At 38.7% G+C, this 144179-nt stretch overlaps 2 protein-coding genes and 2 long non-coding RNA genes across 4 annotated transcripts; 3 read left to right on the top strand and 1 right to left on the bottom strand.

The window, feature by feature from the left end:
* Positions 1 to 47454: 47454 nt before the first annotated feature.
* LOC141767657 (uncharacterized) lies at positions 47455 to 138565 on the bottom strand. The gene is made up of 4 exons (XR_012593908.1): positions 138380 to 138565; positions 122521 to 122710; positions 55504 to 55566; positions 47455 to 47798 (listed from the first exon to the last, which is right to left on the bottom strand). It is a non-coding gene; the product is annotated as an uncharacterized LOC141767657 (long non-coding RNA).
* On the top strand, positions 62060 to 80186 carry adgrl4 (adhesion G protein-coupled receptor L4). The gene is made up of 16 exons (XM_074635154.1): positions 62060 to 62215; positions 62606 to 62755; positions 65943 to 66092; positions 67568 to 67717; positions 68064 to 68134; positions 69870 to 70049; positions 70541 to 70724; positions 70886 to 70999; positions 72485 to 72684; positions 74448 to 74627; positions 76015 to 76218; positions 77445 to 77665; positions 78227 to 78293; positions 78417 to 78508; positions 78704 to 78872; positions 79714 to 80186. Exons 1-16 carry the CDS (start codon positions 62170 to 62172, stop codon positions 79774 to 79776), a joined length of 2241 nt encoding a protein of 746 aa, XP_074491255.1. The 5' UTR covers positions 62060 to 62169; the 3' UTR covers positions 79777 to 80186.
* On the top strand, positions 86027 to 101084 carry vtg3 (vitellogenin 3, phosvitinless). Its single transcript, XM_074635153.1, has 27 exons — positions 86027 to 86046; positions 86152 to 86303; positions 87684 to 87935; positions 88017 to 88178; positions 88278 to 88426; positions 88529 to 88679; positions 89707 to 89864; positions 90933 to 91098; positions 91191 to 91316; positions 91808 to 92026; positions 92486 to 92703; positions 92801 to 92898; positions 92973 to 93097; positions 93179 to 93280; positions 94215 to 94334; positions 94435 to 94624; positions 94745 to 94832; positions 94959 to 95144; positions 96107 to 96245; positions 96353 to 96521; positions 97630 to 97739; positions 97831 to 97917; positions 98244 to 98450; positions 99918 to 100063; positions 100260 to 100398; positions 100494 to 100609; positions 100809 to 101084. Exons 2-26 carry the CDS (start codon positions 86172 to 86174, stop codon positions 100599 to 100601), a joined length of 3747 nt encoding a protein of 1248 aa, XP_074491254.1. The 5' UTR covers positions 86027 to 86046; positions 86152 to 86171; the 3' UTR covers positions 100602 to 100609; positions 100809 to 101084.
* LOC141767656 (uncharacterized) lies at positions 105083 to 124319 on the top strand. Its single transcript, XR_012593907.1, has 3 exons — positions 105083 to 105539; positions 122543 to 122730; positions 123000 to 124319. It is a non-coding gene; the product is annotated as an uncharacterized LOC141767656 (long non-coding RNA).
* Positions 138566 to 144179: the final 5614 nt, after the last annotated feature.

Below are 144179 nucleotides of genomic sequence, written 5' to 3'. Positions count from 1 at the left end.
GGAGCAAAACAAAATGTTAAGGTTAGGTGTCAGGTGAGACTTCCTTCCTGTTCAACATGTTGACTTGCTTTCATTGTAATGTGGTTAAGAACTAGGGCGGGGGCATGTTTCAAATTAACTTTCTTAACAATGAAATTAAAACATCTATTGATATTAAATCTTTTTGAGAACACCATTGAAAAACCAGTCTAAATTAACAACAGATGAGAAAAACTTTACAAAAAAGGGCTGTTTTTGTTTTGTTTTTTTTGCCCTCATTCAATGTTGCAAAAATTAATAGTAAAAAAGAACACAAAACCATAGCTACTTAAAATATCTGATAAATATATTAGCACCTACCTTAATTAAATAGCTATGCTGCAATTCCTTAGGTTTATGTATAGGGATAAAGCTCCTTCCACTAATTCAGACTAAAGAGTTTTTAGCCAGAGAAAGGTGAACGAAGGGAAAAAGGGTGAAGTGGCCCAGAGGTGAGGGAGAGAGAGAGAGAGAGTGAGAGAGAGACTGACTGAGAGAGAGAGGGGGAAATGGGACAAAGGAGAAAGAGTGGTCTTTATAGCAATGTCCGCTTGATGAATCAGACATGTCTTATTTGTTGGCTGCACTGCCAGGGAATTTGCATTGATTATTTTCCCCTCAACAGATACATTTAAATCAATGTGGCACAGCGCAGCCAGAAAAGTGTGAGAAAATGTGTGAGGCGCACACTGAACCCCAGAGCTGTAACCTTGGTCAGACAGGAGGAGCCACAGCTCCCCCTTCATGCCAAACAGATGAGATCAGGACTAAAAGCAACTCCGAGGACAGCACCATCTCTGATCTCCCTATGAAAAAGCGATCCCCTCCCTACACCCGTAATAACATTTCTATGGGCTAATATGTCTTCATTACACTGCAATTTTTCATATGCAGATGTGCCAAGTGGTGTTTTTCCCCCTGGTTTTTATAAAAGGCAGCATATTGCTTTGTGTTTCACGGTGTTGGTTTTGTTCTTTTTTTTCCTCCACTGTTCTTAGAGGTTTCTTTTTGAAAATAGTTTTTCTATTGTTTCAGATATGGATATATAGTTTTATGAGATTCATGGGGACTTTCTTTAAGAGTCATAAGTAGGTCGATCAAAATCCATTTGAAGTCTTTCCTACTATTGCAGGAGACACTGCTTCAACCTGGCTTGATATATTCATTTGAATGTAAATTTAAGGCATGCATACTTTTTAGTTCAAGCTATTACTAGCAGTGCATGTTGATGTATATAAATATACTTTGACAAAATTATCCTTACTCAAAAGTTCACTTACCAGCTTTTTCTGGAGCCTACATGTTTTACTATTTCCAAGGTCGACAATAAACCTTCATGCTCAACTATATAAATATATTTTTTGCATGTTAAATTTACATTCTCTTCCACTTGATACAGTCCTAACAAGCAGTATGTGCATATCTCATTCATAAGCAGTATGTCAACACTGCTTGAAATACATTGTCAAAAATACACTTTAATTTGTAGAAATGGGCTACTCGGCGACACAAAACAACTGGTCTGTTTTTACCAATATGAATAAATAAACGAGCATCGCATCATCATTTCACGAGTCTGTGGTGACAGTACATTGTTGCTCAGTAGAAATACGTTTGATCATCTGATATTTGCCAGTGAAAAGTAGGTTAGGTTATTATTTATACTATGACAGGATCCACTGGCTTTTATGCAGAGCCAGTGTGGAGCTGGATCACTGCTAATGCTTCATCACAGGGTTTAGCTGTAAATGAAGCTTGCATGGCAGTTGAGCAGTTTTTTTTGTTGTTGTCTCATCTAATGAAGTCCTGTACTGCCCCCTTTCATACACTGAGCTGGATGTTTGCACGGTGTAGGGAAAAAGATATTTTGGAAAGAAGTTGCCAGAAAAGCAACTTCAATTGTATGTTTATAATTTAAGAGCACTGAATAGCAAATAACTTTATAAATGTTGTGACACTTTTTTAATTTTTAATTTTTTCTCATAAGCCGCGGGCACTAAATAATAAATATCACTTTCTAATTGGATGGGCCATTTTTCACACCCCCAACACACTCAACACACCACTATGCACCTCTCCCACCGCCTCTCTATCCTCTCTCTCTCTCTCTCTCTCTCTCTCTCTCTCTCTCTCTCTCTCTCTCTCTCTCTCTCTCTCTCTCTCTCTCCCCCCATCTCATTGATAATTTCTCCTGGAGCTTCAGCCTCTCACATTGAGATCAAAGTGGCTGTCACACACACTGCCAGTGGAAGACGGTTCAGGAGCATCTCCCTACAATATATTATTCCTCTATGGATGATGAAAGCGTGTATACTGGGGGTGGAGATGACGCTGTTACGAGGCAAATCCAGTAGGGGCCGTTACATTAGGCCGCCCCTCACAGGGGATTGGTTTGCAGGACGGCAGGAGTAGCAAACGGTTTAGATGAGGGCTGTCCTGCAAACCAGGGATGGGCGATATGGAGAAAATAAAATATCCCAATATATTTGATAAGGCTGTGTATTGTCAAGAATTTGGCAATACGATACATATCATGATACAGGGCTTACGATTCAATATATTGTGATATATTGTGATACTGTACGTAAGGCGATATATTAAAAAAAAATTTTAATCTAATTTTAGGAAAACTGTCATAGTAAAACAGAACACACCATCATATGCATAAAATCTGAGTAAAAAAACTTTTTTATGCAATCAGAACAGTGGGATCTGTTTTTGCATTTATCACAGTTCCTGTAACATCCAACATTATAGCACTACTTTGAGAGGGCACATACACTGAGAGGACGCATCTCTTTGCAAAAGAAATAAAGTATTGACTGACTTAATCTTTGCATGTTAATTATTAATTAAAAATCAATACAGTGTTTTGGAGAATCAATACAGTATCACAAAATATAATATCCCGATATTTTATTTTTCTTTTCGATCTTTTCTTACACCCCTAATATTTGACCAAATACCTCTATATTTGATATAATAATAATAATATAATACTATCGTAATATATTGTAGGGTTGACTATTGGTGCTTTTACAAAGTATTTACACGATGAGATTTTTGATAAATAATCATCAGTAATGTTGAATGACTAAGTGGGTAAAGACAAATAATAGAACAGCTAGAACAGTCTGATAAGTTCAGATAAATTGCATCACTTTACTGTAATTCAGCCTTTAAAACTAGGAAAACACAACACGTATGCCATATTATGATATTATAATATCCAAAATCTAAGACGATATCTCGTCTTATATCACAATATGGATATAATATTGATGTATTGCCCAGCCCTACTGCAACCCAGTCCACTCCAGGGCTGACCATAACATTAGGACTCTTAAGTCAAATAAACCTCTTGCTATGGGTGTGTTAGCAAGTAAGCTGACAGGACATAGAAATGTATTGTTTCACCAGACACACTCTTATGAAAAGAAGCTTAATCTTTGGAAATAAAACAAGTGCGATGAGTCCCATTTTGAACTCATTTTGACAACAAATAGCCCCGCTGTTGTAAATAGCATAAGAAGCAGCAAAGAATTATGCAAAGTTTGCCTACTACGTTCCTTTGTATGCAGTTGTCTTTTTCTCCGCAGAGAAAAAAAAAATAAAAAATCTCCTGACTGTCTCTATTCTCTGAAAGGCACATCTTACGTCTGACTAAAGCGTACACTCGTCTCTCCCCTAGGGTGCAGTGGCAGTGGTGCAGAAAAAGTGAACTGCAGAGGACCCCACTGTTTAGCAAACACTCCTACTGAGGGGAGGAATTAATTATTCAGAGCCAAGGACCAAGGCAGCCCCATTTGATTGCACCACAAAAGAAAGGTCAGAGCTTTTCATATGAGGAACCTCCTGGTTGTGCACCCTGTCAGCTGAGGGGACGTGTACAGTATATAAGGCTGAATGGTAGCCTGGCTAACAGCTCAATTAAAAAGGACAGGGATATCTAGGTGAGGATGTGTTCTCAAGACATGTGACAAACAGCAGCTCCAACATGGGCGCACCGAAAGAGGTGTGGAAGGTCTGCGGGGTACGATTAGCAGCTGGGGAGAAATTTGTGGGTTGTGGAAATGATTTTGCCAACTCTACAGGAAGCTGAAGATATTTTTTTTATCATGTGAAATTCTGAACCAACGAAAAAATCCTCAAGATACTGCTGGTGAAAAAGATTAAGAGCAGTTTTTTTTTAGTTCAAATCGGACCAAACCGTTTCATTTTTTTCTCCTCGCAAGTTAGCAAATCATTTATTACAGTGTTTAAATAGTTAATAGGCAATAATGGAATTTATCAAATTAATAAGGTATTATTCAATCTTGGACAAAATGGCCTTCTAAGGGCTAAATTGTGAGGTTTCAAATTCTGCAAATACAGAATGGACTCTTGTGGCAATTATTGGAGTTGGACAAAGTTTGGTGTCAGGCTCCATTCCCATACAGTAGTGTGATCATCTGCATAATCCTATCAAATTTCACTGTGAAAGGCCAAAGCTTTTTTTTTTTCCAGCTATGGTGCAAAATGCCTGATTTTCATCAGGTCCTTTCTCCAGACTCTGAGCTCTGAATGCCTACGTCACAGAGCAGATCATGGAGTAGCAGGGCAACAAAATCCAGCTACAGGATCCTCTGGGTTTATGGAGCAAATCTGCCGTTAAAGTAGAATACTGCTGAGGCCTCGTGGCATTGTGCTGTGTTACTATAGGTTATAATCTCTAAAAACTGTGGACTAGCGAGCCCCAGTCAGGCTGAAGACGGAGCCAGGAGGGTAAATCCTACAACTGTGCAACAGGGGGTGCTTCTTCACTCACTATTGGTGTGTGTGCGCTCCACACATAAAGCACAGCAGTCCTATTGGCTCTTTCCAATGCCCTGTCAGCCAATCACCAATGGCCCAGCTCTACCATTCCATAGAAACCAGGCCTGCACCAGTAATTACATCAACTACAACTACATAGAGCTCCAGTCTTCTCCCAGTAACACACATACTACAGTATACTGCAGATTTTTTACGGCAAATATTGGGAAAAATACAAACAAAATCAACAAAACATCCATATATCTTTGGAACATTTCTAATTTCAGTCAGTAATCACATTTATAAATTACAAGGAGCAAACGTCAACCGCCTCAAAACAAATCTCCAAACTTAACCTACTTAATTGCAGGTAATCAATCATAAGGTTGTGTTTGCTAACTGTGGTGTCTTCACCTTAACAGTATGAATTATCCCACTGATTTATGCTCCTGCGCAGCATTATGGCTGAATAGACAGATACAGATAGGAAAGTGGATAGAAAGTGGATCCTCTCTAGGATGATTTCTTGCAGATGGTTCAGCCATTACATCTTAGTCTCTCAGATCATTAATTTCCCAGGTAATAAAGCCCTGTGTTGTTAGCAGGCCCCCCCCCTTCCTCCTTGTACCCCGTGCCGTAGGATGCAGCTGGGTGTAGCTTGTGAGTAGCCAAATCGAGATGACAGTTTGCTCCACTGTTCATCAGTGAAACTACGGAGCCATGCTGTGTCTATCGCACATGGATGAAAAATTAAACTCAACACCAAAAAATTAATGTGTTGTAATACAGTTTGTTATTTGTCCCCACAGAGATTTCTATCACTGCTTCAGCTCTGCTTCAAATACATCCATTACGATTTGACAGATATGAGTTTTTGCACACATATTTAAATTGAAGTTACACGTAGACAACATGTTGTGTTAATATTCAATATGTGGCAGGGTGGAATCGCACCAGAAAAAGCAATTAGGCCATAGACAACAAAATTCTCAGTGAAACCCCTGTACTAACATTAAAATAAAAGTTTTATACTGAGCTAACTCCATCTGCCGATTAATACCGTGAGATGCCATTAAAAGCTCCAGAGGAAGCTAGTAAGTGCCGTGGAGGGTTTATTTTACCTTGGAGAAAGTCAAAGTATTGTTTCTAAAATCAAAAATTAATGTTCATGCTCAACAAACAGGAAATCATGTCAATTGTAGGCAGAGTGGGAAACAACAGGCCTTTTAAATAAAACAATATTTTAATAGTGCACAAAATGTGCAAAAGAAAAAAATCGTCATTCTAGGTTTTTTAAATGTTTTTATGTGGCTAAGGTCTGAGAGGGAGGTCCATTTAATTTGGCAAACTGAAATATCAGTTTTACCACTGAGTACTTCATAGTCTACACATTTCAGCACCTTGCAATAGTCAAGTTTCCAACCAAATGTAGTGCAAATTTTAACAGAATTTCCAGAAAATGTGCTATCCACTACTGTTTGGTGAATATTAGGAGTTGGACGCAACAAGATAAACAGTTGGTACCACAAATTCTCTTGTTGGGTGTCATTAAAATATTGCAGATAAAGAAGGCGCAAAACGATTAGGAATGCACTGATACTGATATTGGATATCGGGCTGACACTGACTCAAATAGCTGGATCGGATATTGGTGACAATGTGGCCGATCAATTCAATCATATGTTTATATACTTCTTTATATTATATACTGGGATTTTAATTACTATAATTGATTTGTTGCTGCATTAAAAAGGTTTACACTTGAATTGTATTTCCTGTTCATTTTAAAGATTTTTTACCAAGTTACTGGTGTACTATGTACTACTTTAATAATAATGATTAACAATTCAGTACATTTATATTTATATATTTATTTATTACATTTTGTTTTACAAAGTTAAAAAAGCAATGTTTAAGTTAAGCCTGATGTTTCTTTAAACATAAAAGTATGTCACTTCCACACAGTGAGGCATACAGCGTATTAATTAAACACCGGTATCAGATCGGTACTCAGTATCGGCCGATACCCAGGTACCCAAGTCCAGGTATCGGTATCTGTACTGAAAAAGTTGGATCAATGCATCCCTATTTGTAGGCAAAGTGGGAAACAACAGCTGGTGGTACTAATCCTCCAGTCGGGCGCCATTAAACTATTGCAGAAAAAGAAGGCGCAACGAGATGACGTAATTAAAAGAGCTCCAGTCAAACCTCAAACAAACAAAACCAAAGTGGAAAATGTGATGGAAATATGGCATTTATGTCTGTTCAATGTATTAACTTGAGGAACATTACAGTCTCCTCATTGCTCCACACGGATCTGATTTTTCGTCTCTTCTGTGGAGGTGAAGCCTCATAGGACATTTGCATTTTGCTTTTATTAATACACCAACTTTTTCCATCTTAGCCAAGTGTTTTAACAACTGACCAGGGCTGCCCCCTCTTAGACGTTTAGTCAACTAATGGGTCGTTTTGGTCTTCGTCGATTTAGTCGATTTCTTTAGTTGATTAGTAATTTTGTATGCTTTTTTCATGCTGAATGTCTAATTTCCAAGAAACTTGAGCACATCTCTAGCAAGCACAAGATTTAAAGTGGTGCTTTTGTGTAATTCTTTGTGGAGAGATTCAGTTTCACAGATCTGTTGATTAAATCAACTAATCAATTAGTCGTCAAAATTGTACGAACGTTAGTCGAATAAGAATTTATTAGGTCGAGGACAGCCCTAATTCTGACTTTATATTTAATTGACTGTGTTTCCACGGAGGTTTTTTCATGCAAAAAACTGAAATGTGCATAAAACATTTAGATGGAAACTAAACTGAATTAAACTAGCTTTTCCACCGTTATGGGCTCACTAACTTCTCTGTGAACTGCATGTTCTCATAAGACTTCATGAACATCACTGAGTCTCAACACAAGTAGCTCAGAATCCAGCCGTATTGAAATGCATTATATTCCTCACTGAAGCTGAACTGATACAGCTCATGTTCTTTTCTGACAGATGTATTGCAGCAAAGTGGCAAAAGTGAGAATTCATTCAAGATGGTCCAGGTATTATCTGCAATGGTGAGTGAGTGTAGCCCTTATCAACTTTGAAGTCAGGCAAAATGCATGGGTCTGTGGAAATATGAACGCTTCTCTTCCTGATAGCAGAAGCATTTCATCACATTTCACATCAGAATATACTGTACTGTTGCCTACTCACAGCTCTCTGGCAATCCAAAGGCTATCTGCTGTGCAAAAAATGAAAGAAAGAAAGAAAAAACAACCTAACCTTGATTGTCAACCACTTCAGTGCTGTGCCAGCCTCATGAACTTCTAGGAGGCAAAACAGCAACACAATCTTCCCACTCATAACACATGCGAGGATCTCTGGAGCAATAAACTGATTCTGAGAGCTCTCATCAATCTTTAATCCTTCCTCAGGCTCAGTGGGGCCGCAGTGAGTAAAAACCTCCCTGCAAAACCAGAAGGAGGCCGGAATCCAGCACATTCAAGGTTCAAGCAAAGGCCTAGAAGACTTGTTGACAATTGATAGGGCCAAATCAACTGAGGAGACCGTTAACTCTTTCTCGCCAATGGCTGAGATGTGCCAAAACCCATATTCTGTCTGGACTAAAGGTTTTTGGCGGGCCTCTTTAGAGCTTTGTGGCAGATAATAGAAATAATACATTACACAGTTTTCACAAGACACAACTGTGCACTGTATTTAGCCTTGGTTATGTTCTGCAATGCAAAGGAGATAAAGAATCTGAAAGATGATGTATGTTCAGGCATTCACCACATCTCAAATTGGGTAGATTCATAGACTGTATATAAGAAGTGGACGTAGTCACTGTGACGTCACCAATTGGTTTGTGAACTAACGTTTTGAAGCCTCAAGTTTGGCATTTTGGCCGTCGCCTTCTAGGTTTTTGGCTGTCGCCATGTTGTTTTTTTGCAACTAGAAGTGACACAAGAGGGTGGAGTGAAGTACAAACGAACGCCGAATAAGACATTTTTAGACGACCAAAAAAGGTTTTAATTAACTTTCATGAACTGAAAACACGCTATGAAGGGGTTAAAGTTGTATACAAAAACGCGGACAACTCCCAGACCAAACAACGCCGTGGTAGCAACCTGTTAATCACAAGGTAGCCACGCCCTAAAGCATACCCTGATTTATGGTTTATTTGACTCTAAATGGGACCATAATTTACTAAATGAACATCATGCTGTATTGAAGAAGAATTGAAACTAGCGATTGAGACTATAAACTCATGTTGACAATGTTTACTGAGGTAATAAATCCAGTGAGAAGTAGGGTCATTTTCTCATAGACTTTATACAATCTGACTTGTTTTTGCAACCAGAGGAGTCGCCCCCTGCTGGCTATTAGAAAGAATGCAGGTTTAAGGCACTTCAGCATTGGCTTCACTTTTCAGACCCGGATGTTGCCCACTGGGTAGATTAAATTAATATCAGTAAATTCAATCGTAAACAGTATCGATAATTTGCTGAAATTGGTAAATGATTTCATTTTTTTTTTTTTGGTAAACATTTAAAGCAAAACTCATTACCAATCAAATGTAATGGGATTCAGTATTGGCAGCAAAGAGTTAAGAATTAGTTGGAAGGAGTATAGTAAAACTAAAGCTGCCTGGTGTTGTGTGGTCTTTGGCACTTTCTCCCAGCATCAAGAAGTCAAGGACACGGATTAAGCTGATACGACAGAGGACAATCTAAATAACTATCTGTATCACCGTACCAAAGCCGCAAACATAGCAGCTGGGTGTAGCCTGTGAGTTGTTGCCAAATGGATATGACAGTTCGCTCCACTGTAGATCAGTGAAACCATTGAGCCTCGCTGAGTCTGGAGCACGACGATGAAAAATTAATTCAGACACCAAAAAAAATTAAGTGCCTCCGGAAGAGTGTGTAGTCTGTCCCCAGAGGTTGTTCTCTCGGCATTGAGGTCTGCTTTAAATGTGTCTGCTCTGAGTGGAACCCAGCAGCTTGTAATGCGACCTAAGTAACTGTCTGCTGACTGGTAGTCTGAGCTTTAGTCCCACCATATGTTTTCTCACCGGCATATATCACAACCCAGTAAATTTAAGTAAATGATTACACTGCAAACAAAACGAGCACCAAGGTGACCCAAGAGTGGGAAATGTCTCGAAGGGTCTGGTAAAAATAAGATGTGTGCATGTAAATCTGTCTCAGACGAAAGCACAAAGAAAAAAAAATGTCCTGTTTACTATGGTGAAAAAAAAAAGAAGCTTGTTGGACGACGTTTTAAAAGTAAGGCTACTCAGTGTGTGGGCTTTGGCACTACCACCCAGAATCCCTACGTCAAGGACACAACCTAAGAAGATATGGCAGGGGCCAATCTAACCATCTGTATCATCACGCTCAAGCCACAAATAAACATATCTGTTTACTTTAATATTAGACGGAACCACTGAACCCACTGGAGTAAAGCCAGACAACCTCCGCTGGCCTCTCTAGCTAATTTGTATCAAATTTTGACTTGCCCCTGAATAGTTTGGTTCTCTGTTAAGGCTTGTTTTTATAAAGATATAACAAGTTGGACTGCAGAGGCGGCAGTGGGAGGGGGTCTACACTAGTTTACCCGCTGCACAAGCAAAGCAGGTGGCCAGGTTGATGACAATGAACAGACAGCATTGGTGGCCTAATTTCTTCATGTCAGACAACACCATATGGCTCCTCTGCTCCCCTCTACCTATTTAGAAACGGCGTCCACATAAATATGCAGGTATCATAGTCTTCACAATTAATTAAAAAGGGGAAGAAACAGGATGCACTTCATTCTATATACTGTAAAAAGATGTACTATTAAGGGAAAAAACATATCCCCCCAGGTATTTATGTGTTATGTATGGCATGTCCTTGAAAGCAGCAAGGTTTCAACAGACAGCGTACTTTTTTTTTTTCCCTCGACACATCCTCAACTTTTGCATAAAATGGAGACAAGGCCTCTCACTGTAGTGGAGCACTCGTATGGAAAAGTGGAATACATTCAATTAATCTTTCTGACCTTTAGTGAACGTTTCACAAGATGACAAGAAAACCTTGCTTACCCTGTTTCGCACACCCAACTTGATATCAGCGCACAAATAAAGGTGTGCTAAACAACTTCAAATCCCTACATTGTGAAAATACATAGTTTTATCCATCGTAATAACAGTTATTAACTTTCAAGGACAAGCCAACCCTCTCAAACTTGGAGTGTTTTTATTGATAACACTACACAATACCATGATATCTTTGCTGAGGCTGTCAACGGTCAGAAAGCTAAGTTACAATAATGATGTAAAAAATGTTACAAGGAAAGCCTTAAAAATCTCAGCCAATGATTGTTTTCCAAAAATGAAACTCGAAAGGGCTTTGTGGCAGCTTTGCCTGCACACCACCAAGAGAGGGAAAGGCTCAAAGTGTTACCACTGGAATTTATTCATAACCATGTGACTCGTGACAGTGATTGCTGACACGCAGTCTCTCAAAGCTGAGGTGGTGACAGGTAACAGGGTAAACTATGTGCGCCATGGAGACAGGCCAATCCCAGATGTGGCAGCAAAAGAATATGGCACCATATGGCTCGTATGTTGCACACAGCATTGGAAAGTAGAACACATGATTTATTACTGTTCACATTCAACTGAAATTGTTTCAAATGCAATATGAGTTTTTGCTGATGTCTTTTTTTGGGTCACATCAATTACGTTAGGTCTGAAAATTCTGAATAATTGGGCTTATAAACAAGTAGTTCAACTTCCATTTAAAGTGTTTTTTTAAATTAGAAGATTTTTTTCCCCTTTGTAGGGCATTTTGCTAATATCCAAGTTCTGATTCCATTTACAGCTTTAGTCCCAAATATGTGCCTTTATTTCCAGAGCTGAGTGCAAAAAAAAAGTGCAAAAGAAATGAAGGACATGATCAAAACATATCCAAAGTTGTAACAGTTATTATGCCTGTTATGATTATAGCATTTAATCCAGTTAATTTGAATTCCATTTATGTCAAAACCCCCGGGATTATTCCCAGGTGTCATCTTAACACAGAAATAAGACGGTAGACAAAAGCAGAAAGTTTTCAGTGGGAAAGTGGTGAAGGGCTCTTGTCACCCCCCCCATTGGTTCCCAGCAACATCATGCAGCGGGGGACGAATAAAGCAGAAAATGGGTTTGTGCAGCATACAATAGCACATAGATAACAAGAAGGACAAGTATTGAAAATGTCCTATGGGGACAAGTTTACAGAAATGCCTTGTTTCTGTGCGACTGTGGAATGCCTAGCTCTTAATGGCGCACTAGTGGGGGTCACCATTAAGTGACAAAACAATATCAGTGGGGAAACATTTGCATCGCGGTGTACAAATACGCAAGTTGTCAGGCATAGCAAGCCTGGCCTTTTCAACGTGACAGCAATCCCTTTAGGTGTGAGGCGAGTGCAGCTCAGTGGCGCAGGGGACGGATAGAGATTTGGTGGTGGGGGGACCGGTGGGACTGCGGAAGTTGCATGCAGTGAGGTGTGTGTCAGGGCACCAGAGACAAAGCAATGATTACACACAATGAGGAGAGCAGAGCGCACGCTGACACTAATGCAGTCCGAGGGGAGACACGAGACAGAGCACTTGTGACAACTGTAAGAGGGCGTCACTCCTCTGACAGACGGCATTATGGGTACCAAATAGAGCAAATGTTGTGTTTTTTCAGCACTGGTGATATTTCAAGTTAACAACAAATAGCCCTGAAAGAATGAAAATAGTTCAAATATAAGAATCTGTCTTATAAATAAATGACTGTTTCTGCTTGACAGTCATTCAAACTATGAAAGCTTAAATATTTCAATTCTAAATCTAGTGTTAAACTGTTTCTGCATATCCATTGGTGAAGCAGAACCAATGCATTTTAGCTTCCACATTAGCAATGACACAAATCTGTTTGCAATAAACATAAAAAGAACTGGGTAGACCGTAGCTGAGCTCTCGATCAAAACAGAGCAGTATGAACAAAAACTACTGAAAAAAAACTCAAAAATTGTTAAGGGAAAAAAAGTTCAACTTATCCATTCCTAAAAAAATAATTGTTTTTTTGATAAATTCTCTTTTTTATGGTGCTAGTAACTTATAGTAACACAAAAAATATTGAAAATGATCTTCGGGACAAAACTCCAAGTTGCCATTGGTGAGAAATGAATCCAGTCTATCTATTGCAACACAGCTATTTCTATATTGAACTGTTGTCCTCATAATCCCACAACTGGTGCTGTATTTCCTACTCGTCAAGATAAGTTTCTAGTATACGTATATGTTTCTAAAAATATAAATATGGTTCTTGTTTCATCAAACAGCTCTTGTAGCTAGGGATGCACCGATACCGGATCGGATATCGGGCCGATATTGACTCAAATAGCTGGATCGGATATCAGTGACAATGGGGCCGATTTATTAAATTAAATTCTGAGTTTATATACTACATACATTATATACAGAATTTTAATTCCTGTTTAAATTTTGACCAATTTGTTGCAGCATTAAAAAGGTTTATACCTGAATTATAATTCAAGTTAATTTTGAAGATATTTTTGCCAAGTTGTTGGTTTGCACGGCTTTAATAATAAATAACAATTCACTAAATTTGTATCTATATATTTATTTGTTACGTTTTGTTTTACAAAGTTAGGAAAGCAATGTTTAAGTCAAGCCTGATGTTGCCTTACACATAAAAGAATGAACCCATTCACTTCCACACAGTGAGGCATACAGCTTATTAATTAAACACTGGTACTAGATCGGTATCGGCCGATACCCAAAGCCCAGGTATCGCTATTGATATTGTGACTAAAAAATTTGGATCAGTGCATCCCTACTTGTAGTTCAATGGGAAACTATATCAAGGAGTGAAATTCCTGACCGTCACTCCATTCACAGCAAGATGCAAATTTAATCCGTGAGAAACTTGGCTTATATTTGGATATAGAGAAGAGAACGCTGTAGTTCTATTCGCAACATTAAGCAGATTGTTTTACCAGAAAATTATGATCTGCTGGCAGCTTTTCAATTTGTTAATTTCATCGTTGAACAGAATGAGGAGCCCCTCATTGGCTCTTTAAGAAATACAGTATAAGACATGATTGCAATAAAAAACATACACCATAGCCATAAAGTGTCGTTTAAGCTTTGTAAAAGGCAGTTCCAACTTGGCTACAGCTCTGATCAGTTTGCTCAACGGAGGTGTGTCATGAAGCCTTTACAACTTCTAATTAAATTTGATTGGGCACAAATGAGGATGTCGCACCATCATGAAGTTTGACAGCGCATTACACATGCATAGAGAACGCTATTATTGATTTTACTGAGTCTACCTGTGCGAATTCCTCTGGGCCAGCCTCCATCTCTCTATGACAGACGGAGATCCTGATGTGTTCCTGACTGCATCTCACTTAAGGGATGTGCTTAGGCGCATGCTGTTTGTTAAAACAATACCTGTCTGCATCTCTCTAATGTGTGAAATATTTAAGTACGTCTGCATAAACACCTCTCACCATATGCAACGCTGATGCCACTGACATTTTTTTCTTTTTAGTTCCAAGTAGTCACCTCATTTAGTGTGAGCGTGATTCAATTCTGAATCAGACAGCAAATAGCTCAGCTTTCAATATAACATATGCAACATACAGCAGCTTGGATAGATTATAAACTCATCAAAAAAAGGTTGAATTTAAGCAAGAGTGTCTGAATATTCAGATTACAGATATCTTGCAGAGACCTGAATAATAAGCTCACACCTACTTCATCACACTTCATTCACATTAAACCTGCTGCCAACACACATATTTCTATCATGTATGTATTTGTATCATGTAATATGAGAGATTATATCAGATTTATAGACTGCAGTATCATTGAGAAGGGCTCTGCAGTGAGCTGCTACTGAAACTGAAAAGAATGGCTGTTGATATCTATAGATAAGATAAGGTCTTTTTACTGTTTTTCTGTGTGGAACACTTAAACAAATGCCACGGGCAATCGCAATGATGCCTCAGCTCAATAAACACCTTATGAAATTCAATAAAACAAACATGCATGGCGGCCAAACACATTTGGATTTTAGACAAAGCCCCAAAACACCAACGATTTACCAAAAAACGAACAAGTTCGAATGGTAAAAATTGAGTTTTAAAATGTATAGCTGAAATAATTCCTGTGATTCTATAAAAGCATGTTTGTCTGTGAAATCTGAACTTTCAAAAACACAACTTTATTCTCCAGAGGTTATTATAATGCCTGTTTAGATAATGATCACAAAATTCTAAAAGTTCCAGACATCAATAATGTTCAAGTTTCAAACAACAAGCAGCACGAACACCTCGGATCTTTGTTTCCAAATAAGGAGCTATTGTCTAGGTTACTGCATGCCTATCGCATTCCTTAAGGAATGTTTAATCTATTTACAAATACTGTCATACGGTAAGCCCGAAGGCAACACTGTCACACAGAGAAGAGGAATTACCTCTGCAAATGACAGAGAATTCCTATCAAAACATAATGATATTCTTTATTTTAAAACGCACACAAAGCTCTAAGAATGGACTTCCTGTCCCTGATTGCCAGTCAAGGTGTCACTGTAAGCTCTGCTCTCTTATGACTCCTGACTGGGAGACACTTTTGGGAAAATCAACAAAGGAGAACTCTTCATCATCTTGGCAGGTAGGTCTCTTCACAAATTACCTTTTCCCCTCCATCCGTCACACAAGGGAGTTCACCTGCATCTGTAGCACAATGCTCTGCTGCTCGCTTCTTTCACATCCCACTTCTCTACAGCTCATCTCATAAAATATTGCTTCATTATGTCTTGAAAGAATGTCACAAATGCTGCGAATTTTAAATGTGCAAAAGTGTTAGCTGACATGCACTTAAAGCTGTCACTGGGGAGAAAATTAAATTGGCTTGCTTTCTTGCTTGGGAATTAATATAATGAACATCAGTACGCCCTACAGTTCTTCATAAATATTTCTTCTAACTAGGGCTGGATGATTTTGAAAAAAATATCTAACTGTGACTAACTTTTAAAAGTGGTTGCCAGGCTGGCAACCAGGCATCTGTATGTTGAACATGCTTGCAGTATAATTTTCTGTCCAACTAAAAAATGACGGAGTACTTCACAAATTTTCTTTTTTTTTTCCCCATTCAGGTTCATCTGATGCTTTGTCAGTTGAATCAATTTTCACATTCATTTGTGATGTTGATGGCTTAGTCGACCTTTTCACCCCATAGTCAAACACCTCAGTTTGCTTCGCCATTGTCAAAACAGATGCCTCTGCACACGCGAACCTCCCACGTTCCATTGCATTCACTTCACAACAAGTGGTTGCCGGCTCGTTGTACAACCTGCATATTTCATGGTCGAGTGGAGTGAGACTGAGACAGACAGTCATGTCAAGTGATGAATCTGTTGTGGTAGTAATGAAATCATTTCGCAACATGTAGCTATAGGCCTACATTAGCTCTAGATTTAGGTTACTTTGTGTGATGGTACTCTATGGTAATCTCTGAATATGGCTAGCTTGTCTTTATCTAATCAGAGGTGTAGTGCAGGGTATACTGTATACGGTGTACACCTACTTACTTTTTCAGTTGGCCACCCACTTCTAAATCCCCTCTGATGTGCATCTTTGTTATACATTGTTTGAGGGAACTATAGCATGAGGTAACTGGACACTACCGTTACTAATGCTAAGATGCTAACATAGCTCCTTAATGATCGAAGCTGCTATTTTTCTCCTTTTGATAAATATGCCGAATTATAATTTTAGGGGTTACTGTTGTTCGGACGATTGAGCTGAGACAGCTAATATGTGCTATGTTGCCACGGTAAATATTCACGTATTCTGCAGCCTGACGGAGACGCCAGTGTCAGTGCAGCCAGGCATGGCAGAGGCAGCCTCCTTTTATCGCTGAGCACTTGCGATTGGTACCACGTCCTTATACTATTGGCTCACAAGCCTTGTTAGAATATGCAACCAAATGTCAGATATCTTACACAGAGATAAACAAATCATTCCTTTTGAATCCATCGAAATGTTTTAAATGATTAATTCACAGTCGTGATAAAAGCTCTGTGTATGGAAATTTCTTTCAAATTATTCATCTACATAAAAATGTTATCAATAAGACCTTTAAGTCTGTAGAACATGATGATGTATAGGCCAGGACATCTATGCAGCATGACAATATTTAATGTAAAATGGTATGTTGACACTCATTTTGCCTTTGACAAATATTACGCCTCCTACGGTTTGAAAATTGCTGAAGGTCATATTGCGATTTCGATAAAATTTTGATTAATTGTGCAGCCAAACTCCTAACCAGTGACCTACTAAATTGTGTTAAGACTGGTGTTGATAAGCACTCAAAGCAGCTGTTGGAGTTACCACAGGTTACCATCATTTGGTTTCATTTGCACTTGAAAGGAGGCCTGTGTCAGCCCTCTGCCAGGTTGCTCTGCACCTCATTCACGTACTGCATCCAATGATTAAGCCAATGTGAAACACTAATAAGCAGCAAGCATCACCCGGTGGACTCGCCTAATTGGGTCAATCAAAGATGATCTACAGAGAATCGCAGCAGGGCGAGAGCGAGAGCTTTCAGTATGCCAGCAGTTTTGCAACTTTCTGCACAGACCACTGCAAATGAACAGGCTTGTGGACATTAAGATGGGGGCCTTTGATTAAAACGAAAGAGTCTCCTGATAGCCTGGCGGTGACATTGCATATCTCGTTGCCTTTCTTTGGATCTGACATCTCTTTACGCAATTCCCCTTTTCTCCGTGCTCGGAGAAAAGGAATGGTTTAGTTAAATGTGAGAAAGGTACTTGCATGTCCTCAACCCTTCTGTGGTGGAGTCCCATAAGACTTGTGATTCTAGAGCCTCTTGTCCAATGCTTTGCATACTGATGGACTAAGTGTGGAGGCGTGCAGCTGCCATTCGAGCAGCACAGTGTACAGTGATGCATTCGCTTTTCATTAGGCTTTATCTGGCCTCTGCAAGACGAAATATTGCATCAGGATTTCACTCGTACTTTTATTTTTAAAACCCCTGCAGCCATTAACAATTGACCTCCATAAAATTCAATCAAAGCACCCGAGGCAGGGGCCTGGTGTCAGTGCACGATGAATATAAGATGACAGAAATCCCTGTTTGGTGATTTAAATATCTGAGCCTTATCTATACTAAGTCTAATTGGCAAGGGTTAATTTGTCCCAACTGCAGCAAGCCAGCAGCATTATAGATTAAAACTCAATTATGTTATATGAAGGGCACATGTACACATGACCACATACAAGTTCCAATGAAAGCGTTCACCCAATTTAACATTTTTCATCTCGGATTGTTTATGTAGTTTTGTATCACAGAGGATATAAAGGGGCTTTTCTGAGTCCCGCCTCAAATTTGTGATAGGAAAAAGGTCTTAACTCCGACTTGACCACCGTAAGACATTAACACTAGCGATTTTAAGATATTCCTTAGGTTTGTCATATTGTCAGCTAATAAATTATCTCTCAATTTACACTATTCCTGCAGACTGCAACCAGTTTTCCTCCAGGATCATTCTGTATTTTGTTGAATTCATGTTACCCTTTACCTTCACAACCCCTTTCAGGGCATGCTGCAGAGAAGCATCCATCAGCAGCATCCATCACAGCATGATGCTCCCACCACTATGCCTCTATGCAAAATGCTGCCACGCAGCGACACATATTTTACAAACCTGAACACGATGGACACAAATTAATTTGGCTACTAGGCCTCACAATCTGGAATATAGACAGGAAACCATCTGACCTAAAGTGAAGTACCGTGTGCTCACCTCTGAGAACATGAAGATCTTGTGGCAAGGAAACAGACAATAGAAAAGCTAGGCAATTGCATCCATCTTGGGCCAAGTTTAGAAATATTGTGCAACTGAAGCACTGGTGTCATCAGTAAAAAGAAGAAAAAAGACAACACAGATGGTCCTGCTGTCCACAGGGGAAACATTATACAGACTGTACTTGGTTTAAATATAGCTTAAGTGATTATATTGGAAAAGTAGGAAGCGATTAATTACTCCAGCACTGTATGAGGGAAATACTTTTCACTTCATACAATGCAGTATATTAAACAGCGTTTATGGAACATTTTAAGAAAGGTGAACCCCATAATGACTCAATTCCCTACCGCCCAAAGAAAACTATTTGATGATAAGCAAAGACAAGACAACTTGAATCCTCATTTTAGTTTAAAAATTAAAAAGGTTAACTTTAAAAATAATAGCTTTCAAGTATGATACAGATTTTACTGGTTACAAAAATTGAAATTGCCAATAACATTGACTAATGAAAAAAACTAAGCAAGGCCAATCAAATTCTAATAAAATTAGTGAATGTTTTCAATGCGCTTTGAATGTGAACTCTCCTCTCTTACCTTCTTGCCACAATGATAATATATTTATATACCTCATTACATCTCACTTGTAAGCTCTGTGAATGTTTAATGGATGATCATTCACAAAGCACAAGGAGGGTGCCAGTAATTCCATTACATTGATTAAGTTTAATAGATGGACTGTGGATTTGGTGTTTGTTAATGTATAACTCATGAATCTAAGAGATGTGACTTTGCAACTCTCATCTCTCTAAGGCTTCCCCACTCTTAGTCCATTAGTTAACTAATCAGCTGTTTTGGTGTTAGTCGAGTAGGATTCTTTAGTCTCTTAGTCATTTTTTAAACCTTTTTTCATTCTGAACTTATGAGCACATCTCTGGAAAACACAAGATTTAAAATGGTGCTTTGTGTGATTCTTTGTGGAGAAAGTTTCACATGTCTGTCTATTAAATCAACTAATCGATTAGTCGACAAAATTGTATGAGTGTTAGTCGACTAAGAATTCCTTTGGTCAAGGACAGCGTGTACACATGTGTACACACCGACAAGGACCTTTTTCACAATAACTTAACTTAGACATTAAGGTAAGAAGTCTATAACCTTACAGTATGATATCGGAAATGATAACAAAATGTAAAATATATGCAATTTGCTACTATGATTGATGACAATGGTTGGGAAACAGCTCACACTGAAATATACACAAAGCAAAAAGACAAACATGTGTGCACAGACAAACGCGTGCTGCAACAAAGAGGTACATTTTTAAAGTCAATAGTTGTACTGGGCTAGGTCAACTTTAAAACCACAGAAAAATAAAAACAGACGATCACAGACAACAATTTTTACCACGTACAATACACAGTGATAAAAGAAGATCAAAGAAGCGCAGCCATGTCATTTCGAGCATTAAACATCATCGGTTGCTGTTGGCTAGAATAAGAGTGGATTTATAGGTCTAGGAAAAGACAACATTGATATGGTGCATAAAACAAAGTACATTATTTGCAGAACTTGCAATGAAATGTAGATTGCTGTGTATTTATCATCATGCTAAAGAAGACCTGTGCTTAAGAAGCATGACGATACTGGACATTCAAATCTATATTTTGTAAATTAGATCAGTAAATCATTCAAATCATTCAATCACTATAGAAGAGCAGGCAAGCAAGGAGGTCTCCCATGGGCCAAAGGATTCAGAGTGAGTATCTCTCCTCATAACGGACTCATATCACAGCTTGATTTCCTGGTCAGCTTAAAGTGTCCCTTAGGTGATTCCTCTACTCAAAAAGGCAGTGCTTCTGCACAGAGTAATGAAATGCAGTGAACTCCATGACCCAATGTTCTACCATAAAAGGGGATAAAATGAATAAAATCTAAAGCCATAATTGTGGTAAAAAAGAATGCATCCGTGCTTAAAATCCTTAGAGGGAATGCTAAAAAAGTGCAAGTGTGATTGGGAATAGTTCAAACATCAAAATCTTAATCTGTGCAAAAGTCGCATATTATATCATATGCTGTCTGACTGAAAGGCACACTGTTGTTTTGGTAGCTTATGTTTCAGTCATGACATGAGAGTTGACAGCTGATGGTGATGCTGTAACTTCACAAATGGAAACCTGTTTGTTTTTGAAATCTCAATAGCTATTTGTTATTGTATTGTATTACACTGCACTGTAGATGTAAATGATAAACACTATTTGTGAACCCCATGCAGAGCTTCAGCACACAAACAGCCTGCGTAGTAGTGATTGAACTGTCTCGACATCCGACTGCCACTGTCAGCCACAAGGCTTTTAAATTTTTAACCAAACCTTTTGTACTCCAAACCAGTTAAAAATTAATCACTACTCGACATGAGAAAGTTACTCTGTCCTTTTTTCTTTTTTTCACTGCGTGGCTGTGGCCATTAATAGCTGTTGCTCGGACAGCGTGTAATTCTTTTTGACTTTCCTTTCCATTTGCCTGGAGGATAGAGCAGTTTAAAAACATTTCTGCACACGGGAGCATGGCTAACAGGTAATCTGTCTAATTATGGCAAGGGAGGGGTTCCCCTGTAAAATATTGACGAGCTTCCATAACCTTTGTTTCACCCTCCCTGTATACAAGCGTCTGAAACAGACACACTCTGTGCCTGGTAGCTCTACTGTATGTCCTAAAGCTTGGGAGGTGCAGACAATTCAAACCAGCATACTAGAAAAATGGATGCACCAGTTTCTTTTCACTACTGTCATTTCAAATAAGAAGACAATACAATAACTTTTAATATCACATTAATCACATAAGACAATGGAATTACAGGGGTGAGAAACAGGAACACCTTTTGAAATAATGCAATCAAGTGAAATAGCCCTGCAGTAAATAGTACAGTTTGTTGTGTCAGAGAGCCGACGATTTATATCTAGCAGTTCTTAAGGACTCACGTTCTGGGGTTATTAGATTAAATTACATTGTGATGAGTTTCTATCCACCTTCAATAGGTACAAGGGCTGGAAAAACTAGTTTAATATCTAGTTTGTAATTCTAAGAAGACATTTTGTTGTAAAGGGATAGTTTTGCTTTAGGGAATTTCTCTATTTTTCCTGCTTACCCAGAATAAAACAAATTGACGGATCCATTTTTTGTTATGTCTCTGCATGCAGTTCTGAAATGGTTAAATGAAAAGCGTGGCTCAAATTCTGGATGTTCTGGATGGATAAAACTGGATGTCTGTACATGATGTACTTTATTGAAAACGTATTAGTTAAAGTACAAATGATAGATGTTGGAAATTTGAATGCTAAGCTAAAAAGTACAACCTTTTTTAAATTACGGAAGGCGATTTTCTTACTTTCGAAAGGAGCTGCGAATTGGAGGATTGGGATGGGAAGGGGGGTGTTGTTGGGGTTTAGAGGGATCAGGTGTAAGTATTTGACCGCGCACAAGGGGAGTCTTCCTTCCTGAGATAAATGGAGAAACCTAGTATCAGCAGGTCATGTGTAATAAGCATCTATGATTAATGTCTTTAAAGAAGAATCACCTAAGGGACACTTTAAGCTGATCAGGAAACCAAGCTGTGATATGATGAATGCTCGCTTTTGAGTAAAAATACACACTCCTTTGGCACATGGGATATCTCCTTGCTTGCCTAATTGCCTTGACATAGAAAGATGATTCATTTGTTCTTCCTGATTAATGTTCCTATCTGGAACACATGTGAAACTCCACGTATCAAATAAACTTTGAGCTTTATTTTAAATGAAGTTTGACCAATGTTGATATCTTACGCTGATGAAAAAAGAAAATATATGCGTATTGCTTTATGCCATTTGCAACATGTCAATTTTATGTGCTTGGAGATTACGAAGCAGTCAAAAAGCTGCAATTACCTCCGGCAATCTGGTGGTTGTTTTTTTTTGTCTTCTTATAAACCACAACAGCTCATTCATTCTGGTTCCAAGTCATTCCTCAGGCTCAGTGTGGCATGACATAAACACATACATCATCCGCAGAGCTAAGCCACTCTAAATGCCTCTTTGGTGGGGCATCTCTGATAATGAGTAAAACTCAAGTTTCCAACAGCTCAGTGAGATGAGATAGAGAGATCATCTCAGAAAACCAACATCCACTCTTTTGAAGAGTGATCAGCTATCTAGCATGCAACAAGACACAGGGAAATGACAGTGAGGTCGTCCTGTTGGGAATGGATAGTTGACTGATATAATGAACCAAACCCTTCTCCTAAAAATTATGTTTATATTAGGGCTGTCAAAGTTAACGTGATAATATAGCGTTAACGCAAATTCATTTTAACGGCACTAATTTCTTTAATGCAACTTGCAATTTTTAGGTTGTAGCGGGCGCAGTTGTAATCATGTCATACTAGCGTGTCCCGAAAGACGCTAAATAACGCTCAAAACGTAAGCTAAATTTGGTTAGGTAAAACGGTCATGACCATTTTCGAAGTGTTTAACCATTAAATCTCCCTTTAATGTACATTTTGAACATATAAAATATGTTAAATTAACTATGGACAATCATGCGATTTATCGCAATTAAATATTTTAATCGATTGACAGCCCTGGTTTATATACTACGTATTTGCAACAGCAAATACCATTATGGCCTGAACATAAGACAAGAAAAATCTGGAAATTATATTTGAAAAAGTGGGGGTTATATAATATTATTATATTATTGATATATGTTTTCAATGGCGAGAATACCAGTTCATTCTGGGTTGTTTGTACCCCTACCATTGCTAAACTAGTGAGTTTTTTAAAGTCAGTACATAATGTGTCAGTTAGAGTTAGTCAGTCCTGAGTCCTGAGAGTGTTTAGTTAGCCAAGTGTAACCTACAGGAGTTTCTGACCACTCGTGCAACGTATTTTGGAGGAAATAAATTCCTGTGGAAAGTGGAAATCGTCTTCTAACGTATTTACTGCAGACACAGACAAGGGACCAAATCATCCGTCAAACTGCAAAGAATTGCCATAGATGATGAGGAGCTCAAAAACGGAAAAAATTTAAAATGCTTACTGACAGAGAAAAATATTCTGACGGTAGACAGGAGAGTGTGAGTATGTCTGACTGACCACACAAACAAATGTGGGTTTTATGTTCTGGCAAAGTATTTCATTTTCCCTTTTTAAGAAAGTAAAGGGTCCAAGGATGGGGATTATCTGATCCTTGGATTAATAGTATATCAGGGAATCTTTCTTAACAACACTAATCTGAAACGGTTTTGTATCTTCAAAAAGTATTTTTTCCAAAAACAGGTATGGCAAAAGAGGCATAATCTCATAATCAGGATCATCTTATATTCCAGCCAATACATTGTGCTTTGAGAGAAATGTAATGCGTTGTAATATAATTAAGTTTTATATCTGCATCATTGGAAAACATTTTTAATGAAAATATTGTGTTCATACTAAAGAAATTCGCAAAACCTTTCATGACAACGTATTTCATTTGCTGTCGCTTGGTATTCAAGCATAACAATCGGATATCCGTTTGTAGCAAATAAAAAATGACAACCTTTTTACAGTTAAGCACCTGGTTATAGTTAAGTAAAGATGCACAAGACAGGACAATTTTAACCAAAACCACAATCTGTCCCTCGCCTTAACCTAAGTGTTACTAGCCTAAACTAAACCCCAACTATCTCCATAGACCTTGATTGCGGTACAATATTGTAGCACTTGCAAACAATGTTGCTAGTGAACATAATCCAGGCAGCAAATAGGTTTGCTCCAAATTTTGTTGGCAAAACAAATGAGAGTAGTACATAAATGTAATTTCTAGGAGACAAGGTGGATGTACAGTACTAAAAAAAATTGGCACAGAGTTGATACGTCATAAAAAAGGACCACATGCAAATTTAACATTCTATGGCAATGTAGAGCTATTATTACTTCTAGTCATATTGCATCAATTGAGCAAAGTCTGTTACATCTATACCATTTCTCTCTATCTCTCTCAAAAGTAGGAAAGAGAAAAAAGAAAAAAGAACAAGATTTATTGTTTGTTCATCTATTCCCATTTCTCAAAATGCCCGGCCTCCTGTTGGTTTCAGAGCTGGGGTTCTTTGACCACCGCCATGGCTGCAATTCCTCCCACACAGGAGAGAATGGCATGACATTTACCAGAGCTGCAAGGCGGTAATACATTTTTTTGAAATGGCACGGCTGGAATATACAAAGCTGAAAGGACCCACGCTGGGCCCCACTGGGACTCCTTCACACTAGCCTGCTAAGCCCATTCAGATGGGGGCAGTAATTACAGGCATGGAGGCAAAGCTGAACTAATTCATACAAGGTGTAAAGCATTCGCAGACCAAATGTCGGTCAGTTTACTGTTGGAGCGCCCGTTGTATTTAACCATAACCATTATGACTGAGATATTTGTGACAGCTCCACTGATTTACAGTGACCACAGTGACCTCACTTTTTAAAATGATCAATCTCATAATGACTTCATCACCGTGAATTTAATTTGAGGTGATTAATTATACACACATACTCACAACTAGAGCCATGAATCTTGAGAAGGAAGTTAATCATAGACCGCACTGGAACACACTCTGATGTAGTTGTGGATTTTTACATTTATCCTCACTGGCCACAGTTTTACCATTCTACAGTAGCGGTGGGGGAAAAAATTGGTACAGCATAGTATCACGATATTTTGTGTGGCAATACTGTATCGATACACAAACGCCAAGTATCGATCTTTCATTTTATAAACTATTAACCTCTTAACAATCTGTCGCTTTTCTGTCTTTCAGAGGTTGTAGTTGGCTCAGTTTTAAGGCTAGAATGAAAATACTGGCATCATATGAAACTAGAAAACCTGAGGAATCGGTACCAACCATGTCATGTTAGCTTGTCGGGAAAAACACTAATTTTGGTGAGGTAAAACTGGAAAGGCCATTTTCAAAGGGGCCCCTTGACCTCTCTACTTAAGATCTGTATCTTAACCCTAACCCTTACCCTAACCCTGTATCTTATTAGGTAAAACAGATGTTGACACACTGCATAATTTGCAGTTGAAAAAAGGTTATAAAAGGAAATAAATCACAATATATTGCAATATATCTTATGGCAATACTCAGTATTTCGCAGAATGTTTAAAATCGCAGTAACATCATATCGTGACAATATCGTGTCAAACAGCTTTATCAACTCATCTCGTTGGAACACAAAACTGACAGATTCCCATCTGCAATTAGGAGCAGGCTCTTCATCAAAGTATTATGTTGCTACCGTATCAAACTGTACAACCATATCCACACTACAGAAGTTGCAATCAGGCCTGCCATTATTTAGAGTCACACACACAAAGCCATTCAATTTGCCTAACACTGTGAAGGATATTTATTTCCATCGACAGACATTTGTCCATTAATATATTGTTTGTAGAACACCATTGGGAGCAGTAACCTCCAGCTCAAAGGCCATATTTTCTGATTTTAATTGGATGTCTTCACAGTAGCATTGAGAGGTCTCTGTAGCAATACAAAAGAGGAAACTAAGAATACCACTGCCCTTTCATTATTCCCATAAACACTACAATTGCTCTGCAGTGACATTAGAACTTTTGTAAACTCTGAATACCATCCAAGCACTTATTAACTGAAGTTACAATTGAAAGGTAGCTATTTAAGAAATTGGTTTTACTCCTTTATCTGCGCTCTTGAATGTCTGCATGTCTGTCTGTTTGTCAGTTCATTTTGTTGTTTAAGCAATTTCAAATGTCTGAGACAGCAACCAAAAACATTATCTCAGTAGGGTGGCACTGAAGCAGTCATAATCAAAATCACATCTCAGCGTCTTTGATATGAAAGCTGACCCCCCTGTGAACATGGAAATCAATCTCTTTGACTGGCACTAAGCAGTTTTGTTTTTTTTCGTTACATAAGTAAAAGTACAGTGCATTATTTTCCCAAGGACCTTCTTTCATTCTCACTCATTTTTTATTTTAACTTACTTTCAAAACTGTTCTTGTCACCATGAAAAGCTACAGTTTGTAATATGTTTCTTTTCAGCCTCTGTGGCCTCTCTTTGATACGCTATGTTAGTTGCAGAAGCAAGTGAGACAGAGAGCAGGTATGTGTGTAAAAATATGTATGGGAGAAAATGAAAGGTGGCAAGTGATCAAATGAAAGACTAATAACAAGACTGAGCAAGAAAGAAAAAAGAGAGAGACTTTCAGACTTACATCTGCAAGTATTTTCAAGAAAAATAAAATCTTTTCATAGCATGTGGGTGTATTATCTCCTCTAACCTAAGAGAACCTAATTTTTCACTTAAAAGAAACTGTGGTATCATACAGTAGTAGAATAAGTATTATAATATGTTCCTTAAGTAAAAGTAGCAATCCCACAATGTACATAAAACTACTCTGTTGCGAAAAATCAAGCATTGTAAATATTACTTAAATAAAAGTGTCATCAGAAAATGTACTTCAAGTATCAAAATTAAAAGTACTCATGAAGAAGAATGGCCCCTGCCAGCATTAGGGATGTCACAGAACTAATACGTCGATACAAAGTCAATGCCAAAATTCTGAAAACGTGACGGTACTCGTTTTTCTAAAATCCAAAAGGACGCAGTAAACTCACTATCGACGCATCTAGGGGACGGACCTTATTTTTTTCCCTTATAATGCTTCTTTGTGAATAACAAACCCATGTGGAAATCGGCAGGATGAGAGCTAGTTATTGTTAGCTGTTAGCCACTGGTGGGCAACACGTTAACGGAGGTTTCATGATGATGCGCTCAGGCTATGTTCAGTAAAAATGAGTATTAGGCGAAGTTAAATTATAACGTTATCAGGATGTGCTCGTATGTAAGCTTGTAAAAAAAATGTTTGGCGGGAAACCTGAATAAATACAGTTGTTTGAAGGAGATGTTTTCACAGCAATATAAAATAGATATTGAGAGAAAGAAGTATGACCTGTTTAACTTCCTAACACTAGCTCAAAGTGTTTTGTTTTTATTTTTTACTATGGTATCGAGTTGGGTATTAAGAATCGCGGAATTTCATTAGTATTGCTATCGACTACTAAATTCTGGTATTGTGACATTCCTTGCCACCGTTCCAAGTATTGTATATTATTGATTTGTTATAAGCAGCATTTTAAATGTGGCTGCTCAGGGTTAGCTAACTTTGACTACTTATCATAGTGTCTGATATTGTAATCAATAATAATGTATAATATTTTAGAAAGAGATCAAGATTATCTTAATTTGCTTATTAACTAGTCACTATAGTCCTCAAATAAATCTAATGCACAAAGTACAAAATTTCACTCAGAATTATGAAAGTATATGAGTGGAAGTACAAAATGGAAATACTAAACTACCCCTCAGAATTGAACATAGGTAGTGTACCTGAGTAAATATATTTAGTTACAGTGGTATCATGTTGAAAACGTGAACTCCAACTTCCACTTTCACTATTTGAATATTTTGTAGTATATAACGTTACAAGATAAAGTTGTCAAATTGTGACCTCTCCTTTATGGGTTGGAGCCACAACGACACACAGTTATTTACCTCTAACCTCTGACTTTGTGAGTTTTTCAAGAAAAATCTCAAACTCCAAAATCTACACAATACTGGAAATTAGACCCCCGTCTAACCCGGACACTGATCCTCTGCTGACAAATATAATCCTATCAAGTTCATTCTGTTGAGGTGTTGTCCACCCTAAGTTATGCACTTAATGGATATGGTATAGAGTTTCAGGTTCCTGTTGTTGCGGAGGTTGGAGGCCTTTAAAAGCCACCATGAGCAAGTTATTCAGCACGGATCCCATTCCTGGCTGTAATGAATCTTACCATGGGGTTTTTCTGGAAAGTAACCCAAAGAGTGACAGCTTCAGAAGGAATAAGGACACACATTTCTTCGTCATACAATAGCATCAATGTGTCTGGTAAATCTTTGCGTGCATAGAAGTGAAATAAAACTAGTCAATCTGTAAGTATTAAATTATGAGATGGTGATAGATATTTGGCACATAGTATCACAAATGCATATTCCTATCAACAATGGGATTGCACTGGTAAAATACATTTATTCTAGAGCTGCAATGATTAGTTAATCCATTAGCCGACCAATAGAAAATAAATTGGGAAACGTCTTAATTCATTGATTAATTAATTAAGTAATTTTTCAAGCAAAAATGCCAAACGTTCTCTGGTTCCAGCTTCTCAAATGTGCGGATATTCTGCTTTTCCCTGTTTATCAATCATTGTGAATTTACTATCTATAATATATAATTAAAAGCTTCACCAATTCATAATTTTCTGACAATTAATCAAGAAAATAAACGGAAGATTGATAATTAAAATAATAAATATGTAATTATTTGCAATTAATTAAAGTTTTAACATGCCAACCAAGTGAATTCGTGATTGGGATTTTTTCAGTTAAGTAGCCACAGAAAAAGTGCAGAAATACAGATACTTGTCTGAAATGATCTAGACAATGTGGTAATCAGTGTATCATATAAGAGCCATACTGCATGTATCTTAAATCAGATCATAAAAAAGTACTGCATAGCTGACATTCAAACCCTACAAGCTTCAGAAATACTTTATATCGTCTAACTTGTATAAAAGTTAATTTAATTTTAATTAAAGCTGCTTATCATAAAACACAAGATACTGCTATCATCATCACGATTAAGAGGATGTGTATATGAGTCCATTTGGATGTTGCCTGATATAGTGACACACAGAATCAAACATAATGAGCAGTAAAGATTTTATTCAGTCAGAAAAAATCTTTTAAGACTAGAACTGCAGCATATATGATAATCCATAAAAAACACATGAAATGTTAATAGATTTTAATGATTGATGCAAAGATAATTGGAATGTCAGAAATGAATAAGTATAGAAGAACAGAGGTGTTTTGGAATATAATAGTTGAGCTGATGGCAGGGATTCAATCAAATTATAGCCATTGCAAACTTGATAAAAAACTCCTGGAGAACACAAAATGATGAAAACCTGAAAGATCAAACTGCAACTGAATTCTTTTCTTATTCATTCTTTACCCTGAAGCAATTACATAAAAAAAATGAAAGATGGATGGATGGATGGATAATATGAGATACTGTATCTCACTGTGTTGTAAATGCCATATTAAATTAATGTTAGCCACTTTCAGTCAGTTCAGACAAATTGAATTATTTTACTCTCAATAACAAAGTAATCTAAAAAAAACACAACTTTGAGTGTACTTAGAGTGCAGCTTCAAACTCTAAAAATACAAAAAGCATCCTGTTAATCACTGCACCTGCTTCTGAATGCCACACAAACAGGGTTATGACCGTGAATTCTGCAGCACATGTTTTTGCATAGAAATTATCATTATGGACAAACATGTGAAATAATGTATGAAAAAAGGTGTGAAAATGTAGAATACTTTTTAATTAGACTGGAGTGTATAGAGGGCCTTCTGACCCTACCATAACCACTGACGGTAGATATATTTCCTTGACAACAAACAGCCACTGCTATACCAGGGATGTATAATTTAAAGCCCACTCAATAGCCAAGGGTGAAACAAACATCAACTCTCCAGTATTTAAATTAGCTTTACTCCCTCGTCGTTTGAATGCAATAAATAGGTCAGGTGAAACTAAATTGATTGAGACACTCCCATGGGTTGTTGGAATTGCTTTACATGTATTGTAGCGTTGGTATCATCCAATGTTCTTCACAAAGGAACTCTGAAGAAATTCACTTTTTAATTGAATCTAGTCTCAATTTAATCTAAATCCAGACCTTAAAAACCTTATCATTTGATCCAGCTTTCAGCAGACTTAAATCAGGGCAGAAGTTTTAAAGCTACGAGACTGAACTGTGTGGAGAATTGAATGGGCAAACATGCACAGTCACCCCTATGCCCACTCATTCCAACCTTTAAACGCCCTGAAAACCTATTTTCTAATGTACAATAGCGCACTATTATCTGCCAAACTTTTGATTTATTCATATGAGAGATTTCAGAATTTCCTTTTTTATTTTCCTCTGAGCTTTTCCTACTGGTTTGAGGTGGGCGGGAATCAGTTGGAAACAAGTGATGTCATATACTTCCATGCACCAATCAGGATTTAGCAAAATATGAATGAGATTTTGCAGACAGTTATGGGGTTGTTTTGCTTATGCTACTGTCAATCAAATCTAATTCAGAGCACATTATCTAAATAATGATGATAAATAATCATTAAGGATGCTTTATTTCTGAACTTTAACATTGATTTATGCTCAGTTAGTCATGAAAATTGAATGCTACAGGGAAACGCTTAAGATTTAAATCCAAGTTTTGAGGGGGTGTCGATCAACGTCAATGGACATTATCTTGTACAGTGGTTGACAAGTTGGTGTGTTGTTCTTCACCGTGCCTGAGTTTATATTAGTGAGTGGCTCATCTATTAACACAAGAACAATGAAAAACAAAACCTGACCTGAAGGAGTTTCCCTTTGGTAGATGCCCTAAAAGCAGCATACACAAGCATGAGGCAATATACCTAATAAGAAGTTACTGTCAATCACAGAGCAAAAAATGCCTCCTTGAACAAATTGCTATTCTTGTCACGTCACGCTTCTTGTACTGTACAATAACACTGCAGAGCAGAGCGGCAGGCTGCGCAGGGGTGTCCTACTTTAATAAATGAGCTGAAGCTCATATGCTTGCAAAGAAATCACTTGCCCCAGAACATCAGAACTGCAAATGTCCTTATGTAACTACACAATGTAGTGACAAAGTCAATTTGAGACACATTAGCAGGTTCAAAGTAGCAGAATTATTGCCTTTATGAAGCATAATTTATGATAATTTCCATCATATTCACTGCGTATATACTCATGGGTACCTCAAGATTGTCTCTTTAGGTGTTTTAACAACATAATTTCCCACACAAATTATTTTTAACAAAAGTACAAATTCAGGCAGATCAATGCTGACTTCAAGAAGGGACTGAGCGAGCTGTAGCTCCCACCCATATTGATGTTATTGACTCATGCTTCTCTATATCTAAATAGAGTTAATGACTTTTACATAAACCTGTAATGTGTAACGGGCAGCAAGCAGATGGTGTGATGGAAATTGATGACAGGTTTAGGAGTCATTAGTAATGATACTGTCTGGCAGCAGGAGTGCTGAAGAGTGGCCCTGTGAGGGTGATCTACTGTATTGGCTGCCTCCGAGAAAAAAACAAAAAAAACATGTGGCAGGGACCTTACTGTGAAACTCTAGGTATTAGGGCATCGATATGCAGTAATTGCCTGCGCTGCATGTTCAAAAGCTCAGATAGTATGATCAGTGCTGGTTGCTGAGCAGTATTTTCACAACGCCAAAACTATTAGAGTCATTAGTGGCCCTGCTGCGGTGCAATCTTTAGTCTATCCGGAGGGGTGACCATTTGGGAATTGCAGGAACACGACTAAGCTGTAAAAATTCCATTCCATATATTTGCTTAAATCTCGTCTTCATTCAAAGCTGAATTGCTTTGTGGAAGAGTTTTCCACAAACAATAACAATTAGTTTTTACAGTTGAGCTGTTCGGAGATTTGTTGTTATGTTTCCTTGACTGTTTTAAAGACTTCATTTGATGTTATGGCTCCATTCTAGAGACATTTTGTTGAGGGACTTTATGGCCCTCTAAGCAAACAATCGTTTAAATTCAATTAAGACTATGAAATGGCGCAGTTGAAAACAGTAGTTTTAAAGCTTTGTTTTTGTGCAGTCTTGTCTTGACCTATGTACAATGACTATATCAGCACAGTTTATATACTGTATATATATATAAATATATATATTGTACGTGACAGAAGGTAAACTCTTCAGCGTATGTGCTGTGAATAAAATGGAATCATTAGCACAAAGCTCAACATAATGAGGAATAAACAATAATGGGATGAACCCACTGTGCTTCTGCCCATCAGAGAATTTCATAATTAGCAATTAGTGGTCATTGTATTATAGTCAGTGCAACTCAAATCTGGCTGAAGTGTCTACACTCACTTACCTATCCTGAGGCATTGCAAATAAAATATCCCACTGGATGCAGACGTGATTAATGTCTGTCGCAAGAAGGGCTGCAATGGCAGATTAGGCATGATTATGAGTGGGCTCATTTATTTTCAACATGTCATTATCTTTTACAACATCGACTAAGCAAATGGCCAGAGTGTGTTTATGAGTACGAGTGTAAGCTGTGTTTTCCTGATCATTAATAGTTTGTTAAAAAGAAAAGTTGATGAGGAGAAATGAAAGAAGAAAAATTGCATCACACACAGGTGCAATAAAGTGTATAAATACATAAAATAAAGTGAAATTTCCTTGTCATTTAACCATTTTGCAAAGAGCGTTTGTTCTCAAATTAAACCTCTGCATTGATTTGATATTAAACAATGATATTACAAAACTTATGAAGAAATATATGAGACCTGATAACCAACTGTACCATGTCATGTACAGTAATTATTTGCTTTTCCAAAAATGTAATAAAGAAAATAAGATTTAAATACAGGAGCTATTACTACAAGAAATTAAAAGAGTGATGCATGTCAGATGTAAAAAAAAAAAATTATAATAATTATGATTATATAATGTATTGTATATGCTAGAAACTTAACTAGACACAAGTCCAATCTTCTCCTTGAACATTTCACTCTCTCATATAATTTCTTCTTCGCTCAATGCGCCTCTGATCCAACAATATCATTATCAAACATCTTGTCCTCATTAATTATGTTTTCACATTGTCCTCAAAAACTTAATTATGAAAACAAAAAATGTTCAACAGCTTTTTTTTCCTGCATTAGTAGGTGTCTTGTCATTTGACCATCCTGATAAATTTTGATGAGCCTGTTGAGCAAATGTGAATAATTGATAACTGTTTTCCAATGGCTTGATTGTCACAAACCAAGACAAATAGAGTGGAATAGAATCATAAAATATTCACTCCAGTGTTGGCCTGAAAATTATTAATTTCAAAGTCATTTTTACATGGATGCAGGTGTCCTCATCGAGACAAGGTAACTTTGCGGTGAACTTTAAGGTAAAGGACAACACATATTAAGTGGATTGAAGAAATGTGTCTTGTTGTTAGGGCCGTTTTTTTCCCCCACTTACAACATGCATCACAGCGGAAGAATGTCGACCAGATACCATCAAGGCATTCAGGCCTCTTAAAGTACAGCAAGCAGCAGCAGCCAGGAAGCCTTCAGGTCAAGGTTCAAAGAGTGTTATCTCCAGAAAACACAGACCTTCACTCTGTCCCTGACATTTCTTCCAGGAACGTATTTTACACTGATTGTATTTTGGTGTAGTTGTAAACACCTCTGCAACCCCTTCGAGCTGAGCATCTCTCACTCAACAAATGTAGCCACACAAACAATGAGCGTTCAGCTCCAATGAACGTCACCTGCATAATAACAATATCAGCACGGTTGCTCCCAAACTGTATCAGACTGATCTCATTACAGAGAGTTTGTGGTATTTTATGTCCTCCATTTCTAAATGTGGAAGTTTAAAATACAAAAATACAGGGAAATGACTCCATTCCATGGATTAGGATGGCCAGATATGTTTTATTTCTATTTTCCTCCCCTTAACCCAATTATTCATGGTGGAGCTGGATTCAAAATAATAGCAGAGTTAAACCTTTGCATCACGATGACTTGGTGCCATCTACTGTTAATATAGAGATAATATTACTTGGGGATGTTAAGCATTCAAAAAAAAAAAAAAAAAAGAATAGGGCAGCTCAGATTTTAAATTACATATTTTAACTACTATTTAGCCTTTTTTTTTTTTATTAATGTGTATGTTTACAGTAGTCCAAAACAAATCTCCATTTCTTCAACATCAGCATACTATTAAAAAAAAAAGAATAAAAAATCTGAATTTTTTCTTCTGTATGACGAACTTTAACCAAACAAAGAAAAAAGACTACATGAATCTGACAACAACTTATTTCATATGATTATAATTTGTATTACCATAGGCTTGATGTGTTTCCATTTTTATAATGTTGTAGAAATGTTGGACAATATTCAAGGAAGAGCCTCCTGTTTGCCACAAACAACTCACAAAGCAGCACAGGCCTACAGTATAAATACAATTTGTACAAACGACCCTTTTCTCAGAATTTCAACATGGCACCTCCTTCAACGAGTGTGTGTTGCAACCGCGGACAAGTTGGATTGTGGGAGTTAGGTATTCATTAGCATATCAGTGACACAGATTAACATACATTAACATACATTATGGCTGAATTAATCATGTCATGTGGTAGAAGTTGGAGAGGCATCTGAAAACAGTGTGCTCTGAAGTCGATTCAAGGAAGAAAGCTCACTGTTCTTGCATAGTAATCTCATGCAGCTCAAATAAGCCCATACAGCATGTACAGTAGCAGCCTATGATATCTGGGCTCTTGAACACGGCTTATTCATTGATTCTTCATATTCAGCATCTTCTATTTCCTTGTTGCGGCTGCTAGTCTCATTAGTGAAGGATTTGACTGTAATGTAGTTGTACTATTATTTTCATGGAGTTATGTTATAATGATAAAGTGACGGTATGTTTGGTCTATGTCTGGCTTTTAGGACAAATGTAAAAAAATCCTTTTAAAGGAATAGTTTGAGTGTTGTGAAGTGGGGTTATATGAGGTACTTATCCAGAGTCAGTGTATTGTCTACAGTAGATGGCGGTCGGCATGCCCTAGATGGAGTTACCGCACAGAAGTGTGGACGGGGCCGGCAGCAAAACGTGTTTTAGACACCTAAAAGAAAGGTCCACCTAAAAAAATCAATATCAGTTTAAGTGCACACCATATTTAGAGTATTTATAGTATTATTTAGTATATATTTTCACCACTTAACCTTGCCGTCACTCAGCCCTGAAGCCATTGTATCCATCTATGCTCTCGCCACCAGACTCCATTGAATAAACCTGCAATTTTACCTTGCAGAACACGGGGGTTGCTGGTCTACCACTGCCTCGATCCATTAGTTAGTTTGTGTTATTGTGTGACTGTGGTGAATCCAAACTAACCCAAGTCACACAATAACACAATAACTGTTTTGTTTCTTTTTCCAATGGAGTCTGGTTGCTTTGGTAAGAGCATAGATAACGGCTTCAGTTCCCCGTCGGAAACATAGCTTTCTCACGGCAAGGTAAACCTGTGAAAATATTCTATATTTAACATACACTTAAACTGATATTGATATTTTTAGGTGGGTCTTTCTTTTAGGTGGCTAAAATACGTTTTGCTGCCGGCCCCGTCCACAGCAGCACATTTAGCTCCTGTTTGCTTCTCCAAACTGGGGGCGTGCCGACCGTCATCTACTGTAGGTAATACACAGACTATGGATAAGTACCTCATACAACCCCACTTCAAAACACCCGAAATATCCCATTAATTCTACCTGGTAAGCTGTGATCTCTGCTGCAAAATCACTAATATGATAATAATAAGACATTTAGATTTCCTTCTCTTGACCAAGTGATAGCAACTAGAAACCAGCTAACTAGTCACACCGTTGCTATTGGTAAGTCTCCATTAGCATTCCTTGGTTTAGTGCTGAGCTTCTCAACCTTGATTGGTTGTAAAACCACAAGGGGTCATTTGACTTGCATATGGAGAGCTTCCTAAGAACTATATTTTTGACAGTATAAATATTCTTTTATAGAAAGAAAATGAATAAAAAGCCATTAAATGTCTAATTATAGCCCCTCAGTGCTCTTGAAAATAGAACATGTGTCATACTAAATTAGTGTATGTTATGTACTCTTTTGTGCATATTTATCATGTTGTGTGTATGAATTTTATAAGATGTCATTTTATTCGCTTGTTAGGGTGCATCTTTAATAATATGAAAATGAGCCTTTTAGGCTAACTGGCTCATTTACAGTTTCCTTTTCCTTTTTATCAATGAGCATTATCTAGGGCTGCAACTAACCATTACTTTGATTGTTGATTAATCTGTTGATTATTTACTTGATTAATCAATTAGTTGTTTGGTCAATAAAATGTCAGAAAAGAGAAAACATTTTTCCCAAAGCCCAAGATGACATCTTCAAATGTCTTGTTTTGTCCACAGCTCAAAGATATTTAGTTTACGGTCATAGAGGAGTAAAGAAACCAGAAAATATTCACTTTTAAGAAGCTGAAATCAGAGAATTGTGATTTTTTTTTCTCTAAAAATGTCCTCAAACTGATTAATCAATTATCAAAATAGTTGGCAATTAATTTAATAGTTAATAGCACCTTATCGATTAATTGTTGCAGCTCTAGTAAAAAAAAAAAATCACATAGCAACCGCCCTGACGGAGAGTTTGCCATGAGAATTTTTGGAGCTGAAAATGAGGTAAATAGTTTCTTTATTGCGTGAAGTTTCTCACAAATGAAAAATAACAGGCTAAAATCTCAAACGTCCACCCTTTCCCTTAGGGCAGAATAGTTATAAACATTGAATCAGGACATGTTTTATATGAATAACATATCAATCAACTGAAAGTCCTCCTGCAGCCACAAATCCAAACCACTCTCAGCCATGGTGCAGCAAATCCACAAAATGAATTGATAAATAAAGTGAGGGAGTCTCAAAGTGGGGGGATTAAGCTAACACATCAAATGTCACTGATTCCATTATCAGCATTTTGGTCATGGCTACTTTTGTGGTTTGCTATCTTGGTGGAACACACAGCTGGGGTCCTATCTAGGTACGAACACTGATTCTGCCTTAGGCCCAGGTAGCACATTATGTGGCGGCGCTCATGGAGATGAACACTGAGCAGATAATGTCGTTCCTTCCAATACTCATCATTAACTCCTGACTGCCAGGCATATTGTCGCAGCCTATATTGAGGTAAGGCCATATCATTGGTAGTATGACTCAGGTCCTGACCGTCTGTTCCACTCAGTTAGGAGTAATATGAATAGTTTCCTTTTAAACACTACTTAAACAGCCCTCAAAGTGCTCTTAAAATTGTAATGTAATGAAAGTGCCATGCATGAAACTGGAACGCAAGTGCCCGAGCGGCTAGTATCACTTGAAAAGGGCCATTTAAAAAGGAAAGCTGCAGCACTTGATGGACAGCTCCTTCTCTATGTTGCAACGTGGAAAGGGGCTGACAACTCAAATTATATGGTTATTACACCAGTCCAGTCTGGCTCTATGGACCTGCTGACACTTCCACAATAAACATGACCCATCACACAGCAAGCTCTTTGCCAGTCAAGAGCATTGGCATAATGAAAAGTAACTCCTATTTTACTTTACCCTGAGTATCTTCTATAGGTGAAGCATGCTCTATAGCCTGTCCTTTCTTCCACATCCTCCAACAAAGATCCAGATAAACAAAGCGCAGCAGCACTGTTAGAGTGACATACTGTTTTAACTTAAATGTCAGGTTACAATATGTATGAATCACTCAGAAGAGATATGTTGGTTTCTTTTCCAACTATTGTTATCAATACAAAATAGCACAAATACTGCTCCATGCCAGTGAGATTTGCATCTCTTGCTGTAAATATGTACACTTCTGTCATATGCATTGAAATGAACTTGACAACCCAAGCACTGCTTGTGGTTAACACTTACAGAATTGCCCAAAATAATAAAACATCTGGAGAACATAAGCACATACAGTCTTAGTTTACATTTTCATAGCTTTCCATTAAACCATTTTAGCAATTGTTGGAATATCTATTGAACCCTGTGTGATAGATTTGTCAAATAAAAAACTCTTATTACATATTATCTCAGTGTGCTTGAATGCCAATGAAGGAGAGTGAAAAAAATAAAATAAAAAATGATTGTTGAAATTGAAAATATTGGCCGTAGAGTGGACAATGTCCCTCTAATCCGTCTCATGCTAACTAAATAATTCACTAACCTTGGTGTAATTGCAGTTTTTCCATCATCAATTTATAGTAATTGATGACCTGAAGGGCCATGAATTCAAACACCTTTGCTGCGTAGCATAGTGCAGCAGCATCATGGACCGCATTTAATTCGTCCTGCCAAATGATTATTTCTGCCCTCCGCACAGCAAGCAGTGAGGAACTGGGCATGCACTGTAGACATGTCTAAAACTCAACATCTTATCAACGAAAACCCCTTATAACCTCGAGTTCGCCTCTCAAACTGATTTGCCATCCAAAGTCATAGGTTGCCAATTCCTCTTTGAAACATATAATGCTGTGCAATCAATTCTACAAACAATTGTGGATCTCTCCTTAGGAAAGACACTGCTAAATACAGATACAGATAACTTACTGAAGGGAGTTGCAACTCATTGCAATGAGCTGACCGGAGGTTAAGATTTTTCTTTTCATTTTCTTATTTGCCAAAATAGATACAGACATTCTGGAGTCCTACATTTCATTATTCAGATGTAGATAAAGAGAAAGAACAGCTTATCAGATGCATACAGAGAATGAATCTGTACAAATGTGCACTGTTGTCTGAAATGTGGAAAAACCCCAAAAATGCTAGAGGATAGGGGATTTCCTGTTTTTCATTGGCGCACTTGTCCTTTCAGTAGGTTCTGCATGTCCCTACTGAGATGGGTTTATGAGTTTTACTTTGGGCCATATATGCACTGGCCAAAGCATTAATAATACAGAATACTATACACACTATTTATACTACTTTATACGACAGACAACAGTACAGTGGCAGACGATCTATCTGAATATGGCAACGGTGGACTTTTACAGTCATTCTCTCAAAATAATTTCACTGGAAGCATTTGGAGGGATGGTATTCAAAAAAATGGGTGATTTTCCGCTGCTCTACATTTTTCTGTTGCAGTGATTTTATATTTATCACTGAAAGTGTGTCACTTTCGGGGGTTTTACCCTCACTGTTGATATTCAGAATAAACAATTTGTTACTATAAGATAACGCTTTAACCATTCCAATACCCACCTCGATACATCTCAATAGATCTTTATATAAGATACAGTAAAACATGCCTCTCGGTATAGCCTGACGTGTTCTCGTCTAACATGGTGGATGGAATCTGTGGTGTTTTGAGCAACTCCACTTACTTAGGGGAACGATTTATACATCACACAGCGCCTGAACCAGGAGAAGGCCTGACAGCCTCAGAAATGGGAATGTCAGATATCTGACTGAGGTTTTTATGCCAGTTTTCTGGTTGTATTGAGTTCTGTGGTCTGGGTCAGGGAATACTGAGGCCTTAGAGAGATTCAATACAGTCATTTTGTTGATGTTCTCGGAGATGGTCCGCTTGACATTTTGACACTACTTCTATTAGTTTTGTCCATTTCCACCACTGGCTTGTCAGTCAAAGAGAGAGGGATGCTGGAATCTCAAGTGAGAATATCTATAAACGGTTGATTAATCATGCGCGAAGGTCCGTCAATTAATCATCAGACTATGGACCTTTGTCAAATAACTAATTATGCTAAAAAATGCAAGACCCAAATGACAGATTTTTCCACAATCGCCATGTTCTGTATGATTAGAACTGACATTTAGGTTTGAATGAATAGTTTCAGATATGTGAGTAATCATTAGTAAGGCAGTAAGAGGCTTTCTTTTGTACACTTTGATATTAGATGGGTTAAAATTACAACAAAGATATGAAGAGTAGGGATGCTAATTTTGAAAAAATGTCTTAACTGATAACCGATCCTCGTTAACCGATTATTAACCGTTAACCGACGAGATTTTTGCCTCGCATGCAGCGGTGTGCCAGCCTCAGTGTATGAGCACAACAGACAGTCCCCAGTTCAGCCGTCCGGGAGCGTTAACCTAGCAGCCACGGTCGATGTGTAGTGTCACAGACATGCAGCCACTTTTCCAATAAAAGTCTCCACCGCACATTTAGTTTAGTTTAGCAGGTTGTCCGCTGTGTGTCTGCCCGGCGTAACGACACTCTCTCTGCACGGATTAACGATAGCGATTGCCCTACAAACAGTGTGTGTGTTTGCGCTATGTTAGCATCTGTAGCTCTGCTAGTAGCTTCGTGCTTATCATTGTCACACACATATACGGTCTGTCAGCGTTGTGTAACTTCAGCGAGTTTCCGACAGACCATGTTTGTTGTCGGTGGTGTTATAGCTGTGAATGTAGGTGTAGCAGACAATGTGTGTACAGTTTATTTGTCGGTGAATAAATGCAACGAGGCTACAACTCCTCCGCTGAAGCGAGCTATAGACGGGAGCCAACTTCCTGTATCCGTAACGCCGGCTCAGACTCTCTTAAGGTGGGCTGTTACGGTGGAATAGCTTTTCTCCTTTAAGTGACAAGTTTTTCTCTGCTTTTTAATTAATAATTAACATTTCTTTTAATCGTTTAACCCGATAGTGTTAATCGGTTACAATGCTTAATGGCAGTTAACGGTTAAAAGGTTAATTATTAACATCCCTAGTTAGGAAAAATAAAAAAAATTTAGGGATTGCGACACAGAAAATGAAGTTGCAGAAACAAAGATAAAGACAAATTACCAAATTGGTAGATCATAACAAAATATTCCTCACTCAAGTGTCAGAAATAGTCTCCTAAGATTATCCTGTGTTCTCCCAAGAGGTGCAAATTCTTCTCAACCTTCCCATGTAACTGAAGTGCATTCCTACTGAGTGATACCACTACAGCATACGCCTCTGCAGAACAAAATTGTCTAAAAGCCAGTTCAGGGGATGAGGGGGAAGGTGCCCAACATAGTGCATACTGGCTGAAATTACATGCAAGGCCACCATTCTAAAGCATTTAACAAAAGGGCCATCCAGCGGCGTAGCATGGCATTGAAATGACAGTCTTGCCCTTGCATTGTTTGACACGTCACAAGATGGCAACGCAGTATCTCTTTAGCTCCTAGAGGTCACGGAGGATGGATGCACCACTAATCTCCGATACTCACTCTGGGATTGGGGGTGGGGGGGTCGACACAAACTAGGGCTTTAGATAACTTTGCTATCCACCAGTGACCTCAAATGTAGAGACATCTCTGGGCCCGCTGTGCTCTGTCAACCAAATCCTTCTTACTGCTTGGTGACTTCAGACAAGGATATGTTGCCCGCCCCACAAGGATAAATCCCAGCCAAGAAAAGACTGTTTATTAATCTGATATTGTCTTTTTATTGTTTGGGGAATAATGCAGTGGAAAGAAATGATTGATCGGAGGGCTTGAGAGACTTTTATATTGTCAAATCGGTCCATTTACAGATCTGCGGATGTTTCTCCAGGGGGCATGATCCCACAAATCCTAAGAACAAATGTGTCATCATGTACGAGTGTTCCTGAGTGTTTCCTCTCAACACTAAAGAACAAAAAGTAGAAACATCAAAACCTTCTAATTCACTGTTAATGGATATTGGATTGTCAATGATTCCATCAATAAAACATTGATTGATTGATTATTTCAATGTCATAAAATGCTTCTTTCTCAATAAAATGATGTTTGTCCCACTCATACGCTTTTTAGATACACATGCAGTCCCTCAATACCCTGAAGAAGACCGTCATGTCGAAACGTTGGTAAATTACTAAATCACTGTTTTTGCATCGTGGCTATGAGTGTGGGACTATTTTCCTTTACAAATATGCAGATTTAGGCGTGAAATCACTGAGTACAAATCACAAACTGAGCACACAAATGTCTCCAGTATAGACTCCGGTGGAAGGATAAATAGTGCCCCAACTGTAACTGCCACCGCACCCCGAGAGGGAATATTATCAGGAAGGTTTGTGGTTTCATTGATTTCAAGACTGCAATCATCCCCATCTGATGTAGTGGGCTGAGGGAGGATAAGTGAGGCTCCACAATCCGCGGACCGGCACTGTTTGACAGTGGGACAAGTTTGAGATAACTTCAGCAAAAACAATCTAATGTTAAGAGTTATTTCCTGCAACCACTGAATGCCAGATCATTGCAGTCCTGTTTCCTGTTAGTCCTGTTTCAAACGTCCTTGTTAGATTTGATCATATTTAGTCAACCTTATCCTGTTTCTTTTTAGTCAAGTTTTCGTTGATTAAAAGTCTGGGCATTTTAATCCTGTCTTTGTCAAAAAAAACTGTCACTATTTTAGTTTAGATTTGGTCAATGAAAACCATTGGCATTTTAGTCGTTTTTAGTCATCAGATTATATTGCATTTCAATCTTGTCTAGCCAAAATATCACATTGTGTCTTTTTCCCAAACCCTGTTTTTATCATTGTTAAGTTTGACTTAAGTAAGTTACTCCGATTCCTCCTGAATGTGCTCATTGTGTGATGGCGGTGTGACCTGATATGGCGCAGGAAACAGGAAACAGAGCTGGCACGCGCAGCACAGGAAACAAAAAAAACAGTCTAATATTTAATTTTTTGTCAATGAAAATAAAGAGAGAATTTTTTTTAACTTAATTTTAGTCTCATAATTTTTTGTAAACAATATTGTATGTTGATATAGTCACAGTTGGTGTTTAATGACGTCGGTGCCGTCTCGTCAACGCCTCGTCTCAGTCATGAAAAAAAAGGTTGTTGACGAACGTATTTAGTCATAGTTCTCATTAACGAAATGAACACTGCTCTAATTACACCATGTATGTAAGAAGTAAAAAAGTGCCCTCCAGATGCCCCTTTCTGGTCTATTTATTTGGCTTTTATCTTAAAATATTTTTTTTTCTTTGCATATCTAAAATCCGCAGATTTTGTAATTAGCGTTCTGTTTTAAAGTGGTTTATATTTTCATTTCCACTTTTGTCCAACAGAGCACATTCGTAGGATGACCCCATTTCAATACTCTTCAGCAAAAAAAATGGATAAAAAAACAAAACATCTCTAATGGCCCTCACTGGAAATTATCTCTGTACAAGTCTGTAATGGTGCTGTCAGGAGTGAGTTTCAAACCATTAAGCAATTTGAGGTGAATCAGGGCACACAGAAATAAATTGAATTCACACTTGCTGTGGTTGAAACTACTCAAGACAGATGGAGAAGAATATGCTCACAGTGTATTTCTGAAAGAATAGGCTCAGGGAAACCAAAGCACTACCATATTTGGTTTTATACAAAGCTTACTGAATGATGACGTTAACTTCAATGCCCTTTCCTCTTTTTAACCTGCCATGACAGCATAGGCATTTCAATCGACTATGCGAATACTAAAAGCATAAGAAGGAGAAAACAGTCCATTGTCTCTCTTCATACTTCATTCATCATGTGCGTATTTGGGTTTTAGGTCAAATTTAATACTGAAAATATGCCACAGAAGCCCTCAAAACTTTTGGCGCCTTGACAGATTTATGATTACACAGCGTTTATATATAGGCTACAGGACATCCACCATGAAAATAAACATGATGAATTAATCAGTTGAGCTTTAATGGGCAAGTATTTATGGAACTCGATCCCAAAGCTTACTACGCCTGTGTGTTGAGTCGTGCCAGACCTCAATCCACAAACCTCTGGGAGCAGCGACGAGGATCCTTATTTGTGTCCTCTTGCATTGTTCATCACTTATATTACCGTGTGTCAGTGGCACAAAGAGAGAACGTTTTTGACTTTTTCTGCATAGCAACCAACCTTCATCCAGGGAAATAACTATGTTAAATGTTACTACAAAAAGGTGACCACAAATAATACTTATTATATGCAATTATAGAGACGGCAAGTTTAATTTCCCGATGCAGGTTTTTCATAGATACATTTCCCCTTCAATTGAGGATTGCTATCAACTTCATTATTTTTTTACTATCAATAACAAACCCTATCCTCGGATACCACATTAAATCACCAGAATAAATACAAGTTTACTTTAAAAAATATATAGTGGCTGTTCATGCATTTCCTAATTTTATGTTTTTTTTAGGAGGTAATTATTTTTAAATTGAGCCAATATAATTACAACGTTAAAAACAATTACTTCTGGAAATAAAATAAAATAATATAATAAAATAAAAAATCCAAACACAAAAACAGGTTAAATTCTCAATCTTCTGTTTTTAAAATCCACAATTAAAATGCTCAAATTAGCCTTACTAGAAATACACCATAAAAAAAACAAAAAATACAAAAAAACACTATAGATAAATAAATGACAAACATGCTATTTTTTTGGCAAAAAATATTGTGATGTCAAGGTGCCCATCCCTCTACCAAAATATCATGCACACATGCGCACAAACACACACACAGCTACAGAGCGTACACAGTTCACTACGGTCAGGTTTAACTATACAGAACAGTAAGAGCAGTCCAACCATCCTGGCTGCATTTCATCTCCCTATGAAAGACTCTGCCAGCAGCTCTTCACTAGTAATGAACTCCCTAAACTAACGGCAGTCACCCAGCTTGGTGACAATATCACCAGTCAACACAAACAATCAATCGCGTCTGCTGCAATAACATTGAAAGGAAGTGCCTCCAATTTATCTTTATTAAATCAATAGGGATTTGATAGCCTTACCTGCAGTGGAGTGCTTTGCCCAGTGTTGGATCTGTAAGTGTCTAGTGCATTGGGACAAGGGGAGATCTCTGGTTCACTTGTTGTTTGTCGGGGATGGGGTAGTTTGCTGTGTGGCTGGAAGCGACACTCCTAAGGGCCCACTGTGAATAGAGGTCAGGATAATAGACACAGTCACACAACAAAGACTGATAATCCTGTCTCGCCCCACAGCTCCCGTGTTGCAATCAGACATTTTTAGGGCAGTTAAGCTGCAGCGAGGGGCGGCTGAATGAACCGCGGTTAGCAAAGACTCCCAAGCTCCCATTATGGACAGTAACCGGTGTCAATTCGCAGCAATTAGACCACTCAGATGTGTCAGTAGACAGGCCTCAAATTAATAAATAAATAACGTCGACCACAAGTGCTCGCTGATATAGCCTTTTGAGTCATTTGAGTCTCCCAATGGTCCATTTCAGTGCAGAACACTTAGTCCTTCAAAAAGTGACGAGGTGTACCTCCTCCTCCCCACTTATCCTGGATGACCTTTGAGTGAAAATAGTCCTTAGTGAGCAAGTTGCTTAAATCTGCTTCCACTGGTCGTCAGAAACATTTGTTTAAAGTGGTGCAGATCCTTTAATGCTGCTTCATTATCAGTTTGAACTGCTGAGATAAACAAAACAGTAAGCAAGACCACTTATACTCCTATTTCCTGCTGTACACGTTTCAAATCGGACATGAGCATTAGCCACAACTTGAAGAGCTTATAATGTAACATTGAAGATAATCAATAAATTAAGGCATGGGATATATATATAACTACCACCTGATATTGAAAGCTGTTGAAATGTGGAAACCAATGTTGTTGCCTTAGGCCTTAGAGTAAAGAGGAGCAAAAGAGTAGCCTCGGGCTCACCACTGTGTTGTCTCTATAACACAATATTTTTTGGAGAATCATCACACTCTGGAGGACGTAACCTCTATGTTAGGCCTGTGTATTTGTGCCCATGTCTGTGAAATCAACACAATACGGAAGAGTTATATCTGTAAGTGTGTTCTACTATTTGGCTATATATATATATATTCCCTCGTCCAAAACAATTTGAATATGGTGATAACTTTGATGATTGCTTCCTATGAGAGCAGTCACAGAATATTTTTTTGGACAACATGTTAGAATTTAATGATGCTTCACCGTGAAAATATTTAATTGGGGATTTTTTGGAAAAGAATACACAATTCTGTTTTATGGATGCTTTTTCTCAGGGTCTCATATTGTGGCCTTTTACACAGAACAAAGCAAAAAGGACACAAAGCAGCGCCTCTGAATTTGACTTGGAGTGCTCAATCAAGAGGAAGTCATTACTTCAGAATAAGGGGGTAGCTATGCTTTGCTGCCCGACTTCAACTGAATACCTCACCTTTCACCAACGCATAAATAATGTGCCAACTGTCTTTGATCTGTTGGAGGTGATAACTCCACAAGCATGTGGACACCTTCCGCTGATAGAAGAGGCTCTGCTCTGTCCAAATATGTGTCAACAAGCATCACGCTCACGGAAATGTACTGAGCAGGAAAAAAGTGAACAAAGAGAGAGCTAAAGATGGACAAAGGCTTTACAATGCCAGTGGCAACTAGGGCTGCAACTAATGATTCTTTTCATTATAATTTAATTCACATTTTCTAAATGTATTTAATTCTTGAAAATAGTATCAATGGGAGTCTAATCTTTGGAATGTAAGACACTTTTATAGTAAGACACTATTATATTTGAATGAAATCTGTGGTTACGGGTCATTTTTTCTCTCAGCAGAAAAGAAATCACATTAATGACAGCTGCCAGCGGCTTTTCAGTGGCCGTAGTGGACACTTAAGATTGTCATCCCCCCCCCAAGAAATCACAGAAGCCTGTAAAAGCCCTCTTCTGTGTCAGCGGGGCAGATTGAGTGACTGTTCCTGGACAGTCAGACACCGTGACACAGCTGAAAAAGGCCAAAAAAAAAGATAACATAGGAAAGTGAGCACACAAAGCACTCCTCAGAGAGGTCAAAGCGAAGACAAAGTCCCCCTTTCAGACAGAAAGAAAAACAAAAGTCTGTGTGACTTTCAACATGCCTGCTTAAACCAAAGTGCCCAAACAGTGTGAAATGAAGGGTCACCGGGTAATAATGGTGATATTAAAAATATTATAATTGCCTCTCATTTCCATTTCAGATTTAAGCTGTGAAAATATGACCAGCAATAGCCCAGCCCTCACTGAGGCAATTTATTTAATCCTTATTCACTGCTGTGAGGTGGTGAGGAAAGTGACTGCAAGAGGCAGTATTTAACTCGGTTTGTGTTCATACATTCCTTTTTATATTTCATGATCCAACTTTTTCATTTTTAAAGTCCAAAACTAAGCAGCGGAATATTTTGTACAACCGTAAGGACGTCTTGTGAAATGTCTACAGGAGCAAATGCATCTTTAGTTCTCTCTATACCGCAGCGAGTGAAGCAGAAAACAGGTTGAGTTTAGCCAAGGGAACTTATTAGCAGAGGGTCCCTGGTGGGGGAAATTCCAGGGAAACGGGAAGAGCGGCTCCTCTTCTTCAGAGTTGGCTGTAATGCCATGAGCATCCTCTGCTGGTATAGAAACACTTCAAACGCCCAGCCCCTAAAGAAACACACTAGAGAGGCAATATACTAATTAATACACAACCTGCATGAATAACCCATATGTGTATACTCAGTGTTCAATCTTACATTATAATCATATCTTACATTCCATAATACTCTAATGAACACATACGTTAACTCGGGGGAATAGTGGGTTCAACTATACTCAATATCATAATGTATGCAGACGACAGCGTGTAAAACATCTGTTTATTTTTATGCAGTTTTCTATTCTTTTTTTCCTGCCTCTACAGACTGCATGTGTAGAGGCAGGGGAAATAAAGCCAAGCATTATGTATGAGCCCTTCAGTTCAGATGGGCTAACAGAGTAAATAAAGTAAGAGGTGGAGAAAGCATGGCCATATCACCGCATTCAGGTAAAAACCTTGTAACTCCAATTAGGAGGTGCGCTCTAGGGCTGCAACTATTTTATTATTGATTAATCGGACTGATCTGAATTATATTTATTTGATTATTCACTTTAACAAATGCCTGTTTTATTTTATCATCACTCCAAAACCCAAAGACATTCAGTTTACGATCATATAGGACAAATAAAAGCATCAAATCCTTATAGTTGATAAGCATGAAACAGGAAATATCTGGCATTTTTGCTTCAAATATGACTAAAACAATTAAATCAATGAATCGACCCAAAAGAGGTGCCGAAGCTAATCAATTAATCAACTACTTGTTAAAGCTCTAGTTTTTTGTATTGAAATTTACATGGAACTTTATATTAATCATATAACCTGAAGTTCTGTGTTATTTTGCATCATTGCGCGATCAACAGACATGTTTGTCAATGCAACATGACAGCAGATCATCATTTGAAGTAGAGCTGCAACAATTAATCGATTAATTGTCAACTATTAAAATAATCGCCAACTATTTTGCTAATCGATTAATCGGTTGGAGAATTTTTTTTAAGAAGAAGTCAAAATTCTCTGATTCCAGCTCCTTAAATGTGAATATTTTCTGGTTTCTTTACTCCTCTATGACAGAAAACTGAATATCTTTGAGTTGTGGACAAAACAAGACATTTGAGGACGTCATCTTGGGTTTTGGGAAACACTGTTCGACATTTTTCATATTTTCTGACATTTTATAGACCAATCAAATAATCAATTAATCAAGAAAATAATCATAAGTTGTAGCCCTAAAGTAAAGCCCAACCAATAATTCAGCAACAATATTAGCTGATTGTTTATATATCCAGCAAATGAGTAACAAGAAATTTCAGAACAGAAATGTAATGTAAATATATTTGAGCTATTTTAAAAATTGTGTCTCCATTATGTAGTTTGTCCACCAGAGAGCACTGACAAGTTTAGTTTTCAAATGTAAAATGTCAAACAATGTTAGGGGATCCTTATCAAAAATGTTTCGTTCATAAATACCACATATCGTTATCAAATTTGTTCAACTCAAATATTGATATTATTATCGGCCGCAGAAAACCAGTATTTGTTGGGCCGTCATTTTAAGATTTCACCCAACACTGGCAGTATGGCCCTGTGATTTCAGCAATGTGAAGACATGGGATAAAATCGCTGAATTTCATACTAAAAATGGAATCAACTGGAAAACTTTTTTTTCACAGCGCCTAAGCCGAATGAATAGAAAAAAAAACTATGCTGCTGTTTTGGTGTCATTTATGGGCATGCTGCTTCAGTCCTCTGCTCACTGAAGCATCACAGTTTAGTTTAGTTCAGTTTATTATGGGATCCCCACTAGCTGTGCTCTAAAGCAGTCGGGGAGTCTGTCAAAGAGCTACAGCCTATGAAAGCGCACAACATGGGTTGAGAAGAAACCTTGAGGGGGTAACCTGTTAGTCAAATCCCAAAAAACTGAGGAATTCGACACTAACAGCTAAATTTAGAGCATTGTATTTCACAAAAGGATGGAATTTTTTGCTGTATTAAAGCATTTTTTTTTAATTGAAAAATAGTGCAATGTTGTGTTACATCATATTCACTGATATTCATTACATTTTTAATACTTTCTTATTGAATTGCTGAAATTGTATTCTTCCACCACATGACGAGACACTCTTTCTGATGGCAAAATGTGCTAAAATAAACAGGAATTTGGGGGGAAAAAAACAGCATCTGGAAAAAATGGAAACGGATTACATAGGGCCCTGAACTACCAATCTGTGGCATAAATAATGTAGCATTTCCGGGCAATAAGTGGCCTTTCCAAACAAACCATATCTTGCTTGAGGGTTGAAATTGTTTCTTTGCCAAAATACTATTCCCAAACCTGCTCTACAGACAAAGAATAGTTCCCAAACTTTCTTTTCCTTTAAAAAGTTTTGAAAAAAATATTCCAAAGTAAAAAGAAGAAAATATTGCTCATGGTGTTTGGGCAAACAATAGGTAATATTTACCTGTAAACCAAAAAACAAAAACCACTTCGAGACTTGCAGCTGCTGCAACTCGTACTGAAATGTATTCCCGAGATCCGTCTCAGAAAAGCAGCTTGAACCATAAAATAGATTGCTGGGCCTATGAAAAACCACCATGTGGGTACAATAATAACTCATTGTCCACAGATACACGGGCTGTAGCAGTAATCTTCAGATCTCCTCAGTGAGGAAATATAGATATTTGTAAAAGCACTGAGGGGATTAGGCAGGGTTTTCTACCTCCTGCGGTACATGGCCTGAGTCATGCTGGGAGCACCAGGAGCTCTGTGGAAGTCTGGTGAGGAAGGAGAGGATTTGACCTAGCTGCTGCATTATTCTGATATGACCCAAACAAAGCCATCAGCGTGGGACCAGCGTAGGGGGTGCAGTCTGTGTCTGTCTCTTATCCTCCCTCTATATAATGAAGATGAATATATGTAGACATCATTTACAAGGAAATCTCATGTTAAGAGGCAATACCTTCGGAATCAGAGTGAAATTATATTGCTATATGAACAATAAACACATTATAAATAAAATATTTTATAAGCTCTAACTAATACAGTATCATTAATAGGGATGTCACAATACCACAACTTTAGTAGTCGATACCAATGCCAATGAAATTCCACGATTCTCGATACCAATTTGATACCACGGTAAAAAACAAAAGTGAAACAATAAATCCCATGTACTTCAATATACACTCCTTTATTACCATTTGCATACTGGTTACTTGTTAGGAAGTTAAACAGGTCATAATTCCCTCTCTATTTTATATTGCTGTGAAAACATCTCCTTCAAACAACTGTCTTTATTCAAGTTTCTCGCCAAAAACTAAATTTTACAAGATTGCATTTGAACACATCATGATACCGTTAGAATTTACCTTCACCTAATATTCATTTTTACTGAATGGAGCCTCAACACATTATAATGTCAATCAAAGGCACCTCCCGTGTTGAAATCGGCATGACGAGAGCTAGTCCATGTTAGCTGTTAGCAGCCAGTAAGCAGCCAGTAAGCTCTCGTCCTGCCGATTTCAACACAGATTTGTTGTTCGTGATATAGCATTAACAGGGAAAAATTAGGGGTGCGTTTGGACGCGTCGATACTGCATCCCAAACACATTTTCTATCATCCTTGGGACGACGGGACGCCATTGGTCGCGAGCCCTTACGGTATTTACGGTATCTGCTGTTCTGTAGAAAAACAAATACCGTTTTTTCTGAATTTCGTTATCGACTTGGTACCGAAGTATCGGTTCTCGTGACTTGTGATTCGTAATCATTAATACTACACATGGTGACTGCACCTGACTTAAAAAAGGCACATTCAGTGAGAGCATTATTTAAAAAATGTACAGCAGTGTTCTGAACAGGCTTTTCCCCAACCTGTTAGTTCACACTGCTTATGTACACATACAGCTGTTAACCCTCTCAGTCATTCTCCTGAGTTAATTCCTAATGAAAAATAAATTGAGTTGCTCCGTACACTTTCATAACATTTCCTCCTCAAAATAAATGGGCTCCTTTATGAGAAAAGACACACTGTTGTTAATGATTTTATAAGCAGGGCGCCCACCTGACATCCTGTTTTCTATTACTGTTCTTTATTCAATTTGCAGGGCGCGCTGCAGGTGACCTAACCTATAAAAGGGCACTCCAAATTAAATTATCAGAGCTCCTTGAAATTTTATAAATTCAGAATCGGCCTCACAGAGGGATCTCATACCAGAAGCTAATGGCCTCACCTTTAGCTTTGCATAAATCAATCGCACCAAAGGTTAGAACACATCATGCCAGGATGTATCAATGCAGTTTTTAACATCATAACATGTAGTAATTTTGGAAGTGCGAATGGCAGGTGTGTGAGGTCATATGTGAGAAAGCTTGTGTGTCCTTGCATGTACGCACACACATATGATTACTGAATCTGCCTAGAAGACCAAGAAGTACAGTAAAATCCAAATACGTGCACAAGATTAAGTATATCATGGGAATGTAAACATAAAACTATAACATGTCCTTTCATTCACAGCTTTGTGTAACTGATCTGGGCTTTGAGGGTCAATACATTACACATCAAATGCTTAAAATTAAGAATTATAAACAATTTAAATAAAAAAAACCAATCTAAATCTACAGTAAAGCTGAAATGATTAACCAATTGGAAATTAATAGGCAAAAATTTGGATGATTGAATCATCGTTTAAGTCTTATATTACTTAAAATTACTACACATTCTCTGGTTCCAGCATCTCAAACGTGATGATTTACTGCTTTTTTACTGTTTTATACTATTGTAAACAGGGATATCTTTGGGTTTTGACTGTTAGTCAGACAAAAGAAGCCATTTGAAGGCAATATCAGAGGCTTTCTTGACTTTTAGTGGTCTTTTTTCAGTAGTATATTACATTTCTTAAATCATGATTAATCAATGAATCAAGAAAATAATCGACAGATTAATAGACGATAACATTATTATTAGTTGCAGCCATACTTATATAGATAAAAAGTGCAAAGAAAAGAGAATATAAAAGCAGAATCCTCATTATATTAGAAGTGAAAATGACATAATTGGTTTTGATATATGGATCAGTGTTCTTTCCATGACTATTCAGCAACTATTTTGATTTGAATACAGTTGAAAAGCTTTATATAAAAGCAATACCAATCATGTTATTTTGTGCAGTTGTGAAAAGTGGCAGTGCAAAGCTTTGTCACCTCAATAGGGTTCTCTTTATCCTTGAAAGAGCACGAGCTCTTTCCAGTGTCATTTTGTTCCAGTCGGTAACCTAACAAGAGGTTGGTGGCAGAAAAAAAAGGCCCAATCAGTAACACTTGTTGCACCTGAGAACATGGAAATTTTAGACTTCTGTGTTTGAGAAAATGGAAAACATCGTCTTGTAAAGAAGTCGGGAATATGGATAGGATCATTCAACTGTGTTCAATCTGAGTCAGGACAAATTCCTTTATGAAGCAGTCGAGCGTGAAGGAAATTCATTTGTAAATTGCTCCCGATCTTTGGAGAAATTGCTCCTTTTTCAAATTCAAGTCCAGATGCAGAAGTGACACAGAACAAAGTCTATTTCATATATCTGCACAGGGATTTCATCTGAGTTAAGTGTACTTCAGTATTTGCCAAAAGTCCAATGAGAACAAAACTAAATTGTTTCAACATTAAATGTTCACTTTAATATTATCCTTTGCCAGTTTTTTACAATCTGTCATATTAAATGTGATTGCCTTTAGGCATGTGCCATGAAAAATTAATTTTATTGTTTGGCTCTTTTAAAGGTGCTGAATACGGGATTGGGAGCATTTCTATTGCCTCTCCGAATGGCCAATTGTCATTCTATTATTTTAACTACTTGACTCCAAAAATAAATTTCTGCATTCACTTAGTGGTGAGGATGATTAGAAATCAAGTTACAGCACTTTAAAAAACCTATAAAAATAAATAAAATTCACACTTTTATTCTGAAGGCCAGCCACTGATATAAGAAGTCTTGTTGTTTCCACAAGAACACATGACTGCGAGTTCTTAACTTCCATATACATACTGTATTTTTCTCCCTACAGTTCAATTGTTGAGCATAAATTGCTAAACCCTGCGCTCGGTTTATCGCATCACAATTTTTTTCTGCCAAGTTACATCCAGGCGGCTCTGCAATATCTTCTTAATGTTATCTATGACGCTATGTCCAATTTCCTGATAGGGCTGTCAATGAATATTCTAAATTTGAATATATATTTGAATAGTAAAAAAAAGAAACACAGATTTGAATATGAAAATTACTATTTGATTGTCAAAAAAAATTAAAAAGCAGCACTACCCCGGCTGTCTGCCTCGTACGCACTAAATGCACCACATGACAGAGTCACACAACATCACTTTCATGAACTGAAAATGAAATGTTAGGTCAAGTTGAACAAGGAATATTTCAACAACATCCATAATGATGGCAGAGAACTGGGTTGCAGAGAGAGTGACACCGTGTCCGAACAGCAAACGCTGCATTACGTCATGTAGACAAACCATGTACCTATCAGCTGTGCACTCAAGATCAGACTGGAGACGTAACCACTTAAAAGATGGGTGAGTAGTACTTGCTATCTTCCGACGTTTGAACTTTTTAAACAGAAAACACATGTTTAATATTGTGATAATCACTGGAAATTAAATACAATATAGCCAACAGCAAGTAGGGAAACATTCAGACAACTCTCTCCAGCCAGCTGCCTCCTTATTTAGGTTTTTGTAGTGAAATGAGGAGGTATCGTTTAGATAACTCCTCATTTTAACCTCACGAATCAACTGTTCCTCGTCCATTGCGGGCTTTCAAAACGAGCGATAGTTAGAAACAGGGCGTCTGACAAAAGTTCCGCTCAAAACGGTACACAGACAGTTAGGACACGGTGTCATGGACATAACGCGCAAAAATAGATATTCGAATAGTTCAAACCTATATGTTTTTTTAGAACGAATATTTGAATATTATTTTTGGCCAATTTTGACATAATTTACAGCTTCACTGAAGTCCACTGACTCACGCTAAGTATGTGCAAGGCAACCAGATACGCTTCGTATTACTTTAGAATAATAACAACATGATTGATATGATATTTCATATATGAATCAATGGTAAAGTTATGATTCTGATCTTCTGATTCTATTGTCAGTATAGGAGAATAAAGACAGTGTTTTTAACAGAGCACTATTTGCACTTATCAGGACACGTACAAATGTATGTAGAATGACTCTTACTGATTAGCATTACATTTATTCCCTTCACTCATTAGAACTTCTCCTCCTCCCGCGAGAACGGGCCGAATGCTCGGTCTGTGGTGTTGCTGCTTGCAGCTTACTCGAGAACCACCCATACAAACAACTTTGCACTTGACAATGTGCTTTCTTGGGTCCTGAGCAAAACACTTGCCATGACATAGTTGCATCTCACACCCGAGTCACGGCTACTCATGGTCGGAAACACCGGTGAAATACACTCTGGTTCACGAGAAAAAACACCAGGGGCCGACTTTACCGTTAGGCAAGGTTGGCAACCTGGGACTGGGGGCCCAACTGAAAGGGCCCCCCCCCCCTCACAGCTATAGATTCATTATGATGTTTAGATAAGAAAAATATTAACTTGTGTTACTATTCTAACTTATTGTACCCCAAAATATCTTACAAAAATGTCCCCAAATCAATTAAAAAATATGCAACTCAATTGTATACTACTTACAGTGTACTTCTGCTTCAGAGGAAAACATTGTAGTACTACATTTACCTGACAGAGAAATGCTGCTGTCCAAATTCATCAAAGTACTCCACGGGGTCCCCAGCGATACACCTGCCAAGAGTGAAGTAGATCGGATGAGCGGTTCTCTAGATATGCGAACGACATACAGAAGTACAGACAGACATTCCTGACTTTATAGTTAGATAGAGGCTATTATTGGTGTTTTTTTTACCAGGAGATGAATATTCTGTGTGGATATGGTAGTTGTACAAACATGAGAGTGAAACAGAAGGCTAACAGAACAAATTCAGAACTTGGAGAAATGCTCTCTGTGTGACTTTATATTTGCAAAGCCAACCTGTGTTATTCACTCAATTAGACTTGAATCTGACCCTGTCAAACTAAAGTTAGGCTGCATCAAGGAAGGTAAGAAAAAATAATAAATAGAGCCACTTTCTTTTTTATGTTTTTTTTTTTATAAATGAACTGCAGTTCTCTCTACTAAATGAAATAAAGCACCTTTTCATTATGGACAGTTCCACTGTACACCACATGTCCAAACGGCAAACCAATTCGACTGACCCCATTCCGCCGCCTCATAGTCACACACAGGGATTTGATCTGGTGACCTATCCAATTACTTTTACAATTACACCAAGTGGTTTCAAATGTGTTATTCAAATCTGTCAGATATTTCCAGGGACATCCACTTTGACTCTAGAAACAATTTGGCAAATAGTAGCTTGACTGGCCTTGAACGCTCCAGTGTAACGAATGGACACGTGTGGCCTCGAAAACCTTGCATCTCTTCAGCTTAACTCGCTTGAGGAGTCACTGCTTGTATGCTTGCTGTTTGGCGGTCATATTAGTCTGTAAATAGCAAGCGGGCTTTTGGCCACTTGTGTACGAAAAGCTGTATGAAAAATCTGCGGATAAAAGTTGTGAGAGTCCAGTAATTGCTGTTCAGAATCATCCATAAACTACTGCCTTAAATTTCAGGGCTGTTGAATATTTGATTTATTATATTACTCTGTAAGTGCTGCACAGAACTAGCCCATCACGTCCTTGATGGCAATATATGGAAAAAAGGCAACACTTACAGACTTTTTACTTAATTTTAAAGTATAGCCAAAAGTATCTGAACTACCTTAACTGTGACATTTAAATCAAGCGTTCATCAAGGTCAAAAAATGGTAAAGCTGAGAGTCAAAAACCCTTTAGACTAAGTTACATAACATTCAGGGCCTTCACACTTCATATGACAGCTATGTGGCACAAGAGGAAGATCCTGTCACCTGCTCTGTTGCTATTGTCCGGATGTGAGAGGAAGCAGAACCTAACCTGACCGCTGACCACCAGGCAGCTGTTTGAACCGAGAGCCAAACCCCCCCTTTATCCACTTCATCTCTAAATCTACAGGAACAATACAGTGTGTGGGTGGTGAAGACACACTTATTGCAAACAACACTTTAACATCACGAGTTCCTGCCTGTGACAGTAAAGCGGCAAAACTAAGCTTAAGGTCAAACTAGAAGGTGTTGGTATGAGGTTTCATGTTGGCAGAAATATAATAGCTGCATCTGTTTTGATGAATTTTTGAAAGAAAATGGAAGGTTTCATCTATGGGAATTAATTTGCTGTAAAACAGACGGCAGTCAAATAGTCACACAACGCAAAGCCACTTGTAATAAAATGCCATATGAAATCAAATAAAACATATCAGTCATTCATTTACTTATATAACACATTTTGAACCTGCTTTTCGATTCTAAATTCCATGAAATATAAGCATTGTCTGAAATCATTCACTTCTCCCTATATAAAGTGACATTCACTGGTTAAAGTGAGCAGTAAATTACAATTTTAGACACTTCCACAAATTTATTTCATCGTGGACAGGTGTAATCTATAAATCTGTTAGACGTCTGTGCATTATTTAAAATGAGATGCATTACATTGTGGGACTACTGTATTAGCAGGAAGTCCATGCCATGGACAAAAAAACATCTGAGATTTACAGAATAAAGTCATAATATTATGAGAAAAAAAAAGTCGTAATATATCGAGAATAAATGATAACTTTCCGAGAAAAAAAAGTTGTAATATTACGAGAATAAAGTCATAACTTTGCCGAGCTAACAGCTAACACGCTAGCCAGCTGAGAACATGCTAACAGCACTAAACAGTCACAATAGCTCTCCGAGCTTCTAGTTTCACTGTACTGGGCCGTTGAGGTTACTCCTCCTGGCATTATGTTTTCAGGACTGAACATCATTTAATTCAATAAAGAGTTAACACTAATGTTATCTAATAACTACCTTAGGTGCTAACAATATATTCACAATGTGTTTTCAACATCTTAACGTGGACTCCTCTTATAACTGTCTGCAAACCATTTCTCTTTAGTGTAGCTGTGTTTACTTTAAAAAGGAGGGTTAAATAAAAATGCATGGTACACTAGAGATAGCTGATTATGCTCTGATAGCTTCCTCCGTCGTATATTTATCCCAAAGGTCATCACCACTGTCAAGTTTGGTGTGAAAGTTCACCAAAGTTGAACTTGACAGGAAAAAAACATTAAAATTAAAAAAATTAAAAACGCAATTTTGAATATCTAAATGTGTGTCCCAGTCCTTATATAATCTATTAATTAATAATCTATAATTTCAAGATAGAAAAAATTAAAAAATAATAAAAATAAAGTACACCATTTTCTATCCTGATTAGTAAAGTACATCTGTGGGTGTAATCTTTAATTGATCATAAGAAATATTAATATCATCAATCGTAAAAACGTTTTCATCTCACTTTCTTGTTAGTGTTTTATCAAGATATAGCCACGTTTGAAGCGAATTTATTAAACAACAGGTCATTTTATTCAGTCAAATTCTTTCTTTTGGAAGAATTACGTTTTATGACTAATATGTGAGACAAAATAAAGACATGGACATCCTTTTTTTTACATTGTTATTAGTTTATTTACAAATGTGTCTCTTATTCCCTAAATGTGAAACAGTGAGGATGTTCTTTCAATGTCAACAGTTATATGTTAGTTTTTGTAGGAAATAAGAGTGTAAAGCTTTGCTAAACACATCTAGTATTACTATTCACACATTTTGGTTAACTATATTGTTAGCTGTGTGTCACTTATTGTCCTGTTATACATAAAACCAGCATTTATATGTATAAGAGAGAGTTTTTGGTCTCCAAAAGTACAGCACAAAACACATAAGCTGACAAAAATCCCTCTAAGGTTTCTTTTTTACTGGTCAGCGTAATAGCTTGTAAAAGACTCCTGAAATTGAAGTGATTTGTTGACTTTATAAGAGGATAATATTCTTGATCCTCTTATCTTCCCCTGACCAAAATGCTGACAAACAAAAATGGACAAAATCTCATTTTCAACCAAAATTGAAGTTACTGCCTTTTTCCTCTTGTAATGCCTGTCAGGTGTTATTTCAGTTTTGTGGATGGATATATCCTCTGAATGAACTGCAGACTGTTTTGTCAAAGCAGCGCCATCTATACTTAAGTGTAATGTAAATGTTGTAGCGCAGCAGCTGGCATCTCTGAACCCCGAGCAGAGAGCGCACTTTGTCTCTTCAACCTTGTGCACTGAAATATTCAAGAGCTCCAAGTTTATGAGACAGTTGCTGCCATCTGTGCCCCAGCGTTCAGTCCTCCCATCATGGCTGAACATAAGGCCAACATCAGAACAGATATGTGTGAGAATACTCAATACTCCATATTGCAAATCTCAATATCGACTGAATGGCATAAACAACACTCTCCATTTGCTCAAAAACACACACAGAAAAACCCACGCAAAATTCTGCCACTGCAGAGTCAAAATTTCCATATCCATGAGAGAGGAAAGGAAACATTTACACAAGACTGCCTCCACACAGTTGAAGAGATCTTTTCTCTTAAGGTGTCTTTTTTTTTTTACAATATCATTGTGGAGTAAGCAAGCTCCTGTGAGCTTTACGAATTTCTCACTAAATGAGAGATTTCCTGAGACCAAAAAGCGGAGGAGGAAGGGTGCAATCAGTCCAGGTTTGTTCTAGACAACATCACTTCCTTCCTTAGCATTAAGAGAGTGTCAGAGCGAGAGACATTCAGATGTGGTTTTCACCGAGCACTTTCCCAGGACAGTAATGCTGCGCAATTCTAATGGTGTCATTCAAAGCAGCTGCCTTAAACTGAACGCCTTGCCTAAGCAATTCAAACCGCCTCCACAGATCGCAATACAGTCAACAAAGAACTTATCTTCCAAGTGAAACCATTCATCAATGAATGTGTCTGTGTGCCAAAAAAGTAGAAGGCGGTTTGAAAAGACCTCAGTTACACCTGAATGGCTACTTCTCTTTTTGGACCATTGTCACTGTTTCACATTTGAATTCACCTGTTTTCCTAAACCGCCACTGCCAGTTAAATTCCACCTTGAGAAATAAAACAATTCGGAGTATTGACATTCATGGGCGTGGTGGATTAGCAAAATTATAAATATATGCACTTGAGATGGATAGCTTTGAGGTTTTGAAGAAAGATAGAAATTTAAAACTGACATGTAGCCTCACACGACTTTGTCCTGTGTGGGTCAGTAACCCACCAGCAAAAACGGAATAACACCCAGCCCTGCTCGTTTCCCGCTCAGAGAATGGGGTCATTAGTCCATGACAGGTGTCATAGAAACAAAAGTAAAATATGTTGTTTTATCGCTTATCTTCAAAGGCACACGCAGTTTACGGCTGCAGCACAAAGGGCCTTAAAATGCTGTTTATATAGCCAGTTTTGTATGACACCACTGTTACTTCAGCCACGCTGATAGAAATACACTTGTCTTTTTAAGGCACTGTGCATAGTCTGCTATTGTTCACATGTTTCAACACCTTTAAATGGCACATGGTATCTTCAATAGATCAATGTGTTAGAGGAAATGTGTGTACGACCAGACACTTAAATCCAGAATCATTGCATCTAAATACAAATTTGCCATTGTTAAGACCAGACACACATCCATGAAACATTTTCTTTCACTTTCTTTTCATTTAAACAAAGTGTTACTCATAGATCCTGTATATGACACAATAAAGCAATAATTTAGTTGTTGATCATGTTTGAAAAAGTGGTGAGTAACCCTGTGAACATCAAACACCTCACTAAAGAATCTTGCATTACATTATTCAGTTTATTACTGCAGCACAAAGGGCCTTAAAATGCTGTTTATATAGCCAGTTTTGTACGACACCACTGTTATTTCAGCCACGCTGATAGAAATACACTTGTCTTTTTAAGGCACTGTGCATAGTTTGCTATTGTTCACATGTTTCAACACCTTTAAATGGCACATGGTATCTTCAATAGATCACTGTTTTAGAGGAAATGTGTGAACGACCAGACAGTTTAAAAGAAAAAAAAAAAGAAAAATCCAGAATCATTGAATCTAAATACAAATTTGGCCATTGTTAAGACCTGACATGCATCCATGAAACATTTTCTTTCACTTTCTTTTCATTTAAACAAAGAGTTACTCATAGATCCTGTATATGATACAATAAGGAAATAGTTTAGTTGTTGATAATATTTTTTAAAAAGTGGTGAGTAACCCTGTAAACATCAAACACCACACTAAAGAATCTGCATTACATTATTCAGTTTATAGCTGCAGCACAAAGGGCCTTAAAATGCTGTTTATATAACCATCTTTGTACAACACACCATTACTTAAGCCACGCTGACAGAAATACACTTGTCTTTTTAAGGCACTGTGCATAGTTTACATAGTCACATTTCTAATAGAAGTGTATACAATAGCAAACCGCCCAATGTTTCAACAACTTTAAATGGCACGTGGTATCTTCAATAGATCACTATTTTAGAGGAAATGTGTGTACGACCAGATGGTTTAAAAGAAAATTTTAAAAATAAGACAGAATCTTTGAATCTAAATAAGAATTTGGCCATTGTTAAGACCAGACATGCATCCATGAAATATGTTTCTTTCACTTTCTTTTCTTTTCATTTCAACAAAGTGTGACTCATAGATCCTGTATATGACCCAATAAGGCAATAATTTAGTTGCTAATACTATCTTACAAAGTGGTGAGTAACCCTATATACATCAAACACCACACTAAAGAATCTGCATTACGTGAATCACTGTATAAACTGGAATTTGAAGGCTTGTGTCAGCAGTGAAAGCCTGGAAGAATTGCAGATATTTCGGCCTCCGTCTGAAGAAGACTGAGATGGTCACTTGAAGACGCACAGCGCTGGAATGTGGGGATGAATTTGTGTATAGTCCTTTGCGGAAGGGAGGAGGGGGTCGTCTTCCCACGAAGTGAGTCGGTGTTGTGTTTGGCTTGTGTTTACACATCCTACTGTACGTGATCAAGTGAGAACAATGGCGAGGAGACTTCCAAAATGGCGACATAAGTCACAGTGTCAACAACGCAATAAAAAAGTGACTGAATGCTGCTAAAACCTTTTTTATATTAGTAGTACAGTATAGTGGAACCGAATGAGAAAGTGTGTTGTGTTGGAGTGGTTTGGTGAAAGGACCAGGCTGCGTGTTTTTGAAAGCAGATTAAAGATCAAGACAGGAAGGGCCAGGTTTAGGGAAACAGGAAAAGTGATGCAAGGAAGTGGACCACGTCACCAGCCAGCCCACCGCAGTCTGAGCTAAAAGTAGAACCGAGACCCAGCGCAAGTATGGAGTCTTTGCTCAAGTCACCAATGAAACTTGTATTTTTGACAGGTACGTGAGCTTATCGATCCTCTAACATGGTGTCAGGTGTCTGATAGGGAAGACAGTGGATGTATCTGTGTTTATGGGGTCTACATGTTTTCTATGATGGGTGATGATGGGGCAGCAGTTCAGCTTGATTTAAGATCTGTAAAATTTGTCATTCACAAAAAATTGTTTGTGTTTCTACATAAGATGTATTCTAAACTTGTATGTACTGTGGTTAAATGGATTATTTCAGTGGATCTCGTGTGGTTACATCAGGTTAACCAGAGAGCCAGAGATCAAAATGCAATTTGTACTGGAACCACACATGCTAAAAGAAGCAGCAGTGGCATCACAAAATGATTTGAACCCTTACTTTCATGGTAAACTTTCACACTCTTGTGTCTATATACGCAGCATGGCTCTCCAGTCTGATAGACCCATGCAGCCTCTCTGACATTTGTGATTCTTGTCACCAACTCGCAACATGCAAGGCCCTGAACGGATCAAACGACGCCTGCTTCTGCAACCACGGATATACTGGAGACGGGACGACGTTTTGCAATGGTGAATATACACATATAAAAGCCACCGGAGTGTTACGGAGTATTTACAATGATGCAAGAGTACAACCTTGTGTGGGGCTGCGATGGAAGCCTTGACTATTTTAGGAAGCCTTTGTTGTTTGTGGCTGCTCAACATATGCAGAAAGAAGCACGAGGCCAACATTTTCTACACATGTGGGTTAATTTAACATTTTTATAGTGTGGCGGTTGACTGGGCTGTGCAAAATAACCACGCAGTTAAAAATATATAAGGCACTGGATATGTTAACGCTTCTTAAGACGCCAAAAATCCATTCAATTTGTATCAAAATGTAAAAAGGGATACACTTAAACCCATATAAAGCTCTATCCTTGGTCATAAAATCAGCATGTTCTGTACAGTATTGCTCTTCTGCATCTGTTTGTCTCTAAGTATCTTAAACATGTGAGACGGTTAGCCCCAAAAATCACACATTCAGGTTCAACAATGGTAAAGCCAGCATGTTGCATATCTTAGTTCACAAACCTAGAAGGGAATTAAATATCTTAGTGATTTTTACATGCAAGGAAACTTCATTTTACCATCATATTTTGCTGTTAATTCTCGTGATTGAGCTGAATTGCCATTTCAAAACATGAAGACAACATTTGGGCGAGTTCAAGTAAGATCTGTGTTAAGTAATTTCAACAACTTTATATGTTCTTGTCCACCATAACCTTTTTGAGACTTGTTGACCTGCTGTGGTGGTTTGGAACTTGCACTTTTTCTATTCCCCACCAGCTAGTTGGCAGCTCACCACATTGATGGTTTTTACAGACAAAACACTGCAATGTGAAAAGAAAAATCTTCACGATACAGTTTCATGAGTAGCATTTGTAATGGCCGACGTTGCCTCTCAGTCAGCATTGTTACTCCTGTTATTTTTCTGGGCTGTTTTGAATTCCTGAAGCCCTCTTTGTTTCCTGACCGAACCTGATCACAATCACAGCACAGCTCACATGTTTCAAGGGCCAAACGTAAATTAAATTGTGAGTAGCACAAACACTGTGGCGATGATTTTAAAACAAAAAGGCACAATGAGGTTCAAGGTTAATGGAGTCCTTGTGTAGTAGCAGATTTAGAAATGATTCTGTTCATTTGGTGAGTGAGTTGATTTGATGAGAAAAGCAATGAAATAAAGTGATTATTAATAAATAAAAAAATTCACATAGTTCATGCTACATTACCTTTTTTGCTGAACTGCAATTAAAAGTAAAAAAAAAAAAAAGAAGTAAAATAAATAAATGTTGAGCCGATGCAGTAAGTGCTTTTAACATTTTGTGACAAAAACACTCTCTAGATAAAACAAAGGCATCAAAGTGAATCATAAAACATGTGGATGCAGTGTTTGTGCAACAGTGACGGCTCAAGGGTCCCGTGTGTTCTGGGGGTATTTCCCTTTTGAATATAGTCACCTCTCACTTCAGAGCAGAGGATTTCCCTTCCCGGACAGCTTTTGTGCAAAAGGTACAGAGGAGAGGAAGAACAGAGCGTCCATCATAGACACAAGTGAAAACAACAGCGGAAAGTCTTACCAGGTCATTTCCAATAAACTGAAAGAGCAGAGACGGAAGACGTTGGAACAGCACACTGCTTTGTTTCTGGTGCTTTCTAAACCTGGGCAACAGAGATAAAAAAATATTTGAAGTAATTTGAGTTTCTCAAAATCAATCAAAGGGAAAGAACTGCACAGCAATCACAAATGTGAACAATACAAATTGCATAGAAGTTAGAGGCAGCCAAGGCTTTAATCAAGACTAGAGAAAGAGAAAACCACAACTGAGCTTCATCAAGTTCAAATCAACACTAGGACCCAGGACCCAGGATCAGGATCAAATAGAAGTATTCTTAATAGTAATCTGATTGTGGAGGACAGATGAAGTGTGTGACAAAAACACATCTAAAAAATCTGCTGCTATGATGATTGTATGGGGTTATTAATGCATGGATTAATATACTGTAGGAATCGACATTGTTACTCTAGAAATAATCATCTCTCCTGAATTTGTGGATAAATGTTTCACAAGTTTTAGTACGAGCTCTGGTTTCTGTTTTTGGAAAACAGATGTTCATGTTAAAAAAAAAAAAACGTTGCCACCATGTCCAAGCATGTCATGCTAATTCTGGTGTTTTGTGGTGTTATCTTTTTTTTCCTCAAGCAGAGAAAACATACTGCACTATTTTAAATTAAACACAAAGGATTAACATCAGTTTTTTGTTGTAGAAGCAGAGCAGACATTTCTATTTCCTTCACCAACTGCAGACCAAAATTCATCCACAAAATTTGCAGCTTTTTGAGTAAGAAAAGACATAATACTAATAATATTAATAATAATAATAATAATAATAATAACAATAATAACAATAATAATAATAATGTACTTTATTTGTCCCTTATTTGTCCCCTTGGAGAAATATTTTTTTTCATTCTGTTGTTATTTTTTCTTGACTTTTCCACACGCACATGCATCAAATGTAGAAAGGTGTCAGAATGATGAGTTGCCGCAGCACCCCGAGCAGTTAGGAGTTCAGTGCCTTGCTCAAGGGCACCTCGGCGGTCACCTAGAGCTACCAGTCCACACTCCACACCTGCTCCTTTTGTTACTTGAACCGGCTACTCTCCAGTTTCCAAGCCAAGTCCCTACGGACTGAGCTACTGTACTGCTACTTTTGATAAACTTCCACTGATGCTTTGTTATCACTCAACTACAATTATCTCCAAATATCTCCAGCAGAAACTTACAGAATAGCCGACTGCAACACGTTCAAGCATTTTTCTAGAGAGTGTATTGAAAGGCCTCATGGGAAATGTAGCAGAAGGAGGACCGAGACATGGTAGACTGAACGAAATTAAAAAGGAAACTAGTACAGTACAATTCATCGAAAAAAGCAGCCTGTAAATAATGCATTAAACATCGCAAATCAATGATATAGTGTCCAAGGATAAAAAAAAAAAAATCGTCCAAATAAAGGGTTAGATAAACAAGAGTTTTAACTTCCTGAACTGTTGTTTGTGGTCATTAGCCTGCTGGTCAGTTACACAGCAACATGAAAGCAGCTAGTTAAATCGGCATAGATGTGTTTTATTTCCTTTGCTCATCCAATTTTTTTTTTTATTTTCTCTCGCAACTAACCCAGTTTACTTTGTATCCTGGTCTTTTCACCACAGACGACAACGAGTGCCAGAATGTGACTAATATCTGCGGGGACAGGGGGAGCTGCACCAACACAGCGGGCAGCTACTACTGTACATGTGTCTCTGGATACAATTCGACAGGACTGGATGAGTTCCAGCCCAACGATGGCACTGAATGCATCGGTAATGTCCCATTCACTCGCCCGGTAGCTACTGAAAATACACAGGAATTAGTTTTAGTCACGTACACACGTACTGACAGAGGACCTCACTTACAGTAGGCAAGATACCATGTATGTGTGTGAAAGCAGTTACCACACAGCTGTGTGTGTGTGAACTGTTTTCTCTTTCACTGTACTGAGGAGGATAAACGTGTTGGAGGTGATATTTTTCCCCTCTCGGCCTTTCACTTCCTTCCCATCTGCTATTCTGAGTAACCACCTCGGATTTTTTTTGCTCCATTTGCAAAGGAAGAACAACACCTTTATCCCACGTTGTAGCGTAAAGTATTCCTGCAGATATCCAACTGGGTGGCACACATCATTTAATGCAGTGCAGAAGCATGGAGCTGATTTATGAATATTCAGATGTGTAATATGCATGCAAGCATTGCAGTTTCTCCTCCCAAGTCAATTATACAGTGTATTAAATATAATGACTTATGCCACATCCTTTATTTGTAAGAAGATAAAACATTAACTTGGGGAGGAAATACTGTAGAGACATACATGCATGTCTCTATTAAAGCAGCAGTGGGTAGACATGGAGCAAATATGATTAAAAAAAAAGTTGTTTTTATAAAACGGTTACTATATCCTGACAGTAGTGCATGAGACAGATAATCTGAAAAAAAATCATGTGCGTCTGTGTCCTCCGGTGCTCCTAATGGCATCTGCAAGATTTCACAGACCGGAGGAAATCAACCAATCAGAGCCGAGCTGGAGCCTGCCGTATCTGAGCAGCTGTCAATCACTCACAAACTCTGATCAAACGGGTCAAACTAGGCAGCGCTGATCAATTATGAATCAATATTCTGTTACTGTAATGTCTATTTCTTGCCTCAAATATTTTCAGAAACATCTTGTAGTGTGCTGTTTAACTTTAAAATTTGAAACTTTGTGACCCGGCAGCTATGTTGAGACCAAGCACCGCCCACCAGCCAGAGCAAACTTTCTAATTTTACAGCTAAACCGTATACTACAAGATGCTTCTGAAAACATTTGAGGTGAGAAATAGGCATTACAGTAACAGAATATTGATTCATATTTGATCATCAGTGTCTAGTTTGACCGTCTGATCCGAGTTTGCGAGTTATTTACAGCTGTCTCCTTTGAATGAACAGCCAATAGGAACGCTCTCTCTCTGAAGTGACCTGTGATTGGTCAAAGTCTCCCCTCACTGGCTAGATTTTCTAAAGCCTGAAAACAGAGCCATGAGGAGGTGCAGAAGTCTAGTTATCTCTCGTAAAACTTGAATTACAATATGCTGAAAGGTTATTATGCAATTTTTGCCCAATGATGCCGAAAACATTCTGCCTACTGCAAGTTTAACATCTGTATTTATTAGTTGTTTACATGATGTTATGTTGAGAGTGTGACTTTAATCACATTGTGTTTATCTTTTACTGGAGCTGATCTCTCTTCATTTGCACCTTCCAGATACTGATGAATGCGAGTCAGGACAGGTCTGTGGACCGAACTCACACTGCCATAATACGAATGGATCTTTCTATTGCACCTGTCAGCGTGATTACATCCCAACTTCAGGCACTAAACACTTTCATCCACGGAGCGGTGTAAGATGTAAAGGTCGGTATGAGGATGGAAGAGCTCACACGCACACGCACACACACACAACACTCACACACTGGTACTTTCATCCAAGGACATACATCTATCTCGTTTTTTTACTTTCTCTGTCACACATCATGCACTCACAACACAGAACTGAATTTTTTTTTTTTTTGTGGAAGAATCTATTACACAATACATCAAGTTAACGGTGCAATCTTAAGTTTTCTGATGTTTTAAGCTATGTTGATCACAAAGAGACATGCGGTGTTACGTCTGTGCAGGTTTTATGCTTTATCCTGGTGAAATAATGGAAATAAATTCAGCAATCAAAGAGATACTCTCTGTAATTGTTGTTTTGCAGAACATCCCCAAAAATACTGCCATGACAACATCGGGTGCATCACACAGACTGTCAACAAAACACTTGAATATGTAAGTACCCCTCCTCAGGAGTTCAGCCAAATAAGGTAAAAATGGATATGATGACACTGCCCTCTGTTGGAGAGAAGATGAACATGAGATGAAACTGGCCGGCACTATTGTGCAGTTACAAAGACACACAACATCAGCCACTATTAGCCAACTGCCCCTTGCAGTACCAGCAGTTTCAAACCCTCTGTTGCGCCACCTACAGTCAAGCAAAGTTACAGCAGTAGTGGTTTAGGACTGACATCTTAATGTGCGCCATCTACAGGCAAAGAAAGTCTTTGACTCATAGGTCACCTGCAGGAAATGGGTGTTACAGTTGTTTCTTTTTTAAAGGTGCTTTTACTATATCCAGAGTATTAATATAGCATCAAACAACTATTTTCTTTGTATTGATATAGTGGAGTAATATCCTCCTGAGCAGAATATGAAGTCACTCTCCCTCTGTGTGTGTTGTAATTCGAGCTGCTTGCTAGAGAGAGGAATCACAGCTGTCAATCATGACGTCCCACCCCCTTTTTATAGCATCAAATAACTAATTAAAACCAAATTTACCAGAAAAATGAACACTTACATCTTTGGGAAAAATGTATTTGACTTGTACTTTGACTTTTTAGTTTGGCTCATGTTCCATCTGCTAACACGGAGGGGGCGGGATTTATGACCTATACTGCAGCCAGCCACCAGGGGGCGATCGAGATGTTTTGGCTTCACTTTTGGGGGGCTGTCATGTCGTCCATCTTTACAGTCTGTGGTGGTTACAACTGATAACGGGGTCCTGACCAACGGTGTCGTTGTGCAAGCGTGGCACCCACCCTCCGGTTCCTCCCCAGGTTCACACTGTTAGCTCTGTCAGCACTGTTGCCTTTGTTTTCAACCGCTGTTATAGCACCGTTATCTCAATCCCAATCTCGTATCTAGCACCTTTAATCAATGGTTGCTTTGTGAAAGTGTGTATTTCTGGATTTTTCAGGGCTTTTTTGTGTTTATTTTTTAACTAAAGCTTATGACACTTTCTGCATAATTTGTTTGCACTACACAGAGTGTCATCATGCATCCTCTTTTCACCAGAATCTCCCTCTCGGGTACTGGAGAAGGAAGGAGATTAAAATATTCAACACAGGTTAGGTGATAATTTATACAGACAATTAACAAGCTCACTTTAACTGAATATTCAGCTTAGATCATAGCTGTTTAGAAAGGAAAACACGTGTTGAATTGATGTATCTATTACCAATTTAATACTTGTTTAGTATAGTGTGTAAAAATGATATCTTTTTTTATTTAACAAAAACATACACTCCAACAAAACAGCTTCTGTAAAAAGAAACACTGCAACACTCATTGCCTGCAGGTGGCACACGTTTTAAAATGTCATTATCTATTACTTTCTTTATTTGTGAGAGGTGATATTAACCTGTCTAAACTGCTCCAATAATCTATAGGTGGCAAAGTCTGTTCTGAGAATGACCAAACAGCTCCTCCTTGTGGGGAATCTCCAATCTGCTAAATATGGATGTGCACATTATTGAGTTTGTGAGTGAGCTACATACCAGTTCCATCTAAAAAGAAACCTGAAAGCTGCAGAAGTATCAGTGATGTTCATTTCACAGTCTGGATCCAACAGATAGACATCTACTGTATATCAATATGTTTTAATAAACCATGAAGGACAGGATGTAATGCAGTATGTTGCAGGAATGTGATATCATTAAATACTCTTTTTTCCCTTCCATCCTAGATGAGCAACCTCACGGAGCCCCAGAGTCTGCTGAAGGAAATTGCCAAGCAGACGTCCGGCGAGCTCACCTCAGTGGAAGTGATCGCATATGTGGAGGCCTTGTGTCGATCCGCATCAACTCTGACTGCCGAAGAAAAGGATTACACTGTCAAACCATCTGCCATCAACTCAACTCTCAGGGTAATCTTTGTTTACCATTCTTCTTTCTCAATCAACATCTGGAGTTTTGCTTTGAACTGGTTTAGGGGGGAACAAATGGTACTGCATACAAATGTAGTTCCTTGTTATTGTGTGATGTGCAGTTCTGGGAAAAAACAATCTAGAGACTTCAGTACTTTTGTATTAAAGGTGCAAGCTGAATTTATTTTTGCTAAAAGTGTAAAAGTCCTTTTTGTTTTCCTCACCACCATTATGGGACACCACTAACCTCTCCCTTGCGCGGTGTAGACAGCTTTTTAAAGACCTATCCTACAATGCAATAGTAGATCAATATCTACGATAGGTTATTATGTGCACAAAAATACATATACAGCAATAACTGAAATGTCAAAAGAGACAAACCTACAGTAGATAAAGATAATGTTCTATTTAAAAACACATTGCAGTGCAAGCATATGTTACATGTTCTACTATCACACACATGTCACAATGATAAATCTGCTTTTCAACAGAAATTAGTGAAAGCAGTAAACAACCTGGTGGAGAAGGATGAGCTGGTGGCTTGGAGCCGAATGAAAGAGGAGCGTCGGGAACATACCATCACCAAGCTGCTACACACTGTTGAAGAATACGCTCTGACTCTGGCTAACAACTACAAAACTCCAACTGAGCTGGAAATCAAAGCCACAGAAATGGGTGAGATAATTATTAACGCAGAGCGCTCTTATACACACTCCAATTATGTTAAATTGTCCTGCCATTTATTCCCACCTGGGCGCAGAAAAGTGAGGTTTTGGATAATTGTCATTTTCATACTTTTAATTCCTTGATATTTTTTTCCCTCTCCTCAACCACAGAGTTGAAACTCGTCACATTTGATGCTCGTCACACAAAAGCCAAACTGTCTGCTTCCATGGGAGGAGATCTTATAAATCTAACTCCAAAACTGAGATCAGAGGACGACAGAAATGGTAAAGTAGCCTAGTTTACATGTTTAAAATCTATGACCATCTGCGTGCTTGGGTGTACAGGGAGTACTGTTTTGCCATGCGTTGGCATATGTTGTATGCTAAAGAAAAATTAAGTATTCAAATATCAAAATATAATGCTGTAAAGTCTATTTTTTGCTGATCCCTTCGGGAAGGCATATGTTCGAATTTGCTCCAAAAACATCTGAGCAAAAATATACCACCCATCCCAAAATCTGCAAGTCTACTTTATCCTTATGGCAACAGTAACACATGCTTCATGCAAACAAAATACTTCTTTATCAACTCCTGTTTATATTTAAATACAACATTCAAGGTGCAGTGTGTAGGATAGGATGCGATGCGATGCGATGTGTAGTTATGCGATGCGATAAGATGCAATAAAATGTGATGTGATGTGATGAAATGCGATGCGATATGATGCGATAAAATAAAATAAAATACGATACGATACGACACGACACGACACGACACAACACGTCACGTCACGTCACATCACGATACGATACGATACGATACGATACGATACGACACAACACGATATGACACGATACGATACAATACGATACAATACAATACGATACGACACGTCACATCAGGATACAATACGATACGATACGACATAACACGATATGACACGATACAATAGGATACGATATGTTACGACACAACACGATACAGCATACGACACGATACGACACGACACGATACGACACAATACAATACGACACGATTCGACCCGATACGAGGCGATACAATAATCCTTTATTAGTCCCACAGTGGGGAAATTTGCAGAATTACAGCAGCAAAGGGGACAGTATAAGCAACAAGAGGCGTCAATGAAAAAACAAAACAAGAAATAATAGTAAGTAAGGATTTGGTGGCATCTAGTGGTAAGATTACAGATTGCAACCAACTGAAACTTCTCCTGTGTGCCAAGCGTTTAGGAGAACTGCGGTGGCCAATGCGAAAACGTGAAAACTCGAATGACCCTATCTAGAGCCAGTGTTTGGTTTGTCCATTCTGGGCTTCTGTAGAAGAGGACCTGCTCCGTATGTAGATTTAAACAGCTCATTCTAAGGTAACGAATCAGATTCTGATTATACACTAAATAAAACATACTTCTTAATATTATATTCCCTTGAAATGCAACACACTGTTCCTTTAATTTGTGTCTTGCGGGCCTGTTACATGCAGCAGATCAAACCATTAAAGACAATCTAACAGTGAAGTTACTGTCAGTGTGGTAAATTGGTTAAATATACACATTGAACTCAACACAGTTGGTCCGATCTGCACACTGAGTTTTAATATCTAATATCTTTTAATAGCTTTCTGCTCAGCATGATCTAAGAGACAGTTTTAATTGTCTGGCAAAGTAAAAAAAAAAAAATACAGTACAGTAAGTAAGTAAGTAAGTAAGTGTGACTCCCTCCTGTCTTTGTCAAACTTTTTCTTGTCCATCAGGAAGTGTGTCAGTGGTGTTTGTGCGATATGACAGCATCGGTGACATCCTGAAGCCGAGCAGCGACCCAGGTGTCACCGACTACTCGCGCTATGCGGGGACTGGGGAAATCACTGTCAACTCCCAAGTCATCGCAGCAGCCGTCAAACCTGCTGACGTTTACCAACTTGACCATGTCACCTTCACTCTGAGACACAACGAGGTAAAGACTACACAGAGTGCTGAGGCTGGCTACATTGTTTTCCCACTCCGGCACACATAATGTATAGCCTACCTTCAAAATGTATGAGTGAGTTTTTTTTTGACCCAGTTATACAGTAGCTGGTGGATTGTTCTTCCTTATTCAATCCCTTATTGACTTGATTTATTTAAGCAGCATTTTAAAACTGATCATGAGACTAAAGAACCATCTTTCCTATTAAAAAAGATGTTTTTATATCGTTTGACATGAAGGTTTTCTTCTCTTAAACTGGCTGCTACCTTTTCTGTGTTATACTGTATATGTTTAATTTATCATAGCTTCCAATAGGATCGTGCTCAGTTTGAAACATCCCATCACATATATCCTTGTCAAACTTGAGAGCATCGCTGCGTTCTCTTTTGCTGTGAAGAACAGCTTCCATATTCCCACACTGACTCTCGCAGTAACTTGATAACCGCCAGAGTTTCCATTAAAGTCAAATTCAAACAAACTCACACGGGAGGAGTAGTTAGTGCTTTGCGTAAGGGTTTTTTATGAAATTTTAATGTATTTCTTGCAATGACCTCTCAGTTAAGGGGAAATGGAAGAGGAAAAGGTGAACAGATGATGGAGGCAAAGCGGAGTAATGAGGGAAATAACCCTAAAAGTTAATGTACTGGTATTTTTCTCTTAAGATAATTAAAATGTATGAGAAAGTGAAATCATTATTTTTGTTGGACCCTGGAGGCTTAAGCCTAACAAAGGAGGTGATGATTTATGTTGAGCAGTGAAAATCCTCTGTAAATTGCCTTTAAAGAGCAACAATCAATAATTTGGGCTTCATTTTCGTGCGGACACGTTCTGCTAGCGAAGTGGTATTTTCCTGCGATGCACAGGTTTTTTTTCTAGCTTGCACCTGTTCTTGTGAAACACTCTGCACGCGTTCATTTAAAAGAAAAATTTAGTGATTTAAGGGCATAAATGACTAATTTATACTCTTAATTTAAGGATATAAATTACAACTCTTTAAGGGAATAAATTACACATTTTTACATGCAAAATATCATAAACGTTACACCAACTGGGCAGCTTACAAATCTACAGTAATTGAATGTAAACATTTTTTAAGATTTAGAGGATAAAACTCTACCTGAAAATACTAACATTAAACCACATTTTTATTTTATTTTATATATTTTTTAATTTAATTTGATTAAATTAAATTGAATTAAATTAAATTGAAGACAGTGTTCATTTTTAATGCAAATGTGGTTGTTGTGTCGATCGTTGTAATTCACCTAAAATTGCACATAATAATTTATGAAAAATATCTTTCAATATTTTCACGTTAATTTTAATGATAATTTGAACGATATTTGTACATCCCAATGAGATTGTGTTCCCACAAAAACACCTACGGTGAGCTGCGTCGTGTGCAGCACACATGACTGCACTTTACACTCTGCGCCTCATTTTGAGCCAAAGTTATGCATGATAATCATATGCCATTTTATTTTTCTAATAATGAGTCGTAAAATTGTCAGACGATAAGAATAGTTAGAAAAGCCAATGCAAACATGCAATAATTGGACAACACATGAAAATAACTATTTTCAAATATCATTTCTGATGCACTCAGACTCTGGATGGATAGGAAATCATTTTAAGTGCTATTTTGATGAGACCTGCACAATCTGTCTTTAACCCCCTGTTGTGGTATCACAAAGCACCGTAGTGCAAAAACTAATAAAAACAGCATCTTTGTTCCTGTCTGTCCCCTAAAGCCCGTAGACACTAAAGCTGATGTGACCAAGTGCGCCTTCTGGGAGTACGAGCCGGACCGCCTGCAGGGCCACTGGGCCACTCGCGGCTGCCAGACGGTCCACGTCGACAGCAACGCAACCACCTGCTCCTGCAACCACCTAACACACTTTGCCATCCTCATGTCCTCTGGACGAGCCAACGTGAGTGATCATACATTAAAAATACAACTGTGCAAAGGTATTTCCTTTTTCTTTTTTTTTCACATTTCTCCACTGGGGCTTTATATTATTTATTAAAATGGTTTAAAGAAAAGGGTTGATGGTGGTGAACAAATTTATTTTCAATGAGGGTAAGAGTTGAACGTCCTATCTGGATCTGGATTTTTATCTTAAGAAAATAATTCACTTATTGAAGTTTTATACAACAGATACAGAATAATATACAGTATATAATTATAATAATAATAATAATAATAATAATAATAATAATAATAATTAGAATTATATATATATAATTAATTATAAACCTAACCTCATTGAGAAATTTTATATATTTACAATAATTACATTAATTAATTAATATATAAGTGGTTTTATATGAAGATATATTTTATATATTACTTTTATTCTATTATTTATATGACTTATACAATTATTTTTGTACTCAGATCATATATTGTTGCTGTCCATTCTCCAAAATGTCAATTTTGCATGAGCTAAGAAAATTTTGTGACAATGAATTTTCAGATAATCCATTAAACGATTTATTCATTTTAAGAAATAAGAATGTTATAAATCCATAATCTTCCAGTTCATCTGGAAAATTCAAAAACTTTGCTATAAAATTACAGTAATAGCTCAAATATAATGAAAGCTTTTTACCTACTCTTTATGTTTCGCCATTATTTAGATTAAACTCTATTTAGATGTTTTCCACCAATACAGATTATTGAAGGCCGACACCAGTATGTGTTGACGGTGCTGATCGTTAACACTGTGCCAACTGTTAATAAAATATAGCAACTTCTTTCTATTTTTTTTTTTTATACCAAGACTTCCAATAATGAAGTTCCACTCAGGATGATATTCTTGATAAGCTGTCAGACAGCATTTCATGCAATACACAAAAAGTCAAACCAAAAACAATGAAACTCGTAGCGTAGCGGCTCCTAAAGGCAATATGACTCACTATACATATTGAAAGACAAAGAAACAGTGGGAGATATCCACCCACAACTTTTAAAGACACACTCCCTGCTGTTTTATAGCACTCAACAGTGCCCTGAAATTCCTACATTGTCTTTAAGGATTTGGGAGCACTGCTTTAACAAAATCAGGGAGTGTAAAAAAAGAAAAAGAAACAATTAAGTTAATTAAAATAGACATTTTTCTGTCCTTTTTTCCTGTAACAACAACTGGCTGGTATCTGATACAGCAGGTCTAGAGCTGTCCAGTATGTCTGGTGAAACCCCAGCCTATACCCACCCATGTTATATCGAATGATTCCAAGCGGAAAACACAACAAATGAAAACTTCAGCATACCATGAAACCGCGAATGAAACGCCTCCCTTTCCATTTGCTTCTCAGCTGGCGGCCCACAACACCATTCTGACCCGGATCACTCAGCTGGGGATGATCATCTCCCTCATCTGTCTGTCCATGTGCATCTTCACCTTCTGGTTCTTCAGTGAGATCCAGAGCACCAGAACCACCATCCACAAGAACCTGTGCTGCAGTCTCTTCATGGCCGAGTTCATCTTCCTGGTGGGGATCAACATGAACACGCATAAGGTGAAACAAAAAAGGGAAATCTCCTGTTTGTGTGTGTACGCCTGAACCACTATTCTGCGATTTCATTGATTAAAACTCCTTCTCATTTGAGTTGTAAGAGTGGGATGGTATAACACACTTTAAAGAGGACCTGTTACGCTCATATTCAGGTGCATACTTGGGGTTTCTACTAGAACATGTTTATAAATTAATGTTTTAATGTTCAAAAAATGCTTTATATTTCTCATACTGACTGTATTGCAGCACCTCTTTTCACCCTCTGTCTGAAATGCTCCGTTTGAGCTCCTGCCCTATTCTCCCTCCCAAAAACCCCAGTCTGCTCTGATTGGTCAGCTGGCCCACTGTTGTGATAGGTCAACCAAACTAAAATCTTTAGACTCTGCTCCAGCTCCGCTCTAACTAGCTTTGTTTGAGGTCGTCCCAAACTTGCCGCTAGGCAGGTATTATGCAAATGTGTTACTTAGTGACATCACCACGTTACGGAAGAAAAAGGTGGGACTTCAAGCAAGGCGAGAGTAACTCCCTTTGGCGTGGACTTTGGGCTTTGTAACTTTGCAGACCTTTTACATGCACAATATATATATATATATATATCACACTAAAAGAAAGGGAAAAAGCACAAAAGCATTATAGGTCCTCCTTAATTTCTCTCACACTTGCTTTTTAGTTGAACAACAGAATTATTTCTGATCACTTAAAGGCTTCTTTGTTTATTTTAAATATGTTAAATGGTAAATGGACTTGTATTTATATAGCACTTTTCTAGTCTTCCGACCAGGTTATAGCTAATGCATCACGCATACATGTGTATTCCGTTACTTGAAAAATAATTGGCTTAATTTGGATTACCTTCTGTAGGCCTTTACATGTGGAAAGCAAAAAAATTAATTTAAAAAATGCTACTACAAATATTAAAATAACTCAAAATGTTGGTAAATGTTACAACAGGTATGCAAAATGTTCTCATCAATATGTTAGAATCTGTATACTTCACATAATGGTGTCACTAAAGCAACGGTTATAGCAACGACTCTATGCTTCCTTGTATATAAACATGATATTATAGAATATAAAGTAATAATTAAATGCTGATTATTAAAGATTATTAATACTGCTCATGAATTGGGCATATATATATATATGTTTATTACATAGAGGGTCAAAATAACTGTACTTTTGCTCTAAAATCTGTCTCCCTCTCTCCTCTTTTGTCTGTGTCTTTGCAGCTTTTCTGCTCCGTTATTGCAGGGCTGCTGCACTATTTCTTCCTCGCGGCCTTTGCCTGGATGTGCATCGAGGGCATCCATCTGTACTTAATAGTGGTTGGCGTCATCTACAACAAAGGCTTCCTGCACCGCAACTTTTACATCTTCGGCTATGGAAGCCCGGCGGTGGTGGTGGCCATCTCGGCAACACTCGGCTCCAAGTATTATGGCACTGATAAAGTGTAAGTGGGAAGACAAAGGCTTTTATACAAATACCTCTTTTTCAAACTCATTCAGAATTTTTTTTTTTAGAGAACAATTAAGATAAACAAATTACATTAATTATAAATACAAGGGGACAGAGATTAAATTTGGCCTGCGGGGACATAAAGGAAACAGAAGATGCCTTGTACAGAGAAATGTAATAACTGAATTAGTGTAAAATAAATTCTGAAAGGTTTTGGGTACCATGGAGAGTTTGAATTTAAATCTATAAATACAAGTACAGTATGTCTGTTGTTTATTAATGTAAAATATAATTGAGGTTACGCAAAAGAAGTGCTGATTGTTAGCTTTTTTTGGTAGCTTTTTTCTAACCAATTGTTTTTGTGCTTATAAGATAAGAAAAGTATGTACTAGACCAAACAATATTGTCATAATTAAGATTAGGCCAGATTAGACTGAAGTAAACTGATAGAGGGTATTGCTCCTGCAGGAGGAGGGATTATTGCAACAAAGAGATCTTAAGACATTCAGTCAATAAAAGCGTTTGTTAAATAACACTTCCTATATTTGTATTACAGGTGTTGGCTGAGCACAGAAAACCACTTCATATGGAGCTTCATCGGGCCGGCGTGTTTGATCATTCTGGTAAGATCTAGAAATGAGTGTTAAAGTATTAATTGGATTCATCAAACAGGGATTGTTTCAAAGATAAATATCCATTTGATCGTGTTTGTTTGTCATGTTTGTTTTGGTCGGCCTCCACTAAAGGTTAATCTCTTGGCTTTTGGAGTAATCATCTACAAAGTGTACCGGCATACTGCTGTGAAAAAGCCTGAAATCAGCCACTATGAAAACATCAGGTAGGATTATCTGTACTCTTGTTCAAGAAGGTCAAAAGAATATTGAAAATCAAGCTGTAATTTCCTCATCTGGTGGATTATTATGGTATCATGTTCCCTTGTAGTATCAAATTACAATTAGTTGTTTGTTCTCTTAAATACATAAGAGTTGTTTTTTTGTAATCCCTGCGTTAAAGTTGGTGTTATGACCCTCAGGTCCTGTGCCCGTGGTGCCCTGGCTCTGCTGTTCGTGCTGGGAGCCACCTGGACTTTAGGACTGCTGCACATCCTCCATGAGACCACCCTCACCGCCTATCTGTTCACCATCGCCAACACCTTCCAGGGCATGTTCATCTTCATCTTCCTCTGTGTCCTATCCAGAAAGGTAACACGTCTTCATTTTGTTTTCTATTTATTTATTCAACATTCATGGTGTGACTATCGTTGGTTGGACAGTGAGCAGTTCAGATCAAGTCAATGGAAGTTAAACACTTTGCTAACGAGCATCATGATTGTATGTTGATAGAAGGGAAATCTACTATCTTTTGCTATTTAAAAAATTGAATTTGAATAAAATAAAATAAAATAAAATAAAATAAAATAAAATAAAATAAAATAAAATAAAATAAAATAAAATGTTATTATTAGGTGATGGAAGACATATTGAAATATTTTTACTTATGTTAACGTAGCAATACCACAATGAAAAAAGTTAAAGTGTTATTTGAATATTATATTATATCATATTATATTATATTATATTATATTATGATTAGGGGACTGAAGATGTATTGATATATTTTTGACTTATGTTAAAGTAGCAATACCACAATGAAAAAAGTAAAAGTGTTATTTGAATATTATAATATATTATATTATATTATATTATATTATTTTTTGGGAATATTATTACTGATTCATTAACATGCAAGCAACATTTTTATGTTGTCAAGGTAAGGCTAATTCTATAAATGGTAATTTTAAAACAATAGCTGTAAAAGATGTGGTTAGTTTTTATTGTAACAATTCATGTTTTATAAACTGATCGCGTTTTACGCATAATATTTTGATCAGAAAAAAGTATATATATATATACACACACAAACACATATATTTAATTTAATTTAATTCAATTCAATTCAATTCAATTTTATTTAATTTTATTCAATTCAATTTAATTTAAATGTTTTCGTTTGAATCCTATCTTTTTGAATGTGTCGTTCCAGATTCAGGAGGAGTACTACAGGCTTTTCAAAAACGTGCCGTGTTGTTTTGAATGCCTGAGATGAATGAATACGACCAGCCTGATCACTTGCACTTGTACAATAATAGTCCACACTGCAGCTCTGCAATATCCTGTGACTCATGCTTTCAGTTTGTTTGAGGAATTGTTTAGTCCAGATGTCTAATAAATGAGACACGCAGCAGCACTTGTAATTTGTAAACATTTTGTTTCCTTTTTAAAGACTGCCATCATCTGTACATCCTGTTTGTTTAGTGTACAATGCAAATAGACTACTGTATCAACATTTTTACCAAAGACATACTTCTTACAATAATGCAGGAATCAAAATATGTTGTGTATTTTCAGCAGTTAGCAACATTACACTCCAAATATCCTACGCAGTTTGTTGTCTTTTTTCCTTTCTTGTGTTTGAAATTGATTTGTAAATTATTAAAAATGAATGTGGCAAACCAACACACATCTCTGCTGCTCACTTCTTTTATGCAAACAAATCAATGGTCCTGTTTAATGCATTCTTCAGCCTCCCTTTTATGAACACAACTAAGCGTACAGTATATTAAATATGGATCGCTGTGAGGACCGTTTCTCTCTTACATGATGATGACAGTTAGGTAGACCGATGGCTCCCTCTACTGGACATAATGAGGAACAGTCTTTCCACATTTGACACCCAAACTCAAAGCTGGCGACACTTTCTGATTATTTTATTTGTCTGCATGATTAGACAGACGCTCCTCTTCTTTTAATGTTTATAGCATGTTGGTCCATATAATCTGTGCTATAGCCCTTTAAGGCCATGTGATACTGAGCTGTACATAAATAAATATTGTGGTTGAATCTTTATTTCCTGCTAAGTGTTCTTGCCTTATTGCCGCAACAGTTCTCACCAAGCTGTCTCCTGGGCTGCAGGGTATTATAATGACATTATAAATGTCTTCCCATCTACAGCAAATGTGCTTATATTGTTGCTTTCTATTCATAAATTGTCGGAGTCCTAAATAATGAAACAGAGCAAAACTACAGTACAACAACCAATGATTTTTTTTATGTGAACTTAAACCATCCCCCAGTCTAGTCTACGGATCCAGTCCACAATCTTTAACTGGTCATACTGGAATCAACAAACATATCAGAGATGAGATCAACGCAGTACAGGAAATAGTGTGTTAATGGATTATTCATTAATGCACTGGTTTCCAACCTGGGGGTACTGTCCCACACTAGGGGTCGGCAAAGTGTCCCGGGGGGTTGCGAGGCCTTCTTGAGTTTAAGAGGTATGAGACAACTTTTTTAAAATATATACAGTTGGCCTCTATCTCAGCCTTTCATTCATGTCTGTGAAGAAAACTAAATGAAATTGTTATTTTTAAAGTTTGGATTATTACTTAAAGGTCACCTATTATGCAAAATGCACTTTTCCATGTCTTTTAAACATCAATATCTGTCCCCAGTGTGTCTACAAGTCACCATAGTATCATAAAAGACCATCCTCTCTCTTTTTCTCCTCCTCCGTTTGTCCGGAAATGGGTGTCGAAACAACGCTGCGCAGCTTTTCTTTTCTTCTGACGTCATTAGAGAATTAGCCATATAAGGGTTTCCTGGTCGAACCAGAGCAGAACCTTCAGTAGCTGACCCCGCCCCACAGCGCGTCACTGTCTCTCCTCCTCAACCAAACTTGAGCAAAGTAGCTCCTACTGTTAGTCTACAAGAACCAGCAGAACAGGCTTCATATACTCCCATCATCTAAATATAACATGTTCTTTCACAAAGGCTTTATGTAATTACACTGTTTAAACAGGTGATATTTATATATTATATATATTTGATGTCATGCATGTAGCAGAATACAGGTAGTAAATAGTGACTTGTAAGCAACACAACACATTTCTGTTTCACAGTCAAACTTTATTTGAGTTGACAGATGACAATATTAATTATTCACAGCATTTGTAATCATCTCACCTGTTAGTTAGTTATGTTAACATGGTACAGGAGAAAGTCTTCAGCTCTGGTAAACTACAGTAAGCTAAGCTCCGGTGGTCTGTAGTCATGGTAACACAGAGACAGCTACTACTGTAAATAATATACCATTACTCTGATCTTCCATACATTTATCTTTTAGCAGAAATAATGAACTGACTACTGTTTCACATCTTCTATTTTCCACCCTGATGGTCGCTGTGTTTACACACCGTGTCATAGCGGTAGCATGTAGCTAACCCGTTAGCATGTAGCTACATGCTAACGGGTTAGCTACATGCTAACGGGTTAGCTCTGTATCTCCATGTAAACAGAGCCATCTGCTCTCAGCTGTCTGCTCTCCTCTGGGATGATTCTGTCGGTCATTTCTCACAGATGGATCTGTAAAGACAGACGTAAAACAGAGTGTGTGTTTACGGTTTACAGAGTTGATGCATGAGGTAAACACTGAGCTAACTAACAGAGATATAAATAGTATTATTTACCTGAGAGAAACCGTCAGGAAAACCTGGAATCTGGACCGCAGATGTTCATCATGTGTCGCCGATTTCTGATCAGATTCCTCCGGTAACGTGCGCTGGGTGAAGTTTCTGGTTTATAAACTTTAAAGTGGTTTATAAACTTTATTCTAGCTGCTATCTCTCCACTTGTCTCTCTCTCTCTCTCTCTCTCTCTCTCTCTCTCTCTGAGAGAGAGAGCTTCTCCGGGAGGGAGGGGGAGGGTGACGCTGTGTTGTTGAGGACGTTTGATTGACAGAAAACGCTGACCAATCAGAGCAGAGTGGGAGGAGACAGGCTGTGAATCAGTGGTTTTCAGACAGAGGCTGAATTAGGCTCTGAGGCAGGCAGACTCAGGCTGCAGTATGAGAAGAATAAAGGTTTTTTTGAACATTGCAGCATGTAAACATGTTCTAGTGCAACATTAAAATACATCTATGAACCTGGAAATGAGCATAATATGAGACCTACAGAGCTACAGACACAGAAATCAGCACTTTTGGAAATGGGCTGAAACAGAGGTTATAGAGACATGCTGGAATGCATGATCTGATTGTTTTTTTGAAAAAAAAACTTCAGAGACATGGTTTGGAGGTGTCTGAGACCTATAATAACTAGTTTAAATGGAGTATAATATGTGACCTTTAAGATATAAACAGGATAAGGATATGCTGAAGACCTGAACACAAGTTATATTCACAGTCTTCCCTCTCTGCTAAACAGTCTCGTCCTGCATTAGAAAAGTACGCCGTTAAAACAATCAAAGAGCTAATAGAACAATGGCCAAGCTTCAGGGAGAAGAAGAAGAAAAAAACAACTCAATAAACCTATAAAGTATGTGGGATTGTTAAAAAATACATAATACAGAAATAGAATTGTATTAAACGTTCATAAAAATAGCAGGAAAACTCATCTCTGATACAATATTCACAGGAAATAATCTGCTAAAATTTCATCTGAATTGCTCATTTTACACAATCGTCCTGCAGTTATTGCGTTCACTGTTTGGGTTAATTATTCAGTTTATCTGAACTGTTATTATCATGCATCGAATATAATATAAAATATCCATAAAATATGTCAGTCAGCGGTCGTCAGTTTACTCAATGATAGAAAAGGGGTCCCTGAAAGAAAAAGGTTGGGAATTTTATAATAGTTGTCTTTACATTTCTTGAATGAATGAATGAATGGAAACAAGGCACTGATATCCTACAATAATCAATAATATATATGTTATCAGTCTCTTTTTCTTTCTCTAAATTGGTTTGTCTATGTTTTCTTGTGCACTAATAAGTCCCATGTCTGCATGTTATCATGACTTATTGCAAATTCTGGGCAGTAATTTGATGGTATTCTTGCAGACACTGCAGGTTTACATCTCTGTTGTTGTTGTTTTTTACACAGACGAAGACACATTCACTGTTTTTCTCTCTATTTTGTTCTCAGTTTAGCGTTAAGTTTAGTGCAGTACTAGCTTTGAATTTCTTGACTTAAACACGATCAGATTTACAGCTAGAACAGACTACTAAGTCTGTAAATAGCTCTGCTAGACTTATCGTAGTGGTACTTCAGAAAAAAGTTTCCTTCTGAGTATTTTAAAATAGTGGAGAGAAATACATGATTTACTAGAAATAACTAACAGGTTTGGCTGACAAAGTGCAACTGGAACTCAGATCATGCCATGACTGAACCCAACTGATCTTCAAAGGTGTTTTTTAATGCTTTTTTCCTTTTGTGATGTGATGTTGGAGACCTCTACTGGCTGATGATGAAATGAAAAATAGGAAAAGCAGATGGTAAGGTGAGGTGAAGTCTGGGAATCAAAGATGTATGATGCCAAGGGGACTCCTGTGTTGTGCAACCTGAACATAACAACCAAAATACGACAATAATAGACCGTTTTGGCTGATTGCTGCTCGGTGTCATCACCCTCAAACTGCACATATCAACAGGAGCTGTTTGTGGAGCGCTTTAGGCTGCAGAAGATAGTAAATTTGTCATGAAGAGCAGCGATTCACCACACTGTTTGACTTTGTTGTATCCGGGAGGAGAGCTTTGTGATGCCAGGGGACAGTGTAAACACTTTAAGACCAGGAGTTGCTCCAGATATTCAACAAGTAAAAGAGTAAAGCAGCCTGCATGTGCTCTGCCTTCACTGCACGCGGCTGCGTTTCACTGAGGGAATAGACGTGGATCCCACCGGGTTTATCCCTTCATTCAGCTGTGAAACTCTTGTTTACTTCATTTTCTGACTGATTGAAAATGAGTTTTTTTCTGTGCAGAGGTGGAATGTAACCAAACAACCTATATTGCCAAGAAGTGAAAGTCAGTTTTTTGTTCCATTGCAGCATCAGCGCCCAGCAGCAAAGCGGACGCCGGTAAAACGTTCGCCTAAAACATTTAATATCGGAAATCAAATAAAAACACAAAACAATGACAACTATTGTCCAGAAACCCTCACAGGTACTGCATTTAGCATAACAAATATGCTCAAATCATAACTCAAGCCCAACAGGCAACAACAGCTGTCAGTGTGTCAGTGTGCTGACTTGACTATGACTTGCCCCAAAACTGCATGTGATTATCATAAAGTCTGTAAAAGGCAGATTTGTGGGAACCCATAGAACCCATTTTCATTCACATATCTTGAGGTCAGAGGTCAAGGAACCCCTTTGAAAATAGTCGGCCGCCGTGTTTCTACAGTAGCCCAGAACGGACAAAGCAAACACTGGCTCTAGATAGGGCCATACATGTTTTCACGTTTCCTTGTTGGCCACAGTAGTTCTCCTATACACGCTCGGCACACGCGAGAAGTATCAGTTGGTTGCAATCTGAAACCTCACCGCTAAACGCCGCCAGATATTACACACTGCACCTTTAAGTAAAGGATCTGAATACTTCTTACACCACTGGTTCTGTTTTTATGTGAGAAAAAAGCACAGCAAAAATGTCTAACTTTTTTTTTATTTTATTGCACATCGAATCAAAAAAGTTTAAAATTTTACAGAGCTATCACAACTGCTCAATTTTTTTTAAATTGTTGAGACCAATAGGCCATAAATGCTGTGGTGTGTGGTTTATGCTTCATACTTTATCTCTAAACAAATAGACATAACAAAAAAGTTATCTTTCACATATTCTACTGGTGTCACTCTGACAATGTCACAGGTCAACATGGCTCTACCGTGGACAGCATGTGTTTACTTCTAAAGCGGACCTCTGTCCTGATCACAAACTCTCAATACAGCCAGCTTCCCCCATCCAAACCCACGCTGCTATATATATAAAGGACAAATCGGAAAAAACATCAGCTCCTACTCCTCAGTTTCAACATGCGAGGGCTCCTCCTCTGCTGCCTTGTGGCCCTGGCCAGTAAGTCTTCATTGATTCAATAATATTCATTTACTTGTAGAAGGATATCGCAATAATTCTTTAACTTCAGAGCTTTTGCAAATGACTCCTAATCCTTTAATGCATTTGTAATTTATTCAACCATTCAATGAGGAATATACCTTTTAAAATGAATATCTAGAAAAGAAATATGTCAGTCTTTTAGAGGTGAGACAGGTATCATTTATGGAGTACAGTGAATTTTTATTTTTGATCTGTTTTGAAAGCGTTTAGGCGTATTCACATTTAGTTTACACAGATTTTTTACGACTCTACTGTTAGAAGTCTTGTGTCTGTCTTTTAACATCTTGCGATCAAGTTGGAAATAAGTGTTCTCACTTTAACACGCTGTCCTCTGGATTAGAGTGTTGATACATTCACAAAGGTTCTAATGCTTACACTATGTTTGATTTTCATTCTTTTAGCATGTCAAACTGTCCATTATGGTGAGTATTTTATCCATCAACACACAAGCAAAAATCTTTTTAAAAAACTTTCCATGAAGAAGAAGAAGAAGTGAAATGACATTTCATTTTGGAAACATATTCCAGAGCTCAGCCTGAACCCGAAGATGACCTACGAGTATAAATATGACGGAGTGGTGAATTTTGGACTCGGCATTTCGAACCTCGCTGAGTCTGCTGCAAAAATCACGTGCAAGATCAAGATCATCGGTGTATCCGAGCAAACATTCATCCTTCTGGTAAGAGCGGCGATACACGGTCACACAAACTCTCTCAGAATATGTTTTTTAAATCTGTAACTGAGTAGTGCAGCATAAACAATGATAGGTTGGTAATTCATTCAATTCATGTCTGATTCATAAATCAGGTAAAGTAATTGGCAGTAGTGATGCAACAGTTCAACAAGCCCACGGTTCAGTTTTTATTGCGTTTTTTGGGTCACACTTCAGTTCGGTTTGTTTTGCACATTAGAGAGAAGAAAAACATAAACATTTCCAATGTATTAATATATATAAATAGATTGATTGACAGTAACGAGTGACATTTCTATATTATATGAAGCCATAACTAACTGATTTTATACATTAAATAAGTAGGCCTATGTTCAGATAATTTTCCTCTTCTATGTCTCTGGCACCTCATTGAATAATTAACAGGCCTGTATTTAATAGAGGTGCAACATTTCAACAAGTCCACGGCTCGGGTTGTTTTTTATGGTTCAGTTTTGCATCCCTAATTGGCAGTGCATCATTTATTCAGGTAGGCTGTCATAAAATCTTTGGAGTCTAATTTAATAAACATCTGGAAGGTTGTACAACTTCTAATCCCCAAAAATAACTTTTTGATGGAGTATAAATAATGTAGAGTTTATCGTATGTCGAATATTTTTTCGATTCTTTATGAAAGTGCTGAAAATCAGTTCAGTTAATAATGTTTGCATACCAACAGATGACTGTTTGTGCATCTATTATGTACCTTCCAGTACCTCTTTGTCATCTTTCAGTCATAAACAGACGCTGCGTTCAAACTCTTTTGGAATTATAGTTAAGTGAGCTTTAACAATCCAGTAAAATAGTACAGACGCCAACCAGTTCTTGTTCACTTCTGTTGGGTTACTAATGTCACCTGTGTTTCATCTGATGTAAAGAATTAGAGAGTTTTCATGTTGATTCTAGGGCTGTCATACAATAACCATGATATTTAAAAATGAAATAGTGATATAATGTTAATAATACACATATGATAATATCGTGTAAATAATCCAGGGGCTCTTAAATCATTTTATATATATACAGTTAGGGTTACAGACTCTCTCTTCAACTCCCTACACTTGTATTTTGAGAGTAATTAATTTGCCAAAAAAGAGACGAAATGCACATGAAACAAAAAGAAAGATGAATTTGACTGATATAATTATATTTCTATAATTTATATATTATATATTTTTTTCCCCAAAATTTTCTATAGATATTGTGATAATATCGTTATTGTGAATTCTTTTGGCCACAATAATTGTGTAATGAAAATCTGATATTGTGACAGCCCTAGTTGACTCTACAAATATTTGTGAATGTGGCACAAGAGCAATAAAAATGCTTATTTCCTTCTCTGGTTCAAAGGTTTCAGAATTGGCCTTCGAGGAGTTCAACGGCTTCCCGGGGAGAAACAGCTTCACCGCCTCCCCAAAGCTCACCCAGCGTATCGCTTCCGACCTCGTCAAACCCTTCATGTTTGACTACGTCAGCGGACACGTCAGTAACATCCGAGCCTCCGCTGAGATTTCTGACACCATTGTCAACATTGTGAGAGGAATACTGGGTTTGTTCCAAGTCACTGTGAAGACCACACAGAGGATCTATGAGCTGGAAGAGGTAAGTCACTCTGTTGACATATAAACTATTCTATCAGCATCAGTAATAAGGCAATTAAAAAATGTTTGATTTTGTCTGTAGGCTGGCATCCAAGGCAAGTGTCAGAGCAGCTATGCTACAGAAGAAAACGCGGAAACAAAGGACATGACCATCACTCAGGTTGTGGATGTCAATACCTGCAAGGAGAAAGCAGCACTCTACAGGGGAATGGCCACCGCCGTGCTGGACCAAGTCTCCAAACAGGTCTGTTCATCTCACTGCATCTGATTCTACTACTATAAATGAAACGGATCAAAGTCATTGCTATTTTTTTTGTGTATGTGTGTGTGTGTTCCAATCTAGAGAGGGGAGTCTGTGATTTCCACGGTGAGATATGTGTACACAGTCAAGCCAACTGCAGAGGGAGGTGTCATCACCAGGGCTCATGGCCTGGAGCAACAGCACTTCAGCCCCTTCAACGTGAAGGGCGGCAGTTTCATGATGCAAGCCACGTAAGACAAGGAAAGATATCTGCACGTTACTGTACGCCCGCTCCATCCACAATGCTCGCCTGCCATACAAATCATCTGCTTTAAACAACCTCTCCTGTGCAGGAAGGAAATGGTGCTGCTCGGCGTGAACGACACAGAGAGAGCCGTCGTGTTCGGGCCAATGGAGAGCAAGGGCGACCTTGTTTACAAGTTTGTCAATACAGAAACTAATGTCCCCATTATGATGCAGAACCTGGAAGACCCAGTACCAAAGGTAATGAGGATATACTGCTGCTGCATATAATTCAAAGGTTTATAAAATCTTTCCAGAAAGGAGCAGGAAGCACTGTAAAATATAGTAGCGCTGCCACCCCATATAAAGGGCAGATGAGGTGGTTTGGCACCGAAAAACTTTATAAGGGATGTTGAAGAACCACGTCGATAAGTAGGTCACGATGCATGCACACGTGAGCAACGATAACCTCACGAGTTCGAGACAGACGCAGTTTTTAAAGCCAGGTGCTGCAGTTGGTCTCCACCGACAGCAAGACCCAGGGCATGATGGGAAACGCCTGGCTGTCGCCTGATCAAAGAGCTGATTGGCTCTTAGTTTTGACAGCAAACGCAACGTGTTGTAGAAAGTCCGAACTTTCTGTGTAATTGTAATATTTAACGCTAGATTGTAGGATATTAGTCTCATGTTGCGCAACGGTTTCATCTGTTAATACACATATCTTGTGTGGTTGATAATAATAATGATAATAATAATAATAATGATGGTTACTTATAAACACTTATTAAAACAAGTGCTCATTACAATGTGCTTTACAGGGCAGACATAAAAATGATAAAGGATAGAATCCAATGCCAGATACACGCAAATTTCCACATATATTTACAGACAAATCTATATAAATCTGAACGTGGTCGAACATAATCCTACAAACCCATAACTTAATTGATAATGAATAAAATAAACGGAACTGAAATTAATAGTTAAGTAGACACAAAAGGACTGTTAATGTTGGGGAACAGGCCTAGTGAAAAGGGAGAAAGGCAACCTTTTCTCAAATATACACCAACTTAAATCAAAATAAATATAGAAAAAACAGGAAACAATTTCATGAGATCAATTACATTCCTATTTCTTATTAAAAAAATAATAATAATACTAAAATCAACTGAAATATAAAGCATTTTCTATCTCTTATAAAGGGAACTAACTCTAAAAAAATTTAGTAATTAGTGCATTGAGGACCTGACTGTAGAGTGACATACACTTTGTCTGCTCCTCTTTACAGGCTATTGAGTTGATCAAGCATCTGGCTGAGGTCAATCGTTACCAGATTGACAGTGCAACATCTGAGGACACTATAAAGCTGTATCAACTCCTGCGAGCGATGCCCTATGAAGGATTAGAAGTTATGTGGATGCAATTTGAAGAAAATGAAGACCAAAGGTGAGTAATTATTGGTCAAAGTCAAAGTTATTGGTTGGCCAGTGGTGAGTAATAAAGAAGAAAACAGGGATTGAACAGGCGTTTTAAAAATTCTAAATTTCAAAATCGTAAAAAAACAAAAATTGCGATACATAGGTGAATCAATTTCTTTCCCACCCCTAGTTGTTTCAGTATGTATTTTCCTTACGTACTTATTTTAAGCCCAACCATGATGTTTTTCCTAAACCTAACTAAGTGGTTTTGTTGCCTAAACCGAAATGCTGACGTTAGTTTTGTTGTGTGGCGTACAAATGACACCAAAAGCCTAAAAAGTGTCCTCATGACACGCGGAATGTCCTTGTAATGTTGTTATTCATGTGCCATCCCATGAGATCAGGTTGCCTACGGATTACATTCATATTTGACTATTAATGCTTTGAGAGAAATGTAAAGCTGGCCAGATTACATCTTTGTGAAGTCGAAGGAAGTAGGAGGACGGAGAGAAGGAAGTACTCAGCACAAGGTCATGCTGTGATAGTTGGATGGTGCATTAAAATATTTTAGTAGCTTAAACTTGACTTTACCTAGAAAGGTATTAATTCCAAATGATTTCATCAGCATGTCTTTGGACCCAGTAAGAGTGAGCAGTGAGGTTTGATAGTGAAATCCCTTCATAGATAACCTTTAACCATCTTTTCATTATATTATTACAGGAACAAAATACTCCAAGGCCATCTCTCATATCTGATACTGATCCACTCAACTGAATAGCTAATTGAAGAGCATCCTCCCACTTAGTTCAGGAGGGATTTAGTCTGCCACATTACCGCCGATGAATGATTTATTATCATGTGAGGCGTGATGACAGAAAGGTGACGACTGAAAGAGCGCTTTCCTCGCTCGTTAAGATTAAAGGCAGTCACTGACACCTTGTATTTCATCCTGTAAGAGTGCAATTAAACGTGACATCTGAACTTGTCCTTCACACTTTCATCTTTTCATTTTTCTCTCTTTATCTATTTGAAGGATATTTTTTATCTTAAGTATTGTCTGATTCATTCATTTTCTCCCCCCTTCGCTTATTATTAGACGTTGGTTTTTGGACATGATTGTTGAGGTCAATGACGCCAGAATCCTGAAGTTCCTAGAGGTCAGGTTCCAGGCTGGAGACGTGTCTGTGACTGAAGGTTTCCAAACCCTTTTGATGGCGATGAACCATCTCCAGGCTATTCCTGATCTGGTTGAGATGGCTAAAGTGAGTCAATAGTACAGACGGACACATTGTTTACATATAGAAGAATGATACCACTGATATAATTTTAAAATGTATCTGTCTCTTTTTCACAGATGTTCCTGACCATGCCCTTTTGTAAATCCAATATCTATCTGTGGCATACTGTGGTGCTTTCCTACGGCTCTCTGGTGTACAAGCACTGTGCCTATTATACACCTTGTCCTGTAACGGCTGTTCAGGTAATCAAACAGAGGAATAAATCTCGTTCCTGCTGCGTAGTACCATCAACGAATACAACACCCGATTCAACTGTTATCAGGCCATTAAATAGGTGTTATCGGTCATTATAAGCACCATACATGTGGGTCGGTAGGGGCCTACTACACCTACTACGTTATAAAAGTAAAAGCAAAACTCAAAAGCAACACGTTCTAACATGCTGTATAACTGAATGAAACATTATTTTGAACAATAACAAAAATATTTCTTTAGGTTTAGGCAAAACAATTACAACCTTCTTTAATACCTTCTTTCTGTGATCTACCATGTAAATAGATGATAAAACCTACTATTGGGTTTAGTAGGCCCCTATTGACCCACATCTATGGTGCTTATAACGACTAATAACACCTATTTAACAGCCTGACAACAGTCTCTGTATGTAAAGTCATAATGTAGTCAGTAAGTATTTGTAACAACTGACTTCATATTTGTTTAACATCTGTACTAGCCACTGCTGGACATGGCTGTGGAGAGTCTGGGGAGTGGCAAAGAGGCAGACATGGTCATCGCTCTGAAAGCTCTGGGGAACGCAGGTCATCCAGGCAGCATTAAAACCATCATGCGCTTCCTCCCTGGAGTCGCTGCCAACCCTGTGGATCTGCCGCCTCGTGTGCTGAGTGCTGCCGTGCAGTCTATGAGACTCATAGCTGCCAGAGACCCTCAAAGTGTAACTATAAAATATAACATGCAGGAATAAAAGAAGACTTTTTAGATGCTCATTTATCGCAGCTAAATGCTAGGTTTTTTACATAGACCTAAATCATGTTTATGGTAATTGCATGCTCTGTGCTCCATAGTCAAGTCGAAAATGTAATTTTCTGATAAGGTCAAATTCAGATTAACAATGCATTTACACAAAACAGTGGACTATTCTAATCCTGGAAAGCGTGTTTAATTTTCTTCATTGTGGCAGGTGAGAATAGTTTTCAGCAATCATGTGGAAATGGCAAGTCTGATTCATGCTATTGTCACATTATCTTTATATTGTGGAGGTGCATAATCTTTCCCGTATTCATATCTACAACATTTACAGTAATCTGCCTTTTTAAAGTTCATTGTCGGCTCAGAAAATAATGGAGACTGTGTTGGAACAGAACAGAAATCATTATGATACTTGTGTTTTCAGGTCCAAGACATCACAATGAGTCTGTTCCTGCAGAAGGACCTCCCCACTGAGATACGCATGCTGGCTTTCATGATCCTGTTTGACACCAAACCCTCAATGGCTCTGGTTTCCACTGTGACTGTGCATCTACAGGAGGAAAGGGACCTCCACATTATTAGTTTTGCATACTCCTACTTGAAAAGCCTTGCCAGATCCAGTACTCCAAACAACCACTTCCTGTGAGTAAAACAATAGAGTTATAACCAGTTGGGTGTTATTGTTTATGCCATATCATTTCCAAGCTTTCAACTTTCATCTCTGTGTTCTGTACAACAGCTCAACTGCCTGCAACGTAGCCGTGAAAATCCTGGCCCCTAAATTCGGTCGTCTCAGCTATCACTACAGCAAAGCCATACACATGGACTGGTTTAATGGTAAGCTCAAATACATTTTCTTGGATTTCTCTGAAAAGCGTTACATGACTATTTGCTTTTCCCCATCGACACAGACGATTTCCTAATTGGTACAGCCGCAGAAGTCTTCATGCTGAGGAGTGCAACAAGCATCTTCCCCACTGAAATCATGATGAAAGGAAAATTCTATTTCATTGGTAGAATTCTGCAGCTAATGGAGGTACAGTACAGCATGATATATTGAAGCTTTTATCAAAGATAAAGTGTTGGATAGTGATCAGCTTTTCTTTTTGTGATGCAGTTGGGCATCCGTGCTGAAGGGCTTAAGGAGCTGTTTGGTAACGGCATCCCTAGTTTTAAAGGAGATCTTAGTTTCGGTGACTTTCAGGCTATTCTTGGTGTGGTGAGTATATAACGGAGACTTTAAAGGGTAACTTTGGTATTTTTCAACCCTATTTTCTCATGTTTTTGTGTCTAAGTGACAAATGGGGACAACAATTTCTGATATTGGTCCAGTATTGAGGGATAACGCTGTAACCGGCAGCCGCGAAACGAGCTGCGAGGGCAAGTGAGCAGCGTCAATGTAATGTTACGTCCACTAAAAGTGCTTGTTTGTGTCACTGACAGGCTCAGATTGTTAGTGTAAGTGTCTGACAACATTATGAAAAGGACTCTACAGAGAAATTAAACGTTTTTCTTACCTTTCGCTTGATCCAGTCTGTTTGTTATTGTGTCCAAGGAGAAGTCTTGTTGTGAAATCAGATTATCTGTATATACTCAATTAAATAAAGGGGGGGGGGCATCGAATTCAAAGACCTCATCCACATTGTCAAAATCATCTAAATATTCCGCCATGACATTGAAAATCATTTAGATAACACTAAGCTACACTGTCTTTGCTCCAACATAACAAACTCTGCCTGGATGGCACTCACGGTTCCACCATGGATGTATTCCACCGTTGTCTTCCGACAACACATCACCTCACCAGATTTCAGAAAGACACTTCTTCTTGAGCGAGACTCTTTCCATAATGTCAGACACTTGTAGCAACAATCAGGGCCTGTTGTGGCAAAAACAAGCACTTTTAGTGGACGTAAATGACGGTGCCAGCTTGCCCCAGTAGCACCATATTGAAGCCTGTGAGCAGCTGCCGTCTACAGCGCTCTCCCTAAATACTGGACCGATTTCAGATATCGTTGTCCCTGTTAGTCAGTTAGACATAAAGACATGGGAAAATATGGTCCAGGTTGAAAAATACCAAAGTTATCCTTTAAGCCTGCATCATAACTGTACTTTGATGTGTTTCGGTGACATTTGTGCCGTGTCATTTTCAGCTTCAAAACTGGGAAATTATGCCCGACGATAAGCCCATCCTATCTGCTTATACACGCGCCTCTGGACAAGAGTGGTTCTTTGGTGATATGCACAAAGAAACCATTGAGAACCTCATCAGGGTGAGAGAATAGCTGAATAACAATCATTTATGTCTAAGCTAGTTCAGTCATGTGTGTACAAAGCCTGTTACATGCTGGTCTCCTGTGCTCCTACTTGCAGGCTGTCAGTCCCTCTGCAGGGAACGAGAGTCCTTTGTGGGCTGCCATTGAGAATCTACAGAGGGGAGTGTCGTGGCATCGGACCAAGCCGTTTTTAATCTTTGAGGTTCGCTACTTCCAAGCCACCATCCTGGGTCTCCCACTGGAGATAAGCAAATACTATGAAAGCGTCAATGGGATCACTGTAAATGGTGAGGAGTCAAATCCTGCAGCATACAACGCCTTACACATCAAATTAATATTGATTAATGACTAAAACATTTATTTGATTTGATCAAAACCTTCATTAAAGTCATTTTTTTCTTATGTAGCCAAAGCTACAGTAAAACCACCACTGACTCAACATCTTGGACAACTGTTGACTTCTGAAATTTCAATGGAATCTGATGGTTTTATTGGGTAAATAAAGAACGTACTTCCATCATGTTAACCAGTTACCATAGGAAGTAAAACAAATTGCTTTTGTATTCTGTTTATATTCATTCTGTGGAGTTACAGCTACTGAATTAACTTCTTCTTTTTTAGTTACACGAAGGATTTCTGGGTTTTCTACGGGATCAACACGGAGCTGTTCCAGTGCGGGACCGAGTTTAAGAGCAAAACACCTATCGCTATCCCGTGGAAGTTTGCGGCCAAGATCAATGTCGCAGAAAAGAAGTTTGAACTCGACTTCCCTGCGTGCAAAAAAGAGTTTGAGCTCCTTTCAGTCAGGTGTGTTTAAGGACTATCGGAAAAGAAAAAATGGGTTCACATAAGAATCACGATTTTGAATTAATTCACAAATTTCAAAACTCATTTCTTGTGCGCCAATTATAACGTTATAGTTCCTCCTTGCTATGTTAACAAAACGTTGGCACTGTTTTACGTTATTGAAGTAGAGCACCACATCGAGACCAGTTGCTTCTACTTCCAGTTACGTTACATACTGCAACTCAGCAGACTGAAAACATGAATGAATCAAATCCATAGACGTAGTCACCGTGATGTCACCCATTAGTTTGTGGACTGCCGTTTTGAAGCCTCGAGTTCGGCATTTTGGCCGTCGCCATCTTGTTTTTTTGCAACCAGAAGTGACACACGAGAGTGGAGTTAAGTACAACTCAACGATGAAGACATTTTTAGGCGACCAAAATGTTTCAATTCACTTTCATGAACTGAAAACACAGTGTGAAAGGGTTAAAGTTATTCAACGAAAACATTTACAACTCCCAGACTGGACAAAGCCGTTGTAGCGACCTGTAACGCTCTAAAGCACACCCTGCTTTATGGTCTATTTGACTCTAAATGGGACCATAATTTACTGACTTGAAGACTTGAAACTAGTGATTGAGACCATAAACTCATGTTTACAATGTTTACTGAAATCAAGTGAGAAGTAGGGTCATTTTCTCATAGACTTCTATACAATCTGACTTGTTTTTGCAACCAGAGGAGTCGCCCCCTGCTGGCTATTGGAAAGAATGCAAGTTTAAGGCACTTCCGCATTGGCTTCACTTTTTCAGACCCAGAGGTTGCCCACTGATCGAATCTTCGATCGTCGAATCAAACTCAAATTATCCGCCTAGAACATATAATGGATATGTTATACAATTGTGCTTTAAGTTTTATACGATATCCACAATGCAGCCAATGTGGCAAGTCTAAGAGTTCCTATTTTCCTTTCCAACCAACAGCTCCAACGTGTACGCAGTCTCCAGGAACATTGAGGAGCCAGCTTTGGCTAAAATGACTCCAATAATGCCCGGCGCTATTGACGCCAATCATGAAGTCGTCCACATGGGCCCCACAGTTGTGAGGCCTGAGTCAGATGAGGTACAGTCAACACCTTTAGGATATTACTGTCAGAGTTGAACTAATCAAGATTTCCAGAACTTAAAGCTAATAGATGATATCTTTGTGATTTCCATCCAATCCAACAGATGCTGACACCAAACACCTGGCACGCAAGTAACAAAATGTGTGCTGAGAGTAACATTTATGGAGCTGGTATGTGCGTGGAGTCTGAGTTGAGAAGAGAGTATTATCATGAGGAATACCCCTTGTACTATTTTCTGGGATACACCCACATGGCAGTCAAAGTAGTACCAGGTATGTACAACAGGTCCAACACGTTGCACCATACAGTATAGTTTTTATTTAATCCAATCATGAACCAGGAAGTATAAAGAGCTTCCATTGTTATTTCAACCCAAACCACAACCTTTTTCTAAACCTAACTAAGTAGTTTTGTTGGCTAAACATAACCAAGTTGTTTCCTGTGAAGACGGAAGTTCATTTTAAAAAGACTGTATGCATGTAACAATTGGAAATTGACACGTGATGCTGGACATTCATAGGAAAATGCACAAACAATGAACAAAAACTTTTCATAAGTTAATAGTGGTGGGGGGAAATTGATACAGCATAGTACTGCGATATTTTGCGTGGCAATATTGTATCAATACATAGACGTCAAGTAACAAACTTTCATTATATAGAGTATTAATCTCTTAAATTAACCTGACGGTATTCTGTCTTTCAGTCTTAAAGCTTGAGTGAAGATACTGATAATGTAATCATATCATACGCTAACATTTGGCGAGGAAAAGCTGACATGGCCATTTTAAAAGGGGTCCCTTGACCTCTGACCTCAAGATATGTGAATGAAAACTCTGAGATGAACAGAGTGAAAACTGTATCTTATTGGATAAAACAGATGTTGACAAACTGAATAATTTGCGGTTGAAAAAAGGTAATTAATCCCAATATATCTTATCGCAATGCTCAGCATCTCGCAAAATGTTCAAAATCGCAAAAAGATTGTATCGTGACTTAAGTATCGTGATAATATCGTATTGTTGGGCCTCTGGTGATTCCCACCCCTAAAAAGAACCGTATCATATGAACCATTGTATGAGGATACGTTAACCTGTAACCACACCCAAGAGTGATGTCACTGTGTACTGACACACCCTGGAGTACACTTCTACATCACTACAGCAAGTTAAACCACTGATGGTCAGCAAAAAAAATATGTCTGAATTACTCTTTAATTGTTTTTTTCAGTAACATTTTTGGGGGTTTTGCATAATTATCGAGGTAAAATAATTTGTAAGGCAGAGATTGGTTTACATTAGATTGTCCTGGTGTTCATGTTATTGTGTCAGCCTGTGTACATTTTAACTCTTTGCTAACGTAGTGTGTGCATTTTTATCAGCCCAGGCAATCAAAGCTGTTGACAAAATCCACTTTGAGGTTAATGCCGGCCTGACCAGACATCCAGGCAGCGACGGCCAACTGCTTGAGACTCTGAGGAGGCTTTCCAAGGTATTTGGCTACCCTTGCAATGTTATTATCTGTGCACCTGCTCTGGTGTTTTATCCGTTCAAATTCTCCTGTTGCCTAATTTTGTTTACAGGAGGCCACCCAGCGAGTGCGTCTGTCCTCTGATTCAGCCTCCAGCGCCAGAGGATCCAATCAGAGCCATCAGGACCACGTAATGGAAGTATGCTAAACATGCTCCACAGAGAGTGACCCAAAATTTGTTTCACTGGAAACAAAAATATGCAGTTTGGAGCAGGTTTACAGAGCAGACTCATCATGTTAAATGTTTCAGCTGTGCTAATGATTCATGATCCCATCACCAGGGGAAAAAAAAAGTGCTCCATGTTCAGAGTGCAGCTATTTGTGTGCATATAAACACTCAAACTCAACTGCAAACATTGCTTGGGTCCACAAATGAAATAAGATGATCAATACTCTGCACATATTGGACATGATGCACACAAACCCATTACAGCCTACTGGACTGCCTTCTATCTCATTCAATAGGTCCCCAACTCAATACCTGAAGTTGTGTTCAATATCAAAGCCTTCGCCACGAGTGGCAACGAGAAGCCCGAGGGTTACGATGCAGTCTTTTACTACACGCCTGAGGCAAACCTTCGGAACGTCCAGCTGATTGTGTCTCAGGTTGGGCAAGACACCAACTGGAAGATGTGCATCGACACCACTATGAACGCACACGCCGACACAAAGGTAGATATAAAACAACACACAGGATGCTTATTTTTTTAATTCTATGTGAGTGTATAAAATCTCAGAAATTGAAAGAATAAAAGTGTTGTTAGCTTTATGCTATTATCACCATTTATCTGAGAAAACTAAAATCAACAATCATAAATGATTGTTTATCCTTTAAAAAAACATTCAAAAAACATTAACCAACTTAACGTATCCTCATACGACGGTTTGTATGATATCTTACGAAAAGTTATTCCTTATTTTTTGTGTGTTTTCCTACAAACGCCCATGTCAATTTCTGCTCCAATTTTCAAAATAAACTTCCATCTTCACAGGAAACCTGGTTACTGTGGTAAACTGTGGTTTGGGTTAAAATAACATTGGAATTGGCGTAACTTAAGTATGGACGTTTTGTGACAAAAAGTACTTGGTTAGGTTTAGGAAAAGATCGTGGTTCCTCCTCCCTACGTGGCGTTTGTTGCTCTTTATTCTTCCTGGTTCACGATTAAGTGGATTCCATCCGAATTCATTTTTATGGGGTATATATTGGAATTACCGTGCAATACTTTTCATAGGTATAGCTACGGACGGTGTATGAGAACAGCCTGACCAACTACGCATATTACATCCATCCATCCATTCTCAAAATGGACAAATACACTCTTTCACAAAAGTCATCACATCTCACATGTATAATGTGCGCAACTCTTTACTCTATGTTTGTGAAAGTTTCTCTTAACTGCCTGGTATGTGGGTACATTTATGCTGACAAATTTATGACTAGTGTTATAAAATCTTTATATCCACAATATCATTATCATGGCAGCATTGTAAGCAAATATAGCATCTGCAGACTGTATATTTAGCCCTATAAATCTGTCTAAATACACTGTCTATAAATGCACCGTATGTCAAATTTGTACATTAAAGCTGCAGTCAGGAACTTTGAGCAAATATGATAGAAAAGTTATTCTTATATATATATATATATATATCCTGACAGTAGAGAAAGAAAGATCACGATCCTCTGTGTTTTCCTAGTGCTACTAATGGCATCTGCAAGATTTCTCTTCTCGAAACTTTTGAACTCACTTGTGAACAATCAAGCGGCCAAACTAGGCAGCGCTGATCAATTATGAATCAATATTCTGTTACTGTAATGCCTATTTCTTGCCTCAAATCTTTTCAGAAACCTATTTTAGTGTAGCAAATAGCAAATGCCATTAGGAGCACAGGAGGACACAGAGGAACATAATTTTTTTCACAGATTACCTGTCTCATTTACTACTGTCAGGATATAGGGATAGTTTTATAAAAAAAACTTTTTTAATCATATTTGCTCAAAGTTAATGACTACAGCTTTAAAAGTCTCATTCCTCTCAGTCAGTTTAAGATATTTCATTCTATTACACACCGAGGCTAAAGCCAAGTTTTTTCTTTGTAGAGTCTCCCTTCATGATTGATCTCTTGTGTTTGGTTTAGGCACACGTTAAATGGGGAGCCGAATGTCAGCCCTACGATATGTCAATGAAATTTGCGACTTTACGTCTGCCTGGCTCCAAGCCAACGCTCATGGCCAAAATGCAATGGACCAGGATCCCAGAGTACATGGCGGAACTGGGCACAAGGTGAGCCTCAGTGGAGTAAAGGTGAAGTTTTTTTTTTAATCAAGGAATATAAAATGTGAGGAGAGTGAGCTGAAAAAGAAGATGAAAGATGATTCACGGAGCATGGTGGGAACATTTTCTGTGTTTACAATTATGACACCTACTGTCTGGCATGTGTTGTTAAAGTTTTTTTTTTTTTTTTTTTTACCTCTCCCAGAATTAAAAGCTACATCCCAGGCATGGCTTTCCTCCTCGGCTTCTACCAGCAACATGAGAGAAATGCCAAGCAGGAGGTTTCTGCATCAGTTATTGCCGCCTCAGCAGACAGCATCGATGTGAAGATTAAATTCCCAGAGGTATTGGAGGAAACTCACTACCTACATTTTTATGCAACACTTGTACTGACTGCAGTGTTTACATGGATGTGTCATTTCTTCTGTCCCGTCATTAGTATACAATCTACCACCGGGCTATCCCAGTTCCACTGCCGCCTGTCAGTTTTCAGGAGTTTCAACACAACATCACAAACGCAACAATATACAGCTTTGGACGCGCATAAAAAAACATGTGAGCTACATAAATCCAGTTTGATTAAGCTTAATTGGATGTTCATACTAATTTTTCCTGTCTTTTTGAATATTGTGTGTGTGTGTGGGGCAGCGGGATTGTGTTGACAGATTTCTATGCAAAGCAGATGTGCAAGAAAAAACCAAGCAAAGAGCTGTGCCATTTTTGATTGCTTTTTAAAATATGTTTTGTGCTGCAGAGAGAGCAACAAAGCCCAGATGGGAGCCAGATGCCTCTTTTCACAGTGATAACGCCGCAACCAAAAATCCCAGGACCGTGATGAAAAGTGAGGATCATAAAAGATGCATCAGCAATCCGTCAGATGTCACTAGTTTGGAAATGACCCGTAAAGGTCCTGATTTATTCATTATGAAGTGTGTTAATATTTGAACAACCTCTTCTGATGGAATATTGTGTAAATTCATGCTTATGCCCCCAAAAACATTGTATCTTCATAATAATGGATTCACCAAAACCTGTTTCAGCAAGATTTGTTCTTTTGCTCTGCTTCTGTCGATATAAATTCTTTGTTCATTCAAATGTTGTGTTAAATCTCTGTATACCACCATGATGACAACACAGTGAAGCCATAACTATATTTCATTTTAGTTTCCAACAAATTCAGTTTCTGCTTATTAATGCATTTAGAAAGATTAAAAAGCAGCTGGAGACATTTTCATGATATATAATTTAGAACTAACTGATTGGTATTACACTAAGTGAGGTGTAATCTGAGCTCATTGATAAATATCACACAATGGGCCTCATGCAGCAACATTATCTTAAACTTCTCTCATATTTTCTCTTAATAATTTTCTGTTAAGAGAAACAAATAAGAGAAGTCAACTCCAAATGCACTAAACCATCCAAATCTGATGCTTTATTATTGGCATTATTTACACAGCTTTGTTGAATACTTGGTTCTGATTGGTCAATCACAGCAATCTATGGTCTGTTATTTCTTTATAGCAGACCGCTGCTATGTATTACAGACCGTTGCTATGTATTACAGACTGTTGCTATAGGCGCAGTTCTGATGCTGGACTCTGGCGGACCGTTTTTGTGTCAAATTATTGATTTCTTAAGTAAGTGTAATAAGCGAGATAATGTACAGCGAGCTGGTCATTGTTGTGAAATAAACCCCTTCAGGACGATGCAAGACTAGTCAGGGTTTATTTCACAACAATGACTTGCTTGCTGTGGATTATCCCTTACAGGTACCGCCCCCTAAACACTATATAAGGTGTTGTGCTGTGTGCAAATACTCAAAAAGTCTGTAAGAAGAAGAAGAACTTACTGTATTGTTAAATAAACTTAAACAAAGTAAATGTGAAATTCCAGGACGTCAGTACGGGCGTTTACAAGAAATTCGAAAAGCATCGAAGAGCCGTAGGCCTATGTAAGCCGCGCAATATAGTCAAAGGGTTTTTATAGTCTTAATTGGGATCAATGGATGAATAGCATTTCTTTTTAACCAACACATTTAATAATCCAATCATCGCATTATTGGAACTTGTGATTTTTAGGTTGTAGCGGGCTCAGTCTTAAAGATATTTTAAAGCCAAGATACTGGTATCATATGAAACTAGAAAAACCTAAGGAATCCATTGGTGCCAACCATGTCATACTAGCTTGTCGTGAAGGAAGCAAAATACGTTTTGGCGAGGAAAAACTGGCATCGACATTTTCAAAGCGGTCCCTTGACCTCTGATATCAAGATATGTAAATGAAAATGGGTTCTATGGGTACCCACGAGTCTCCCCTTTACAGAAATGCCCACTTTATGATAATCACATGCAGTTTGGGGCAAATCATAGTCAAGTCAGCACACTGACACACTGACAGCTGTTGTTGTCTGTTGGGCTTCAGTTTGCCATGTTTTGATTTGAGCATATTTTTTTATGCTAAATGCAGTACCTGTGAGGGTTTCTGGACAATATTTGTCATTGTTCTGTGTTGGTAATTGATTTCCAATTATAAATATATACACACGTAGGCAAAATTGTTGGTACCCTTCCGTTAAAGAAAGAAAAACCCACAATAGTCACTGAAATAACTTGAAACTGACAAAAGTAATAATAAATAAAAATTCACTGAAAATGAGCTAATGAAAATCAGCTATAGTTTTTGAATTGTGGTTCAACAGAATCATTTTAAAAAACAAACTAATGAAACTGACCTGGACAAAAAATGATGGTACCCCTAGAAAAGATGTAAAATAATGTGACCGTAGGGACATGTTAAACTAAGGTGTGTCCTGTAAATAGCATCACAGGTATCTTCAAACTTGTAATCAGTCAGTCTGCCTATTTAAAGGGTCAAAAGAAGTCACTGTGCTGTTTGGTATCATGGTGTGTACCACACTGAACATGGACCACAGAAAGCTAAGGAGAGAGTTGTCTCAGGAGATCAGAAAGAACATTATAGACCTTCATGTTAAAGGTAAAGGCTATAAGACCATCTCCAAGCAGCTTGATGTTCCTGTGACTACAGTTGCACATATTATTCAGAAGTTTAAGGTCCATGGGACTGTAGCCAACCTCCCTGGACGTGGCCGCAAGAGGAAAATTGATGACATATTGAAGAGACGGATAATACGAATGGTAACCAAAGAGCCCAGAACAACTTCCAAAGAGATTAGAGGTGAACTCCAAGGTCAAGGTACATCAGTGACAGATTGCACCATCCGTCGCTGTTTGAGCCAAAGTAGACTTAATGGAAGACAACCGAGGAGAACGCAAATCATAAAAAAGCGAGACTGGAATTTGCCAAAATGCATATTGACAAGCCACAAAGCTTCTGGGAGAATGTCCTTTGGACAGATGAGACAAAACTGGAGCTTTTTGGCAAGTCACATCAGCTCTATGTTCACAGACGCAAAAATGAAGCATACAAAGAAAAGAACACTGTACCTAATGTGAAACATGGAGGAGGCTAGGTTATGTTATGGGGCTGCTTTGCTGCATCTGACACAGGGTGTCTTGAATCTGTGCAGGGTGCAATGAAATCTCAAGACTATCAAGGCATTCTGGAGCGAAATGTGCTGCCCAGTGTCAGAAAGCTTGGTCTCAGTTGCAGGTCATGGGTCCTCAAACAGGATAATGACCCAAAACACAGCTAAAAACACCCAAGAATGGCTAAGAACAAAACATTGGACTATTCTGAAGTGGCCTTCTATGAGCCCTGATCTAAATCCTATTGAACATCAGTGGAAGAAGCTGAAACATGCAGTCTGGAGAAGGCACCCTTCAAACCTGAGACAGCTGGAGCAGTTTGCTCACGAGGAGTGGGCCAACATACCTGTCGACAGGTGCAGAAGTCTCATTGAGAGTTACAGAAATCACTCGATTGAAGTGATTGCCTCAAAAGGTTGTACAACTAAATATTAAGTTAAGGGTACCATCATTTTTGTCCAGGCCAGTTTCATTAGTTTGTTTTTTAAAATGATTCTGTTGAACCACTAGTTTCCATTAGTTAATTTTCAGTGAATTTTTATTTATTATTACTTTTGTCAGTTTCAAGTTATTTCAGAGACCATTGTTGGTTTTTCTTTCTTTAACGGAAGGGTACCAACAATTTTGCCTACGTGTGTAAATACGTTTGCATAAAGCAAGCATAATTACCCACTGAAATCTCCCTTTAAGGTACATTTTGAACTGATAAAAAATGCATGATTAATCCTGATTAATTATGGACAAAACTTATGTTTACTTGCGTTGGATAAACAATTTTTTGACTGTGAAAACAACAGTTTTTTTCTTAAATTGGTAAGAGTGCTCTTGACCATTCGTAAAATGTTCTCTTAACTAAGCGAAGAGCTAAAGTAAGAAAACATTGGTGAATCCCTGAAATCAATGGGTACTAACAAAACAAGAACAAATCGTGCATATGAACAAAAATAAGAGAAAATTTGTTTGTATATCTCTCCCTGCATGAGACCCAATATTTTTAAGTTAAGAAATCCAGATCAAGTCAGAGAAAATATCTTGTTTTTTAAATTAAGTGACAACTTTGTCTGATAAGTTTGCAGCACTCTTTGCTTTTGCTAAAAACAAAAAAAAAGAAAGAACGCAATTTGCATAGTATATATTTGCCAATTCTTATTTTCCTTACAATATGTAAGAGATGGAGTGGAAACTGCACAAAGCAAAATCTGAACGGCGGCCAGGTTCGTCTGCTCCACCAGCCAATTTGGCAAACAAACAGTCTTTGTTAACAGGTCCTGTTGTTCTCTAAATATCCCATTTGATTGTCAAAATACTGCATGTTGTGGGCGAGCTTTGGATTCAGCAAACTGGATCATAAATGACCTTTTTGGAGGGTGTTTTTTACTGAAAGAGGTGGGTGTTTACAAGGTCTGTGTGACCTGTTTTGTTTGTTTGGTCAACTCGCCCAACAGGACTGTTTGCAGATATCAGCACACAGTGTCACCGTGCATGCCCTTAAAGTTCACTCAAAGCACTCTGTGTCCTTTGGTAAGTCAAATGCTTATTGGATAGTTGAACTACATTATTTAATTCTGAGAGATCTGAAAGTATAGAGGAAAAGATCTGATGAACAGTAATTGGCGCTCCTGAACCAAAACCTCAACTTTGAGTCGGAACAAATGGGACGTGTCACTAGCCAAAGATGATCATCGCATCCTGACCAAAGACTGATTGTCCCAACTACTCCTGGCTCTGCGTCTCCTGCCTACGCTGATTCAGCCAGATGGTGTTGAATCACAGAGAGAAGACATCGCCATCAAAGGCTTAACAGGATGAGCACAATTATAATAGCGCCATTATGTTCCATTTACATCTCTAATATCCTGCGGGCTTTCAAGTGCCGGGCTGACGGGCTGATTGCGAATCGGTTGTTGCTTCACGTCAAGATTCACGCCACCTCCTGTCACCAAAAGGACCAGGACACCCTGACCTTGTGTTGACAGGTGAGATCAGCTGGTTAGGAAGCATTAGTGAATGATTGATCAGGTCATTTGGAGGAGGAGGGCCAGGCCATCCCCTCCTTTTTTATCGCCGCTCACTCTGTGATTGTGACTTGCCTCATTAGGCAGACTACACCAGCCCTGCTAAAAGCCATCTGAGGGTAGCTGATAATACAACCCTGGCTACAGACATTTTTGTCCAATTGCAGCTATTACTCCGTGTTGGAGGCACAAAAAAGTCAATGCAGCTGAAGAGCTTTATTATAAAAGCCACCATTTCAACACTTCCTTATAGAGAAAAGATTGGTGGAACAGAAGAATTAACATCATGGTGTTTTTAAAAGTCCTGTTTTTTGGCATTGACAACAAGGGGGTTATAATCCTGTGGTATGCATGCGTGTGTGTGTGTGTGTGTATGTGTGTGTGTTGGAGTGCGAGCACTAGAGGACAGTGTTTACCAGACATTAAAATATGCCTGGCACAGTGCTAAAAGCCTGGCACCAGTATTTGTTCAGATCACAGAAAGGGGGCTATGCAGTGGATGTTGACATTTTGAGGATAAATAAACATAAGTCTTGGCTCGCAAATAGAGGACACGTTTTATATTTTAATATAAAAAATAGAAAATAAAATAGTTACTGAAAGGCAACAGCAAAATGTGCTAACCAGTGTATCTTAAAGTGGCAGTAGAGAGACAGTTTTTGGCATCATTGGGCAAAAATTCCATAATAACTTTTCAGCATATTGTAATTCAAGTGTTCTGAGAGATAACTAGACTTCTGCACCTCCTCATGGCTCTGTTTTCAGGTTTTAGAAAATCTAGCCCATGATGGGAGACTTTGGCCAATCACAGGTCATTTCAGAGAGAGAGCGTTCCTATTGGCTGTTCATTCAACGGAAGCAGCTGTCAATGACTCGCGAACTCCGATCAAACGGTCAAACTAGGCAGCGCTGATCAAATATGAATCAATATTCTGTTACTGTAATGCCTATTTCTCTCCTCAGATGTTTTCAGAAACATCTTGTAGTGTACTGTTTAGCTGTAAAATTTGAAAATTTGCTCCGGCTGGTGGGCGGTGCTTGGTATTTCCTCAACTGTTCTCAACATGACTGCCAGGTCACAAACTTTCTCTTACAGCTAAACAGTACACTACAAGATGTTTCTGAAAACATTTGAGGAGAGAAATAGGTATTACAGAAACAGAATATTAAGTCATATTTGATCAGCGCTGCCTAGTTTGACCGTTTGATCGGAGTTCGCGAGTGATTGACAGCTGCTCAGAGACGGCAGGCTCCAGCTCGGCTCTGATTGGTTGGTTTCCTCCGGTCTGTGAAATCTTGCAGACGCCATTAGGAGCACCGGAGGACACAGAGGCACATGGCTTTATCAGATTACCTGTCTCATGCATCGTTATACTGTGATATAGTGACCGTTTTGTAAAAATAACTTTTTTTAATCATATTTGCTCCATTTTTACCCACTGAAGCTTTAACATGATTCAAATTAAAATCTGTTTATCGCAATGAAACAAGTCTGAAATATTTATGTTAAAAGGTTTTACAATACAAATAGTTCAAATGGCTAAGAGAACAACTTGTAGGAAGCATTTGCTTAATTACGATAGTCTATTACGATTAATTGTTGTGATTTTGAGGCGGTCCTTGGAAAAATGTTCTACCCTGTAAAAAGTCTGAGAAACCCTGTCTCTGATACGGATTTGTTATTAGCGAGGGAAGCTGATTTGGTGTCAGGTGAAGATGAGCATCAACGAATGATCAATCGGGTAATTCGGAAGAGCCATAAACCGGATTGCTTTTTCACCAGGACACATGATCTGACATAAACTGCCTCCCCTTCTAATTTAAGGTACGCTGAAACGAGGTATGTCGGATGTAGTATGAAGGGTGAATTGTGAGCTGGCACACTTGGTGGTCACGGACACTTCACGACACCTCCGGAGGGCTCAAAATCTGACATCACGCCTGCCGTTCGACTTCCACTGAGCTCACCATCATTCCACCATCGCTCTCTCCAAATGAGCTTGTTGTCATGTTCCCCGATGTTATTAAGAAATCTTGTTGCTCTGCACTTAAGTAGTCGTGCCATGTTTTTCAGGGAGGGGACGCATTCATTTTAAGACTTCACTCTCGAGAAGCTTAGTGTAGCACAACCCCTCATTTGAAACCATTCCTGTCATCTTAAGAATATGTTTATGATCGGCATCATGACACACTTCAGACTGTTGTGTCAACAGTGTAATAATATGTGATGACCGTGCTGTGTTGTTGCTATTATTTTTGAATAGCAGCAGCCTCTCTGGGGCTTAACAGAATTGGCAACTGAGGTCAGACGGCTGAAGTGAGATTTCATTGCCACAGGCTGCTGTCTGAAACACACAGCTTCTATTGACACTGATCATTTCAGGAGCTGTAAGCTAATAAAGGGTATATAACCAGCTTAAAGGCTACAGAAATATAATTCCACAATAAGTAGAATATCAAATCATATTATGCTCAATTCAAGATCTTACATCAGCCAGCATTGAGCTATGATAATGCCGTGAATGTTGTTTTTTTAATCTCTTTATGTTTCCATTTTGCAAAACGCATGTGATGCCACTCTACAAAAATTCTGCAGAAATTAAAACCTTTTTCATGGTTGACTTGACAAGTAAAATATATAATTGCTTCCTGGAAATTAAAATCTACTAATTGTGTTTCTTTATTTAGATGAAATGTGCGAGAAATTAGACGACACTGTGAAGTTTTGTAGCAAGTTGAGAAGGGAGTCGTTCTGATAGAGTTGTACAGAGCCATTTGGTTAATTAAGCTCTGCGGTTTATTGTTAAGTAAGAACTGTTCCTTAGCGACTGTGTGTGAAATTTGTGATTTTTTTTTATGGTTTGCCCCAAGCTATCAGAGTTGCAACAACTGCAGTGTTTTTGATGTTTTTTAATTGCGTGCTGGAATAGACTGCAGCCTCGTGCGACCCTTTACGGGACAAGAAGCGGTATAGAAAGTGGATAGATGAGTGGATTAGTGTATATTCACGTTGGAATATAACAGTTATATTTCAAACCATGTTCTGGTGGATCCATCAGATAATACACTAACTTTAGTTATTGCCAAAAAAGTAATTAGAAATGTTTGATGCTTTCAGAGTTCCACAAGATCTGTTTTTCTGCAGGCTGTGAATCTTATTTTGGGTTTTTCTTTTGTATCATTATTTTTTTTCATTATTATAGAGTCTAGAGAACTTAATTAGTTAGAGGGGGGTGTAGGGATGAGACTGCAGAGAAGACGGAGTTGATTGTGAGGAGAAGTGTTGTTTTTATAGTCACCATTCTGCCATTCTGAGAGGCAACAGAAGGTGCTCACATTGATGAAAGGTCTATTGTTTGGAGTTGAAGGATTAAACAGATCACACCAGAAACTGTTTAGTGGGGAAAGATGATTCCCAAATACTTGAGTTTTTTCAGCGGGTGACGGCAATGATAAGGATTGGACAGGTAATTGTTCTTAATGCATAGTACATATATAATATTTAAGATAAGATAAACCTTTATCTTAAATAAGTTTTGAGGTGATTTTAGGTGGGAGTTTTGAGGCTTGCTGCAATAACTTCTTGTAGTGATGCTACTGCGGTGTACGGATGTGCATAATTATTATAGACAGCACATACAGTCAGATGATTAAACAATGAGCATTAAAAAATTGGAATTCCTTTGTGGAAAAGCAACAGCTCAACAAAAAGAGGTGTCTGTGTCTTAACTTGTGTAGTAATAACATCAACAAGTCTGTGTGTCTTATTGTGTTATTGTCTACTGAATCCTGTCTATAAGCACCAAATACCATGCACTGACTGTATACTGAGGCAGCTTTTGCTTCTGTAATATTTTTAGGATTATTCTCAGCTATCCAAAAAGTACATCACAAATCCATAAACCCTGCCAGTGGGCTCGAGTTGCAGTGAGGCTCCTTGCAACCAATCTGAATAAAGGTTGTGTCTAGAAGGTAACCCCCAAGCTGCGAAAACATGTGAAAACTCTTGCGAGACTCGCTGCCCGAATGACCTATCCTGACCTTAACCATTTCGCAACTTGGGGGGTTACCTTCTAGACGTGACCCTGAATAAGCCCACCCTAATCTAAAACCCAATAACAATAATGGTCGATAAAGGGTTCACTCCCTAAGGGAACATAGTTGAGGTGGGCAGCTCGGTGTGTCAGAACGACTCACACATGAACACACACATGTACTGTAGCTGGTGAACACAGTGGAGCATTTAGCAGCGAAAGGAGGGGAGAGGCCAAAAGACAGACCAAATCATAGCTAAAAGGAGAGTGAATATTGGACCAAGTGGACAGAAATGCAACTCCAAATGAATGCTACTGTTGCTCTGTGTCTGCTAAAAGTGAAAATAGACCATTGCTAAATTCACCATATCAACTGAAAAGATGATAATGTGCCATTTTTGCGTTTACAGTTTGTTATTGCAGGTTTATTTGACGCTTAATGGTCGTCCGTTTCCAAAAAAAACTAAATAAGCCAGCTAACATTACACATGCATCTGGTTTGGTTGACTGTTGTAGCTGGTCAGTCAATAGTTTTGATATTCTTGTCTTTTCACTTTCTTGGAAATCCCTCTGAGCTGCACAGACTGCAGATTCAGAAAGTAGCAGACATAACAAAATATACAAGGACATGCTCAAATGACTGACTATAGTGTCCCAAAGGCACAACATTTTTGTTTTAAGATGTTTTTGGGGCTTTTTTTTGCATAGAGACGGTTGAGATACAGACAGGAAACAAGAGCAAAGTGCTTCTGTAATGCAATTTGAATCAACATTATTAAGTAAATACAATGTTTTCAAGTAGCATATTTTGGATATTTCTTATTTCTTATCGTCTTTTTTCCTATTTAAAGTGGACTGATATTCTGGCCCCTCTAAATGTTAGGAGTTCAGTTTGCCTTGTTTATGGTGCCGTGCTGCGTAACATGTTTTCATGGGAGTAACAGGAGCAATTTTCTTCACATTCGGGGCTGATTGGATAAACATTAACTTGGTGGGTAGAACATAATCTTTTGATCCTCCAACACCGTAATTCTGTCTGATAGCACAGCAGGCAAAACACATCAAAAGCTTTAAATATCCATTACTCTCGCTGCCGTCAGCGCTGTCTGTTTTAGTCCTTTTTAACTGATCAGACATAATCACTATTTTTACAGATGAACACAATGCAACTTGTAGATGTCATTCAATTCCCCCAGCAACCATTTAGAGGCAGTGTTTAACACACACACACAGTGAAACAACCAGGAGGGGGCACTGTTGATCTTACCAGTGACGTAAGGAGCCTTTACTTGAGGAGCCTTCTGTTCTATTTTTACTTCTTGTGAAAATTTTATGTCTCCTTGTTCAGATCAGTGCTATTCTCCTGTTTCTCCCATTTGACCCAGAAATTCAGATACAAAACGGGTGTCATGTCAGACAATGATGTAAATTTGAAATCATACTTTACAGTGCACAGCATATAGCATTTCAAATCTTATGGAAACATCCCTCACATATCTATCTTTTGCATATGGCAAATCTTTTTTTTTAACTTATAAAGTTGCCAACAGAGAGCTGTCAACAAGGCTCTTGCATAATTCCGATGTTTTTTTTTATAAACTTTACATAAAGAATAAATAAAAGCAATGTGAAAATCAGCTCTACTTCCAAAGTAGGTAACTCAATTCTCCTCTGAAACACACGGTGATGCTGCCAAAGAGATCACTGATGATCGAGCTACGGAGAATGCGCTGCACCAAGAGCAGTGGTGAGGCTAAGTGTTCAGCAGCCGAGGAATACACTAATTCTTCATGTGCAGTCTAACAGAGTCTCTGTATTTATCGCAAAAGAAGGGCCACTGATCCTCCCGCCTGTGAGGAGCGGTCCCCATGGCAACCGCACAGTTTATCAAGGCGGTAAAGACAAGAAGAGTCTACTGATGATGCACGCACGTACATGTGATTTACACTAACACGCAAACACACACATTTTGAGCTCATTATGAGGTGTGATAGTTGGTCTCTAGTTTTGATCTCTGAACAACATTAAGTGTCAAATGACACCCGCGTGCTCAAGCTGTATGAATAATTCTAGCAGGCAGCTTATATTGTCGTTAGTAAACATATACATAGTGAGGTGAGCATATGGCAGGGCGACACGGTGATTAGAGATTAGCTGCATGACTGGAGGCTTGCAGGTTTGATCAGGTTTGATCCCTGCAAAGACCAGAATTTACACTGTGTAATACACCGATGCCGCAGCTCATTCAACCATAACATAACAAGATGCAATTAAGAGTTTCTTACAACAGGAATGGTTAACGCATCAGAACCAAATGCTCTCTGTAGCCTGCAGAAAATTAGAGATGGAGCCAGGGAATTTGGTACAACTTGAGAGGCTATCTGGGCTCAGGACTGTGAGTATTCTCGGTGGAGCAAAAATATCACAATTATATTAAAAATGTACGGTTGCAATGCAATTAGGCTTGTTCTATAAATGTGCTTATTCGCTTTAATTGCAGAGAGTTAGACGAGATGATGATGCCCCTCCGATGTGTGTGTGTGTGTGTGTGTTGCGTATGGAGCTGGAGCCAGAAGCGATGGCGAGGCTGCAGTGGGAACTAGCCTGGCTCTGTTCAAAGTAAAGAAATAAAAATAAGAAAACACCTTTAATGCACACTTACTAACACATTGAATCTTGTTTGCTAATCCATGCGCAAACAGAAATGTACTAAAAATAGGGAGACGTGTTTTAACTAATTCACAGAGAACAGCAGCAACCAGCAGAGAGGCTGCACAGAAGAAATATAGTTACAACATTTTGCGCACGGATTAAACAAAGAAGACACAAAGTGTTAATTAGCGAGCTTTAGAGGTGTTGGTAAGCGTATGTTTTAACTTTGAACAGAGACAGTCTACAGTAGCTCCCCCTGCTTCCAGTCTTTATGCTAAGTGAAGCTTATTGACTCCTGGCTCCATGGTTACTTACTTAAAGTCGACTTGAAAATTGCATTTTCCTCATTTTCTGTGTAAGTAAATTAGGGCTGTCAAAGTTAAAGCGATAACACGTTAACACGTTGTAGCGGGCTCAGTTTTAAAGCTTATGTGAAGCTACAGGAGGAGGCTAAATAATGCTCCAAACTTTTAAAAAATTTTGGCGAGGAAAAACTGTCATGGCCATTTTCAAAGGTCTCCCTTGACCTCTGACCTCAAGATATGTGAATGAAAATGGGTTCTATGGGTACCCACGAGTCTCCCCTTTACAGATATGCCCACTTTATGATAATCACATGCCGTTTGGGGCAAGTCATAGTCAAGTCAGCACACTGACAGCTGTTGTTTCCTGTTGGGTTTGAGTTTGTCATGTTATTTATTGGAGCATAGTCACCGTGACGTCACCCATTGGTTTCTGGACTGCCGTTATGAAGCCTCGAGTTCGACATTTTGGTTGTTTTTTGAAACCAGAGGTGACACAAGAGGTTGGAGCTAAGTACAACCGAACGCTTTTAGACGACCAAAATGTTACAATTAACTTTCATGAACTGAAAACACACTGTGAAAGGGTTAAAGGTGTAAAACGAAAACAACTCCCAGACCGGACAACGCCATGGTAGCGACCTTTCTATCACAGGGTAACCACACCCTAAAGCATACCCTGCTTTATGGTCTATTTGACTCTAAATGGGACCATAATTTACTAAATGAACATCATGCTGTATTGAAGAAGACTTGAAACTAGCGATTGAGACCATAAACTCATGTTTACAATGTTTACTGAGGTAATAAATCCAGTGAGAAGTAGGGTAATTTTCTCAGAGACTTCTATACAATCAGACTTAATTTTGCAACCAGAGGAGTCGCCCCCTGCTGGCTATTAGAAAGAATGCAAGTTTAAGGCACTTCCGCATTGGCTTCACTTTTCAGAACCAGAGGTTGCTCACTGGTAGCAATTTACAGTAACATGTTTGTCCTTTTACAACATTCAACATTTGGAAGGACCCATTGCTAAGCTTACTAGCTCCCACTTGAAAAGTCGAAGCTTAGCTTGCTAATGTTTGCACAGATTCCAACCCACACACACAAACACATAGAAGAAGTGTAACTGCTGCTCCTAATATTTGCATATCTAAAATAAACAAATAATCACCAAAAAGCACAACAGTCATAACATTTACTCTCAGTGTGACTCACCTGAGTTCATTTTGCAGTAATTGGGCAGCTCAGCTCACTAACGGTGTGAGATTTTGGCTCAGAAAACACACTCAGGAATGTATTTTGTGTAAAATACATTCCTGAGTGTGAAGTTCTTTCCTGCAAGGTTTTCAGACCAAATGTCACTTTTTTTCTTTCTTGTTGCTCAGTGTTGCATCAATTACCTATAATAAGGAAACTGAGCTAAAGTGGTCTTTGTTGAAGAACTGCACTCTTGCTTTTGATATCGTCGCATCCATAGAGCGATAATACCCAGAAATTACAGCCCATTAGAGCATAAAAATGCTTAAAACGTGTTTTGTTGCTTCTTCTTTGCTAATATGAGCCATTATATTCTCTGAGGGAAGAGTCACGCACTGTGTTACTGCATTGGTGGCTAATATTGACTGGCTTCAGGTTGTATATCACCTTAATAGCTTCAATAAATATTTCAAATGCAAATTGATAGAGCAGGCATGATACAATGTGTTTGCCATTTATACAATGTGACATGCCAGACACAATATCGTGATGTGATGAAGCTACAAATGCGTTCTACCCGTCAACTTCATTTGACACACTGTTAATGAGAAGTAGCATAATAAATTATTGTGTCACCATGCAAAATAAATGAGAGAATTTCAATTTTGCAACTACCAAACATTTTTAGACACCCTGAGAGATGTGCCTAATCTGCACTGGGCTTGGCATTTTTACTGCAGGCCTGCTGCCATGTCTGCTCTCAGTGAAGCAGAATGATTAAAGTAACACTTAACTCAACAACTTGACAAGTTGACTGTGGCTGCACTGCCGCAAGACATAAATAGGTGCAATCTGAAAAACACACACCGCGGGGTATCTGTTCAAACACAAGACGCACGAATGAGCGCAGATATAAATATCATAATCTGCCCACGATTACCGTGAAAAACTTTACAATGGCACAGGTAAAATGGACCGACATCGGGTGCCGGAGACAATTTACCGTGGTACAGAGAGCACTTGCTCATTGGCTTTTGCTGACAGTTCTGCTTTTCTCACCTTAGACGTTTCACACCCTGGTTCTCCATCCCTGGAGTGACAAAGCCAAGCAGACTGCATCAATGCGTTGAATAACTGTGTTATATGACTGTCATGGATTCAGAGAGCACACATCATCTACCAGCAACACCTTTTATTGAAATGACTGGAGAATATTCTGTTTATGTGTATCCCTGCATTCATTAACTGCAGTGCTGAAAATCTAACCAGCTGAAGCATTGTTAGCCACGCTAGTCGGTCGGTCCAGCACTTTGGATTGGATTGCAAAGAAATGTTGGACATACCTTCATGGTGCCCAGAGGATGAACCCCACAGACTTTGGTGATCCCCCTGACTTTTCCTCTCGCATCACCATCAAAGTTGTCACTTATCTAGTGGACTATCTCAACATGTACTCATCCCAGACAGTGGGCTACCTCCGAGTCTGAAAAGTGAAGCCAATGCTGAAGTGCCTTAAACTTGCATTCTTTCTAATGGCCAGCAGGGGGCGACACCTCTGGTTGCTGAAAGAAGTCTGATTGTATAGAAGTCTATGAGAAAATTACTTTTCACTTGATTTATTATCTCAGTAAACATTGTAAACATGAGTTTATGGTCTCAATCGCTAGTTTCGCGTTTTATTCAATAAAGCATGATGTTCACCATAAAGAAGGGTATGCTTTAGGGGGTGGCTACCTTGTGATTGTCAGGTCGCTACCACGGCGTTGTACGGTCTGGGAGTTGTCCGATCTGGGAGTTGTCCGCGTTTTTGTCTTACAACTTTAACCCTTTCACAGTGTGTTTTCAGTTCATGAAAGTTAATCATAACTAAAATCCCGTAAAAATGTCTTATTCAGTGTTTGGTTCTACTTAGCTCCACCCTCTCATGTCACTTCCGGTTGCAAAAATCCAAGATGAAGACAGACAAAATGCCAGTCTGTTCCCAGGCAATGTATTTTAATGACTTTGGTGATTGCCTGACTTTTTCTCTAGCACCACCATGAGGTTGACATTGCTGGTTTTGAGTGAAATGTTTAGCAACTATTGGATGAATTGCTATTCAGTTCATTCAGACATTCGTGTTCCCCACAGGATGAACTGTATTAACTTTGGTGATTCCCTGGCATCAAGCCCCATCATCAGGTCAAAAATTCACTGTGTCCAAGACATTGGCTTTTGACCAAATACCTACAGAACCAATGACATTCCCATCAGCCACAGCTGTACTTTGTTCAGCGCAAATTAGCCAAATAATTTTGAGCTTGTTAGCATTCTGGCATTAGCATTGGTCTTGTTTACCAGTTAAAACAGACCATTTCAGTCCTTTTGGTAAACGTTGCTACAGTTGCAAAGAAACTGGCTGCTGAAAGTAACATTGAAAATGCAACTTTTCAAGTCACTGGTGTCAAACAGCATCTTAGTTAAAGAGTAACTCCTAATCAAATTGTATAGAGTAGCTAATGATTGGTTAATTGAGGAATGAGTGAGGAACAAATAAGGAACGACTTAATAATTGATGACTTGTTCCTCATTTGTTCCTTGGCAAACTACTCACATTTTTGTTAAAAGTATTGTAACATTTTACCAGTAAACATACAAGCAAAGAGATTTAGTTGGATTACAATGGATTCATTTGTCAAAGATCATTATATCAACAAACCAAACATCAGTAACTGGACTAACTCGCTGAACCCCCTCAAAAAAGTCACCTGACTGGCCTTCATCCTACAACAGACAGTATGGTATATCACACAGTGCACAAGAAAAAGGGAAGACATAAAAGTCTCTAAATGGCTATAATGATGTTGTACATTCATGTTCAGGATTAATGGGCTTGCTACTAATAGACTTGGCGGTAAAGCCCCTTCTCCGCTTGTCTTCATTTATAGCGCCTTAAGGCAAACATAATATGCATGCACTGAATCTTACAATTAATGTGTGTATGCAAGCCTTAACTGAATAATTGAATGTTTACCAGCGTCTCATGAAATGCATCTTTTGTCTGTTTGGTTTTCAAGCTTTTAGTGCTACTGTCATCTTAATTTAAGGCACCTGCTCCTGAGGTGACATGCAGATGGATCTGTTGTGTTTGCAGATTCTTCTGTGCATTTTAGTTACAAGATGAAAGAACGTACAAAAGAACTACAAATAATCCCACCTCCAGTCACTTTGCTTAAGCGTTTACATCAACACACTTGAAATTTGGTTCAATGGTTTTTAGCCATGCTGGCGGACTGTCGCGGTCCACCTTTTTGGTCCAGACTGAAATATCTTGCTATTGGCCGGATTGCCATACAGTTTTGTACAAACATCCATGGTCAACACATTCTCACTCCCAACTCGTCGACGGACCAGGGACGGTGTGTCAATATACGCTTGTTACATGCATAGTGTTCTTTCAAAATAAATGTACGTTTACACAGGAAGTTTAGGTTTAGGCAACACAACCACTTAGGTAGGGTTAGGAAACGGTCGTGGTTGACATTAACTTCACTAACTAGTGACTCACGGGATTGACGATACCGACTCACGTGATTAACAACTCATGGGACTGACAATACAGATGAGTCACGTGACTAACGTCTGACGTGACAAAATAAGTCAACGTTACTTTTAGGTTCACTCTCTTGTGTTTATTTGACCCATACACCACCTCTTCCACCTGTCCTGAATGGACTCTCACGCTACTAATACTACATCACTTCCTCCGACCGTCGAATAACGCGGGGGGTGGGTTTATATTGGAGCTAGTTGAAAGCCTGGTTTGTAAGATACTGTGGCTAAAGGGTGCCTCAATGCGTCGGTTTCAGATGGAGAGGGGCACTGACCAATCGACAGTATTTGACGAGTTGGGAGTGAGACTGAGATTTAACTGATCCTTTGTCTTCCAAACATCTACTCAGTAGATTTGCACAAATAATTAATCCTACTGGCTTTGGTGATTCCCTGACTTTTCCTGTAGCTCCACCATTAAGTCACATTTGTAGTTTTGAGTGAAATATCTCAATAACTGCCATCAAATAAAAAAAGACATACATGTAAACCATATCTTCCATGATCCTTTAAATCTTCTGAACACCCACACAGGTGTCTCCAGTTATTCTGGCTAATTAGACCTCTGCTCAGCTTGAAGCTTTGATGGCAATGTATAAGGTCACAAATCTTCATCTACCAATAAGAATGATGAAGGTCGAATTTGTCCGGCCCTAACACGTTCAACAAAGCTCACAGGAGACTCAGGAAGATGTCACTCAGTTTGTCTAAACACGCCCACACCGTCCTGAGAAGAGGTCTGATCAGCCAGATTAACTGAAAACACCTGTGCGGATGTTCAGAGCCTTTAAAGAACCTATGTACCTAGGTGCCTGCTTGACACCAACTGCTACCATCCTTAATTAACTACGTCTGTACGAGGGACTACCAATGCTAACGAGGGATTTCCAACACCTAGTGACAGCGCCTGGAGAATAACATTTCTCAATCACTGCCAAAGACATCATGAACTCCCAGCAAGCATGCTGATGCTGCAGGAACCAACGCACGGGCATCGATCGCAGGGACGTCCCACACCAATACACATGGACGTACTGAGGAGAGATGCTGGACAGTGCTGGCTTTCCGATAGTTGTATTATCACTCTTTCCATCCACCACTATTGATTTTGTGTTATCAGTCCTACTTGTGTTAGCTATTACAGCTGCTAGACTGCTATTGTGGCTGCTTCTCTCTCTCTCTCTCTCTCTCTATCTTTCTCTCTCTCTCTCTCTCTCTCTCACTCCCTCTCTATCTATCTATCCCCCCAGCCGGTCTCGGCAGATGGCCGCCCGCCCTGCGCCCGGTTCTGCTCCAGGTTTCTTCCCAGTAATCGGGGAGTTTTTCCTGGCCACAGTGCGCTTGGTGGATCCTGTTGGGTCTCTAAACTATGGTGTATGGTCATAGACCTGCTCTATATATAAAGCGTCTTGAGATAACTTCTGTTGTGATTTGACGCTATACAAAAATAAATTGATTTGATTTGATTTGATGTATCATTGCAGATGTTGATTGAAACGAAAACACAACAATTCTTATTTTCAGGTGATTATACATTAAAGAAAACATACTTATTAACATAATATTCCATTTCTACCAATAGATCCCTCTAAATGCTACACAATTTTCTGTATATCATACTTGCCAACACTCCCGATTTTCCATGTTTCCTCCTGACGTCACAATTCTCCGGTATTTCTGCCAATTTATGACAAATTTTCAAACCTATTTACCTTTTTGTTATCACAACCTGTTTCTAGCACTATACAGCACGTATAAGCCATACTGTTTCCACGCGGACAACAATAGAACTACACCAAATGTTGTTTCCTGGCACAAAAGAGCTGTTTGCGACACAACGCGGTTTGAGCTCTATGCACTCGATGCTGAGTTCAGCTCACATCACAGCACGCAGAGCCCAAAGTTGGGCTTTGCCCGATGCAGTGAATAGCTGGCGTGACCCAGCGAAAGCCATTGGAAATAATGAGTTTCAGAGCGCAGTGGTGCCGTTGTTGCATTGTGAAAGGGCTTTCAGTGAGGGAGAAAGAAATGTAGAGATCCTTATTATTTTGCTATTTTGATTCTTTTAAAGTCACCAGAATGTAGGAAACGAGGTCTCTGGAACTCTTTTTTTTCTGGGGGAGGACCCCCCGCTTTGGTTTTGAAATCCACCCTATATTTGAGATCTCACGGTTGGCAAGTATGCACTATATTCTTCACAACAGAACATTGGTTGCTGTCAGACATTATCTGTGAGAATAATTTGGCCTGATGTTAAATATCATTCAGCGTTATAACCTGCGCAGATCTGGCCCCACAAGTAGAGGAAAACAAACTATGCAGTATAAGAGAAAATATTGTTAGATAATAAATGTGAAAGTTCAAACCTCTGTTTGTTGTGAAACTTTAAGGCTGAACTGAATGCCACTGCTGCAAGTACAGAGTATGAAAAGGCTGCCTGTCAGGAGGCAGGTAGACTGACATTCACTGAATTCACAGGTAATTATTGCTGCCTATTTATAGATCTTTCCAGGACTTCTAATACTGTTGATCTGACTATTGTCTGACGGAGATTACTCGGCATTGAGTCATCAGCCCAAGTTGCGGTATGAAGAAGAAGAAGAAGAAGAAGAATGACAGACTCAGTTTGATGTTTTTGCTTCATAGATTTCTATCTGTCGTCAAAGGAGCTCTCCGGCTCTGTGCTTGGATCTCTTCTTTTAACCATTTATATTGTTGAACTATGTCAAAATGTGTCAAATGTTACTCTTTGATAACAAACTGATGATGCAGTTATTTGGTCTTGCTAATGATGCTGATGCCTTTAGAACTCTCTAACCAGCATTTAATACTATTAGTCTCGCATAGCCAGACCTACAGTCTCTATCTATAGTGCTGTGTCAGCGCTACAGAAAGGTCTGGCTCCACACATTACCATTCTGGTAAATGATCTGCGTTCTCAGACTAATGCTCTATAAGCTGCACTAGTTCAGTTCAAACTTAGTCTTTCATTGGTAGTTAAAGCTGGGGTTGTTAATGTTGAGAAACTAGCAAGAGTATGTTAGATTTTAAAAATTATCCAACTGAAAAACCCAGCCCAGTGTTGCCAACTCTTTCCCAATGAAAGTAGCTAGCAGCACGGACAGGAGGGGTGTTGGATGGGTCAAACAAACACAAGACTTTCAATCAGGAGACCGGTGTTCGTGTCCCATATGAAACTAAAAGTAATCTCTACTTATTTCGTCACGTCAGTCTTTAGTCACTTGAGCGGTTGGTATCGTCTGTCACATGAGTCACATGAGTCAGTGAAGTTAACGTCAACCACGACTGTTTCTTATCCCTAACGAGGTGGTCGTTTTGCCTAAACCTAAGTTCCTGTGAGAACGGAAGTTTATTCTGAAAGAACACTATGCTTGTAACAAGCGTATATTGACAGGCCGTCTCTGACAGGTCAAAAAGTAACTCAGGAGGGGTGCCTCCATGCGTCGGTCTCCGATGCCGAGGAACACTGGCCAAACAGCGGTATTTGACGAGTTGATCATGAGAATGTGTTGATATGGAGGGGAACCAGAGAGCGGACGCTGTGCTTCCACGACAACGCTGTTAGCTGTTTCCACCATATGAGTGCAGTGCAGAGTGGCGGCCATTAGCTGGCCAAGCGATGTCAACAAAGCACGGAGAAGTTCAGATTACAACACACACAGAGGGAGAGTGACTTCATTCTCTGCTCAGGTAGACATTACTCCTCTATATCTTTACATAGCAAATAGTTGTTTGCTGCTATATTAATGCTCTGAATTTTGAATTTAGCACCTTTAACCATGAAAGACATTTAGGAATCTAAACTAGAGGTTGGTTTTCCTTAACTTATTGTACTCGGCACTGATGCTCATTTTTTTTTTAAGTAATTTTCAGGCAGGCAGGTGCAGAATGAAACATGAGTCGATTATTTATTTTTGGCAGTTAATTATCTAATGTTAGCCCGCTGCTTCGTAGAATATATTCCTTGTCCAAAGCTACTTTACATAAATACCCTTAAAGATAAATTGTGTTTTTCATAAGAGCTAACCTCTAATAATCTCAGAGGAACATGGTGCATCCTTGATAAAGAGAGACTTCAATATGTTTTCATATTCAACTTCTTCATGAGGCAATAAAAATATCAATCTTAAGTCTAAAGAGAAATTCCATCAAAATGTTCTCAGTCAACACCGTGGGCATTTCTTGCTTACTGCCATGACCTTTGCCCTGTCGGCTCCTGTTGACCAGAGGTCATTTTCCTTCAAGGGATGATAACACAGATGAAGTCCAAGCGCTGAATTACATTCTTTCCTAACTGCTGCTGAAAATTGAGTTGTATGTGCCCGACTTACTTTGCTGTGCACCTGGCCTTCTGCGAGCTTAATTCAGTGCCTTGTACACGCTTGTACAGCCCCCCCCCTTCCCCTCCTTTGTTCTCGGTGAATTAATACTTGCTGTTACACTGCTAATCTATAGAGACAGGTTTTAAGGAGTTCCTTCCTTTGATGTGATGTTTTCATTATGATGCAACATGGAAATTTCTGTGCAACCTCTGAGATCTGAACAGATTTCGTAAGGGGAAATCGCCAGGAGGGGGAGAAAAAATGTGATTATTTCGACCAATTTCTGGGTTTCTCTGTGATGGTGTGTGGAACTGCTTGTGGGTACAAAAAAACGATCGAGGAAGGTGCGCTCTAAAAAACAGGATTTGCACATTTCCCACCATGTCTCGATGAATGCAACGAAACGTCGAAGTGAAGCCTGGTGCATAAGTCTACATCCATCAAACACATCCAGTATTCAAATACTTTCTAAGAAGATTATCCTTTCCCAGTCTCTTGTAATCGGCTATGCATTACAGTGTAACTTGATTGATACATGAGGAACATCTACATAAAACTGAGCCATGCATTCAAATGTTTGGATTTTCCTCAGTTTATTCTATTGGAGCTTTACTAGCATGACCTCCATTTAACAGTGACTACACATTACCTTCCAGCTCTTACACAACCTCACTCCCTCCTTTCCCCCGCCACTTCAAGAGAGCAAAAAAAGAAAAAAAAGGCAGCAATGAAATTTGGTGTACTTGTGTCCTTCAGTGAACACTCTTCCCCTGTGAGCTCAATATTTGGAGGATAAAAAAAGTGGTGAAAATGGATTAATTACCTCGGTCACTTTCCACTTGCAGCCCAGGGGACTCGCCGTAGGACTGAAAGATTCACCTCGTCTCCCACCGCTCCTTCCATCTGCCATGTCACACCTACGGGTCGCAGCCAGCGCACTGCAGCTCCTCCAGCCCCTCAGGGCACAGGGGCAAATTAGAAATACCTGGCTTGGCACGGGATGTTTGGAAACTCTGGGAAAACAAAACAAAAGGTGAGTGTTTAAGGTTACGTGCGGAGAGGGTGAGGTTAAAGTGGCTTGACAAGAGCTTTGAAGCCCACCAGTGTGTGTGTGTTAGCTGCTCCCTGTGAAAGCACCACAGGGTTCGCCATATCTTTGGCAGTAAGCTCCCTACCAGAGAGTGAATGTCAGCGTGGCAATGCAATGTCCTCCTGCCTCTCAGAGGCTTGTCATTCACACAGTGGGCTCTTTTTTTCCCTGCGATAACACACTTCTTTCTCCCTTTTTCTCTGCTTCAACAGCAGTCTCTAGCGAGTCGAGCATATTGATGGACATTGAAGTGTTCTCGCACCAATGCCTCTACGGCGTCCCACATTGGCGCTGACCTGAATTGAGAGAAGAGCACCTGGCAATGTGACCAATGCTGTCACAATTCAGCCCATCATGGCCTTGTCATGCTCTACAGCCACATGAAATCCTAAAAGGAAACCAATCACTTACTTTGTAAATCATTAAATTTTACAGTGCATCATTTAAACGGACATTATGTAACCTGTGACGAGACCAACTCTGCCTCACGTACAGTATGATACCTAATGGTTTTGCCTAATGTGTTTCAGTGATTGATGCATTATGTCACTGTCAACGTTTTTTCAAGGCCGGTTAGTGTTCTTGTCCTGCTTCCCACATGTGCATGGCTGGATTTACAAAAACAGGGAGAAAAGAAATGCTGGTAACACTTTAAAATAACGTAATAATAATGAATTGACTGTTAATTAAACTTTAGTTAATAGTAATTTTGCTTTTAACAAACAATAAAATGATAATTGATAATGTTTACTAATTATTAGTAATGCTATAATTTATGTTATTGTATAATTAGTTTGTGTAATATGAAATCATTTGTTCATGAATTATAAATTGTATCATAGCTGATAGGACACGATAACATATAAAGTGGGCATGTCTGTAAAGGGGAGACTCGTGGCTACCAATAGAACCCAATTTCATTCGCATATCTTGAGGTCAAAGGTCAAGGGACATCTTTGAAAATGACCAAGCCAGTTTTTCCTCGCCAAAATTTAGCATACGTTTGTAGCGTTATTTAGCCTCCTTCACAACACGCTAGTATGACATGTGACATAACCAATTGATTCATTAGGTTTTCTAGTTTCATATGATACCGGTATCTTCACTCTAGCTTTAAAACAGAGCCGACTACAACCTAAAAATTGCAAGTTACATTAATGCGTTGAAAAAATTGTGCCATTGTTATCGCGTTGAATTTGACAGCCCTAAATATTTTATATACTATATTAAGTATTTGTTAATAATTCACAAATGATTTGTAAACATTTAAGAAATCTTGTGTAAAACATCTATAAACATTACATAGATAGATGGACCACAAACCAATTATTACCCACTAACTAACCATTTAACAAGGTATTATAATCATCAATTGCAAATTTATAATGGCCATCAAAATAATGTATATAGATGGTTTACAAATCAATTATTAACCATTAACAAAGTGTTATAAAATATCTATCTATGTGATGTTTATTGATGTTTTACAAACAATTTCTTAAAGGTATATAGTGTATAAAATGTTATAATGTACGTGTTGCTATATACTGCTGGATATAGACTGGATATCTCCAGGTTTGCTGAGTGTTAATTTGATCAATTACAACTTATTGTAGGAATATGCGACATGTAAGCACAAATCTGTGTATATTTTGACACAAGGACCTCTTCAAAACAGGATTACAAGATGGGATAATGAAGCAGGACCCATTTACAGTCCCTGTTGTGAGGTACATAATCCCAAACACATTTTCAAATAAACAGTTCACACACAGCGAGCCACGGAGCCCCCGGAGTTATGGGGCCCTGAGGCACTTGCCCGCTTTGCACAGTTGGAAATCTCTCCTTTCATGTATGGTTAAGTTAAGGCTAAAAAACTCTTTTTACTCCGTTGAGGATAGTCAAAGCTCATGTTTTTGGTTAAATATTGAACAAGTAAACACGTCCTGTGTTGTGTCCTCTTTGACTTTTTCAATATTTAACCAACATGGCGATATATGTGCTAGGAGTTACCACAACAAAACCCTGAAAAATGTTAAACACGCTTACTTGCTATGTGCAGTCATTTCTTTTTTTTTTCAGCCCACCACCACCCCCCTTCTTCAGAGGACTAAATTTACTTTGTTGTTATTCTTTTTCAGATTAGTAGCCAATGAGGGAGAAGAAAAATGATAATACAAATAATCAGAATCATAGTCATAAAGAAGAAGAAGAAGAAGAAGAAGAAGAAGAAGAAAGAAGGGGTGAATAAGCCGGCCACCTTCACGACATATAAACAAACAAACAAACAGGAAACAGAAAAGCACTCAAGAGTAGAGAAGCAGACAAACAACAACAACTAAAGAAAAGAAAGAGAAAAAAAACGAGCTGACAGTCATAGAACAGAGACATAAAAAACAAAGCCCTGTTTTTTTTTCTCCTTCTTTGACTGTGTGAGATGGGGTATGGCTAAGGGGTGGAATTGTCATATAAAGATGATAGCAGGAATGGGGTGGCATTTAGCACCAGATCCGGGGTCAGATATGAAAGGTTTTGATTGAATTCCATGATTTGATTATTATGTTTGGCAGAGACTGTATTGATATATGTTCTGAGAGCGATATTTCAAGGAAAACAAATAAAATGCATTGTCCATACATCAATCTGTATGAACATTTTGTGACTTTCCAGATACGTAAAAAAAATGTTAAAGGGACTGTATGTACGTTTTTACACGTATAAATGTTTTTTAATTAAAAAACAAAAAAATGAGACCTTCCGCGACTTTCTGGGTTTCCTCTATCAGCCTGTCTGCTCTCCATGTGAAGAATGTGGGATGTTTTTTCCGGGAAAATCTAAACGGATGTGACGTCATGTGTGCTCGCGAGTGCCTTTATTTTCAGCTCCACTACAGGGCTAACTGTGTGTAACCGTAGCTCACGTTCGGTTAGAAATGGAGTCCGCTAACGCCAACAAACAACAAGCCCCCACCACAACTCAGACTCCACACAAACTCCACGGAAGCACAAAAACACCAAAGTTATATCTAGCGAAGCCCGTATGGCAAAACAGGAACGTGACCGACGTCGGGGGGAAAACTAGGATCAACATCAGCCGGGCCTTCGATCCACGGAGGGACCTTCGTTTGGTTTTGGGTATCAATACGGCACCCGAGCTGGCAACATTCCTATTGGACAGGTAAGCTAACATTACTGTCAAGAAATATAAAGTGATATCGTGGTTTTAGCTGTCGATCACGTTCAGTCTAGTGTGTCAACTCAACTGTTTTGACCGATGCTCCCTTGCATCTACGTAGTGCGTGCAAAAGTGCGCGCAACAGAACGCTGACTGTTGTTGACTTAACGGCCACAGGTGTCACTGTTAACAAGCAACTTCTCATTCTTATATCTAGCCCCTTTAAATCATTAAGTTGATAAAAAAAAAAACGCAATTCAGGTGGCATTACATTTCTTACAAAACCATATTTCCTGTATATAATTTCTAGGACACAAGGCGAACATGATCTGAACTTAATCTGTAGAGCATCATCATCATCAACATGCCTCTGGAATAGATCTGTAAACAATTCAATTAATAAACAGAGATGAGTTGGTTGTTGAGCAAGGTAAATAATTAAAATAAATAATGTATTATATTACAAGTGAAAATATTTATATAATAACCTCATTTATTCTGCTGCAGCCCGGTTCCTTGTACGACTGCCTACTTTCATCCATGAAAAAGAGCAAAAAGTCAAGATGTAAGTTTTAAAAAGCAGACTGCTCAGAGTCTGAGATGAATCACAACACCATTAAACCCCTACAGATATGCTGCTTATTATGGTCATTTTCTGATGTGGGATGGTAAAAAATCTGACTTAATGTGCTTTTAACAGCTACTGATATATACAAGCGTGTGTGGGTGGGGGAATGGAGGAAACAGATTTCTTTGTTTCTGACTCCAAGGACGAGAGAAGAATGACTTTTGTAGCGGATCAATATTAACTCTGGCGTTGAGTTTCATGGTGTTTTACCGACTGCAAAGGTAAAATTCTCCATCATGTCCTCGCTGTGAGATAAAGTCCTCCCCCTTTTGAGGAAGTCTCAAAATGGAGCCTCCAGGCAGACTTTGTCAATCGAGCGGTTTGAGTGTTGCCCTCACCGCAGGCAAAAATCAACTCTCGCACACTCCCCAACAACGTTTGTGGCAGATCACTGAGCCATCTTTATAGAAGAAGACACTGCGGGAAGGTCTGTCTAGAAACAAGCCAGTGGGTTTACTGTAATAGCCTACTATGTAGTGTTACAACTACAGGGCTAGGACCAGCATTATGCTCCAACATATTGACTTTTGAAATCCTTACGGTAGTTACAGCTTCTGTTTAGATGATAATCACAATGATTTCTTAAATGTATATATCCCAATGTTTAAATGAGGTAACAACAACATGTATGAATGAGTGGCTTTAGATGGATAACTAACTGTATTATGAGGCTGTGATTCCTTTCTGAAATGAGCACTATGTCTTAAAATGCAAATACATTTTCCCGACATGAGAGGATTACCTGTAGCAGACATGGTTAGAAACAGTTTGTCATGTCAATACAGCACAGAGGAGAATTAGGACATTGTGATGCGATTGGTGGATGGTCGATACATTTCCAACCATAAATAAATACATAGTTTTTCAACTGTTGTTGTGGTATGATGTGATAAAAATGACACAAATCTTTGATTAATAATAGTATTATAATACTGTTAATATTCATTAACGAAAATATCAACCGCGCTTTTGTAAAGTACTCAAAAACAAATAATATAAGAATCGTGTTATAAACGAACCAAAACTAACTGTCACATAAACCAGCCACATATTCTAATACGTGACTCACCCAGCAGTCAAAATGTGGTAAACCATCTCACGAGGCAACTTGTTTTCGTGGAAGGATTTTGTGAATGCTCTTTTGGGACAGTAAACATAAACACATCAATATCCTTGAGAAGAAAAAAAAAAAGGATATTGATATGTTAATGTGGAGGTGTACCTCCTCAGCTTTGAAATGTTGTTCAAAATAAGCCTCTGAAGACCTGAAATAGTTTGAGTGATCATGGGGTGATACGGATAATGCTGTCTCAGCTATCATAAAAATGTGTTGTTTGGGAAAAATACGCCTCGTTGGAGTGCAGTGCAGCATTCATATCAGAGCTCTACCCTCCAAGCACAATAATGTACAATATCATGCAGCCCTATATATGTTCTTGACTTTTTCTCTACCATCGTCTCTTAGCAACTTCTTCAAACTGAATTCCCAAATTCATTCCTATAATACAAGACCAGTTGGTCATCTTCACCTTCGAATGACAAAGTACACGTTACTTTTGTTGTATTTTTCTAAATTATGTTAGCTTAGTTTTCTCCCCCCCCCCCCCTTTTGTTATTATTTGTTTATCTCGATAAGTAGAAGGGAGGTCCTTTGTAGCCTATAAGCCTGTGGCTTCTTGACCTCTCCTGTCACATTTCTTATTTTTATGCCTCTGCGCCGGTGACAGACGTGGCTAGAGGCATCATGTATTTTGGGTTGTCAGTCCGCCCGTCTGTCTGTATGCAAATACATCCGTCCGTTCCATTCTTGTGAACGCAATATCTCAGGAACGCCTGGAGGGAATTTCTTCAAATTTGGCACAAACGTCCACTTGGACTCGAGGATGAACTGATTCGATTTTGGTGGTCAAAGGTCAAGGTCACTGTGACTCAAATCGACATCGGAGCTGTCTGTGGTTTCGTTGGAGTTAATCGTCAGCCGTTGATCTATAATCAAACACACCGCAGAGACTGTTGGCTGCCACCGCTATCAGCGGTACAAAACAGCATTAACAGGGCCGTTATGAACTGCAGGAAGTAAACAGACGAAAGACCCCCCGTTACACATACAACCGCAAGGCTGTGATTCTATTTTTTTTTATTATCTGGATTTTATGAAGTCTTTTGTGAGTGCAAATAAAATAAAAAAAATGCAGCCCAATGCAAGTAAAAAGATGTCTCCACATTATAGTATATTCATCGCAGTGAAGCATGAAACCGCTTCACTAAGAAACACTCTGCAATATATTAAATTACATACATCCCATCTCAGGTGGCAAATATTGCTTACATCTAAGTGGTTCCACTGTAACGTGTTGCTGAGGTGACATGTTGAAAAAAAGAAAAAATCCTGACAGCGAATGCAAACACTTGAGCTATAAATATCACAAACACTGAACGTGTCTTATGAAGAAAAGAGGAAGATATGAGGGAGGGAGAAAGAGAGGAAGACAGGGAGATAAAAAAAATCTGTCTCTGGCATAATAACTGTACATACACTGTTAAACCCAAGGAAGATAAAATGCCATTACAGTAGAGATCTGTTCTGCATAAATACATACGGATGTCAAAATGTGCTGCTGTAGCTGTTCTCTGCAGAAACAGTGGGTTGAGCAGCTACACTCTCCTCAAAAGCCTCCGTGTCTGTTGACTTCAGGGAGCAGTCACCTCTTTATGCTGCAGCTGCAAGACGAAACTGAACCTGCACTTTCCCATCTCTGCACCCTATGGCGGTGTTAAATTCAATGTTTCCGCTCTCATACCCCGCCTGGCAGGAGCAGGGTTTGTTTTGAAAGATTGGGTCAAGACAGGAGCAGCGTAAGATCCGCTCTGCTTAAACAAGGGGCACCGGCGTTCTTCAGTCAGACCCCCAAAGCCCGGGTAAATGATCTGTACCAGCAGCGCTGTGCTTTCTGCATAAACACGGGGGCCCCTGTCAGCCATCTTTACAGTCCCAATCTTGCACTTGTCAAGCCCGACACAGTTTGATTAAACTTGTCAACACTCCTCTTCTCCCCGGCTTCCGGCTGGTGGCGAACGCAATCACCCCGGGATGCCCCCGCGGCTGCCCATCCCTGCCACTCACCCTCGGGTCACTCTCACAGCACCGCGCTTTGTTCCTCCACTGCCATACAGCTAACCTCAGCAGAACTGGAAATACAGCATTATCATATTATTTATGAGGGCCGGCCTTCTGGGATGCAGCTCAAGCAGGAATACCAATTGAGCTCTCCTGCCGTCCAGCTCCCAGGCCTGCCTCCCTGGGCTAAGCACTTGCACTGCTGCTCCCTGGGTAGAGTGTTATCTTCAAGTTGAGCCTCAGTGGGTGTTATTTATTCACCATTTAAGCAGACGCCGGGGATATAGGTGCCTTTTGTCAGAGCCCTATATTTGCAACTCAGATGGGACACAAACTATAAGCCCGATTCGTGTTTTTGAGATTGTCGTGCGCCTGATGATTTCCCTGTTAGTTTGCTTTAATGCGAGGATTTGATTAATATGCTTGAGCTCCACTGCGGCTCCCCGGTGCCAACACGAGGATATGATCTACTGTCTGTTTTGGCTTCAGACAATCCGCCAATCTGTTCACTGGGATGTGAAACACAGAGCTTCTCCCAGTGTTTGGACTGACAGATTAGATTGTTAGCAGAGAGTCATTATTTCCAGAAAGCACACTAATCTGCAGGAGCTGTCCGAAAGAGGGACCTTTACTTACCCTCCAGCCATGAGATATTGTTTCAGAATGAAACTAACAAATGTGATTGCAATATGTGAATTACATCTATGACTCAGGTAGCTGTATTAGTCATTAATACCTCCTGGCTTTTAATGGATAGGGCCGATGAGCCACCGGCTATATCGGATTTTTTATGCGTTACCAAGCGATCATCAGACTGTATCACAATTTCTCCCTCGCCAAAATACTTTAATGCCGAGTTCATTAGAATCTAATTAAAAGTACTGCCTTTTTTATCTTGAACATGAAAACATAAATGCATTCGCTTTGAAATTTCCTCTGTCTCAGCAAGATAAGCTGACAGAAACCTGCAGTATTGTACGGCAAATCAGAAAAAAACATCCTGGGTTTTAAAATATGCTGTTTTTTTTTTCTTTTGTGAGAAGTCATTTTGGCTCAGAGTGTTTTCCTTGAATAACTCGTCTGAATTAAATTTCACCTAATAAATCTGCTTGGCGTTCTCCGCCCCGGTACCTCTCAGAGTGATTGCACACGTACGAGAAAAAGGCTTTGAGTGTGTTCCTTTGCATGACAAAGAATTGGCCAAATCTGAAACATTTACATGGCTGAACAGTCAAAGTGAAAGGGACTCTTTTGTTTCTCCGTTTTATTCATTGTATGAACTTGTGTGCTGAGTTAAGTCGGGTGAACAATAACTTTTTTTTTTCTTTTTTGGAGGACTGGAAAGCATTTGCCTTTGGTAGCGATTTAACTCAAACTGGCTTAACTACCACAATGAGGGAAGAAATGGATTGAGGTAAAGATTTCGCAATCTCCACTCCCCACTTCTGTTCCACAGCTCAATTGTAACAAACACAAATCATATGTAGTGCTGCGTGCATGCCACCCAGGACTGATAGTTGCAGACACATTGCAGAAATTGCCTCATCCTCCTGTGAGCTCTTTCCTCCTACTGTCCTCAACCGCAAAACACAGAGAAGCGAAAGGTTGCGGGGCGGGGAGTGGCACCCTGGGAACACTACTGGCCTCAGCAGCATGTCTCCTTTCATGCCTCATTCATTCACTTTATCACCTCATTAGACGAATGTGGAGGTGTGGAGGAGAAGCCTTGTCACCCTGAGACAGAAAGGGAGGAGCCGTACTCCATCTTCTCCTCCCCTGGCCCGGCTCTCCCCTTTGCTCGCTAGTTGCATGCGTGGCTAACGTTGCTCCGGGGGGGTTGCAAGCTGCCATATGAGCACACTTCATCAGGCAACACACGGATGTGGAGGAAAACGAGGAGGCAAATGTGAAAATACAGAATTCCTGTTATTATATTGGTCTTTTTATAGCACACATGAGATCATTGCTAGCAAATGTCGCTTAATATTGTAATTTTAGCATATTTATTTCTGTCTATGTCTGTACACATGGCATCTATTGCATTTCTGTTCATGTTGGATGAGCTCTTCTGTTGCTTTTTTATAGGAAAATTTGTCATTTGTGATTTTGGGTTATGAATTCCTGCAGCATCTAAAACCTGCATTTACGTTTTATTTCCTTCATTTATTAATCACAATTTGATTAAAGAGTTAATTTGATGTATTTGTTCAATAACATGTTGCCTCATTGCATTTCCTTTCCACTTTATATATATATTGATTTTATTAAACTAATTCATTCATTTAATTAAAAAAGGTAAGGTCAAATATATCTTAGAAATTCCCTCATCACCGAGCGCTGTTTGAAAGGCTTTGTCTCTTCGGTATATGGGATGTTTCAGGTATTGCTCCCAAAACATTAAGCTACTTTAATCAAGAACCATTAAGCCCATTTTGGTCAAATCACAGTGTTGCAAGGTGAGGTGCAGGAGAGCAAGGTGAAAAGTCACGAAGAGAAATCATCACACTGGCAGGTAAGTATGCTTGAAAAATAAGGCAGACTTTTATTCTCAGTCTGTAAAAATTCCATCAAACAAAGGAAAAACCACATGGAGGGAAAATCATCCTCTGCATTCAGTTTCACAGCTCGCCACATGCCTGGTGCTGCTCTTTTTACCACTCTTCTTTTTAAACTCTACTTTCACATATGGTCATATAACCTAACAGCCCGCCTTTCCAGTTCAAACTGGCTTATCAGGCGAGTGCTGCCATCAGCTCAGACTGGAGACACCTGCAGTGAGAACCTGGGAAATCAGAGCACACCTGATTACACTTGGAGCCACTCAGTCCCTGTCAGTCAATTAACCCCTTAACTACCCACATAAGGAAAAACAAAGATAACTGTGATCAACCCCACTTGGCTTTACCAAACAGTTAGTGAGGGAGTTGTTGCTTCCTCACACACAGTAAGTATTTATCATAGAAGTAGAATAGGAGTAAAGCGGACATTCCCATTGAAATCAACGTAGCAGGATGGTCAGAGTTGCGTCCATCTTTTATAGCTGCCTTCACATAAGAGATTTGCTCTTCATTCACCGCGAGGTAGTGCGCAGAGACTTGCAGAGGCAGCAGGTCAAATATTTCACCAAAAAGAGTGAGGAACGCCATTCACTGTTTCTAAACAACAACAACAGTTGCAGCTGTTGGTTGCGCTTTGAAAGGTCAGAGGCAACAGAGGTCAAAGTTGAAATAATTTTAAATGGAATGAAATGGATGGGTACAAAAAAAACACTGGACATTTAACCAGGAGGCCGGTGTTTCAAAACAGCCGTTTTGTTTTGTGAGTTACGTTAGTGACGTGTTTTACATAGTTTACGTACTTATTTTAAGCCCAGCAATGATATTTTTCCTTAACCTAACTAAGTGGTTTTGTTGTCTGAACCTAACTGTGGATGTTTGTGTGGTGTACAAATGACACGAAAAAGGCTAAAATGTGTCCTCATGGCAGGCAGAATGTCCGTGTAATGCCAGCTTGCTAATTTCGCAATGCTTTAATGCTACACTGGTAACAGACAATTAGCTGAACAGTCTGATGGTCCCTCCGTCTCATTCCCCACCGCTCCGGAGCTGCGTTCGCTCTCTCCCCGGCGAGCCGCGACCACACTGCACGGCCCCTCTGACGTGTGTTCTGTCACCATAACAACCAACAACAATTTCTTTTGTACTAGTCAAATGAGGGGTTAGGGTTAAGTCCTACTCCAATTCTATTTCTATGGTATTTGCATGTAAGCAGCAGGCGTGTACTGTATGTGTGACTATTCTGGTTCCACATCTGTCTTAACACAGCAAAGTTCCCCCCTCTGCCAAAACACCTCCGAGCGTAGAAATAGCAGTTGTGAGGATCACACAGTACAGAGGGGATGAATTGCACCTAGTCCCTGGTTTACAAGAGAACATCGGTCAGACCTGCCCTGGATACATAACCCAGATGAAACCATGAATACACACACACCAAAACAGAGAAACCTGCAATTTGTCATTTTTTTGCGGTGGAACTAAAATAAGTATGTCGCGACCAGATATGACATTAATCACGCGTAGCGTCCACACTGATTTGGAAAAAGGTGAGAGGACAAACCATTGTCCTCACTGTATCACCGGATCGCTGTGCAGAATACAAATGGGGCTTTTCATTTCATGTGTCAGGGTCTCACACAGTCAGGAGAGGCAGCGGCGTAATGTAAGAGTTTTTAGGAGCTCTATCATTATGCTCTGCCTTTTTATTGATTTCCTCTGGCCTCACGTTGTCTTCAATCCCTCTAGTACAAATTGCCTTCATATTATTGGGATATAGCCACAGCACAGGCCACTCCACAATTGTTTATTAGATGTGTACTCGGTTCAAATTGCTTTTTGTGGAGAATAAACAGTAAGTAGATCTGATGAGAGAAAATCCTCTTGGATGTTTGAGCTGTAGCCTTTATGTACCTTAGGGTTTATGTATAAATACACTAAAATCAAACGCTACTAGGTAAGGTATAATCATGTCTATTATGTTTCTTAGCTTTTTCCTTAATAGAAAGTAAGATAGAACTTAAAAGTTATACATATATCAAGATCAAGTGCCAATATCAAACTCATTTGAAATAGCCAAACCTAGTGGTTCTTTTATGGGTATGCTTCAACCTAGTGGCTCCTTTAAGTATCACAGGAAGTAACCTGTCTAACTAGGAAGTGGGAGCACATGCCATGGAGAGGAGCTTCTGTCAGTGTTTCAGTTCAACTGTGTAAAAGCAGCAACATCTGCACACATCAGTCTTTGGCTGCATCGTCCGTATGTAATGTAATTTTGTGTTTATTCACCATTCTTTCATTCAAGGTGTCGCATTTGTAAGTGTGATATTTTATAAGGTCATGTTTACTGATGTTTTCCAAGCTAGTTTGTTTTAAATTGGTCTCATGTATATTGCTGACTTTGGCACAGATACACAGATTACACCTTTTATCAGCCTATTTTGTAACATTGAAGTTTTTTTTTTAATATATTGTTGTTTTCTTTACCTATAGTTTCATCCTTTCTTCTTGTCAATAAACCTGTTGGCAACCACATAACGGCCTTACAGTATGAGGAAAGGCGTCTATTGCTGCCACAATGGATTTGAGTGTCATCATGTCACAATTCCTTTTCTCCAAATCCTTTAATGCTGACTTTATTAGAAATCTAAAATCTCAACATGTACTTTGAAATTTCCTCTGTCACAGCGAGCTAAGCCGTCTAAAACTTCTGGTTCAAAGTTGTCTGGATATGAATATACGTTTGCTTTCGGGGTTTTTGCGGGGTGCACTTTAATGTCGGTCTGTCTGTCACTGTGTACAGTATAGATTTCTGGTGTTTATTGATGTGACACTCATTAAAAGCTTAACCTTATGAACTGCCAAATAGCGATAGAGATGTCGAAATTTGATGACAGGCTACTTTGAATTCACAAACCGTCAAGGCCCAAGCATGGCTCTGTGAAAGCTTTTCCTTTAGAGGCAATTACACTGAAGCATAGCTTGATCTTGAGGAAGAAATCGTTGAATAATTCATCATGGGCAACCACGTTTGGCTTGTATGGAGGGGATAAATATCTAGTTTTTATACACTTTATAGATTTTCAATTAGGAACATATCTACAAAATGTTAAAGGTTGATTAGAAGGAGAAACAGACATGTAGAGGCTACTGTAAGTACATCCTTGGTGGCTTTGGAAGATCTATGTCATTTATTTTTTATTTAATCTCTTTAATTTAACGTTCGGTCATTCATTTTTACTGACAATGAAATAAAAGGATAGTTTGGATGTTTTGAAGTGGGGTTATATGAGGTACTTATCCATAGTAGGTGTATTACCTACAGTAGATGACAGTAGGCACGCCCCAAGTTTGGAGAAACAGACAGGAGCACCGACACCGGAGCAAAGCCATACAGTGCTGTGGACAGGGACGGCAAAAAAAAACATATTTTAGCCACCTAAAAGAAAGGCTCACCTAAAAAAAACAAAAAACGATATCCTTTTAAGTACAGTTCCCCCGTCAGGAGAAGGAAATGGCTGTGTGACATCAAGGTAAAGCGGTGAAAATATTCTAAATATAGCATATATTTAAACGGATATTGATTTTTTTCGGTGGGCCTTTCTTTTAGGTGGCTAAAATATGTTTTTCTGCCGTCCCCGTCCACAGCAGTACATTGCTTTGCTCCGGTGTCGGTACTCAAGTCTGTTTCTCCAAGCTGAGGCACACACACAGTCATCTGTAGGTAATACATCTACTGTACTATGGATAAGTACCTCATACAACCCCACTTCAAAACACCCGAAATATCCCTTCAAGTTTTTTTTTTGTTGCATGAAACAAAGCTGCCACTGCCTTGTTTTCCTTTGATCATTAAAGTAAATTAACGAAACACTAATGTGGGAAACATCACTGTAGCTAATGAAAATACAATTATTTACTCGTGTGCTCCCACACTTCCCGGCCGGTAATTTGCACTCTCTCAGTTTTCATTTATTGTTAACAGTCAGCAGATGAATCCAGCTGAAGTCAAGACATAAAACTGTGGCTTTGTTTTAAAATGAAAGATGTTTATGTCATTTATAAATATGACACAGAAGACAGAAGCAGAGAGAGGAGATAAAGAGACGGTATACTTGAGGTCAAAGTGGGATTTCAACTCACAATTTCAGTAGTAAGTGGCACATACGTCTGGGGTGTTGTGGTGAGTGAGGCGAGAAAAGCTCCACGTTGAAGACGCTGCCTCCTCGCCACCTCCACATGAGCTATTCTGTAGCTGAGCTGACCTCTGATCTTCCCGTAAAAAAGATTTCTTTTAGTATAGAGAATCAATCATCTCTACATTATTTGCTGGACAAGGTTGTTCCGTATTATTGCTGCACATTTAATGATACTGAATGGGCTCCTTTATAACTTCCTCTAAGTGCTTTTTTAGCAGAAAGAACTAGTTCCAATTGATGGACATGAGATGTCATAACCTTAGAATTTGTCCTCATTAAAACCGCCGACAACAGATACTTCCATTAAAACTACTATTTTTTATCATTTTAAACCACTCAGAACGTTTTGATTATGCTCCTGCCACATTTCCCAGGCAGGTGGTCGAGTCATTTTTGAGGGTGTCTTTATGTGCCTGAAAGAGTTCAAAAATATTTATTAAATTGCGAATAATATTATATGATGAGGAAAAGGTGTCCAATTAAACACTGAACAGGTTCAATTAAAGATATAATTGCCTTAGGCAACAACAAAAGGCTGACAGTAAGGAGAGAAAGACTTGAAATAATGGTACCAAGAAGCAGCGTGAGCATTCAGATAAGGACATTCCTCATTTCAGCGGCAATGTGTGTGGTCAGACTGCAAAACTGTAATGTCCAGTTGAGGAAGGAAATTGGGGCTTTTGACTGTTTTCAGAATACAGAGTAACGTCAGTGTGAACGCTTTACCATAACGAATAAGGATGAGAAAGTGGCATCTTATGTTACAGATCAGTAAGATAGCACAAATTAAAAGCAGTTTTAATTAGAGGTAAGCAGTAACTAAGTTTTTAAGTGAAAGTAAAATTAGAACTAATGGACGTGTTGTATTTCAGGTTTGACTAAGAGGTTAATTTCAGTTGACTGATTTAAAAAACGCACAGGCACGACTTTGGAAAATGCTCTCTTTAAAAGATAAGTGTGAAATGGCAAATGTGAGCCTCCACCGTGAGAGTTGTGCATGTGAATACTGATGGCCTCTAAGCTCAGAGTAATTATATAATTAGTATGGCATTCACAAAATATCATATCAGGTCTTTATATCATTACAAATTAGGGAATGACTCAGGCTTTGGTCATTTGGTGGATGCTTTTATCCCAAACAAGACAAAGCACATTCTAGTTGAACACGGGAGGAGAATTACCTGTTCCAAATCCCTCAAACAGACATTTTCCAATCATAACTTAATAATCGTAACTAGGCCTCTCGGACTCACTAGCTCTGCATACCAATAAAAGAAGATGTGTATTTCTGTCAAAGAAAGTATATTACTAAGAAGTGAAAGTCAATTATACGTTCTATTGCAACGCCAGTTAAACAGCCGCCTACAAAGTGGCGTACAAAAGTAAAATTATTTCTATTCTATTGTTGTAATTTTAACGTCTCTACTAAAATGGCCTGTGTTGAACAATAAGAATATTATAAATATTAAACTAATTATTAAATTAGTTATTATTTTTAAACTATTTACTTAATTATAGGTTTAAATAATGAAATTAATGATGGCTGAATTCGATTTAGCTGCTTTGCTTTTGGGTTCCTGGTATCGTGCAAGGCTTATTGAATGGAGGCTGGGACACGGTCTCCAGCTATGGGGTATGACACATGCACAGTGTAACTGGAGCTGCCTCACTATTGGCTCAATTTATTCAAGTGCAGACCAGTGTTGTACCTCAATGATATGATGCCGTGACATCTCCTCTTTCAACTCTCCTTGGTATCATGCATGCTGGCTCACTGTCACTCTCACTAGAAGACTTGAATAGTACAGAGCCATCGTAAGTGTTGTTAGTAACACCTGTGATTTTCCTACTGTGAAAAGTCAAAATATCTGCTGTGAGAAAAGCTTGTAGCACAAAGCAAGAGAGCAACATTGAAACTTACTGTGACATAGAAGCCTCTGAACACCACACAGGTGTTTTCATTTAATCTGGCTGATTAGAACTCTTCTCAGGACGGTGTGGGCGTGTTTTGACTAATTGAGTGACATCTTCCTGAGTCTCCTGTTGACTTTGTTGAACCTGTTAAGGTGGGAAAATTACACCTTTATCATTCTTATTGGTAGATGAAGATTTGTAATACATGCCCATCAAAGCTTCAACCTGAGCAGAGGTCTAATCAGCAAGAATAACTGAAAACACCTGTGGGTGTACAGAGGCGTGAGAGAGTGGGTGAAAAAGGGGGAGGATGACGAGGGAATGAGATGCAGGTGAGGGGGAGGCTGAGGAAGAGCAGATGAGGGAAGTGGGAACAGGTGTGTAGATGGGTGGGGCAGTCAGGTGATGGGGAAAGGAGGGAAAGTCCGAAAGCATCTGGTGGATGGGTGGAAAAATGGCAATGACGGGGCGTGGGGAATATGTGGCTTTAGGGTACTCATTTTTTAAATAAAGTCACCCGTAAACATTCAAAAGTCACCTGGAGACAATGTTTTCAACCAACTTATGGACCGAAAGTTAGCTTATACCCTTTTCCCACCGAAATTCGCGCGTATATGTGGGATTTTAAACAGGAAACCCCGAAAAAATTAGGCGACAGACTCAGTAAGTATGCTGTGCCATTCCGTTGCACTGGCCTTTCTGTTTTTTTTTTCCTGGTGTGTCATGTTCAATGTCACCGGAAACAGGGTTAGTGAAATATATACTTCTTTTTTTATATGTCTTACTTATTCAGTCTCTCTTTCAACCTCTCAAACCAGACTTGGTGATTGTTGGAACAATGGAAACACTAACAAAGAAGGTTTTGTTTTGTTTCTGTCCATGTTGATTTTATTTATTATATATTCACTTCAACATGCGTCGCCTATAGCAACCAACACAGTCTCACAGCAGTTAATGACATAGTCATGAAATTTAATCAATTTCATTTGTGTACATATACACTAATTTTCCTTTTTTTTTCGTGAGGCTCAGCACGACATTCAACAATGTATTTTTCGTGCGTTTACCTACAAATGTCCAACAACAATTCGTGATGCACGTGTCAATTTCCACTTCAGTCTTTTCAAAATAAAACTACTTAGTTAGGCTTAGGAAAATATCGACTTGTTTAGGTTTAGGCAACAAAACTACTTAGTTAGGTTTAGGAAAAGATCATGTTTTGGGTTAAAATAACACCAAAAGTGGCGTGACTTAAGTACGGAAGTTACGTGACAAATAAATCAACGCTGACTTCTGGTTTCACACGGGACACGTACACCTGTCTCCCGAGCGAAAGTCTGGTGTTTTTTTGACCCACCCATCCACCCTGACCTCGTCCCTACGCAGCGTTTATCGCTCTTTACACTTCCCGATCACAATTACATGGATTATAATAAGAATTGAATTTGTGCTGACCATCACAAAAAAATTGCGTCTATGTACAAGAATCAATACATTAAATTTCATGACTATTTCACAAACTACTGTGCGACTGGGCTGTAGCATCGCACCCGGAAAAAGGGTGGAAATTACCTTGTCCGCCCAGGTGTCATGTTTCCGTCACTGCTGGTCGGGGCTGGAATGGGAATGAATGCTGATTGTAACCTTTCCCAGTAAAGACAAAAGCCAGATGTTAGTGGGTATTAGTGTTTTGTTTTTTTTGTCCAGTGCTAAATGGACTATAATTAGCTACAACTGACAAAATCTGTCAGCGAAAATCAGCCGGCAAAATTGATCATCATTGGCTAGAAATGAGAAGCCTGCTTTTGTCTGCCTTTGTCTGAAATCAAGGACCAATTGTTTAAGAAATCATCATGCATTCTGAGTGGTAAATTTGCCACCGTAATCTATTATAATCTATCCAAGTGTTGTGTGAGAATGGAAAGTTTGACGGGCGCAGCAGCAGTGACTCAGTAATAGTGAAGTGTTAGCGCCACGTTACACAGGACAATGTGACAGGTCACATTTTGAAGCACCTCTGACTCAGTGAATAAAAATATCTTGACGCTCTGAATTTGAATATTGCAAGTATGAGGTGGGGAAAGCTTCGGTATATATCTGATGAAAAAAAGAAGCCTATTAAAGTTTGTATCACCGGGAGCGATGATTTCAATCATTTGACAAACAAATTAAATCTCACCGCCTCCTCTCGTGGAGCTTGACGTTCATTTTAGGAGCCTGTATGCAGCAAATATGTTCACATGGGATGACTCAATCACATTCTTCATGGATCAGGCCTCATCCACTATCAGCGATCAGGGATTAGCAATCTAATCTGACGTTCAATCACACACAAAAACAGATGGAACGATTAGTTGACTACACTTGAGCAGGTTTTTACCAACCTTTCCTAACGCGCTGATTTCACTTCACAGTCAAATGTCCGTGTTTTCACACAGGTTGCCCCACAAATCCGTGTACAGCAGCGCAATGTTATTTCCCCTTGAGTGGCGGGCCACATAGAGCAGGGACCTCCCTCAGGAGATAGAGAGCATTTCATTTCACACTGACACGTTCACCTCTATCCTCACCGTCCCGCTGAGGGTTGCCGGGGTTGTCAACCATGGGGAAATGAAAAAGGAACTCAAGCTTTTGCCGGAGTCAAAACAACGTGAAAACTACATTTGTGACCACAGAGCAAAGCTGGGAACAAAATCGCTTGGATCTCTCCAGTTGGGGAACTTATTCATGTTGTTGTATTTCAATGTTCGACTTTTATCTATCTCTCAGTTTTGCTGCAGAAATAGCCTGAGGAATTATATCACCCTCAAGCAAAGGGTAAACTCAGGGGGTATAAAAAGACAAGTTTTGTTGTATACAGTAGGAGGAATAAAATGATTCCATTCCCCTTTGTATTTAGATGCAAGAGGTGGACAATACACTCTTGTATTTGGTCAAGTCAGGGTCAGTCTTCCAATAAAGCACACATGGGGGCTGGGATAGCAGTCAAATAAATTGGATTTTATATGCTCACCGTGAATATAAGGTTCATCCAATCAGGAGACCGCTCTGCACCTTTTAGAGCATTCACGATACCCTCAGGCTCTTCATCTCCTGCAAAGCTCTGGCATATCACTTCTCATTATTTCTCCCTGAATCTTTCAATCTAGCCAATTCGAGGCAAAATACGATACATCCGTTGTTCTCCTGAGGTTGAATTTGCGAGGTACACTGGGCAGGAGAGAAAAAAAAAGGCATTAGCTGTTGTTTCCTGAGCTATTTATTCACATGATTTGTTCTTTCTCTATTCCCTTCCACATTCATTCATCTGTTAATGAGCAGGAAGCTGATAGTCCTTTGTCATTCTGGGTACACAAGGTGATAGCTTTTTTACTCAATTATAGACTTTTTTCTATAATCATGTCGACGGCATATTCGGTTGTTTATTCACATCCGTTTCTAGAAGCTGTTAGTTATAATCCACTGAAATATTGTTTGGTGCCTGTATAGATCTTAGCTGGAGATTTTATTAACAAATGTCTGTTTTTTTTTTTTTTAAAGGAAAACTCTCTTTTCTGTTTCCATTAAATAGGCGTTATCGGTCGCTATAAGCACCATATATGTGGGTCAATAGAGGCCTACTATGTTGTAAAAGTGAAAGTGAAACTTAAAAGCAAGACATTCTAACCATAGACTGTATATAAAGATGGATGACATGACAGCTACCCAAAAGTGAAGCCAAAACATCTCGATTGCCCCCTGGTGGCTGGCTGCAGTATAGGTCATAAATCCTGGCCCCTCCATGTTAGTGGATGGGACATGGGCCAAACTAAAAAGTCAAAGTACACGTGAAAAACATTTTTCCCAAAGATAATTTCTGTCATATTAGGTAGTTCTTATCACGCTGATGTATGTTCAGGTGTTCATTTTTCCGCTAAGTTTGGTTTTAATTAGTTATTTGATGCTATAAAAATGGGGTGAGACGTCATGATTGACAGCTGTAAGTCTCTCTTGCCCGCAAGCTATGGCCATGCTCGGCTCGTGATTGGTTTGGGCGGGTGACCTTGATACTGCGGCTCCACCACTTGGCCACTACTGTGCAGACTCTGGCTCCAAATGACGCCAAAATCTCAACATGGCAGCTCCCGTATCCAGGATATTTTGGCTTCACTTCTGTACAATGGGAGGAAGGGGAGATGCGTCGTCTATCTTTATATACAGTCTATGGTTCTAACATGTTGTAAAACTGAATGAAATATTATGTTTTGAACACAAACAGAAAGGCTTCTTTAGGTTTAGGCAACACGTTTTGGGAAAAGCATTGTGTTTTGACTTAAAATATACGTATCAAAACTGAAAGTGAAACTTAATGCTTGTTAACTAAAACACCACTGCACGTTATTGATTTAACACGGGATGCGAATCCCAGTCTCCTGGGTGAAAATCCTATGTTTTGTGTCCCATCCATCGCCCGTAACTTCCACCCCATGGAGTTTCATCGTGTCTATACTACAGCACCTGACTTCCGCTTCTGCTCCTGTCACAATTACTACGGTCACTAGAGGTCGCTGTCGTGTTCTTCTATACCTTCTGTCGGTGATCTAACATGTGAATAGATGATAAAACTACTATTGGGTGTACTAGGCCCCTATTGACCCACATCTTTGGTGCTTATAGTGACTTATAATGCCTATTTAATGGTCTGACGACAATCTAATCAGCTGAAAAGCAGGAGATGAACACACACAGTAAACAGCTCTGTGCTACGTGTAGTGTAGTCATATGATCTAATTTGATATGATTAGCAATTGTTTAGATGCACACAAGCTCATCCAATAATCAAATGGACTTCTTTTTTAAAGAACGCAGATGGACTTCATTGTTTCTCGTATTGATAAAATACCAAAAAGCTCTAACGATGTACACAAAGCCACTAATGAGCAGCCAGTCTGATGTCCTCTTTGGTATGCATAAGGTGACGCAGGTAGTTAGAGCAGAGGCTCTGGAGGTGTGGTAGGTAATCTATTTCTCCGTACCAGAAGGTCAGACAGATTAAACCGGGCTATGAGGATCCCAGTTTTCCATGACAGCTGTCTGCAGGGGAGCCGCGCCGCTCTAAAACTGAACTCGCAATGAGATGTAAAATTAACTTCCCGTCTCCTGGTGTGAAGGTCACGCTTTTGTACCAAAAAGAGCAGTCGCTCGAGTCGACGCACTCTCATTGTAACCAATGCGTTTTTATTCAGAAGGGGTGAGACTGAAGCCAGACGGCTGAGTGAATTGTTAATACAGTCAAAGTGCAGTGAAGTGTACATTTGCATGTCACAATCATCAAAGGATAAGATCTGAATCAAGCTCCTGCTAAATTCAGAGTTTTGGTCATCATTTCAATCTTAACATAAAAGTATAAATTTCAATGCTACATTAGCTGATTCACCCTGAGCTCTATTATGCAAGAGCTATCTTTTGCTGTCCGGTGTTGAATGAGAAAAATCACCCTATGGGGATAATATTTTCTCTCCCTCATTTCACTCAGTGCACATGCTTCAGTCAAACTCAGCCCCTCTTATCACAGTCATTTTTCATTGGAATAATCACAGATAAAACTGACATTATTACCACTATTAATATTATTTTGTTCTGATGGTTTTGAAAGTATAGAATCTATTATCGTGACAACATTATCTATGTGATAAAGACATTCAAGAGCTTAAGACAAGCGTTTTGACCTTAGCCGGTCAGGGATTCCACCTTAAACCTGATGCCCCCTTTTTAAAAAAATGGCTCAATATTAAGTGATTATCTTTAATCACCTTGGTTGTTGTTTG

The sequence above is a fragment of the Sebastes fasciatus genome, chromosome 5 (genome assembly GCF_043250625.1).
Source record: "Sebastes fasciatus isolate fSebFas1 chromosome 5, fSebFas1.pri, whole genome shotgun sequence".
Lineage (NCBI taxonomy): Eukaryota > Metazoa > Chordata > Actinopteri > Perciformes > Sebastidae > Sebastes > Sebastes fasciatus.
The sequence above is the reverse complement of the archived record's forward strand: the minus strand, read 5'-3'. Positions and strand labels throughout refer to the sequence as shown.

What these genes read in the sequence shown, in the direction of transcription:
- adgrl4 (XM_074635154.1), top strand. Translation starts at nt 62,170, where the DNA reads ATGGAGTCTTTGCTCAAGTCACCAATGAAACTTGTATTTTTGACAG. An exon ending in CGATGGCACTGAATGCATCG is followed by an intron (nt 66,093 to 67,567) that starts GTAATGTCCCAT and finishes TGCACCTTCCAG; the next exon opens with ATACTGATGAATGCGAGTCA. An exon ending in TGTCCTCTGGACGAGCCAAC is followed by an intron (nt 74,628 to 76,014) that starts GTGAGTGATCAT and finishes TTTGCTTCTCAG; the next exon opens with CTGGCGGCCCACAACACCAT.
- vtg3 (XM_074635153.1), top strand. Translation starts at nt 86,172, where the DNA reads ATGACCTACGAGTATAAATATGACGGAGTGGTGAATTTTGGACTCGGC. An exon ending in TGGACCAAGTCTCCAAACAG is followed by an intron (nt 88,179 to 88,277) that starts GTCTGTTCATCT and finishes GTTCCAATCTAG; the next exon opens with AGAGGGGAGTCTGTGATTTC. An exon ending in ATGGCGGAACTGGGCACAAG is followed by an intron (nt 100,064 to 100,259) that starts GTGAGCCTCAGT and finishes TACCTCTCCCAG; the next exon opens with AATTAAAAGCTACATCCCAG.